Raw genomic sequence first — 128,128 nt, 5'->3', positions numbered from 1 at the left:
CAGTCATCTGAATTTCAGAACCTTCTACATTCCACTGAGAGAGGTTTAATTGTTCTCTAATAAGCCTGTTTGATTTCTGATGGCTAACAAAGTTACAGTGAACTTCATTGTTCATTGGTCCATATAAGCTCCATGGAAACAGGGACACCATCTTTCCTTTCCACCAAGCATCTAGAGTCATTTCTAACACATAAGAGCTATTGAATATACAAGTAATAATAACAGGAGCACTTATTACAGTACAAGACCATGTCACTCAGAATGGATTGTTCCAGACTAAATACCTGGAGACTTAAGAATTGGTAGCAGTATAAAATTTCTTTCAAGTCACCATTTTCTCTTTGCAAAGTTAGAGAATGCACGGCTCCACCTACATATTTTGGTGGGGATAGAGTGGGATGATCAGGCATCCAGATTATTTTTCTTTATTTGGAGAATCTTAAAACAGTGGCAGGTGGGATGTGGGAGAGTTGGACTAGGGTGGGGTAGTCATGAGAAATATGGTAGTCAATCATATGTGATTGAACAAGACAATGAATTTTAAAGAATCATAAAGATATTTATGTCTATCTGGATAGACATAAATATCTCCAATAAAGATTTTCAGGGTAATGGCAACAGGAGGTTAAAAAATCTTTTGATGACTCCGTAACATGAGTATCCTACGGTGGACAAACGTCAATGGAGAAGACGCCGGCAACAGCAGTCTTAAGTGAATGAACACACCGGTCAGTTAGAGGGATCATATGCATACCTGTTTTCCCAGTATGTCTTGGTTCTGGCCTGTTTTTGCGAACCTTCCCATTGATTCTAGGTACTATCCAAAGGCCTTCTAAGAGGATCCCTTTTAGGATTCATTAAATCAAAGTTGGATTCACTGATTTTCCAATAAGAGCATTATTTTGATAGGGAAAAGAGTGCCAGCACACCATTAGAGTTGCCCGGTTTCCTATGGGGCAATACATGCTTTGGGAGGAAGCAAGAGGAAACTGTAGTATCTGGGGCTTAAAATGTTTTACCTAGCAGCCTGGTAACACAAGAAGCTATCAGGCATAATGTGCAGTAATTTTTTTGTATGTAAATTCTGATGACTTGGACACTCTGCCCCAAACCATCACTAATTTATTCTTTAACTATTAATCAAGTTCCTACTATGTGCTTGGAGCTATGCTAGATACTGAGGAAGTGGCAATAAGGTAGCTGAGGCCCTATTTTTTTTTTTAATTATACTTTACTTTCAAGGGTACATGTGCACAATGTGCAGGTTTGTTACATATGTATACATGTGCCGTGTTGGTTTGTTGCACCCATTAACTCGTTATTTACATTAGGTATTTCTCCTAATGCTATCCCTCCCCCATTTCCCCACCCCATGACAGGCCCCAGTGTGTGATATTCCCTGCCCTGTGTCCAATTGTTCTCATTGTTCAATTCCCACCTATGAGTGAGAACACACGGTGTTTGGTTTTCTGTCCTTGGGATAGTTTGCTGAGAATGATGGTTTCCAGCTTCATCCATGTCCCTACAAAGGACATGAACTCATCCTTTTTTATGGCTGCATAGAATTCCATGGTGTATATGTGCCACATTTTCTTAATCCAGTCTATTATTGATGGACATTTGGGTTGGTTCCAAGTCTTTGCTATTGTGAATAGTGCCGCAATAAACATATGTGTGCGTGTGTCTTTATAGTAACATGATTTATAATCCTTTGGGTATATACCAAGTAATGGGATGGCTGGGTCAAATGGTATTTCTAGTTCTAGATCCCTGAGAAATTACCATACTGTCTTCCACAATGGCTAAACTAGTTTACACTCCCATCAACAGCGTAAAAGTGTTCCTATTTCTCCACATCCTCTCCAGCACCTGTTGTTTGCTGACTTTTTAATGATTGCCATTGTAACTGATGTGAGATGGTATCTCATTATGGTTTTGATTTGCATTTCTCTGATGACCAGTGATGATGAGCATTTTTTCATGTGTCTGTTGGCTGCATAAATATCTTCTTTTGAAAAGTGTCTGTTCATATCCTTTGCCCACTATTACATGGGGTTGATTTTTTTCTTGTAAATTTAAGTTCTTTGTAGATTCCAGATATTAGTCCTTTGTCAGATGGGTAGATTGCAAAAATTTTCTCCCATTCTGTAGGTTGCCTGTTCACTCTGATGGTAGTTTATTTTGCTGTGCAGAAGCTCTCTAGTTTAATTAGATCCCATTTGTCAATTTTGGCTTTTGTTGCCATTGCTTTTGGTGTTTTAGACAAGAAGTCCTCGCCCATGCCTATGTCCTGAATGGTATTGCCTAGGTTTTTTTCTAGGGTTTTTATGGTTTTAGGTCTAAAATTTAAGTCTTTAATCCATATTGAATTATTTATAAGGTATAAGGAAGGGATCCAGTTTCAGCTTTCTACATATGGCTAGCCAGTTTTCCCAGCACCATTTATTAAATAGGGAATCCTTTCCCCATTGCTTGTTTTTGTCAGGTTTGTCAAAGATCAGATGATTGTAGATGTCTGGTGTTATTTCTGAGGCATCTGTTCTGTTCCATTGGTCTATATGTCTGTTTTGGTACCAGTACCATGCTGTTTTGGTTACTGTAGCCTTGTAGTACAGTTTGAAGTCAGGTAGCATGATGCCTCCAGCTTTGTTCTTTTTGCTTAGGATTGTCTTGGCAACGTGGGCTCTTTTTTGGTTCCATATGAACTTTAAAGTAGTTTTTCCCAAGAAAGTCACTGGTAGCTTGATGGGGATGGCATTGAATCGGGCAGTATGACCATTTTCACGATATTGATTCTTCCTATCCATGAGCATGGAATGTTCTTTCATTTGTTTTTGTCCTCTCTTATTTTGTTGAGCAGTGGTTTGCAGTTGTCCTTGAAGAGGTCCTTCACATCCCCTGTAAGTTGTATTCCTAGCTATTTTATTCTTTTTGAAGCAATTGTGAATGGGAGTTCACTCATGATTTGGGTGTCTATTATTGTTGTATAGAAATGCTTGTGATTTTTGCACATTGATTTTGTATCTTGATACTTTGCTGAAGTTGCTTATCAGCTTAAGGAGATCTTGGGCTGAGTTGATGGAGTTTTCTAAATATACAATCATGCCATCTGCAAACAGGGACAATTTGATTTCCTCTTTTCGTAATTGAATACCCTTTATTTCTTTCTCTTGCCTGATTTCACTGGCCAGAACTTCCAACACTATGTTGAATAGGAGTGGTGAGAGGGCATCCCTGCCTTGTGCCAGTTTTCAAAGGGAATGCTTCCAGTTTTTGCCCATTCAGTATGATATTGGCTGTGGGTTTGTCATAAATAGCTCTTATTATTTTGAGATAGATTCCATCAATACCTAGTTTATTGTGAGTTTTTAGCATGAAGTGCTGTTGAATTTTGTCAAAGGCCATTTCTGCATCTATTGATAATCTCATCATTTTTGTCATTGGTTCTGTTTATGTGATGGATTACGTTTATTGATTTGCGCATGTTGAACCAGTCTTGCATTCCAGGGATGAAGCTGACTTGATCGTGGAGGATAAGCTTTTTGATGTGCTGATGGATTTGGTTTGTCAGTATTTTATTGAGGATTTTTGCATCAATGTTCATCAGGGATATTGGTCTGAAATTCTCTTTTTTGAGAATTACAATTACTGCAAGAGGGGGTTATCAATTACTTCACCTTAACCTTGTGAGAAAAAGTCACAGAAAGCATGAACACTGTTTACAGCCAAATAAATCATACAGAGGCTACACGACTGCACACACACAGAATCAAAAAGTTCCCTACCCTACCAACACCAAAGATATGTCTTCAGGAAAGTCCTCTACTACAAAAGTAAATTCAAAACTAGAAAGAAGTAACTGTTAGACCAGTTGCACTGATATCAACATAAGGACACAGGAAACATGAAAAAGCAAAGAAATATGACATCTCCAGAAAAACACAATTATTCTCCAGCAATGGATCTTAATCAAAAGAAATCTTCAAAATCCCAAATAATTCAAAATATTGATTTTAAGAAGCTCAGTGAGCTACAAGAGAATTCCGAAAAATCCAAAAAAAAAGTCATCAAAGAGATAGATTTTTTGTAAGAACCAAACAGAAATTCTGGAACTGAAGAATTCATAGAATACAAAATACATTTGAAACATGTTGAAAAAGTTGAAAGCCTTTTCTCTAAGAACTGGAACAAGGCAAGGATGTCCACTTTCTCTCCTCCTATCTAACATAGTACTGAAAGTTCTAGACAGAGCAATCAGACAAGAGAAAGAAAAAGCATCCACATTGGCAAAGATGAAGTAAAATTATCTCTTTTCTGATGATATAATCTTACGTCTTGAAAAACCTAACAACTCCCCCAAAAACCTCTTAGATTTGATATATTTGGTAATGTTGCAGTATACAAAAATTAATGCACAAAAATCAGTAGTGCTTCTATACAACAATAGTAACCTAGCCAAGAAAGAAGCTAAGAAGGCCATTTCATCTACAATAGTGACAAAAAATAAAATACCTCTAAATAAATTTAACAAAGGAGGTGAGAAATCCCTACTAAGAATACTATAAAGCACTGATGAAAGAAATGGAAGATAAAGTAAACAAATGGAAAAACATCTTACACTCATGGATCAGAAGAATTTAATATTGTTAAAACCACCATATTACCCAAATCAATCTACAGATTCAATGCAATCCCTATGAAAATGCCAGTCTCATTCTTTACAGAATTAGAAAAACCAATGCTAAAATTCATGTGGCACTAAAAAGAGCCCAAATTGCCAAAGCAAGCCTGAAGAAAAGGAACCGAGCTAGAGACATCACACTATCCAACTTCAAAATATAACGCTGCAGTAACCAAAATGCATGGTATTGGTATAAAAATCAATGCATAGACCAATGGAACTGAATAGAGAAGCCAGAAATAAAGCCATATATTTACAGTCAACTGGTATTTCACAAAGCCGACAAGAATTTATACTTTGGCAATTGGGGAAAAGAAACTATTCAATAAACGATGCTGTGACAGTTGGACAGCCACATAGAGAAGAATGAAACTGAACCACTATTTCTTACCATATACAAATATCACCTCAAAACGGATTGACCAGTTAAATGTAAGACCTGAAACTATAAGAATATTAGAAGAAAACTTAGGGAAAAAACTCTCCTGGACATTAGCCTAGACAAATAATTTATGACTAAGACTTCAAAAGCACAGACAACTAAAACCAAAATAGGCAAATTGGAATAAAACTAAAAAGCTTCTGCACAGCTAAAGAAATAGTCAACAGAGTAAAGTAACAACCTGTTGAATGAGAGAAAATGTTTGCAAACTATTTATTAGACAGGGACTAATATTCAGAACATACAAGGAAGTCAACTCACCAAAAAAAAAAAAAAACAAACATTTAAAAGTGGTCAAATAACATACAAATTTTTCACAGGACAACATACAAATGGTGAACAGGTGTATAAAAAATGTGCAACGCATCGTTAATCAGAAAAATGTAAATCAAAACCACTGAATACTATTCAGAATGACTATTATTAAAAAGACAAAATAACAGATGTTGGCGAGAATGTGGAGAAAAGGGAACTCTTGGTGGGAATGTAAACTCATACAGCCACTATGGAAAACAGTATGAAGATTTCTCAAAAATCCTAAAAACAGAATTGGCATTTGATTCAGCAATCTCACTACACGAATATACCCAAAGGGAATCAAATCATCAATGTATCAAAGGAATACCTATACTTGCATGTTTATTACAGCACTATTCACAATAGCAAAGATATAGAATCAAGCTAAATATCCACCCAAGTACAATACATTTTCACTAAGTATAGTGCCACAATAAACATAAGTGTGAATGTGTCCTTACAGTGGAATGACTTATAATCCTTTGGTTATACCCAGTAATGGGATTGCTGGGTCAAATGGTATTTCTGGCTCTAGATCCTTGAGGAATTACCACACTGTCTTCCACAATGGTTGAACTAATTTGTCAATTTGGCTTTTGTTACCATTGCTTTTGGTGTTTTGGACATGAAGTCTTTGCCCATGCCTATTATCCTGAATGGTATTGCCTAGGTTTTCTTCTAGGGTTTTTATGGTTTTAGGTCTTACATTTAAGTCTTTAATCCGTCTTGAGTTAATTTTTGTATAAGATATAAGGAAGGGATCCAGTTTCAGTTTTCTGCCTATGGTTAGCCAGTTTTACCAACACCATTTATTAAATAGGGTATCCTTTCCCCACTGCTTTTGTCAGGTTTTTCAAAGATCAGATGGTTGTAGATGTCTGGTGTTATTTCTGAGGCCTCTGTTCTGTTCCATTGGTATATATGTTCTGATACCAGTATCATGCTGTTTTGGTTACTGTAGCCTTGTAGTATAGTTTGAAGACAGGTAGCATGATGCCTCAAGCTTTGTTCTTTTTGCTTAGGATTGTCATGGCTATACAGGCTCTTGTTTGGTTCCAGATGAAATTTAAAGCAGTTTTTTCCAATTCTGTGAAGGAAGTCAATGGTAGCTTGATGGGGATAGCATTGAATCTATCAATTACTTTGGGCAGTATGGCCATTTTCACAATATTGATTCTTCCTATCCATGAGTATGGAATGTTTTTCCATTTGTTTGTGTCCTCTCTTATTTCCTTGAGAAGTGGTTTGTAGTTCTCCTTGAAGAGGTCCTTCACATCCCTTGTAAAGTGGATTCCTAGGTATTTTATTCTCTTTGTAGCAATTGTGAATGGGAGTCCACTCATAATTTGGCTCTCCATTTGTCTACTATTGGTGTATAGGAATGCTTGTGATTTTTGCACATTGATTTTGCATCCTGAGGACTTTGCTGAAGTTGCTTATCAGCTTAAGGATATTTTGGGCTGAGATGATGGAGTTTTCTAAATATAAATCATGTCATCTGCAAACAGAGACAATTTGACATCCTCTCTTCCATTTGAATACCCTTTATTTCTTTCTCTTGCCTGACTGCCCTGGCCAGAACTTCCAACACTATGTTGAGTAGGAGTGGGGAGAGAGGGCATCCTTGTCTTGTGCCGGTTTTCAAAGGGAATGCTTCCAGCTTTTGTCCATTCAGTATATTGGCTGTGGGTCTGTCATAAATAGCTATTATTTTGAGATACATTCCATCAATACCTACTTTATTGAGAGTCTTTAGCATGAAGGGGTGAATTTTATCAAAGGCCTATTCTGCATCTATTGAGATAATAATGTGATTTTAGTTGTTGGTCCTGTTTATGTGATGGATTATGTTTATTGATTTGCATATGTTAAACCAGCCTTGCATCCCAGGGATGAAGTCGACTTGATCGTGGTGAATAAGCTTTTTGATGCGCTGCTGCATTTGGTTTGCCAGTATTTTATTGAGGATTTTTGCATTGATATTCCTCAGGGATATTGGCCTGAAATTTTCTTTTTTGGTTTTATCTCTGCCAGGTTTTGGTATCAGGATGATGCTGGCCTCATAAAATGAGTTAAGGAGGAACACCTCTTTTTCTATTGTTTGGAATAGTTTCAGAAGGAATGTTACAAGCTCCTCTTCATACCTCTCATACAATTCAGCTGTGAATCCATCCAGTCCTGGGCTTTTTTTGGCTGGTAGGCCAACCAAAAAGTTACTGCCTCAATTTCAGAACTTGTTATTCGTCTATTCAGGCGTTCAACTTCTTCCTGGTTTAGTCTTGAGAGGGTGTATGTGTCCAGTAATTTATCCATTTCTTCTAGATTTTCTAGCTTATTTGTGTAGAGATGTTTGTAGTATTCTCTGATGGTAGTTTGTATTTCTGTGGGATCAGTGGCGATATCCCATTTATCATTTTTTATTGTGTCTATTTGATTCTTCTCTCTTTCTTCATTTATCTGGCTGGCAGTCTATCTATTTTGTTGATCTTTAAAAAAAAAAAAAACCAGCTCCTGGATTCACTGATTTTTTTTTAAGGGTTTTTCATGTCTCTATCTGTTTCAGTTCTGCTCTTAGTTATTTCTTGTCTTCTGCTAGCTGATGAATTTGTTTGCTCTTGCTTCTCTAGTTCTTTTAATTTTGATGTTAGGGTGTCGATTTTAGATCTTTCCCCTTTGTCCTGTGGGCATTTAGTGCTATAAATTTTCCTCTAGGATAGGCATGGTGACTCACACCTGTAATTCCAGCACTTTGGGAGGCCTAAGCAGGCAGATCACCAGATCAGGAGATTGAGACCATTCTGGCAAACACTGTGAAACCCCATCTCTACTAAAAATACAAAACATTAGTCGGGTGTGTTGGTGGGTGCCTACAGTCCCAGCTACTCGGGAGGCTGAGGCAGGAGAATCACTTGAACCTGGGAGACAGAGGTTGCAGTGAGCTGAGATTGCACCATTGCACTCCAGTCTGGATGACAGAGTGAGGCTCTGTCTCAAAAAAAACAAAAAAATTCCCTCTAAACACTACTTTAGCTGTGTCTCAGATATTCTTGGTACGTTGTGTCTTCATTCTCATTGTTTCAAAGGACTTATTTATTCCTACCTTAATTTTGTTATTTACCCAGTAGTCATTGAGGAGCAGGTTGTTGAGTTTCCATGTAGTTGTGCGGTTTTGAGTGAGTTTCTTAATCCTGAGTTCTAATTTGATTGCACTGTGGTCTGAGAAACTGTTACGATTTCCATTCTTTTGCATTTCCTGAGGAGTGTTTTACTTCCAATTGTGTGTTCAATTTTAGCATAAGTGTGATGTGGTGCCGAGAAGAATGTATATTCTGTTGATTTGGGGTGGAGAGTTCTGTAGATGTCTATTAGGTCTACTTGGTCCAGAGCTGAATTCAAGTCCTGAATATCCTTATTAGTTTTCTGCCTTGTTGATCTAATATTGACAGTGGGGTGTTAAATCTCCCACTATTATTGTGTGGGAGTCTAAGTCTTTTTGTAGGTCTCTAAGAACCTGCTTTATGAATCTGGGTGCTCCTGTATCGGGTATGTATACATTTAGCATTGTTAGCTCTTCTTGAATTATGTAATGCTCTTCTTTGTCTTTTTTGATCTTTGTTGGTTTAAAGGCTGTTTTATCAGAGACTAGGATTGCAACCCCTGCTTTTTTTTTTTTGCTTTCCATTTGCTTTGTGAGTATTCCTCCATCCCTTTGGTTTGAGCCTATGTGTGTCTTTGCTTGAGATAGGTTTCCTGAATACAGCACACTGATGGGTCTTGACTCTTTATCAAGACCCATCTTTGCCAGTCTGTGTCTTTTAATTGGGGCATTTAGCCCATTTACATTTAAGGTAAGTATTGTTATGTGTGAATTTGATCCTATCATTATGAAGCTAGCTGGTTATTTTGCCTGCTAGTTGATGCAGTTTCTTCGTAGTGTCAATGGTCTTTACAATCTAGTATGTTTTTGCAGTGGCTGGTACCAGTTGTTTCTTTCCATATTTAGTGCTTCCTCCAGGAGCTCTTCTAAGGCAGGCCTGGTGGTGACAAAATCTTTCAGCATTTGCTTGTCTGTAAAGGATTTATTTCTCCTTCATTTAAGAAGCTTACTTTGGCTAAATATGAAATTCTGGGTAGAAAATTTGTTTCTTTAAGAATGTTGAATGTTGTCCTCCACTCTCTTGTGGCATGTAGGGTTTCTGCAGAGAGATCCACTGTTAGTCTGATGGGCTTCCCTTTGTGGGTAACCTGACCTTTCTCTCTGGCTACTCTTAACATTTTTTTCTTCATCTCAACCTTGGTGAATCTGACAATTATGTGTCTTGGTGTTGCTCTTCTTGAGGAGTATCTTTGTGGTGTTCTGTGTATTTCCTGAATTTGAATTTTGGCCTGTCTTGCTAGGTTGGGGAAGTTCTCCTGGATAATATCCTGAAGAGTGTTTTCCAACTTGGTTCCATTCTCCCTGTCACTTTCAGGTACACCAATCAAATGTAGATTTGGTCTTTTCACATAGTTCCATATTTCTTGGAGGCTTTGCTCATTCCTTTTCATTCTTTTTTTCTCTAATCTTGTCATCTTGCTTTATTTCATTAAGTTGTTCTTCAATCTCTGTTATCCTTTCTTCCACATAATTGATTCAGCTATTGATACTTGTGTATGTTTCACAAAGTTCTTCTGCTGTGTTTTTCAGCTCCATCAGGTCATTTATTTTCTTCTCTAAACTGGTTATTCTAGTTAGCAATTTGTCTAAACTTTTTTCAATGTTCTTAGCTTCCTTGCATTAGGTTAGAGCATGCTCCTTTAGCTCGGAGGAATTTGTCATTACCCACTCTGAAGCCTACTTCTGTCAATTCATCAAACTTATTCTCCATCCAGTTTTGTTCCCTTGCTGGCAAGGAGTTGTGATCCTTTGAAGTAAAAGAGACGTTCTGTGTTTTTGGAATTTTCAGCCTTTTTGTGCTGGTTTTTCCTCAATCTTTGTGGATTTATCTACCTTTGGTCTTTGATGTTGGTGACCTCGGGATGGGGTTTCTGTGTGGATGTCATTTTTGTTCATACTGATGCTATTCCTTTCTCTTTGTTATTTTTCCTTCTAACAGTCAGGACCCCTCTGTTGCAGGTCTGCTGGAGATTGCTGGAGGTCCACTCCAGACCCTGTTTACCTGGGTATCACCAACGGAGGCTGCAGAACAGCAAAGATTGCTGCCTGTTCCTTCCTCTGGAAGCTTCATCCTAGAGGGGCACTCACCAGATGCCAGCTGAAACTCTCCTGTATAAAGTATGTGTTGACCCCTGCTGGGAGGTGTCTCCCAGTCAGGAGGCACAGGGGTCAGTGACCCACTTGAGGAGGCAGTCTGTCCCTTAGTAGAGCTCGAACGCTGTGCTAGAAGATCTGCTGCTCTCTTCAGAGCCAGCTGGCAGGAAAGTTTCAGTCTGCTGAAGCTGTGCCCACAGCTACCCCTTCCCCCAAGTGCTCTGTCCCAGAGAGATAGGAGTTTTATCTATAAGCCCCTGACTGCAGCTACTGCCTTTGTTTCAGAGAGAAGGAATCTAGAGAGGCAGTCTGGCTACAGCGGCTTTGCCAAGCTGTTGTGGGCTCCACCCAAGTTGAACTTCCCTGGGGGCTTTATTTACACTGTAACGGGAAAACTGCCTACTCAAGCCTCAGTAATGGCAGATGCCCCTTCCCCCCACTAAGCTCCAGCATCCCAAGTCGACTTCAGACTGCTGTGCTGGCAGTGAGAATTTCAAGCCAGTGGATCTTAGCTTTTTGGGCTTCATGGGGGTGGGATCCACTGAACTAGACCACTTGGTTCCCTGGCTTCAGCCCCCATCCCAGGGGAGTGAATGGTTCTATCTAGCTGGCATCCCAGGTGCCACTGGGGTATGAAAAAAAACTCCTGCAGCTAGCTCTGTGTTCACCCAAACGGCTGCCCAATTTTGTACTTGAAATTCAGGGCCCTGGTGGCATAGGCATCTGAGGGAATCTCCTGGTCTGCAGGTTGCGAAGACCATGGGAAAAGCATAGTATCTGGGCCAGAATGCACCATTCCTCATGGCACAGTCCCTCATGACTTCCCTTGGCTAGGGGAGGGAGTTCCCTGACCCCTTGCACTTCCCAGGTGAGGTGATGCCCCACTCTGCTTCAGCTCACCCTCCGTGGGCTGCCCCCACTGTCTAACCAGTCCCAATGAGATGAGCCAGGTACCTCAGTTGGAAACGCAGAAATCACCCGCCTTCTACTTTGACCTTGCTGGGAGCTGCAGACCAGAGCTGTTCCTATTCAGCCATCTTGCCAGCGACCCAACCACCTCTTTTTGGGTAGAAATTATAAAAGCCTGAATGCACTTTTTCTTTTAGTTGGAAAAATGTTTAAGCACCATTGCAAACAGTAGCAAGTAAGCTTTCATAAGAGAATATATTTATTGATAGAGCAAGTACAATAGAAAATTGTAGAATCTAGGCAGAGAATCTACAGATGTGCATTATGAATTCTTTCAACTATACTATATGTCTAACAAATTTTCAAAATAAAATGTTGGAAAAGGTTTTTAAGCAGGTTAAATATGACTTAAAATATAAAAGCACCAACAAAATATACACTCTAGTTAAAATTCCGTATTAGTAGATAATAAAAGTACTAATCTTATGAATGCAAAGATAAGTTTGAAAAATGCAAAAATAAACATATGAACAAAAAATCACTATAATGTTGACTAGCCATTTTACTGCATCCTTTTGTTAAGGATGGAATAATAGCTAGCTATAGGATACCTATAATAAGTACAATTAAAACAAAGCATAAAGAAAGGTTTAAACAAAAGAAAGAACAAAGAAAATATAAAGAAATACCTTCAATAATTCTACCAAAACAGGAAATATTTAAATATGTGGCCTTCCTTTGAATGAAAACCAAGAGGGAATGGTTCCCTTTGCCTCTATAGATGTTTCACTGTCGCTTTTTTCTTCTTCTTTAAGCAAGTTAGGAATCCAATTGAATAAGAAACCAAGGAGAAACTTAAAAGGCTGAAGTTAAAAGTGTTGATTTGCACTCGAGTGAATTTTATGGGCTTTGTTGTTTTCTGAGGTTTCTCTGCAACCTTTACTCCTAAGTGCTCTTTGTAAGCCTGAAAAGCAACAACATGCTAAATTTTCATTTCTTAAAGGACATCTCATTTTTTGGATTTAGAATGTTAGCAATTTACATACCTATAGCATACTGATCTTCCTAGTGCTTAATTCTTCCTAACAATCCAGAAGACTGGGATTATGCCAAATAATAAGACACCTAACAACCAGATGGCAGGTGGAAGACGCAGCCCAGCAGGTCTTTTGCCTACACAATATCACACCACTGCCTAAGGGCTCCCAGTATAAGAGGCAATCTCACCAACAACCTCAACAAAAGAAGCCTCCTGCCTGCCTCTCGTTCCTGACCTTGCCACTTGGGTATTATAACAACTGTGTGGGATCAGGCAGGTCAGCACCTCTTATTTGGCAGTGGGTGTCTGTAAAATATTTCACTTCGACAATAGGTGGGGGGTATTAAATAAAACCTAGTTCAGGTGTGAAGATAAATGTAATCTACATCTGCTCACAAATTTTGATGATGCACTGCTGGTAGGAAAAAGCACTAATCATGAACAGATATCATTTGTTGCTTAAAAATGGTCAAGGTATATATTTAAGTAAAACAAGATGATTTCTTAAAACTTGTGAGTATTGAAGTATTATACAAGTCCTAATAATTATTTTCTGGGCCCAAACTAAAAACATCTATGGTGATTTTTTTTTTAATGCTAGACACTATGCTAAGTGATTTAGGGGGATTGTTTTATTTGGTTTTCATAACTTTCTTTGCAAGTCCCAACATTATCCCTTTTTACAAAGGTGGAGACTGAGGCTTAATGCACTTTAAGAACTTACTGTCTCTGTGACCCTAGCATGTATTAGAGTTAGGGTTTTGATAGGTCTAATCTGACGCCCAATCAAATGATTTTCTCCACCCAGCAGTACAGACTCCAAGAGCGTTGTATTGGGTTATTAAAGTCATATACGAAGTTGAGACAAATTAGTACCACATATGGAGTTTGGCAAATATTAAACTCTCTTCTTCTAAATTCTAAAACAGTTAAAGATATTTCTGAAAGAAAATTATATAACATAGTATATTACTCAAATTTCAGAACCTTGAAATGAGTTAAAATCATGGTGGATGCCATATTTGCTTCCTGTTACAATTCAGATTAAAAATAACCCTCTATTATATATAACTATATAAAATATACAGTATATAATTATCTAAAATGAGAAGCACAGATGTTATATAGTAATATTGTTATAATATCCTTTTATTAAATCAGTGCTTCTCATTTTATTTTTCTTAATCTGTTAGGTTTTTCTCCTACCCGATGCTCTTTTTTCCCAACAATTATATTTTCCTAGGCTCCCTGAAGACAGAGAGCAGGGAATGCAATACATTAGCAATTAACAGTGAGCTCCAGCACTTCCCCCCACCCCTGCCCCACCATTTTCTGTAAGTTATTTCTGATTCCTTTGATAATTTAAGAGAATAGAAGAAACTTGGATCCTATTTCAAAGTTACATCAAAACAATCGTTTTAAAGTGGAAACTCCAACATCAGAAAAATTACAGATTTTTTTAAAGTACACTAAACCTAATTGAATTTATCTTAAATAGACATAGTCATGAAGACCAATATTATATACATGGAAAAATTGTGAAAAGTTAATACAAGTGTTTTATTTATCCAGAAACTGCTTATCTGGCAAACTCAGTCTATTCTTGAAGCAACCAGGAAGGTAGAAACAAAGACATTTGATCAATCAAAAAATTTTGGAAGTCACAAACACACATGACCAAGGAGGCCAAGTTGATGTGGCACCTGAATTATGTGAGTCAACGGGAATGGTGGTGACCAAGGATGCAGTATCTAAAGTGAGCCACAGCTACTCAGCACTAGTGGGGTTTTGCTAAGTAGGACCAAGGTCATAGAACCTTCCAAGTTTCAAACAAAGGCAAAGCTTCCAGATGTTTCATGTGACATTTCGTCTTATATGAATGAAGCACCGCACAGGACAAAAACAAAAACCAACTCTACCATCCAAGACCCAACACCTGGATGCCTCTGAACTCTGTGCTAGCTCTACATCCTACCTATGCATGGACACCTAGGAGATTTGAGTGACTCTCCCAAGGTCAGACAGTTAGAAAGGGACAGAACTGGAAAGAGAACTTAGATGTCCTGTCAACCTCATGCTCTCCATATTTATATCACAGCCCCCAGAAGAGACAACCAGTGAATTTTCTTGGCAGCTGTACCTCCAGCACGTCATAGCAGCATATCACAGCAAGCCCACCGGTGGGCCATCCTCTGGGAAATGGGTAGAAAGCCAGTAGTGAATGTGGATGACACTGCACCAAGCCCTTCTATGTCCTTCAGTCAATCATGCCTGCATTATTTTTCCCTTTGAAATGACAGTTTATCCTCAGAAACAGGATTTTAGCAACAATGAAGGGGATTCTACTTAGGTGTTTTTACCATGAAGCAAATTGAGAACTAGTCTCGGGAAAAGAATCTGTTTAGTGTCATTGAAACACTGCCCAAAGGAGAAAAAAAAAAAAACAGAAACAAAAACTAAGATTAATATTAAGCTATAAAGATGGCATTTTTCTTCCAAAGTACTTTTCAAAATTGTTTTAAAATACTGAGTCTTCTCTGTAATCTCATTGCAAATCAATGAAAATTCATAGCCCTGATGCATCTTGCATGACAGGATTTCTAAGCACTTACAGAGCCATAAATTCCCATCAAGAACATCTCACACCTGAAATTCTCCAAAGGAAACTCTTCCAGTTCCTCACTCAAATTGGGCCTTATATTCCCACCACCAGACTTTGGCCTTGTCCAGAGCAAACCCATGAACTCATGGACTAGATATATTATTTTTCCATGTACAATAAATTCAAAATTAAGAAAAACAAAGTCTATGCTCATATCACCCAGAATCATCTTTTATAACATCTTTGAGAAACTCAAAGCTTGTACAAACTCCACTTTGCTATAATTTTCTGATTCTTGATAATGTTACTATTATTGAAGTATCAAGAGTAATAGGGAAATAGGTTACCTTCTTTATGTTAGTATGAATATTTAATAGCAAAAACACATGTTGTTTAACACATGTCAGACATTCTCATTTTCACTCTATGAGGGAGCTACCATTATCAGCATCATACAGATGAGAAACTGAGGCACAGGGAAGTGAAGTAAGTGGCCCAAGTGCAGTGCCAGGACTTGAATCCAGGGAGTCTGTCAGAGTTCAAATACTTGATAGACCACACTGCTTTATGGAGAGGCATTGGTCCTTCTTCAGCAAGGGGATCTGGGCTTTCTCTTATCTGCTGTGGTAAAAAGTTACCCTGTGAGGGTGTTGGAGTCCTAGAAGTCCACATAGATTCACGTACTGTCCCTGAGGCTCTCCTCAGAGGTCACATGCACCATAAGGATGGGCGATTCAGGGTCATCTTTCATCAGGGCCCCTGAGAGCTTCTTCTTAATCCCAAGGCCATTTAAGGCACTGGGGAAAGCTTTCCACAATGGAAATAAGCCTGCTTCTGAACCAAAGAGGAGGAATTATCTACCTACTCTCAAGAATATTCCTTTCCATCTATAAATAGGATCCTGCTGAGATGTGTGTGGAAAGGTTTGGAAATAAAAGAGGCAGGAGCAAGCGCAGGGCCCCTCAGTCCAGCAGGCTGCCCAAGACCCCCGGCATATTCCCGCTTATGGGCTTAGGAGAATGGGGGAAGGAGGTGGTAAAGCATCATTCTGAAAAGGGTCAAGCCAGATTTAAGTCATCAACATTTATTTTAACAGGCTCTTTCATTTTATCCTTCTGGTAATCCCTTGAGGTGGGTGTTATTATCATTTGACACATGAAGAAATTGAGGTTAAAAGTAGCTAAGCTACTTGCCCAAGATCAAGCCTCTTGGTAAAAGAGAGCAAGAAAGTAAAACCTCAGATCTATGTGAACTAGTCCAGTGCTCTGTATGAGCAGGAGGGAAAAACAGAAGCCCAAATGCCCTAGATGTCAACCATCAGTGAAAAATCAAAACTGATATTGAGTCTATGGGTTTAGAAGGTCTTGTCCCAGGACTCTCTTTATTTTGAAATATGCATTTACATTGCCTATATGACTCTATGAAATGGTCTTCATCTGTATTCAGAGAGAAGCAGAGAAAATAAAAATGTTGGCATAGAGTATGTTGGGACTAGAAATTATGGCATTAAGGGAGATAGGGTACTGGTTCTAGAGTTTCTCAGGGAACCTGCCCCTCACCCTCCAAGTTCTCAGATTTATAAACTGTTACTGATACAGGAGCTAAAATGAAATTATTGAGGCAGATAGTGAGGACAACAGAATCCTCAGTGGAATTTCCCTTTTAACAAAAGGAAGCTTCAAAATCATTTCTTTTCTAACAAAGAGCAACCTGAAAAATCGAGCTACAGACATAGATAATAAGCAAGCTGAAAGCTTGCATGGGGGAATGCCGGCAGCTGTACCAATAGAAAAGGGCTACCTGGAAGACAGACATGTTCAACATGGAGGCTTCATCGTCTCTTTTCTTTGTCACCACATATACAGTAAGAAACAGGCAACATGGAGCTGGCTAGGTAGAGAACCCATCTGCATGATAAAAGATTAGAGTGGGGGTGGCCAGATTTTCACACACTACGCAAATGACACACCTGGTCTAACCAATCTTTCGTGCCCTATATAAATCAGACACCACCTCCTTAAGCTCACCTATAAAAGCTTCTGCACTTCACTGTGGAAGTGGCAACCCATTTTCTCTGAGACCCCTTTCTGTAGCAAGAGAACTTTTCTCTTTCTTTTGCCTATTACATTTCTGCTCTGAACCTCACTCTTGTGTGTCCGCATTCTAGTTGTCCGTGGTTGTGAGACAATAAATCTCGAGTATTTAACCCAGACAACAATGCTGCTTCCCTACCACCCCCAAAACCAAGCAGAAGCCAAACTCAGGCATCAGATCACCAATGGCAAAGCTCAAAGTGCCAGAGAGCATCTACCTCAACCTGTGCCCTGCCCAACAAAGTGAAAGGAGAAATCAGAGGTTCAGAAGCTCAAGGTCAAATAGAAAGTCTCTGTAACAAAGACTAGAATCTACTCTGGCTATTAGTTTGGATTCACTCCTCTGCTTTCTACTTTCTAGTTATAGTATAGGGATTGCAACTATGGTTTACAGCTCTGGGTCAAATGAATGAGGGTTCAAGTTGTAATGCTAATTTGTGACCTTGAACAAGTTATTTAACCTGGTATGCACATTGGTTTTCTCATTAGCAAAATAGGGACAGTAATGGTGCCTACCTAATAGGGTTATGAAACATAGAAGCTAGAGTTATTATGCATATAAACACTTCGTACAGAATCTGACCCAAGGATGTGTTCAATAAATGTTAGCAGTTGATTATGATGCTCATGAAAGTACATTATTAACTGAAATGCCATTTGGATGTTATTTATTACTACAGCCTAATATTCCTAACAAGGTCCTATACTATATAAATCTATTCTCCCTTACATATCATAATAGCATTTAGGCAGTTACAAAATCTATAAAGCCATCTTGTTTCTCATCATTTTTAATACAAGAAATGCAAACTACGTACATAATCCTTTCTAATATTCTTATGTATCACAATCCAGAACCAGATAGTAAATATGTCTTTGCACAAAGCTACAGATTAGCCAATAAGACAAATAGCCCTCTCTGACAACAGTATATATTCAAAATACAATTGCAAGATGTAGTGTAATAAAAATATATATTTGGTCTTTGTCCCAGAGCTCCTGGCACAGAGCTCCTAACTCCTTTGGAATTTCCTCAGCAGTAGGAATATCTTTTGTGATTTACAATGAGACACTTACACCATACCTGCATTTATGCTAATGAGATGACTCATGACAAGGCTTCCTCAATAGCTTCAGGATGAGTGCTAGTCACAGAAAGTCCAAACATGTTTAGAGAGTGGGAACTATCAACCCTATCCTCCAGTCACTGGGGATGAAAGACAAACTGGAAATTGAGTTCTATCGTATGGCCAGTGACTTCAAAAATCACATTTACATTATGAAACCTCAATAAAAATTCAGAAAACTAAGGCTTGTAGAATGTCCCTCTTGGTGATCACATGTGTGTGCAAGGCTGGCACACCTGGAGAGGGCATGGAAGTGCTGAGCCTCTCCCTCAGCTTCATATCTTACCGTTCGCATCTCTTCCAGTTGGCTTTCCCTGAGTTGTATCCTTTATAATAAAACTGTTATCATAACTACAGGTCTTTCTTGAGTTCTGTGAGTTGTTGTAGCAAATTATCAAACCTGACGGGGTAACTTCATGAAAACTTCCAAATTTGTCACTAGCTGGGCAGAAGTGCAGAGGGCTTGGGGGCATTTGGGATTGAGAGCTGGCATGTGAAGTAGGGGTGGTCTTGTGGGACTCAGCCCTTCAACCTGTGGGGTCTGTGCTAGCTCTGGGTAGTTACTGGCTGAATGGAATTGAACTGTAAGACTCCAGCTGGTGTCAGAAAGCTGCTGTTGGGATAACACAGAAGACAGTTGCTTTGATTTTGAGCCTTCATTTATGTGTTGGTAACTGAGCTGGTAAGAGCTCTCTAGCTCTACTTCCCGTTGTGATTAATAGATTCCCCCCTGTGGAGCAAGAAAAGAAATGTTGTCTGCACCCTCTATCCTCAGGCTATGTCTGAGGTTATGGAGATACAAGGCAGTCACCATGATAAAAATCTAAAGCTGAATTTTAGAAATGACCTCAATGACCTACTACACATTTGACTTGTTTTTGTCACCCTTGGTTAGGACAAACCCTTCCAATTGTAAATTGAGAAAGGTGTTTGCTTCCAAGCATTGCACAGAAATACAGGTTAGCTGCAGATCCAGGTAATTATAAAGCAGCATGGGGGTGGGACAGAATCCTTGAGTTCCAGTCTTGGTTCTGCCTCAGAGTTTAAGTGGCCTCACCAAGGTCATACAGCCAAGGAGTTTCCATTTCTTCATTCATACAGTGAGGAAGTTGCATGAATTTTGAAAGTGTGTTCCAGGAGCCACTTGTGTCAAACCCATCTGGTATGCTTAGAAAGGCAGTTTATGTTGCCCTACATCTGATGACTCAAAATGTCTGGGGTTTTGCACCCTGGAATCTACATTACTGATAAGCCTTTTGAGCAATTCTGATGGCCAGTAAAAGTAACAACTGCGACTTCTTTCATTCAAATAAAGTATTTTATAGCATTATTTCTATCACATCACTTGTCTAAGCATAGAATAAGTTATGTTCGGTCAGGGCATCAAAAAGGCAGGCATCATATATTTCAGTATTAATAAGTCTTGCTAAGTATTGATATGGACAGGAGACAGGGAAATACTGGGTAGAAGAGGGTGGGTTCCCTGGCAAAGGCCCCACCCTCAAGCCTGGAAACCTGCAGCCCTAAATTAGATCAGTCATTCCTGTTTACATGCCCAAAAAGTTGCCTTCTGGCCTGCCATGCCCCATATTCTGTACCCATATAAACCCCAAACTCTAGACTTCAGAAGAAGATGAGCAGACAAGCAGATGCACAGAAGAACGGCATGGCAGAGAAGGAGCATCTGAACGTCGGGAGGAGTTCAGCTGGGGATGGTCAGAGAATCAGTTGCTGGATGGCCAAACTCCAGGGGAAGATAATCTTCCCACTCCATCCCCTGTCCAGCTCCCCATCCCTCCCACTGAGAGCCACCTCCACCACCCAGTAAAACCCAGCATTCACCATCCTTCAAGTCTGTGTGTGACCTGATTCTTCTGGTATACTGGACAAGAAGTCAGGATACAGAAAGCTGTCACACTGCCCCCCTGCTCTTGCAAAAAGGCAGAGGGTCCACTGAGCTGGTTAACATTTAAGCCATTCATGGACAGTAAGGCTAAAAGAGCACACTGTAACACACGCCCACTTAGGCTCCTTCATCTGTCTGTCTGCATGCTCCCCCTCCTGTAAGGGGTTTGAGCAGCGACAAGCCACACCCCTGTCACATGTCCTGTGAGACGGGTCAGGGAACTCTCCCATTTCAGTATAGCTAGTTAGGTAAAAATCAACACTTTTGCAATTTGTGAATCTACATAATTCTCTGATAATCCCCGAAACCTCCTTGTACAACTTCATCTTTGTGATAGTTTCTTTTGTGTAAGTTTTTCACACAATGGCATTATCTTTCCATTTAATTGATCTACATAGTTCCAGCAGGCCTCAGAAGTAAATCTCCCCCAATTCTATACCAAACCAGTTACAATCTTCTTGACTATTCACTAATTTCAGGTTAAGGGCAAATGCACTTAGTTAATACTATGATACAATATTTTAACCATCAAGGAAGTGCTCATTAGAGTAACAAAAGAATTTAAGTGATTCTGATGCAGTTAACAGTGCAAATGCTTCTGATTCTAAAGATTAGTACCGACCCCTCAAATCCATCTCCTTCAAAGGACATCAGCTATTGCAAAGTTTCAGAATCCTGCTTCTCCTTTTTTGTCTTCCTTCCTCCTTCTTTCATGTAATATTTGAGTTGTTATCTGAAGCATCCAGCTGAGGTCTTTGGCTTTTTTATTTCCATTTCAAAGTGCCTGGGTTCTACACAGATCTCTTTACATTTTAAATAACATTTACATGTTTGCAACCTTCTTACATTGCATGTTTGGAAAACACATGCTGACTTAAATCATTCCCACTTCCTTCATTTAAAGTGGCCACTAAACTGATGCTTCAATGCTCAGACCTAAGCCATTTGTCCTGGGTAAGGTAATTTAAGGTAATGGAAATTTGGCTGTGAAAAAAAAAAAAGAATCAGGTTCTCCAGAAGGATTGTAATGGGTAACTTAAAATAAAGGTTGTCTGGATGGTGAAACCACTTTTTGTTCTTATGAAAGATTCCAAGAGAATCCAAGAAACTTCAAGCTCGATTTCATGTTTATAAACAATTTCTTTCTACACACTAGTTGCATAGGATAGACTCTATGTATATGGGTCCTAACCCTTGGAGGGAATGGGTAGGGTAGAGGGCTTTACAACTTTTAGACAACGTTTCCCCTACACTGTAAAAAAGATGGAACCTTCCTACATACTCTCTCAACAAGAGCTTCTCCAAGCGTGGGCCATTGTGCTGGCCTATGAGTTGTTTATTAATGGTCTGCAGCAAGTACTGACATTGAAGGAAAAAAAATCAGAATTTATAGAGATTGAAAGAACAATTTTATGCCTACTAAAAATAAGGAACTTGTATTTTGTATAGATTTTTGTGTTTTTGTCTTATAAGAGTGTTAGCCTATAGTAGACTAGACATTTTTAAAACAAAAAGACCATTTATCACAGTTTGAAAAATGTTACTCTATGTGACAGCTTCCACTCAACTTTCAAGAGAAATCTCAAAGACCACAGACACGCTCCCCCAAGCCATGATGTGCTTATCTGTACAAATTCTAGTGGCCTATGCATCTTATATGTTTTAATAGTTGCAACACAGAGATGGGAGGTTACTTCATGCCATTTATGCCAAAACTTGGTCAAGAGCCAGCAGAATCTCCAGTATGAAAGAAGTTATCAGATAGCAGAAAACACAGAACAGAGGTGGGTTTCACCATTATGGAGCTCAGATATGAGCCTCAGTTCTTTGAGCTCAGCAAATCCCCAGAATCACAATCCCAATAACTTGTACCTCTCGGGCATATGCAGGGTCCTTTTAGGAAATACAAAACACACTTATCAGTGTTGACTGCTATAGGGGGATGAGGAATGTAGGCTGCAGAGACTGTGGGTGCATCAGTGAGCACTTCAACATTCCCTCCCCACAACTTCTCTAAATGAATTAACCTGCTGGGGGTCTGGACATCCCAAGGGTGGGGAGACTCCTGGTAATACACCCAGAATACAGTATCCAGTCTAGGAAACTCGTGGACTGAAATGAGCCCATGAGCTTCTTTCTAGTCCCCTTGCTCAAAACCATCATTTTCCTGGCATAGGGGGCAGCTATCAGGATTAACAAGGAAAGGGATTGGGTAGTGGCCTCCAGTAGATTGTGTATTTGAATGTTTAGAGGTGATAGCCATTGCCTACTCCTACAGCTTTTGCAAATCAGTCAAAACACAGCTCTCTTAATGATGGGGGCCTACCATATCTTTTAAGTTTATTAAAAATATAAAGTTCAGAAGAATCCTTGATATTCCTTCTCCAGAGATAATGTGCAATACTCAAAGAAACCATGCACTGAGAAACAGGAGAGTGGGTTTCCATAATGCTCCCATCTTTCCATCTACTTCACACACACAGAATTTCAATCACTTATTCCCTACGTGACTCAAGGAAACGATCATTTCCTCTCTTGGGCCTGCAAAGGCCACACAGCTACCTATGAGTTTCTCCAGATGACAACCCAGGTTTTCCAACCTCAAGCCTCACACCCCCTTCCACTTCTTTGATCTATTTTAAAAATAAACAAATTCTGCACTTACTGACTCCAGTTGAAAGCAGAGATGTCTTTAATTATTTACACCCAGCAAATGCATTCCATGTCTTCAATCCTGAAAGAAATCCAAAGAAATGTCATCTTCAAAACCCCTTTTTAAAAAATATTAGGACTTGCTTTTGCCACTGACATTTGTGTGCCTTTATAAGTGGGCCAAATGGTTAATAATAACTATAAATCCATGAAAACTGAGCGGTAAAAGAAAATCCGCTCAAAAAACTACTCTGGAAAGCCAAGAATTTTCAAAGTGGTTTTAAGTACAGGGATAATTCAAGAAGGTATACCACTGATAGGGAAGGATTGATACTATCTTGAATCAGTACATTGGCCCAGGAAAGCCAAATCTTGCATCCTTCCCAGAATCTTGCATTTCTGAGAGGCTCATTGCTGCGTGGGAATTGTGTTGGTATAATATAGTTAATGCAATAAGGTATCTAATGTTTGCATATCCTTAACTTCTTCCCCACTGTTTCCTTCTCCCCCCAGCTCCCAAAATTTGTGTTTGCTTTTCAGGTCTGACCCTACTGTTCACCTTTACCACAAAATTGTTTTTAGCATGACAGTTTTTGACCTTATGATCACTAGAAAGATCCAGAACAGGAGGGATTTGAAAAGTCTAAGGATCCTGTAAGAGTAACATTGGAAAGAGAAAGAGCTACTGAGTTGGAAGGAGGCAGAGATAGGACCCAGTGAGATAAAGCAGGAAAGGTAGCAGCCCAAGCAGCCTAAAGATTTAAGTCCAGAGAAGTAGAGAAAGACGAATGGCACACATGGGACTGGGGAGGCAGTTTTTGGTATGAGAGATATAAAAATGTACTGTAATTATACAGTCCTATTGCGATTATGATCCAAAACTTTGAAATCTGCTTTGATAATCACCCAACACCTGGAAATCAGGTGCCGAGGAGGTAGGTGTGGGATGAAGAAGGGGTGCATCTTTAATCAATAACATGCTGAGGTCTTGCCTAAAAGGTTTACTCAAGGATTATTTAATTCTGTAGAAGCCTGTACCCATGTTTGACATAGCTATTTAGTATTTGTCAGGAGCCCGGACAGTGTGAACTTACATGTTAATTTGTTGATTTATGTCTAGTAAAAGAGATATCCCCCAAACATCAGGGTTGTAAGTTTTACTGCTCTGTGAAATATTAACCAGTTTTGTACATAACCAAGAAAATGTATGCTCACATTTTAAAAATTTCTATACATTCCCAATTCTTCAAATACTTTTGCAACCAGCTTTATCATCTCATTTGTTCCCTTATCGATGAACTGAAACTGACACGTTTATATATTTGTATCAGGGTTATGTTTTTAACTTTTTGAAAATTATACTTTGACAGTGAATGTATAGTTCCCTCCACCATTATTACTACCATTAGCTTTTGTATTAAATCCTCAAATTTAGTTATTTTTTCAGCTGCTATACTATTTTCTTTGAACAAAACTGTTCTGAGCCTGGCTTAAAAAGAAAAAAAAAAAGGCCACCCTAGTTGCGCATGCATTCTTTTGTGTTTTTTTTGTTTGTTTTTTGTTTTTTTACCTGAGTGACAGCTGTATTTGGGGATGTCTGCTGTCTTAGAGTCAGGAAGCCTGAATTCTGGTCCTTGCTTCGCCTAACATTCTAAGCCAGTCTCCTTTCCTCAGTTTCTCCATTTGCAACATGAGAGGTGCAGCCTCCAGGGTATCTTCCCCAGTTCTGACAATCCTGCACTCTATTCCAGGATGTTCTCTTTGTCTTAACGGCTGTTGTGTGGCCCTCTTGTCCAGGTGGTAAAAATGTTCTAAAGCTCCACAGCTTCCCTTATTCCACAAAGTGGGAAGAAAAAGCACCCTTGTGGGTTGAGCTGAGTTACTTTAGACCAACTAGAAGAGGAAAGTCTGTGTCCTGACCAGAGAAGAAATTATCAGAGTGAAGGCCAACAGAGAAAACCTTAGTGAACACACAGAAATGCAAAGCAAAGCAGCTGAAAGCTCTCCCAACCCAGCCAGTATGTAAATCCCTTAGCAGCTTGCGGATGATTTCATATTCCTATTTGGGAGGGGGGAATTAAAAGGAAAAACATTTCCATTGCCATCACCAATAAATATATTTAGGCATCAATATCAGCATAAACACGTGAATGTGTTCACATTTTCTAGCCATTTGAAGTGTTTATATCTGTTGAATATGTACTATTAAATTAATGCCGATTGGAGCTGGGAAGCAATTTAAATTGAAATGTCTTTCATTGTGCTGTAGGTAAGGCTGAGTGTGGGAAGCAAATTATCTGGCAAATTGAACTTGCTACACTCCAAATACCCATTCCTGGTGAACGTATGGTTTCCTGATTATCTACTTGGTTTCTTTCCCAGTGCTGACAGGCTTCTTCCAGAGCTGCCATCTGTGGGGAACTAGTGTGAGGGTTGGTAGAGGACACAGGTGGCTTGCTGGGGCCAGGGCTCTGAGGCTGCCTGACCAGCCCAGGAGCACTCCTCATGGTCCTTTAATAAATAATCAAATCACAAATGGAGTGATGGATATGTCGACCAGTTATGAGTTCCATATGAGCTTATGTAAAGCCAGGGTTGATTTTTAATTAAATTAAGGCAAGGAAAAACACATTCACTTAAGAAGAAACGTGGATTCAAATCAACCTGAAGGACAGAGAAGGGTTGAGTCAGTTAAGGGTTATCAGTGCTGGAATAATCACAGTCCTGACTCAGCCTAACTAGGGAAAAAATGGGTAGGTTTTATCCTATGAGATAGATTCCTATAAGCTGTTGGACTTTCTAGAAGTGGCTGTAAATGTCCCCATGCTCTTCTTTCCCCATGTCTTCTCATATCACAGGAGGGCATTCCAGCTGCACAAAGCTTCATGAAGGGCTGTCCACTGGCACCATCTCTGCCAATACCTGTGGGGACCATGGGAACTGTCCAGGATGGTGGCAGGATAGAATGTGTGAGACAAGATGACACTTTACAAGCCCCAGAGTCAAGGATGCCCAAACCCTCAGTCAGTCATCCAAGTAAGAAGAGTTCTCTGCACTGAGTTTCCCTATCCCCTGGCACAGGAGGATCAGATTTGAGATAGGCAACACAATGGCCATTTCCCACCATGGCGTTGTCCCTGCCAAACAGTGAGAATAACAATTGGATTCATCTATTTTCATCGGATTCTGCCACATTTTTCCCCACTGGCCATCATCAGTTTGGTGGTTAGATAGACTCAACCCAACAAAAAGTAAGGAATATAAAGAGGATGGCCATCTCAAATCCTATCCAATTACCTAGATTCTTGTGGCAAGTTAAAAATACAAAGTTTTCTACTTCCTTGGGGGAAATATCTACTTACATTTCTAAAGGGAAATGTTAGGCTTTGCCTAATTTGGCTGTATGATCTGACCACATTTTGGGAAGAAATAGAATGAGTCCCATTTCTATAAAGACCATCTTTGGCTACAATAATGAAGCAGAAATAACAGATATGAATGGCAACAGCCAAGACTTTTTGAATGCCTACACTCTGGCAAGCACTCTTCTAAATGTTTCCTACAAATCACCCCATTTAATCTTCACAGGTCTTTGAGGTATCCTGCCTTTTCCTCTCAATTTTATAGATGAGGAAACGGAGGCACTGAGGTAAATTAACTCATCCAAGGTCATAACTGGCATTTTAGTCAAGAGGCTCACTGCAGTATGAGACAATTCTAAAATCTGTGACTTAACATACTAAACATGTATTTCTGTCTCCAATGAGGTCCATTTCAAATAATCCAGGTCATGCAAACTCCATCCCTGTTGGGTAGCTCTTTTGCAAGCAATGACTCAGGGATGCATGTTTGGTGCACTTTATGAAGCTAAAGGTCATATGTCAAATATGGCCTATGAGACCATCACAGCTAAGCATTGAGTGTGGAGAAAACAAATCTAATTTTTAGACTTCCGAGGTTATGATGTGACACACATGACTGCCTCACACATTTTATTGCCCAGCACAAATTACATGATTTGCCCTAGATACAAAAGAGAAAAGAAAAAAACAAAGACATCTGGCTAGGCAACCACTTTCCAGCAATAACTCACCACTCTGAGCAGAAGCTACCAGTTCTAGTGACATACCACCCTGTCTGCCAGAACTGGGGTATGTTATTGCAGATTTAAACCTTAGCCCTTTCAAGTCACCACTAGATCAATTTCTGGCATCAAACTGTTTTGGATACTTTCAAAGATACTGATGTATATGTAAGAAGAAAAAATTCTTTTTTTTTGGCGGGGGGGGATGGATTCTTGCTCTGTCACCCAGGCTGGAATGCAATGGCGTGATCTCGGCTCACTGCAACCTCTGCCTCCTGGGTTCAAGCGATTCTCCTGCCTCAGCCTCCCAAGTAGCTGTGACTACAGGTACGCACCACCATGCCCAGCTAATTTTTGTATTTTTAGTACAGATGCAGTTTCACCACATTGGCCAGGATGGTTTCAATCTCTTGACCTTGTGATCTGCCCACCTTGGCCTCCCAAAGTGCTAGGATTACAGGCGTAAGCCACCATGCTGGGCCCAAAAGGAAAATTTCTAAGAAAAAATACTGTATGAATTAAAGTGGCCACGTAAATCACGTATATAAGTAAAGTCAGCATGAAAGAAAACATGATGCTTATCCTATGGCAACAGTCATTCAGGTTCAAGGCCAGAGAGAGTGAGTATTTTGGAGGTAATGAAACTGTGGGTAACAGAAATCTTATCTAATGAGAAATCCAGATTCAGTGTGATGGATCTTTCTTTTCTCAGAGAGAGAAATCAAAAATGTAAAATTTTATGAGAAAGCTCCAGGTTTTCAAATGTTAACCAAAGAAAACTAATTTGAGAGCTAGTTCTGGTAGACATTTGGTTTTCAGAAGGATTATTAATAGCATTCAAAAACGAGAGGACTTCATGAAATGGGCTGAAGGAATTGCAATTGGTACTTTTTTTTTTTTTTTAGACGGAGTCTAGCTCTGTCGCCCAGGCTACAGTGCAATGGCGTGATCATGACTCATTGGAACCTCCACCTCCTGGGTTCAAGCTATTCTCTTGCCTCAGCCTCCCAAGTACCTGGAATTACAGGCACCTACCACCACGCCTGGCTAATTTTTGTATTTTTAGGAGAGATGGGGTTTCACCATCTTGGCCAGGCTGGCCTCGAACTCCCGACGTTGTGATCCACCTGACTTGGCCTCCCAAAGTCCTGGGATTACAGGCATGAGCCACCGTCCCTGGCTGGTGTCTTAAAGTATCTGGTGAAGAGTCTTCCGGCTAAAGGCAATGGACCGCTCCCAAGCCCCTGACAATCGCTACACCACAGTTTTTCTTTGAACCTTCCTTGGCTTTCTCTAGATGCCCACCCTAACCTTTTCTGGGCACTCCTCTTAAAATCCCCCCGTTTGCCATTAACCCCAATGCTTATCTAAGTTTTGTTTCTTTAACATTCTTCTCTTTCTTCTTCTGTGTACATTAGAGGTATTTTCCACTCATCCTGGTCTTAAATGTCATTCTAAGGATGACTTGTAAAAGTCTGTCTTTCCTCTCTTCTCAGCACTAGGGCTACCTTTCTAGGAAATGTCATCTAAATCAAACTCTTCACCCTGCCCCTCAGCAAACTGAGCTCCTCATCTTGATTTTCTTCTGCCGCTTACTCTAGTGCTCCTCAAACTACTTTGGAGCAGGACTTTTTTAATATACTCTTGGGAGCTTCTTCTCCATGAATATTTTCACATTTATATTTTGTCTGAACTTTCTGCAAACTGGTGAGCTTAAATAAAAGATGATTTAATGGAACATATACATTGGAAGCTGAAGATAGTATATTTCTCTGGAGAGAGAGAGATTTTTCCTCTCCTAGAACCACTGACTTATATTCCAGGCTAGGGAAGCTATGGACCACATTCCTCTTGCCTCCCTGGAAAATGTTTATATTCCAGAGTAAAGGTTTCTCTCTCTCTAGAGGGGGAGGATAGGCCAATATTCCAGTCACTCTATGTAAGCTCTAAGTCTCTTAATTTCAGGGTTCTTCCCCTGTTCTCACTGTATCATCCAAAAAGGACTGAGGCTGAGAGAACTGTGCCAAGATACTCTGAGTAATAAATAATCTGTTCTCTGATCCAGAGGTGTCATGTTTCCTGTCAGAATATCATATGCACATAAATGTAACAGATACATGTGTGAAATGCCATAAAAATGAATGACATGAAACTTAAAATACAAAAGCAAAAGCATAAAATATAAAACATTTTTACTATTACATTCAACAGACATAAAGTCACTCCATCAACTTGCCATAAACATTTCTAATGCTTACTTTCAGTTTCTGTGCTCATTATGTCATGGATCAATGCAAACAGTTTATGGACCTACATTGATTTATGGACCTTCTTTTGAGTGGCACTGACTTTTACCACTGGCTGGTTCAGATTAAAACTTCAACATTAACCTATCTACAATTCCTTAATGAAGATAACATGGGTAGAAGTTGGAATAATGCCCAGCACATATGTAAAAGTTCAATGACTGTTAAATATTATTGCTATCCAACTCCATCCTCTCCTTCACCCTTTCTTCATAATGAACTCTCAAGTCTCATTAAGTTTATCATTTAATTTATTTTCTGCACTTGTCCCTCCCTCTCCATTCCCACAGTCATGACTTCAGTTTAGACAGAATCTTATCTCACAGTGATGGTATTTCAATCACATGCTAATGAGAACATAGACAGCTTTACTACTGACAGCTAGAGAAATTGGTTGGATGGTCAATGATTCCACTGACAACAATATAAAACGCACTTGGGGAGTCTATTGGGAAATAAAAGCATTAATTTATGTAGAGGAACACTGAGTTAAAGCAGTGCATGGTTAGAGATCCATTGTATGACTGACCATTTGTGTTCCATGGGATAACGTCTATAAAGGCCAAGTTATCATATACCGCATTCCAGCAAACTCCAATTTCCTTCATTCATAATGGAAGATACAGGAAAAGAGGAGATAAAGGAGCATTGTGTGACTTCTCTTATGTCTACACAGTCTGCCTCTCACTGGAAGTGGCTTGGGAAGATGAAGCAGGGAAAGAAAGAGCACATCCTATCAAGGGTGGGCCCAGATAAAATTGCTCTCTGCCTTGGGAGTACAATGATATATTCCTTGTGTGTACCCAGAATGTCATAATACACATATGCTTCTGCCTGACTCTCACTGGACAACTCCTGCAATCATTTTCAGTGATTTTGCAGAATTTAGTATAGAGAAAACTGTAGAAGCTTCCAGAGATGAAGCTTCCAGGCCATGGTGCTTGGAGCCCTAAAATTTAAGCCACATGGCTCTCCTAAGGTACACATGAAGAGTCACAAACCTGCAACATGGAATAGCCTGCTTAGAGGGCTAGATCCACTTTAAGGCTAAAGGGAGAGAGGTTTTGCAAGCCCCTAACAGACATCAGAAGGACTTTTGGATGTAGAAATGTATTACAGGAAGCTAGAAATGCAGCCTTGTTGAGACTTAAGATTGGAGATAAGAAGTGTCAATGTGGTATATACAAAGAAATGCCATATTATGAAATTGGTAGGTCAAAGGTATAAAAATACAATCAAAGATAGATCCTAGAAGAATCCTTATATTTAAAGATGAAAAAAGAGACAGACAAGGAACATACAAAGATGAAGAAGAGAATCCAGAAAAGTAAACACAAAACAATAGCAAAGCATTAGAGAATCTATTGGCAGAAAATATTTTAAGAAGAAAAGGATGTCTGTAATGTCACATGTAAGACAAATGATGAGAATTAAGGGATGGAACATTACTGAATTTTATTACTAGGAGGGCATCCTAGATCTTTGAGAAAGAAGTTGGAGTGAACAGGAAGTCAAGGAGTAAGTGGGTGGTGAGGCTGACAATTCAACTATGAGACAGGACAATTTCAAAACTAATAATAAGAGAAATGAAGCAATTATGCATTAATGCAAAGTTACACTGTAAATGACCCGATTTAGTTTCAATGGTTATTCTAGTTCTTTTATAATTTATATGTAATACCTTGCTATCTGTTTTAACAATAAGTCCAAATCTGGAATATAGGATTAAACAACAACAGTAAGAAGGTAATTATTATCCATGTAACTCAACTCAAAGTGCCTGTTGGTTACAATTACTTGAATTATACAAACGAAAACATTCAGTGACCTAAATTATCCATGATCCCCTCAAATCCCCCTTTATGGTGTAAAATTAAGAGCCGAGGTGAAGTCCAGGCCCTGTGGCTCCTATAATCCCAGCACTTAAAGGCGGGTGGATCACTTGAGGTCAAGAGTTCAAAACCAGCCTGGCCAATATAGTAAAACCCCATCTCTACTAAAAATATAAAAATTAGCCAGGTGTGGTGGTGTGTGCCTGTAATCCCAGATACTCTGGAGGCTAAGGCACGAGAATCACTTGAACCCGGGAGGCAGAGTGTGCAGTGAGCTGAGATGGTGCCACTGCACTCCATCCTAGGTGACAGAGTAAGACACTGTCTTAAAAAAAAAAAAAAAAAAAAAAAAAGACCTGAGGTGGAGAAGAGAATAAGAAATGGCATCAGAACCCTTACTTGGTACGATATTGGAATAAAAACTCTCATCAAGAGAAAGTGAACCCTCTGGAGATTGTTCTATTAAGAAGTTCAAACATGATTGAAAACAAAAAAATTCAAACACAGAAAGAGAATAGAAAGATAATCTGCACCATCCATTGAGCCCCTAATCATACAGTGTGTGAGAGATAAGAGGCCATGCTTAGCAGCTAAAGCCTTCTTAACAGTGAAGTTCAAAGCCAAGCCAGCCAAGTCAGCTTTCCACTGCTGCTCTTAGACCTTTACGTTACTGGACATTATTATCCAATGTAGAATGGAACATGGGGCCAGTCTAATCAAACCTCCTCCATTTCTTGAGGAAAAAGAATTTTGGTAGCTTGAGCTTAATGTTGAAATCCTGTGTAGCAGAAAGAGAGAGAGACTTTTACACTCAGTAAGGTTAAAAGAGAGATTAACAAGACTGAGTGTCACTCCTAGAAAGCAACCTGAACCCCATTGCCTACTCTTTCCTGATTCATATTGGCCTTGATTCTCAAGATAGATGATCAACACCCTCTACTCAGCCCATTCCACCCACTCATAGCTCCTTCATATGTAGCTCCTTCTCAGTGTTGACACTGTCACATCAATGTCACCTCCTTAACAAGATCTTCACAAACTACCATGTAAATAAAGCAAGCACAATCCCTATTTTCTCTCCCCTCAGTTCATTCCCTTCAAAGCATCTGCAGAACGTAATACTTCCTGCCTTTTTATTGTCTAAATACTCTACTTCATTTACATACAAAGGTTTGGGTCTTAGTTGTTTTTTTCCACTAGTATATATTTTAAGAAATTTTGGTAGAAGAAAGAGAGCAAGAGTAAGTGGGAAGGAAGAGGAAGGACAGCAGAAGGTGTAGGCTAGGAAAGAGAAGGGAGGGTACTGAAATTGTATTAATAATTCTCTAATTGCTACAAACTTGGAGGCTTAAGAAAGAATAGATTTATCTTGCAATTCTATAGGTCAGAAGTCTGAAAGTGGCTATTATAGCTAAAACCAAGCTGTTGGCAGGGCTGCATTCCTTCTGGAGCTGTAAGAGAGACCCTGTTCCTTGCCTTGTCTAGCTTCTAGAAGCCACCCACATCCCTTGGCTTCTTGCAATAGCCCACTCCACCCATTCCTCTTCTACTCTCCCATTTCTTGAACTCTGACTCTCCTGCCTCCCTTTTACAAGAACACTTGTTGTAATCAAGTAACTCCAGTTTTCTAAGAGCTAGTTTTATTTTTTGCTCTCTCTTCTCTTTCCTTTTTCTCCTCTTCCTGACTTCCTAATTAGCTCTTTAGAAATGCAATTATAACCTTTTACCTTCATCTCACCAGACACTCCCTACAGGACAAGCTTATCTAACTGTGCTTACTTAAAAGCTCCACAGCAGAACTCTCTCCCACCAGGAGATTTCCTTGAAAAGAAAATAGTCAATTTACAACCAAAAGTACAATTTAGTTTTGCCTGGATGGTGCCAGCTTGACCACCCAGGAGATAAGGCACCAAAGCAAGTCACAGGGATCCTCACCTGTTCATTCCCTCTCCTATGTGCCATTCAAGCCACCTCCCTTTTTAAAAGCACCTGCTTTTTGCTTCAAAAGGAAGGTGGCACCCTTAGGGCAGGAAGCCTTTGCTACTTCTTTATACCACACCTCACTCTTGTCAATTGGATTCTGCAAGCAGTGAGCCAATGAACCTGCATTTTGGTTACATTGTGACTACAGTGGGCCTGCCTCAATAATTCAGGATAATCTCTACATGTCAAGATTCTCAATTAAATCACATCTGCAAAGTCCCATTTGCAAGGAAAGGTAACATATTCACAGGTCCAGAGATTAGAATGTGAGTATCTTCAATGAGCTATTATTCATTCTCTACCGCAGTCAGGAAGAGAAAGAGAAAGGAAGGGAGAAAAGAAAGAAAGAAAGAAAGAAAGAAAGAAAGAAAGAAAGAAAGAAAGAAAGAAAGAGAGAGAGAGAGAGAGAGAGAAAGAAAGAAAGAAAGAGAAAGAAAGCAAGGGAGAAAGAGAAAGCAAGAGAGAAAGAAAGCAAGGGAGAAAGAAAGAAAGAAAGGGAGAAAGAAAGAAAGCAAGGGAGAAAAAGAAAGAAAGAAAAGAAAGAAAAGAAAGAAAAGAAAGAAAAAGAAAGAAAGAAAGAAAGAAAGAAAGAAAGAAAGAAAGAAAGAAAGAAAGAGCAAGGAAGGAAGGAAGGAAGGAAGGAAGGAAGGAAGGAAGGAAGGAAGCAATCTTTTCTCCTGATTTCTCTTTTTCTATACTAGGCTACTAGTAAAAGCCTGAAAAATATTTTTACATTGCAACACTATCTATTCCTGTATTTATTGGTCACTTTTGTCTTCAACTAATTTGTTTCAAAATTCAAATTGAAGTTAACAAAACACTATGGTCAGTTCAAATTTTCCTTCATCATCTGTTAATTAAATAGATCATCTTTAATTGTTAAGGATCTAAATAACTATTTCCTTTTGTACATTCCAGGCAAAATGAGTAATTATCATCCATTCCAAATCAAGTGAAAGGTCATTATTTTAGGAGTCTTTAGGAAATGGACCAAAATAGCAATAACTGGCAAGTATTCTATGTTTCTAAAAGTTGGTGGCATCTACTTGTTTTAATGGAATCAACCACCTCAATTCCTTTAGACAGTCCTTCAACACAGTTACTTAATAATTGTTCAGCTGAGTCAAAATAGTCAATTCAGAAGTTATTTAACAAGATGTTGCCTAAGAAACATCAAATAATTACTCTTACTGCCTTTTCCCCCTTCATACTTTTTTCTGGCTGTTTCTACATTATGTAGAACAAGGAATCAAAAGCAAAACTTTGGCAGATCCCATAAACATGATTAAAAATGGCCACTGTTTATGCAGAAAATAAGAGATTTTATCTATCCAGCATAATTGCTCAATAAGTGTTAGCTATTATTATTATAGCCATCCCTATGATTCTTAACTTGAAATCTGTCAAATTATATGTAATTAACAGTGAATTTGTTAAATATTCAGACTTCTTTCAAATTATCCTGATAATTTTTTTCTGAAGCCAAGATCCTCCAGCAAGCCTCACACTGGCTTTCAAATTAGGATGTATTCTATGTTCAGAAAGCATGACAAAACTCTCTCCTGCTTCTTCAGACCCTAGACTCCATAGTTGATGGAGTATTTCATTATGTTGCCTGCAGTTCTTGACAAGACGTGGGAGAAAAAGAAGGAGGAAGACACTAGGAAATAATTGAAATGAGAAATGTCACCTTGAGTTTAGTGTCAGTGAGATTATACTCAGCCTTCACTGGAAACAGACAGTGGAAGTAAAATGTCATTTACAAAAAATACCAATCCTGTGCCTGAACGAATCCATCTTTCATTAATATTTGATTTTTGTTCTTGTATTGACTGCCATGACATGGCTATCACCCAGCTGAGTCACATAACTTCTATTGCAGGCAATTTCCTTACAGAATTACTTTTCTGAAAGGGTTGGACGTTATAGTAGCCTTATCAAACTGCACACATCTACAGCATTAGGTAGTGACTGTTCAATCATTAATTTACTAGGCTGGACTGTTGGTACCGTTTGAAAAGTTCCTGTTTACTGTCCATGCTTCTTGAGGCCAATGGCCAAGAGTAGAGGCATCATGATTGAACCATGTGTAGCAAAATACCAGGTTATGTGAGCTGTTACAATTGATTCTAAATGTCTTGAAGACAGTGAGTTCGAAAATGAGACTAGAGCTGAGAAGAACCATTATCCATTACTCATTGGATCAAACGATCCATTAACAACCTTTGTCAATACAGAATTTGTTGCATCCTCAGTTGTAATTAGAAAATTTTCTTAGTTATGCTGTTAAAATGATACAATTTATATACTATTCTTCACTGTATAACAAGGAATCAACGGAACAGGAAAATAGGGCTAGAAGGACTAAAACATTCTGAAGACAGCTCCGTTTCAAGTTTGCTTTGCCTCACAGTAAATCTGCACGAAACAGAACAACCGTGCTTATTTTAAGTAGTCATTTCAGGGTAGTATTTCTGGTTGTATACCATTTCTCCAGTCACAGCAGTTGCAAAACATGATTGCAAATTTGACTCCTCCCACTAAGAGTTCAACTCTCTTCCCCTTGAATCTGGGCAGACTCAGATTGCTTCAACTATATAGCACAGTGGAAGTGATGCCGTGTGCCTAAGTCATGCGGCTTTTACCCTGGTCACTGGAACACTCGGAGTCCTGAGCTACTGTGTCAGAAGTCTAACCACACATATACCATCATGCTGTGGGAAAGCCCAAGAAATTGAGGAGGTCACATGTGGGCACTGTGTTTAATAGTGTTCCAGCTGAGATGAGCTGCTGAGTCATCCCAGATTTCATATGTAAATGAGAAAATTTCCAGATGATTCCATAACCAAGCCATTAAGCCTTCTCAGTTGAGGCTCCAGATGATGTATGTAGAACACAGACTAGCCTTCCCTACTGTACTCTGTTCAAATTCTTGACCTGCACACATTTTGAGCATAATTAAGTAGTTATTTTATACAGCTATTAGAGTGATTTGCTTTACAGAAATAAATTGGAATATTTATCCCATCTCAATTTAAAAGTGCAAATTAAGGAGATTGTTTTTTACAACTCTAGTCTATAGTATCCTTCCCTTCCCTGGTGGTCTGCTGCTCATATCGACCATCTCAGGCGAGGAATATACAGGGTGGAGGCTCAAAGGAGAGATTAAAGGGAGCAGGAAGACAGTTTGTACTCACTCCAAAACAGAATTAGTTATGAGTATTCAGAAGAATCATTGAAAGAGCTAAAAGTACCTTGTGGTGGGACCGGAGGTAACAGTACATGGCATTTCACAATTGAGAACAAAATTGTACAAAATGTACAAAATTGAGAAGCTATCTCAAAGGACTAGAACTACTCACAAACAACTTCAAAAAGTCTACCTGGGTTTTTTATTTTGAACTGAAACTTGTTTCTTACATCAACTTTTCAATCAGCAATGCAAAAGTCCCTTTCAGTTTGGTATTTGCATAGGTTATGGGTATATGAATTGCTATACAATGTTAAATGGCCCCATAAAATATTACTTGTCTGTTACAAAGCCATGATGGAAATTCATGAAGACTTGCTGCATACCTGCCATGTTTCCCATGCAAAGCACGTGGATCAATATTGGAAAATCTCTGGAGGGGTGAAAAAATCATGTTCTAATTTGGATTATGTCACTGCCCTGCTGAAAATCTTCAGAGACCTCTCACTGCCTAATTACTACAGTTTAATTCTTGTCTTTTACTCATCTTGGCATTTTATCATCTTCTCCTAACTTACCTCATCATAGTTATTCGTTCTATTTAATATTTTAAAAATGACTATGTGTCAGGTACCATTATTAGGACAACATTGGTGACTAGTGACAGTAGATCCCTTCCCTGATCAAGCTAACATTCTTAGCAGGGGGTGTCAGAATCTTCAGTAAATAAAAGATTTTATAATCTTGATTAATGCCATAAAGAAAATAAGGTGATGTGACAGGGTAATGGATAGGGTAATCAGAAAAGTTCTGAGGTTGTAAGTGTAATTTTCAATGTTTTATTAAGAAAATTTTCAAAGATTCAGGAAAATAGAATATTTTGCTATGTATGTTCCTATTTTTATTAAATATTTTAAAGCAATTTACAGATATTTTACTCCTTAAATTCTTAGACAAGGACATTTCCCCACATAATTATAGTTCTATTAACACTTGCAACACAATTGATAATTTCTCAGTGTCAAATTCTCACACCATATTCAATCTAGTAGTTCCCCCCAAATATTTTATAACCACTCTGTTCAAGGATCCAAATAAGATCCAATCTTTACAACAGGTTATGTCTTTTGTTCTTCAAGAATCCCGCTACTCTCTTTTCTCCCTATGATACTGACTAGTTAAAACACTGGCTAGCTTTGAATTTGCCCAGTGGTTTCCCGTGGTACCACTTAACCTGTTCTTTCTTCTGTATTTTATATACACTGGAAGTTAGGTATAGCAGCTTGATTTGACTCAAGTTAAAAATTTTTAGAAAGACTACTTGATAGGTAATTCTGTGCACTTCATGTTATATCACCTCATAAAGCATATCACATTCAAATACTCCTCCATCGGCCTTAAACCTTCCAGGTTAAGGTGTCACAGACTGATCCTGCCTTTAGCAAGTAACATTTCCTGACTTGAAAGCAGAAAGTATTACACATGGAGAGAGAGTATGACACCACACAACTATCCAATTCTTTATCAGTCTTTCATTGAAATGGTTTAATTTTTGTTTGTTTTTGGTTTTGTTTTTGTTTTTGGAGACGGAGTCCTGCTCTCTCGCCAGGCTGGAGTGCAGAGGCATGATCTCGGCTCACTGCAACCTCCGCCTCCTGGGTTCAAGCGATTCCCCTGCCTCAGTCCCCCTGAGCAACCGGGGCTATAGGGGCCCACCATCACTCCCAGCTAATTTTTTGTATTTTAGTAGAGACGGGGTTTCACCATATTGGTCAGGATGGTCTCAATCTCTTGACCTCATAATTCGCCCGCCTCACCTCCCCAAAGTGCCAGGATTACAGGCGTGAGCCACCGCACCCGGCCAGTTGATGATCTTTGACTGACTCAGTTATTCCACTACAGAATTCAAAGGGGCAATTTTTCTAATGCCTTTATTTCTTCTATGTTTATTAGCCAACAGTCTGCTGTTAAAAACAAATATCAAAAAAGAGTCTTCTCCCATCAAATGGGGTTATTTGATCACCCTGTCACGCAGTTTGCAGAGAAAAGGCAGATACTTACCTCTGCCTTTAAATCCCTGATGGATTTTTAAATGGTCATTATTTGCCTTCTTGTTTTGTTTTGTTTTTAAAATGGAGCCTTGCTTTGTTGCCCAGGCTAGAATGCAGTGGCGCAATCTCAGCTCACTGCAAGCTCCACCTTCCAGGTTCATGCCATTCTCCTGCCTCAGCCTCCCAAGTAGCTGGGACTACAGATGCCCGCCATCACGCCCAACTAATTTTTTGTATTTTTATTAGAGATGAGGTTTCACTGTGTTAGCCAGGATGGTCTTGATCTCCTGAAATTGTCATTATTTGCTTTTAATGTGGATTGCTTTTATGAGAATAACTGAACTCATGAAATTTTATATAGTAATTGTCACGCATGTCCATGTGAAGAGAGTCCGCCAACAGGCTTTGTGTGAGCAACAAGGCTGTTTATTTCACCTGGGTGCCCGCAGGGTGAGTCCAAAAAAGGAGTCAGCAAAGGGTGGTGGGATTATCATTAGTTCTTATAGGTTTTGGGATAGGCGGTGGTGGAGTTAGGAGTAATGTTTTGGGGGGCAGGGGTTGGATCTCACAAAGTACATTCTCAAGGGTGGGGAGAATTACAAAGAACCTTCCTAAGGGTGGGGGAGATTACAAAGAACATTGATCAGTTAGGGTGGGGCAGAAACAAATTGCAATGGTGGAATGTCATCAGTTAAGACTATTTTCACTTCTTTTGTGGACCTTCAGTTGCTTCAGGCCATCTGGATGTATATGTGCAGGTCTCAGGGGGTATGATGACTTAGCTTGGGCTCAGAGGTCTGAGAGTAATTATGCTTTAATCAATTATAGTCATTCTTACTGTTATTTGGATTACAACAACTGTGGATATTATGAGCACCTTCAAACTGACTGTGTCTTTTTAAGTGACCATATTAGTCTTTAAGTATTCTTTGCTCTCTAGAACAATGGAATATCCCAACACCCAGGGCATTTTCTTCATCAGACCTGAAATCAGCCATTTCTTTGAATCCAAATTCTCTTCATGATAAATGATATGTACAGAACAAAATCTAAATGTCAGGAGTGCACTGGTCCTGGGAAGCTATTTCTTGGTTTTCTCAATGTGAATCTAAGATATTTACCTTTTAAAAATTATAAAGTTTTTTTTTTCCATTCCAAGATGGCCGAATAGGAACAGCTCTGGACTGCAGCTCCCAGAATGATCGACGCAAAAGACAAATGATTTCTGCATTTCCAACTGAGGTACCTGGTTCATCTCATTGGGACTGGATGGACAGTAGGTGCAGCCCTTGGAGGGCAAGCTGAAGCAGGGTGGGGCGTTGCCTCACCCGGGAAGCACAGGGGTCAGGGGATTTCCCTTTCCTGGTCAAGGAAAGCCATGACAGACTGTAGCTGGAAAAATAGGACACTCTTACCCAAATACTGCACTTTTCCCAAGGTCTTAGCAACCGGCAGACCAGGAAATTATCTCCTGTGCCTGGCTCAGTGGATGCCACAGCCACAGAGCCTTGCTGGCTGCTAGCACAGCAGTCTGAGATCAACCTGCGAGGCTGCAGTCTGGCAGGGGGAGGAGCTTCTGCCATTGCTGAGGCTTGAGTAGGTAAACATGGCTGCAGGGAAGCTCAAACTGGGCAGAGCCCACCACAGTTCAGCAAGGCCTACTGCCACTATAGACTCCACCTCTGTGGGCAGGGAATAGCTGAACAAAAGGCAGCAGAAACTTCTGCAGACTTAAACGTCCCCGTCTGACAGCTCTGAAGAGAGCAGTTGTTCTCTCAGCATAGCAATTGAAATCTGAGAACAGACAGGCTGCCTCCTCAAGTGGGTCCCTGACCCCTACATAACCTAACTGGGAGACACCTCCCAGTAGGGGCTGACAGACAAGTCACATGGGCAGGTGTCCCTCTGGGACAAAGCTTCCAGAGGAAGGATCAGGCAGCAATATTTGCTGTTCTGCAATATTCACTGTTCGGCAGCCTCCGCTGGTGATACCCAGACAAACAGGGTCTGGAATGGACCTCCAGCAAACTCCAACAGACCGGAGCTGAGGGACCTGACTGTTAGAAGGAAAACTAACAACAGAAAGGAATAGCATCAACATCAACTAAAAGGACATCCACATCAAAACTCCATCTGTAGGTAACCAACATCAAAGACCAAAGGTAGATAAAACCACAAAGATGGAGAGAAACAAGAGCAGAAAAGCTGAAAATTCTAAAAACCAGAGTGCATCTTCTCCTCCAAAGGATCGCAGCTCCTCACCAGCAATGGAACAAAGCTGGATGGAGAATGACTGACGAGTTGACAGAAGTAGGGTTCAGAAGGCCAGTAATAACAAACTTCTCCAAGCTAAAGGAGCATGTTCTAACCCATCACAAGGAAGCTAAAAACCTTGAAAAAAGGTTAGATGAATGGCTAACTAGAATAAATAATGTAGAGAAGAACTTAAATTACCTGATGGAGCTGAAAACCATGGCATGAGAACTTCACGATGCAGGCACAAGCTTCAATAGCTGATTCGATCAAGTGGAAGAAAGGATATCAGTGATTGAAGATCAAATTAATGAAATAAAGTGAGAAGACAAGTTTAGAGGAAAAAGAGTAAAAATAAACAAACAAAGCCTCCAAGAAATATAGGACTATGTGAAAAAAACAAATCTATGTTTGATGGGTGTACCTGAAAGTGACAGGGAGAAAGGAGACAAGTTGGAAAACACTCTTTCGGGTATTATCCAGGAGAACTTCCCTAACCTAGGAAGGCAGGCCAACATTCAAATTCAGGAAATGCAGAGAACACCTCAAAGATACTCCTCGAGAAGAGCAACCCAAAGGCACAAAATTGTCAGATTCACCAAGGTTGAAATGAAGGAAAAAATGTTAGGGGCAGCCAGAGAGAAAGGTTGAGTTACCCACAAAGGGAAGCCCATCAGACTAACAGCAGATCTCTCTGCAGACAGCCTACAAGCCAGAAAAGAGTGGGGGCCAATATTCAACATCCTTAAAGAAAAGAATTTTCAACCCAGATTTTCATATCCAGCCAAAATAAGCTTCATAAGTGAAGGAGAAATAAAATCTTTTACAGACAAATAAACGCTGAGAGATTTTTGTCACCAGCAGGCCTGCCTTACAAGAGCTCCAAAAGGAAGCATTAAACATGGAAAGGAACAACCAATACCAGCCACTGCAAAAATATGCCAAATTGTAAAGATCATTGACGCTATGAAGAAACTGCATCAATTAAGGGCCAAAATAACCAGCTAACATCATAATGACAGGATCAAATACACACATAACAATATTAACCTTAAATGTAAACGGGCTAAATGCCCAATTAAAAGACACAGGCTGGCAAAGATGGGTCTTGATAAAGAGTCAAGACCCATCAGTGTGCTGTATTCAGGAGACATATCTCATGTGCAAAGACACACATAGGCTCAAAATAAAGGGATGGAGAAAGATCTACCAAGTAAATGGAAAGCAAAAAAAGCAGGGGTTGCAATCCTTGTCTCTGATAAAACAGACTTTCAACCAACAAAGATCAAAAGAGACAAAGAAGAACATTATATAATGGTAAAGGGATCAATTCAACAAGAAGAGCTAAGTATCCTAAATATATGTGCATCCAATACAGGAGCACCCAGATTCATAAACCAAGTCCTCAGAGACCTACAAAGAGACTTAGACTCCCACTCAATAATAATGGGAGACTAACACCCGCTGTCAATATTAGACAGAACAACGAGGCAGAAGGTTAGCAAGGATATCCAGGACTTGAACTCAGCTCTGCACCAAGTGGACCTAAGAGAGTTCTACAGAACTCTCCATCCCAAATCAACAGAATATACATTCTTCTCAATACCACATCACACTTATTGTAAAATTGACCACATAATTGGAAGTAAAGCACTCCTCAGCAAATGTAAAAGAACAGAAATCACAACCATCTCTCAGACCACAGTGCAATCAAATTAGAACTCAGGATTAAGAAACTCACTCAAAACCACACAACTACATGGAAACTGAACCACCTGCTCCTGAATGACTACTGGGTACATAACGAAATGAAAGCAGAAATAAAGATGTTCTTTGAAACCAATGAGAACAAAGACACAACGTACCAGAATCTCTGGGACACATTTAAATCCATGTGTAGAGGGAAATTTATAGCACTAAATGCCCATAAGAGAAAGCAGGAAAGATCTAAAATTGGCACCCTAACATCACAATTAAAAAAGTAGAGAAGCAAGAGAAAACAAATTCAAAAGCTAGCAGAAGACAAGAAATAACTAAGATCAGAGCACTACAGAAGGAGACAGTGACATAAACCCCTCAAAAAAATTGACGAGTCCAGGAGCTCACTTTTTGAGAGGTCAAAAAAATTGATAGATTGCTAGTAAGACTAATAAAGAAGAGAAAAGTCAAATAGATGCAATAAAAAATGATAAGGGGGATATCACCACCGATCCCACAGAAATACAAAGTACCATCAGAGAATACTATAAACACCTCTATGCAAATACACTAGAAAATGTAGAAGAAATGGGTAAATTCCAGGACATACTCACCCTCACAAGACTAAACCAGGAAAAAGTTGAATCTCTGAATAGACCAATAACGGGCTCTGAAATTGAGGCAATCGTTAATATCCTACCAACCAAAAAAAGTCTAGAACCAGAACGATTCACAGCTGAATTCTACAAGGTACAAAGAAGAGTTGGTACCATTCCTTCCAAAACTATTCCAATCAATAGAAAAAGAAGGAATCCTCCCTAACTCATTTTATGAGGCCAGCATCATCCTGATACCAAAGCCTGGCAGAGACACACACACACACATACAAAAAAAAAAATTCAGACCAATATCCCTGATGAACATCAATGCAAAAATCCTCTATAAAATACTGGCAAACTAAATGCAGAAGCACATCAAAAAGCTTATCCACCACAACCAAGTCAGCTTCATCCCTGGAATGCAAGGCTGGTTCAACATATGCAAATCAATAAACATAATCCATCACATAAACAGTACCAATGACAAAAACCACATGATTATCTCAATAGATGTAGGAAAGGCCTTTGACAAAATTCAACAGCACTTCATGCTAAAAACTCTCAATAAACTAGGTATTGATGGAATGTATCTCAAAATAAAGAGCTATTTATGAAAAACCCACAGCCAATATCCACTGAATGGGCAAAAACTGGAAGTATTCCCTTTGAAAACTGGCAGAAGACAGGGATGCTCTCTCTCACCACTCCTGTTCAACATAGTGTTGGAAGTTCTGGACAGGGCAATCAGGCAAGAGAAAGAAATAAAGTGTATTCAACTAGGAAAAGAGGAGGTCAAATTGTCCCTGTTTGCAGATGGCATGATTGTATATTTAGAAAACTCCATCAACTCAGCCCAAGACCTCTTTAAGCTGATAAGCAACTTCAGCAAAGTCTCGGGATACAAAATCAATGTGCAAAAATCACAAGCATTCCTATAGACCAATAATAGACAGAGAACCAAATCATGAGTGAACCCGCATTCACAATTGCTTCAAAGAGAATAAAATACCTAGGAATACAACTTACAGGGGATATGAAGGACCTCTTCAAGGAGAAATACAAACCACTGCTCAATGAAATAAGAGAGGACAAAAACAATTGGAAGAACATTCCATGCTCATGGATAGGAAGAATCAATATCGAGATTCTTGGTCATACTGCCCAAAGTAATTTACAGATTCAATGCCATCCCCATCAAGCTACCAAGGACTTTCTTCACAAAATTGGAAAAAACTACCTTAGAGTTCATATGGAACCAAAAAAGAGCCTGCATTGCCAAGACAATCCTAAGCCAAAAGAACAAAGCTAGAGGCATCATGCTACCTGACTTCAAACTATACTACAAGGCTACAGTAACCAAAACAGCATGGTACTGGTACCAAGACAGCATGGTACTGTTACCAAAACAGAGATATAGACCAATGGAACAGAACAGAGTCCTCAGAAATAACACCACACATCTACAACCATCTGATCTTTGACAAACCTGACAAAAACAAGAAATGGGGAAAGGATTCCCTATTTAATAAATGGTGTTGGGAAAACTGGCTAGCCATATGTAGAAAGCTGAAACTGGATCCCTTCCTTACACAAAAATTAATTCAAGATTGATTAAAGACCTAAATGGAAGACTTAAAACCATAAAAGCCTAAAAGAAAACCTAGGCAATACCATTCAGACTATAGGCATGGGCAAGGACTTCATGACTAAAACACCAAAAGCAATTGCAACAAAAGCCAGAATGGACAAATGGGATCTAATTAAACTAAAGAGCTCCTGCACAGCAAAAGACATTACCATCAGAGTGAACAGACAACCTACAGGATGGGAGAAAATTTTTGCAGTCTACCCATCTGACAAAGGGCTAACATCTAGAATCTACAAAGAACTTAAACAAATTTACAAGAAAAAACAAACAACCCCATCAAAAAGTGGGCGAAGGACATGAACAGACACTTCTCAAAAGAAGACATTTATGCAGCCAACAGACACATGAAAAAATGCTCATCATCACTGGTCATCAGAGAAATGCAAATCAAAACCACAATGAGATACCATCTCACACCAGTTACAGTGGCAATCATTAAAAAGTCAGGAAACAACAGGTGCTGGAGAGGATATGGAAAAATAGGAACACTTCTACACCGTTGATGTGAGTGTAAATTAGTTCCACCATTGTGGAAGATAGTGTGGCGATTCCTCAAGGATCTAGAACTAGAAATATCATTTGATGCAGCAATCCCATTACTGGATATATACCCAAAGGATTATAAATCATGCTACTATAAAGACACATGCACATGTATGTTTATTGCAACACTATTCACAATAGCAAAGACTTGGAACCAACCCAGATGTCCATCAATGATAGACTGGATTAAGAAAATGTGGCACACATACACCACAGAATACCATCCAGCCATAAAAAAGGATGAGTTCATGTCCTTTGTAGGGACATGGATGAAGCTGGAAACCATCATTCTGAGCAAACTATCACAAGGAGAGAAAACCAAACACCGCATGTTCTCACTCATAGGTAGGAGTTGAACAATGGGAACACTTGGACATGGGGCGGGGAATATCGCACACCGTTGCCTGTCAGGGGCTAGAGGGCTGGGGGAGGGATAGCACTGGGAGAAATGTCTAATGTAAATGACTAGTTGATGGGTGCAGCGAACCAGCATGGCGCATGTATACCTATGTGACAAGACAGCATGTTATGCACATATACCCTAGAACTTAAAGTATAATAACAAATTAAAGAAAAAATAAAAGTTATAAAGTTTATACTGAGACAAGTAAATTTTTAGTGCATAACTTGACTTAACATTTTATACTTGTACTGCATTTCTCTTGCATTGGAAATCATGGTTTTTAAGTATAATAACATAATTGTTTATTTACTTTGTAGCTTAAATATAGCAGCTTCTAGATAGCAAAACCAACATTATTCCTAAAATTAAATTTACCTTGTGTTGTTTAAATAATTGTGCAGTTATTTTTCTCTTTAGAATATTATTTCTCACTAAGGATGCAATCAGTAATGCATCGAAATCATTTGAACTAGTTCTTTCTTTATGGATATATCGTATATATTTAGATTCATTTGCTCATATATTCTAGTTTGTTTTTAAGTTTAGAGACCTTAAAAATATAGGGAGCCAAGATGGCCGAATAGGAACAGCTCCGGTCTCCAGCTCCCAGCCCCAGCGACACAGAAGATGGGTGATTTCTGCATTTCTGCTTGAGGTACCGCTTTCATCTCACTAGGGAGTGCCTAACAGTGGGTTCAGGACAGTCGGTGAAGCGCACTGTGCGCGAGCCGAAGCAGGGCGAGGCATTGCCTCACTCGGGAAGCACAAGGAGTCAGGGAGTTCCCTTTCCTAGTCAAAGAAAGGGGAAACAGATGGCACCTGGAATATCGGGTCAGTCCCGTCCTAATACTGCGCTTTTCCAATGGGCCTGGAAAACGGCACACTAGGAGATTGTGTCCCACACTTGGCTCGGAGGGTCCTATGCCCACAGAGTCTTGCTGATTGCTAGCACAGCAGTCTGAGATCACGCTGCAAGGCGGCAACGAGGCTGGGGGAGGGGCGCCCGCCATTGCCCAGGTTTGCTTAGGTAAACAAAGCAGCCAGGAAGCTCGAACTGGGTGGAGCCCACCACAGCCCAAGGAGGCCTGCCTGCCTCTGTAGGCTCCACCTCTGGGGGCAGGGCACAGACAACCAAAAACTCAGCCAGAACCTCCACAGCCTTAAATGTCCCTGTCTGACTGACAGCTTTGAAGAGAGTAGTGGTTCTCCCAGCACGCAGCTGGAGATCTGAGAACGGACAGACTGCCTCCTAAAGTGGGTCCCTCACCCCTGAGCAGCCTAACTGGGAGGCACCCCCCAGTAGGGACAGACTGACACCTCATTCAACTGGGTACTCCTCTGAGACAAAACTTTCAGAGGAACTATCAGACACCTGAATTTGTGGTCTCATGAAAATCTGCTGTTCTGCAGCCACCGGTGCTGACACCCAGCCAAACAGGGTCTGGAGTGGACCTCTAGTAAACTCCAACAGACCTGCAGCTGAGGGTCTTGTCTGGTAGAAGGAAAATTAACAAACAGAAAGGACATCCACACCAAAAACCCATCTGTACATCACCATCATCGAAGACAAAAAGTAGACAAAACCACAAAGATGGGGAAAAAACAGACCAAAAAAACTGGAAACTCTAAAAAACAGAGCACCTCTCCTCCTCCAAAGGAACGCAGTTCCTCACCAGCAACGGAACAAAGCTGGATGGAGGATGACTTTGATGAGTTGAGAGAAGAAGTCTTCAGACGATCAAACTACTCTGAGCTACGAGAGGAAATTCAAAACAATAGCAAAGAAGTTAAAAACTTTGAAAAAAAATTAGAAGAATGGATAACTAGAATAACCAATGGAGAGAAGGGCTTAAAGGAGATGATGGAGCTGAAAGCCAAGTTTCGAGAACTACGCGAAGAATGCAGAAGCCTCAGTAGCAGATGCGATCAACTGGAAGAAAGGGTATCGCTGATAGAAGATGAAATGAATGAAATGAAGAGAGAAGGGAAGTTTAGAGAAAAAAGAATAAAAAGAAATGAACAAAGCCTCCAAGAAATTTGGGACTATGTGAAAAGACCAAACCTACGTCTGATTGGTGTACCTGAAAATGATGGGGAGAATGGAACCAAGTTGGAAAACACTCTGCAAGATATTATCCAGGAGAACTTCCCCAATCTAGCAAGGCAGGCCAGCATTCAGATTCAGGAAATACAGAGAACGCCACAAAGATACTCCTCGAGAAGGGCAACTCCAAGACACATAATTGTCAGAATCACCAAAGTTGAAATGAAGGAAAAAATGTTAAGGGCAGCCAGAGAGAAAGGTCGGGTTACCCACAAAGGGAAGCCCATCAGACTAACAGCTGATCTCTCAGCAGAAACTCTACAAGCCAGAAGAGAGTGGGGGCCGATATTCAACATTCTTAAAGAAAAGAATTTTCAACCCAGAATTTCCTATCCCGCCAAACTAAGCTTCATAAGTGAAGGAGAAATAAAATACTTTACAGACAAGCAAACGCTGAGTGATTTTGTCACCACCAGGCCTGCCCTAAAAGAGCTCCTGAAGGAAGCACTAAACATGGAAAGGAACAACCGGTACCAGCCACTGCAAAAACATGCCAAATTGTAAAGACCATCGAGGCTAGGAAGAAACTATAGCAACTAACGAGCAAAATAACCAACTAACATCATAATGACAGGATCAGATTCACACATAACAATATTCACGTTAAATGCAAATGGGCTAAATGCTCCAATCAAAAGACACAGACTGGCAAACTGGATAAGGAGTCAGGACCCATCAGTGTGCTGTATTCAGGAAACCCATCTCACGTGCAGAGACACACATAGACTCAAAATAAAGGGATGGAGGAAGATCTATCAAGCAACTGGAAAACAAAAAACGGCAGGGGTTGCAATCCTAGTCTCTGATAAAATAGACTTTAAACCAACAAAGATCAAAAGAGACAAAGAAGGCCATTACATAATGGTAAAGGGATCAATTCAACAAGAAGAGCTAACTATCCTAAATATATATGCACCCAACACAGGAGCACCCAGATTCATAAAGCAAGTCCTCAGTGACCTACAAAGGGACTTAAACTCCCACACAATAATAATGGGAGATTTTAACACCCCACTGTCAGCATTAGACAGGTCAACGAGACAGAAAGTTAACAAGGATATCCAGGAATTGAACTCAGCTCTACATAAAGTGGACCTAATAGACATCTACAGAACTCTCCACCCCAAATCAACAGAAAATACATTTTTTTCAGCACCACACCACACCTATTCCAAAATTGACCACATAGTTGGAAGTAAAGCTCTTCTCAGCAAATGTAAAAGAACAGAGATTATAACAAACTATCTCTCAGACCACAGTGCAATCAAACTAGAACTCAGGATTAAGAAACTCAGTCAAAACCGCTCAACTACATGGAAACTGAACAACCTGCTCCTGAATGACTATTGGGTACATAATGAAATGAAGGCAGAAATAAAGATGTTCTTTGAAACCAACGAGAACAAAGACACAACATACCAGAATCTCTGGGACACGTTCAAAGCGGTGTGTAGAGGGAAATTTATAGCACTAAATGCCCACAAGAGAAAGCAGGAAATATCCAAAATTGACACCCTAACATCACAATTTAAATGAACTAGAAAAGCAAGAGCAAACACATTCAAAAGCTAGCAGAAGGCTAGAAATAACTAAAATCAGAGCAGAACTGAAGGAAATAGAGACACAAAAAACCCTTCAAAAGATTAATGAATCCAGGAGCTGGTTTTTTGAAAAGATCAACAAAATTGATGGACCGCTAGCAAGACTAATAAAGAAGAAAAGAGAGAAGAATCAAATAGATGCAATAAAAAATGAAAAAGGGGATATCACCACCGATCCCACAGAAATACAATCTACCATCAGAGAATACTACAAACACCTCTATGCAAATAAACTAGAAAATCTAGAAGAAATGGATAAATTCCTCGACAAATACACCCTCCCAAGACTAAACCAGGAAGAAGTTGAATCTCTGAATAGACCAATAACAGGTTCTGAAATTGTGGCAATAATCAATAGCTTACCAACCAAAAAGAGTCCAGGACCTGATGGATTCACAGCTGAATTCTACCGGAGGTACAAGGAGGAACTGGTACCATTCCTTCTGAAACTATTCCAATCGATAGAAAAAGAGGGAATCCTCCCTAACACATTTTACGAAGCCAGCATCGTCCTGATACCAAAACCTGGCAGAGACATAACCAAAAAAGAGAATTTCAGACCAATATCCTTGATGAACATTGATGCAAAAATCCTCAATAAAATACTGGCAAACCGAATCCAGCAGCACATCAAAAAGCTTATCCACCATGATCAAGTGGGCTTCATCCCTGGGATGCAAGGCTGGTTCAACATATGCAAATCAATAAATGTAATCCAGCATATAAACAGAACCAAAGACAAAAACCACATGATTATCTCAATAGATGCAGAAAAGGCCTTTGACAAAATTCAACAACCCTTCATGCTAAAAACTCTCAATAAATTAGGTATTGATGGGACGTATCTCAAAATAATAAGAGCTATCTACAACAAACCCACAGCCAATATCATACTGAATGGGCAAAAACTGGAAGCATTCCCTCTGAAAACTGGCACAAGACAGGGATGCCCTCTCTCACCACTCCTATTCAACATAGTGCTGGAAGTTCTGGCCAGAGCAATCAGGCAGGAGAAGGAAATAAAGGGTATTCAATTAGGAAAAGAGGAAGTCAAATTGTCCCTGTTTGCAGATGACATGATTGTATATCTAGAAAACCCCATTGTCTCAGCCCAAAATCTCCTTAAGCTGATTAGCAACTTCAGCAAAGCCTCAGGATACAAAATTAATGTACAAAAATCACAAGCATTCTTGTACACCAATCACAGACAAACAGAGAGCCAAATCATGAGTGAACTCCCATTCACAATTGCTTCAAAGAGAATAAAATACCTAGGAATCCAACTTACAAGGGATGTGAAGGACCTCTTCAAGGAGAACTACAAACCACTGCTCAATGAAATAAAAGAGGATACAAACAAATGGAAGAACATTCCATGCTCATGGGTTGGAAGAATCAATATCGTGAAAATGGCCATACTGCCCAAGGTAATTTATAGATTCAATGCCATCCCCATCAAGCTACCAATGACTTTCTTCACAGAATTGGAAAAAACTACTTTAAAGTTCATATGGAACCAAAAAAGAGCCCGTATCGCCAAGTCAATCCTAAGCCAAAAGAACAAAGCTGGAGGCATCACGCTACCTGACTTTAAACTATACTACAAGGCTACAGTAACCAAAACAGCATGGTACTGGTACCACAACAGAGACATAGATCAATGGAACAGAACAGAGCCCTCAGAAATGATGCCGCATAGCTACAACTATCTGATCTTTGACAAACCTGACAAAAACAAGAAATGGGGAAAGGATTCCCTATTTAATAAATGGTGCTGGGAAAACTGGCTAGCCATATGTAGAAAGCTGCAACTGGATCCCTTCCTTACACCTTATACAAAAATTAATTCAAGATGGATTAAAGACTTATATGTTAGACCTAAAACCATTAAAATCCTATAAGAAAACCTAGGCAATACCATTCAGGACATAGGTGTGGGCAAGGACTTCATGTCTAAAACACCAAAAGCAATGGCAACAAAAGCCAAAATCGACAAATGGGATCTCATTAAACTAAAGAGCTTCTGCACAGCAAAAGAAACTATCATCAGAGTGAACAGGCAACCTACAGAATGGGAGAAAATTTTTGCAACCTACTCATCTGACAAAGGGCTAATATCCAGAATCTACAATGAACTCAAACAAATTTACAAGAAAAAAACAAACAACCCCATCAAAAAGTGGGCAGAGGACATGAACAGACACTTCTCAAAAGAAGACATTTATGCAGCCAAAAAACACATGAAGAAATGCTCCTCATCACTGGCCATCAGAGAAATGCAAATCAAAACCACAGTGAGATACCATCTCACACCAGTTAGAATGGCCATCATTAAAAAATCAGGAAACAACAGGTGCTGGAGAGGATGTGGAGAAATAGGAACACTTTTACACTGTTGGTGGGACTGTAAACTACTTCAACCATTGTGGAAGTCAGTGTGGCGATTCCTCAGGGATCTCGAACTAGAAATACCATTTGACCCAGCCATCCCATTACTGGGTATATACCCAAAGGACTATAAATCATGCTGCTATAAAGACACATGCACACGTATGTTTATTGCGGCACTATTCACAATAGCAAAGAGTTGGAACCAACCCAAATGTCCAACAACGATAGACTGGATTAAGAAAATGTGGCACATATACACCATGGAATACTATACAGCCATAAAAAATGATGAGTTCGTGTCCTTTGTAGGGACATGGATGAAACTGGAAAATATCATTCTCAGTAAACTATCACAAGGACAAAAAACCAAACACCGCATGTTCTCACTCATAGGTGGGAATTGAACAATGAGAACTCATGGACACAGGAAGGGGAACATCACGCTCCGGGGACTGTTGTGGGGTGGGGGGAGGGGGGATGGACAGCATTAGGAGATACACCTAATGCTAAATGACGAGTTAATGGGTGCAGGAAATCAACATGACACATGGATACATATGTAACAAACCTGCACATTGTGCACATGTACCCTAAAACCCTAAAGTATAATAAAAAAAAAAAAAAAATACTATTAATTTATGATCTAGTTGATTTAAAGTTATCCAATAGAATTTTTTTCTGTTTATTATACAGTTAGCTCTAATTGCTTTTATTTTCTAAATCAACATGAGATATAATTTGAAAATAAAACCCATTGAAATTCACTCATTTGATATGTTTTAAGAAATAAATAAAAACACTCCTGAAACCACTACCGTAATCAGAACACAGACTAATTTCATTACCCAAGGTCACCCATGCTCCTTTGCAGGCACACTCCATCCTTCCCCACTTTGATCTTTCGTTAGGCTCTACAGTTTCTAGATATTTTTATAAACAAAGTTGTACAATATGTATGACTGTATATAACTTACGGCAGGCACCCTTCAGTATCATCCATATTGTTCCTATATTAGCAGTTAATGTATCTTAACTAGTATTTTATTGTATAGCTATTTATTTGACAGTTTATTTACCAGCTGGTGAACATCTGAGATTTCTTAGTTTTTGGTTGTTTTTGGTGTGTGTTTGTGTGTGTGTGTGTGTGTGTGTGTATGTGTGTGTGTGTGTACTTTGCTTTGTTTTTATGGATAAGTTTATAAATGTTTACATATAAGTGTTTCTGTTTGAATATACGTTTTTATCCAGTTGGACTAATACCTATATGTGCGAGTATGAGGTTGTATGGTAGGCTTATGTGCAGCTTCATAAGAAATGTTCCCTTTTTCAGACATGAACAGACACTTCTCAAAAGACATTTATGTGGCCAAAAAAACATGAAAAAAAAGTTCAACATCACTGATCATTAGAGAAATGCAAATCAAACCACAGTGAGATATCATCTTATGCCAGTCAGAATGGTGATTATTAAAAAGTCAAGAAACAATGATATTGGTGAGGCTGTGGAGAAATAGGAACACTTTTACACTTTTGGTGGGAATGTGAAATAGTTCAACCATTGTGGAAGACAATGTGGTGATTCCTCAAAGACCTAGAACCAGAATTACCATTTGACCCAGCAATCCCATTACTGGGTATATACCCAAAGAAATATAAATCATTCTATTATAAAGATAGATGCATATGTCTGTTCATTGCAGCACTACTGACAATAGCAAAGACATGGAATCAACCCAAATGCCCATCAATGACAGACTGGACACAGAAAATATGGTACATATATACCACAGAATTCTATGCAGCCATAAAAAGGAATGAGATCATCTCCTTTGCAGGGGCATGGATGGAGCTGGAAGCCATTATCCTCAGCAAACTAACTAGGAACAGAAAACCAAACACCACATATTCTCACTTATAAGTGGGAGTTGAACAGTGAGAACACATGGACACAAGGAGGGGATCAACACACACTAGGGGCTGTGAGGTTGGAGGAAGGAGAACATCAGGATAAATAGTTAATGCATGCTGGGCTTCGTACCTGGGTGATGAGTTGATAGGTACAGCAAACCACCATGGTACACCTTTACCTATGTAACAAATCTGCATATGTATCCTGGAACTTAAAAAAAAAAAAAAAAAGAAAAAGAAATCTTCCCTTTTTCCCCAAAGTAGCTATACAAAGTAGCTATTAACACACTCCCTGCAGAAGTAAGGGCACCAGTTGCTCCATATTTTTATCAACACTTGATATTTTCAGTATTTTTCAAAATCAAATTTAATGATATACAATTTACATAAAGTTTACCTTTTTTTGGATTCCATTTACATTTGGCAAAGGTATAATCATGAGATTATCAAAATCCATAGACTAGTTCCATCACAATAAACCCCTTTTGGCTCCCTTATGGTCAAGCCCTCCCCTGCCCCCAGCTCCTGATAACCACTGATCCCACTTGTGTTCCCATAAGGTACTTTTTGTTTCGTTTTTTCTTTTTCTGAATGTCATAGACAAAATCGTACAATAGGTAGCCTTTTGAAATGGATTATTTCATTGAGATGATCAGTTTGAGATTCAACCATGCCATTGCATGTATCATATTATGTTCCTTGTAATTGCTGAGTACTATGCCATTGTATAAGTATGCCAGAGTTTACTTATTCCTTTACAAGTTGATGTATGTTTGCATTGTTACCAGGTTTTTTGGCTATTACAATGGAGTCACTGAACATTTGAGTACAGATTTTCATGTCAACATAAATTTTCATTTATCTTGTAGATGAGTAGGATTGATATCATGTGATAAGTATATATTTAACTTATTTACATCTTTTTTTTCTTTATTTTTGAATACATGAATCATACTTTCTAATAGGTATTTTCACACTCTTGCCTGCTAATTTTGTTATCTGTTATACCTGGGTCTGTTTCTATTGAGTGTTTCTTATGGCTGGGAGTTATATTTTCCTATTACTTCGGATGTCTGATATTTCTTTAAAATTGAGATAGGGTCTCACTATGTTTCCCAGGCTGGTCTCAAATTTCTGAGTTCAAAAGATCCCCCAGTGACCAGGAGGGGTGGCTTATGCCTGTAATTGCAACACTTTGGGAGACTGAGGTGGGAGGATCACTTGAGGCCAGGAATTTAAGACCAGCATGGGCAACAAAGCAATGCTTGTCTCCACAATAAATTTTAAAAATTAGGCATGATAGCAATGTGCCTATTGTCTTGGCTACTTGTGAGACCAAGGTGGGAGGATCACTTGAGCCTGGGAGGTTGAGTCTGCAGTGAGCCGTGATTGCATCACTGCACTCCAGCCTGGGCAACAGCACGAGACCCTACCTTAAAAATAATAATAAAAAGACCCCCAGCTTCAGCCTCCCAAGTTACCCCAAGTTACCAAGACTACAAGTGTGTGCCACTGCACCTGACCTGGTAACTTTTTATTATTCCTTTAAACATTATGGACTTTTATTTTTCTATTACTCAGTTAAGTTACTCTGAAACAATTTAATCTATTAAGGCTTGCATTTAAGCTTTGTTAGGACAGATCTAAGGCAGCCTTTGGTCTAAGGCTAACTTATCCCAAATACAGAAGTTGTAACTACGCGAGGACTAGAACCAATGCCCATGTGTAAGGAGGCCTTTCCAAACTCATTAGAACAGAAAATATTCCCAGCTTGCAAGGAGCTCCTAGCATTATTAAACTGCTTCCCAAAAATTATACCCTGGCCTTACCGAGCTCCCTTTCATACACTCTAAAACCAGTACTCAGCCAAAAACCAGAGGGGATGCTTCTGCAAATTACCAGAATGCCCTCTATGAATTCCATCTTCTCTGGTGTTCTGCCTCAACAAATACCTGCCTTATTGGCCTCTTGAATTCTGTCTGTGTTATTACTTGGAAACTCTCTGCAGGCTGATAAGACTCCCTTAGGCTTCTTCTCTTTGCTCTGGGATCACATTCCTGTACCATGTTTTCCAATAATTGTATGTAAACCATTGTTTTATATGTTTTATCTATTTTCTTATTATTTAAAGGAAGAAGGAATCCGGTCTTTCTTACTCCATCATGTCTGGAAGTATAAGTGCCTGAAATTGCTTTTTAATTTCTATTTCCCATTGTGTATTGCTAGTGGCTTCTGCTTGTTTTTAATTTTGGATTACATTTATCATTGACATAATTGTATTTTTAAATTTATATTTTCAAAGTAACAATATTAAAAATAAACTCAGTAATTGTATTCATGCTCTCATACCCTTACACAACTCTCCTTTGGCTAACCTTTTTCATTTTATAGTTTATTCTTCTGAGTTTTCTGGTAATGGTCTCATAATATGAAAAGACAGCTCTGCAAAGATCCATGGGGTGGGGCCTTGAGCCAGAGACAAAATACAAATGCCTTGATGCTTTCAAGAGTGTTGCCTATTTTAAAAATAATAAAAGAGAAATAAAGGAATAAAATGAAAGCCCGGAAGGTGTCCAGAGCATTATAGTGAAGAAAGACACCATTCATTTTAGGTTATAGAAGTCACAGAAATCTTATCAGGTAGGGCCTGATGTGCTAGAATAAAAAAACTTAGCCATTATTCTCAATGTAATAAGAGGCAACTGAAGAGTTTTAAGCAGGGGAATGATCGAAGAAGGTTTTCAATCTTAAAACTATCCCTCTAGTAAGAGATATGGAGGGTGAATTTTGTTAAGAGGACAGCAATAGCTATATGAAGACAAATTAAGAGGCATGGTAAAAGTTTAGGGGACAAATGATAATTTTGCCCACATAGGTGACCAGAGTAGAAACAGAAAGGTAAAAATGGCTTTAGATTACATTTGTTTTCATCAGAAATTGCTGATGAGTTTCATTGGATGGTATAGGGAAGAAATAAATAAGAATCATTCTCTGGCTTTTGAGAAACTGGGTACTCTGAATTACAAGCAAGAAACAGAGTTGATGGGAAGAGATTGGGGGACCAAGAATTCTGTTTTGGCCTGTTCAACTTGAGGGACCTATTAAACGTTCATCTGCATATATAAAGTATGAGGTTGGATATGTTGGCCTGGAGCTCAGAAAACAATCTGAGAGGTAATGAACAATGCAGTAGATCAAACCGTCCTGGGAAAACGTGTGTTTGCAGAATAACAGGGGTGAGACCCAAGCCCTTAGTACATATAAACATGCAGGTCTGGCAGAGGGAAGAAAGCAGCAAGACAATACTGAGAAAATGAAGTCAGGTAGGAAAAAAAATAGAAAAGTGCTACGTCATAGAAAAGAAACATGCAACTCAAGAAGGAAATAAAGTTGTGTCCAACTTGGATCTGTAAATAAAAGAATAGAGCAATCTCAAAGAGAAATAGAGATGGAAGCACAGATAGCCCAGAAAAAGACAGGAAAATAAAAGGGAGAGCTACCTGCTTCTTTTCAGTCCGTCATGTTGGGTAATATTTCCTGTAACTGAGATCCATGCAGTTCCCAATGTGTCCTCCAAATTCCCGTTACATATTCTGGGCAGATTTCTCTATCATATTTATGAATCCTATGACACTGCTTCAAGAGAAGGAACTAGATAGACTGCAGCAGTAATTCATGTTAAAAAAAAAACTTTTTGAGAATCATAATTGATGACTACAGCCATGTGTGACTTTTTAAAGGGGTAATAAAAAAAGGAATTAACATTTGAACATGACCTATATACCAGACATAAGATGTGCTTCACCATACATTAAGTCATTTAACCATATAGCAAACATGCAGAATTAGATTCTGTTATTCCTATTTGGATATAAAGAAATGAAAGCTTGGTCAAGTTAGCCAAGTCTCTATTCCTTGGATGCAAAGCTAATTCATGACAGCCAAGTTTCAAATCAAAGTTTACTTCAAAGCTCACCATGATCACTCTCCCAAATAAGGCATTATTTTGAAGGACGTGATTATTTTTCCCACCCTTAGCAGATTCCATTTCATGCAGACAATGTTGCCATCAGTAAACTATCTGTGGCACTGACTCCTGCCCCCACCACTGCAGTAGCTCTACATGTACATGGCTGACATGATTAGGAAAGGCCAATGACACAAAGAAAATGAAGTATGTTTTCTGAAAAGCATGCACATTGATCTGTATGAGGTATCCCTCCCCAAATTCCCAAAGTTAGTTGAGTAACAGTATAAAAATAATGGAAACAATGTGTAGAGTTCAGAAGAGACTACATGCTAAATTATAGAGGAGATTCTGGGATGTTCATAATTTCATCTGGGGGCAAAATTTACAGTTTTATATGTTGCATAAAAATAGTTATACAAAAAAATATGCTGCTCTTTAAACATTTAGCAATAAAATACAGCTGAAGAATGAAATCTCAGAGGCAAGAAATGTCAAACCTTTTATTTAACAGGTTTGGCTACTGAGACCAAGAATTAAGTTACTAACCCAAGCGAAGTTACTTGCCCAAGATCAAATGTCTAGTGAATAGTCAAAGACAAAAGTAGAAAGCAGATGTCTCTCCACTAAGATTGAGCTCTAAGACTATATGGTGTATCAGTTGAATCCCGTGTGTATGTATAGCTGATATTCACCTGTAGGTGAATACTATAGCTCAGATACAGTAAATGCAAATTTAAGTAAATTAGAAAGTGAAACTTCTTAAATTCTGAACAATTCGTAATTTCAACTTCAAAAACGCAGACAACAGTTTTCATATCCATGACAACAACCTTTAACAAAAAAATAGCAAACACCTCACTCAGAAAAGATTTTTAAAGTGTTTTTTGTTTTTTCCTTTTAAATAGATGCAGAAAGAAATGGAGGATTTGAGAGAAATTTCTGCAGCCCTATCAGTATGGAAGGGCTGAAAATCAACAGGATCTGCATTCTCAAAGGAGAAACATCAAAAGAGGTCAAGGGCCAAGTGTGCATCTGGGTAGACTTTTCTCCTTCCTTTAAAGGAACACTTGGCCTTTGAACTGCATGGTTTTACACTACAAAGGTTTTGGAGTTATCCAAAATCTTTGAAGCTGTAAGAGGAGTTGCTTAATGCTAAGGACTGAATATCCTGAACAAGTCACTAAAGCAGGCAAAACTAAAGGCTTTCCATGAATCCAGAACAATGGCTTTCATCCTACTGACCACGATGTTGAAACACAACTTTGAAAATTAGAAGTGGAAAAACTAGGAAACCCTCCAATATCAATGAAGACAATGAGACAAGCTCTGTGTAGTAACAAGATTACCACAGAGTTGAGCATCATGCACCTAGATCTATTCTCATACCTGCAATTACTAGCCATGTGATCTTGACCAAGTCACTTTCTCTCTCTTAGTCTCAAATTCCTAATCACCAAATAAAAAGATTATAATCTGGCTGGTAAACTGGTTACACCTTTTGGATCAATTTCAAATGCCAGATAGGTTGTCCCAAGCAAGATCAACTCTCAACTACATCCTGTTGGAAAGAAATGTACTTTAAATATAACACAATTAGGTTAAAAGTAAATGGATAAAAAAAAATAGCATGTAAACACTAATAATGAGAACATTGATTTATATAAGACATAGACATATTAGACTTTGGGTTACAATAATTTCTAGAAAAAAGTATTTAATTATGATATAAAGGGTCAGTTTATAAAAAGGACATAAAAGTATTTAGTGTATATGCACCTAACAATTTCAAAACACTGACAAAACTAAGAGGAAAAATAGATCTATCTACAATTACAGTTGGAGATTAATACTCCTCTCAAAAATTGAGAGAAAAAATAGGGCCGGGCACGGTGGCTCACGCCTGTAATCCCAGCACTTTGGGAGGCCAAGGAGGGCGGATCACGAGGTCAAGAGATCGAGACCATCCTGGCTAACACGGTGAAACCCCGTCTCTACTAAAAATACAAAAAATTAGCCGGGCCTGGTGGCGGGCGCCTGTAGTCCCAGCTACGCGGGAGGCTGAGGCAGGAGAATGGCGTAAACCCTGGGGGGCGGAGCCTGCAGTGAGCCAAGATTGTACCACTGCACTCCAGCCTGGGTGACAGCGAGACTCCGTCTCAAAATAAAAAAAAAAGAAAAAATAGAAATCTTAGTAATCATTGAATACTTGGACAACACTATCAAACAACTTGATCTAGCTGACATGTATAGAACATTACAACACATGTCAGACTGCATATTTTATTTCAACTGCACATGGATCATTCACCAAAATAATGGCTAAGAAAAAAAAATGAATTTTCCAATCCTGGAAGCACAAGGAGTTCTGAGAAAGCAAATCACAAATCAATAGCTAGAAATGTGTAGTGAAACTGTAGAACACTAAAGAAAATGATCTTAAAAACAGCTAAAAACATATTCATTTATAAATAATTAGAAGATTTCTTTAAAATAACAATGGAAATCAGAAAACGTTCATAATAATGAGACAGCCAGGTGGGAAGGGAGACCCCAGAGAAACTCCAACCGGCCTGCACACTTGGAGGAATACACACCAAGCCACAGAAATTCTGGCCCTTTGCAACAAGAAGGAGCCCGACCCCTCCTCTTCCTGGGTGGAACTTGGGATTCAATCTGCAAGGAGGGAAGCATGTACTAGTACTAGCAGGGCTTTCCACTCTGCTGAGAGTCCGTTTCCCCTTTTCTTCCTTTTCAACGCAATAAAAGCCTGCCTTACCCTTCAAGTTGTCTGCAAGCCTAATTTTTCGTGGTTGTGTGATAAGGACCCTCATCGCTAGCTGAACTAAGGAAAAAGGCCCACAACAATAGCAAATAAAATGTTCAAATAATATGCCCCAAGGTGAGAGAGAAAATAGCTGTCAATTAGAATAGAAATGTCTGTGGCAAAAATCTCTTAAGGCCAAATGATATTTCCAGATGAACAAAAATACACAGTTTGGCACAACAAACCTTCTTTAAACAATCTTCTAAAATATGTACTTGAAGGAATTTAGACATTCAGAATTTAAACATTCTAAGGTTTCAATATTGCTCAGGAGGAGAGTCAAGTTTTGATTGACTTCAGCCTTCAAAAAAATTAAGAATACATAGGGAAATGTCAAGTTTGAGACTAAAAATGGATTATGTGATTTTCAAAATAGTAGAGAAAGAAATGGAATTTTCAAAAACAAAAGATGAAGCAAGGAAGGAGTCAGAAAAGCTTCTAAAAACTAATACAAAAAGCAAAAATATTAAATGAGACAATAGAAATAAAGTTTAAAACAACAGTAATCACAACTAAGATTGATTAACTATGTTGTCATTTGAAAGACAGATAGATTTAAATTCTGCTTTATGCCACGAAGGAACACGCTAAAACTTAGGAAAATCAAAAGGTTGATAGGAAAAAGGATGGAAAGCGTATACTAAAAACTAGCTAAAAAAACAACTGGGGAGTTTGTATTTATATCAGTCAAAACAGCATTTAGGTAAAAAATATTAGGGACAAGGAAGATCACATAACCACAAAGTTTCAGTTAGCAAGACGATACATTAATTCTAAACTTGACTATAATTAGGAAGAAATTGACGATTTACCAACATACCCTTAGGCTTTCACATAGCTCTCAGTAATTGTTAAAGCTGACAAAAAGAATTAAAGATAAACAACTTATTTGCATTATGCAAATTTGGTGTAACTATTAATGAATTCATACTAATCTGAAGCCCACCAATAAAACATTTGCTAAGATTAACTACTATAACGAGTTTTAACAAATAATCAAAATATAAATTGTATTCTTGAATATCAGTATAATTAAATTCAAAATCTGTAAGAAAGCATCTGGAACTATCCTTACATGGGAAAGTCTAGAACAAGTAGGTAATAAGTAGTTGCCATTTACTTCATTTTAAAATTATTTTCTCTCCCATTTTAAAATTGATGTAAAATCTAAATTTTGCAGGGGTAAGAAAGGAGACTGAAACTGTGGGAAGACAATTGAGTCCCAGAATCTGACAGATGGGGTCGAAGGCAGGAGAGAAGGAAGGGACAGAGGAATTAGGAGATTTGATTTGTATGAAGATTCAAATCATTTTTGGGGTGAGTTAACTAGACAACTGAAGCGGGATGATCATAACCAGGTGGGTCTGTGGAGGTTAGGGGTGAGCGGGCAGGATGAACTGGAAGAGTCAGCAGGCACTGAATGAGGGGCATGGATATTAGCTGACAGGCTGGGCCTTCTGCTGAGTGCTGTGGTTTCAGATGACAGGTGGAGACTCTAATGTTATTTGGTTTGGGAGGAGCAACACCTTGAGTTCTACAGAGAATGGGGGACTAACACTAGCCAAGAAGCATGACCTCATTCATCCCTTTTCCCTCTGGAAGGGCGTCTATGGTAGGATTGTGTTTGTTCTGCTCTAGTTCTTAAACTCCATAACCATGATTTCAACAGAGCCAGGCCGAAAGCATGAAAATCAAGTTTTATTAAGAATATTAATAATAAAGGAGGAATTTCTGGTTCCTCCTTACCAAGTCCCCAGGCATAGTGATGCACATTCACCCAGACTCTAGCGCATATTCACCCAGAGTACAATTAGAAAACAACTGTGAAACAATTCTTACTAGATATAATACACAAAAGACTTGGCTACCAAGGTCTTTTAAAAACACTGATTAGACATCAGCTTAGAATACTTCCCTACACAGTTCCCTAGATGCTCAATAATAGATTGGGGCTAGCAATAAAAGATAAAATATTTTTGCTGTCTCTGGTCTAATTATTATGCGAGTATTTTAAACCATTCTCCCTTACTCTGTCCACAGAAATATGTCCTCCACTAACTTCTATATATCGCTGCTAGTTTAGACCCTTAAGATACCTTTAATAAGTCTCACTGGTCTCTGAAATAACAGTCTTGCCAACATTAGAAAATTTATGTGTGTAAAAACTGGGGGACAAAAAGGATTATAATTGACTTAAGTTGATATGGAAGGGTAGAGGATTACTAGGAAAGTTATATTTTTAGAACATGATTTCCCATTATGTTTGTGCAGGTTATTTTTACCAAAAAAAAAAAAAAAAAAACCAAGGCAGGTGTTACCGGTATGGTAGAGACTAGAAGTTCCTTCACTGAAGTTCTCCATGCAGTTATGAGTCCACGTGGCTGTCTTGTCTCAAGCTTAGCCTGCACCAGTCTGAATGCAAGACCTGCTTCTTGCCTTCCTGAAACCCAGGCACACTGTGGAGGAGCCACTGTACAACTCTGTTGGGTGAGCAAGCCTTCCAAAGCTAGCCCAGTGGCACTGAGTACTCTAGGTGCACTCATGTAAATATCTCGATGCAAGTCTCTAATTCCCTGTTTGTCTCTTATTTACTATTTCTTCTCCTCTGACACTTCTCCATTAGTCTACACATACACCTGAGACTACTATTTACTACTTTTGATTTTGGACAAGTTCCGTAACCTCACTAAGCTATTATCAGGAATTGCATAGATCAAAACGAGATAAGCCAGATCTTTAAAACTGAGTCTGTAAGGGGGAAAGCGTGGGAAATCAGTGCCTTTTAACTAGCAGGTGGTTCTAATGATGGAGCAAGTTTGCAAAACACTTTCATTAATGTCACAATGCTTTGTTAATATGTAGCTGAATCACCTGAATGCATTTTAAACAGGCAGCTTCCCCTGGTCTCTCCAGACCCACCTGAGACCCACTAAGCAACTAAAGCAGACTCTCCTCATGTGTGCATATTCTGATGCAAGACACCTGCAGAAAGCACTTTGTGGAAGCCTGACTGAAAACTGATAGTGTGCTCCTTGTGCATCAGCATCAACAGCATCTGAAGTGTTTCAGAACTACAGAAAATCCTAGGCCCTACCTCTTCTGAATCAACGTGTGTGTTAGCAAGACTCCATCCCCCTGCCCCAGGCAATTCTTATACATGCTACCTTTGAGAATGGGTTTTAGTTAGGGTTCTCCCCACAGACGGAACCTACAGATGTATAGAGAGATATATGAAAAAGGATTTGTTAGAGGCAATTTTCTTACTTGCTTATGGAGGCTGAGAAGTCCGACAACAGACCTTCTGTATGCTGGACAATCTGGAAAGCCTGCAGCGTGGCTCAGTCTGAGTTTGAAAGCCTCAGAACCAGGGCATTCTATGGTGTAATTCTCAGTCCAAAGCTCAAGGTCAGAAAGGCCGGTGGCGCATTGGTGTGAGTCCTGGAGCCCAAAGGCTGGAGAACCTGGAGTTCTGATGTCTGTCTACAGGCAGGTCTCTTCTCCAGGGAGACTTTGCCCTCTATCTGCCTTTTTGTTCTATTTGGGGCTCCCAGCCAATTGGATCGTGCCTGCCCATATGGAGGGCGGATCTTCTTCATTTAGTCCCAGTTTCCCTCAGAAGCACCCTCACGGACACACCTGGGGCAGCCCAATTATTCTAATCAAATGCCAAACGACCTGGGTTTCCCTTTCAGCAGAAAAGGGAAGGGCTCAGTATCTACTGAAGCATGGAGAGTAAATAATGCTTTCCCAGATAAGTATCCCTTAATACAGTCAAGTTCACACCCAAAACCAACCATCACAGAAGCAGTGACTTAAGCCCAACAGTGAATCTCAGAATCAAGATTCTTAAAATGATTCTGTTCTCAAATGTTCATGGGATAATTTAAAATGTAACTTAACCTACTTATTATCTACCTCTAGATTTTAAAAATTAGTGTGCACAGGAAACTTTAACAGGTAAGTAGTCATCTGTCTTTAGAGCTGAGGTCTGTGTGGCCAGGTGATCTGTGTCTGTTCCACGTTTCCATTTGGAATGCCAAGAGCTCTGCCTACCAGCTGGTTTGGGATGTCTATGGCATGAATCATCAGCCATTTGGACCTTGACAATAAAAGTTTTTTAAAGGGAAATTGCTCCCCATCTTAGGCCTCAGTTCCTCTACTCGTAAAGGAAGATCACCATGCCCACTTCATAGGTTTGCAGAGAAGATCCAAATGATGTGTGTAAAATGCAAGCTCAGCATGAAGCATGAGGCCATGTTTTATTTGTGAAAGGGAATGTGTAACCATGGAGGCAGGAAGTAGTGGTGAATGTCTCTGGAGCTATATTTTAAGCCCTCACTGGCAGGCTCACTCTACCTTGCTATTGTCAAAGAAGGAATAAACAACAATTGTATCACATTGGTATCACATCTGGAGAAATGCATAGGAGGACAAAAGGCAGGTAGGTATAAATGTGAAAATCATTTTCCCAGAGAAGCCAATTTTTATTTGCAGCTTCTTTGGCCTCTCAATTTATTGTTCTACTTCCAAACCCAGAAGGGTCCTCACATTTACCAACAACCTGGAATAATAAGGTTCTGACCCAAATTTTAACAATTGAGGATTTTTGAATCATAAATGAATATACCAGCAGGACGGTTTAGGATCCTTCTCTCTGTTTCTTTTCAATGTTATTCATTCCTATGTTAATTTATACCTGCATTCCTCAAGTATTTACTATGTCCCAGGCACTAGGCTAAGCTTTGGATATGCATGACTTTATTTAACCCTTATTATAACTCTATGAATGAGGAACTCATGCCTTTTCTGTAGAGAAGGAAACTGAACCACAATTAAGTTATAAACATGACGAGTTCACTCAGCTAGTAAGCGACAAAGACAGCCATTAAACCCAAGCAGCCTGATTCAGACTTGATGTCCTTTGCTTTTGGAGCAGCTGCTGTGTGCCTGGCACTGGGGCTACAAAAATGAGATACATACAGTTTTTGCTGTCAAAGGCTAATGGCCTAATAGAAGACTGCAAATTCTAATGCAAGGAGGGTAACCCCATCACAAGACTTGCCCATCGTAAACATTGCTAAGGGATCCTCACAGTCTTTCCCACTGAATCTGGACTTGTCACGTAGGGTTCCAGGAAATCACTGCAATTGCTTGAAGTTGGCATTTCAGATGACACTTTTTTCCCATTCTTGCTACAGTGGAAATCTAAAATTATTAATCTTTATTGCCTCTTGCCTTGGCCTGTGATAGAGGCAAAGGAGAGTATTGATACGTTGTGCAATTAACAATATTAGGTATTAAAGATCTGTTGCAAACAAGCACAAGGCTAGGAAATGACAATATCACGATAGTCAAATAGCCAAGAACATTGCTCTAATTTGTACAATTTGTCAAGAAAGATAAGCCTTTTACCTTACCCAAATCATGCCACATCTCCTAAATCTCATAGCTCATATAAGTAATTTGCTTGAATTTTATCTTTTCAGGAATTAAAAAAAGGTTAAAAATGGAGTTTAAATAAGATGTAACTGCATTTAATATCAGATAGGGTGGGCTGACAAGGCAGAAATCTACCTTAGCAAACCTAATATTATTCACCTTTCTCCATTTAATTGAAAATGCACAGGTGGGCTAGGCTAAAATTAGCATAAGAGAAAAACATTATTTCTGTTTATATAGTTTGCATTCCTTTGTAATCAGTGAAATGACATATCAGACAAGAGGCTTACCTGCTGCGATGCAATCTTTAATCCCCATCATGTATTAATCATTCCTCTGCAATATAATAAAGCTGCTTCTGTCATGATGGCATTGAATGTAAACAGTCCCAATTACTGGTAATTCTCAACTGTTTTGCAGAAAGAACAATGTGGTATGATCCATGGGCTTTGTAAGGAAACAAAATAATAAAGTTAACTGAGTTTTTCATCTTAGTTGAAACTTTTCTGCAGACTTCCCAGGTCCTGTGCTTATTTTCTTAAATTGTTTCTAAAAACTGAAGCAACATACAAGCAGACCCTTGGGAACAAAACAACTTTCCATTTATAAGTTTCAGGAAAATTTTAATAGGCTGAAAGCGAGTAAGCAAGTTGTGCTGCTAATTCCCTGCAGGCGTTTCCCAAGTTTTTACCCATCACACCATAAGACCTTTGAATAAAAAGATTCTGTTTGAACCAGAATATTGTTGTTACTCTTGTTCCACATAAGAGAGAAATAAAAATTTCCAGCAGTGAAAGCAAATTACAAGACACGGAATGAATGTCACATCTGTCTAGCGTTATGATGCACTTTCTTTAAGCTTTACCAGCATTTAAACCTTCTGACACTCTCAGAAAGTAAGTGATCACTAGTATTTCTAATGGTTTTTGAGAGAAAGCTCTTCAAAGGAAGATGATTCCTCGGATGTCAGAGAAAGGCTATCATCCAGGTTGGAGGGCTGACATGATGGTTACAAAACCAGTCACTCTTCCCTACATTCTCACCAGTGGCAGACATTACTAAATAATTTCAATGCTTTTTCACACTGAGCCCCATTTAACATTCTCACCTTAATCCTTTGAGAAGCTATTAACAATGAATTGAAATTGAAGCACAAAATGAAAGACGTTGTCATTTCTTCTTTCAGATTCAAACACCTAACTAGAGACTGAACCACTTCTTCATCAGGAAGGTACTCAGGAGATAAAAAGGAGCAGGAAATATTTGATGGGATTCCCTAAGCCTTCTCTTTCCTCTTCTACCTGTCCACCAACCCATCTTCTCTTTAAGAAATAATAAAAGTAGTTGTAGAAATTCAAGGTAGGGAGTCTCATATGGATGACTCCCTGATCCCTGGGGAATAGAATGTCGTTTTATGCAGAATGGTTGCTCATTCCCATAGAGAGCTTTGTAGGCCTTGGTAAAAAATAAAATGAGAAACCATTAAAGGATATCATCCAGAGAGAAGCTTAATCATCTCTAAGCTAAAAAAAAAAAAAAAAAAAAAAAAAAAAAAAAAAAAAAGTCACTGTGGCTCCTATGTGAATAAAAGTTGGAGAAGAGCAGAATGAATACTGGGGTAACCAGCTGGGAGTTGCTGCAGTCTGTGGAAAAGATGATTGTCCTTAATCAGGTTGGCCTGCCATAACAAAACACTATAGAATGGGTGTCTTTAAAAGCAGACATTTATTTCTCAGCGTTCTGGAGGCTGGAAGCCCAAGGGTGCCAGGCTTGTCAGGTTCTGGTGAGGGTTCCCTTCCTGACTTGCATTCGGCTGCTTTCTTGCTGTGTCCTCACATAGAGGATGGAGAGCTCTGGTATACCTTTTTCTTTTTATTAGGACATTAATCCAATCATGGTGACTCCACCCTTGTGACCTCATATAAATCTAATTATCTCCCAAAGTTCCCATTCCCCCCTGAAAAAACCCCATCTCTCCCTGTCAAATTGGAAGTTAGGGCCTCAACATAGACATTTGGACTGGGAAGAAGAAACACAAAAATTCAGTACATAACAATGATGGTAGTGTGGAATAGGTGAGAACAGTGGGGTGGAAAATTATTCATAAAGCAGAATTCACAGGACCTGGTGAATTGATTGAATTAGGGAAGTAAGGAAAGAGGGGCATCAAGGATAATGCCAAAATTTCTAGCTTGAGTAAATGGGTGAGTGATGATGTCATTTACAGAAAAGAAGAAACAAATTTAGTGATTATGCAACTTGTTCCAAAGAAAATTAATCTGATCTTATATATGAAATACTTTTTTAAAAGACCTAGAGTGATGCTACTCAATGTAATAGTCTATCCTGAAGATAAATATTAATGCTAATAATAATAATCATAGTTAATTTTATTGTTTTGTGTCTACCAAGTATAATGCTAGGCTTTGTATATTTATTAGTTCATTTTCCATTTCATAAATAGCTCTATGACATGGATATTATCATCCTCATTTTACAGATGAGTTAACAGAGACACAGGACAATTAATTTTCGGTATTTGGTAATACTAATGTTTGCCAACATTCATTTCTCTTCTAATCAGGGACAAAGAGGACTACAATCCCCTGCCCACTTGAAGTGGAGTGTAGCCTCATGATGTGCTTCGGCCAGTGGAATGTGAGTGGACGAGAACTATCACTTTCAAGTGGAAGTATTTAAGAGCCTTTGTTTGATTTTCTGTGCCCCCTTTTCCTCTGCTGAGCTGTCCAAAGAAGCCAGGAGTTCAGGTAGTATAGCTGTATGTTCATATAGCTCCTATAGGATCTGTCAGTGATAACAATTACATCGGGCATGGAACATGAGCAAGAAACAAAACATGGTTGCATTAAGATGCTAAGACTTGGGACGGATTCCTTACTACAGCATAACTGCTTCTTCTGACTTACACGAATTCACTGTCAGTAAAAGACTCAATCAGTCTTGGAAAACAGACCCTTTAACTACAACAGAGTGTTTATAAAAGACGGAAGTTATCTCAAAATGTGGTAGCTTAATATCAAATCAGAGACTTGGCAAGTGGGGTGAAGGGAAGGCAGTGTTGAATGTCTGTGGCCTGTACAGACCTTTCCCTATGGGAGGTGTCCTCTTTTGCACTTTTTTTTTCCACTTACATTGGACCTCTTGCCCTATTGACAAAAAAAAAGCCTGCTTATTGGTATAAATTCAAGTGTTTCAAATAAGCCTGTGAAGAACATCAGTGGTTCCAGTCACCTACTCTAGGTCTTGCCCAAGGGAAGAAGCTTAGTCATTGAATGATCAATTGGCCAAATATACCAAATTTGCTCATTGTAATTTTGTAAAAATTTAAAAAGACTTAACCATCTTAACAGAAATGTTCATCTTTGGGTATCAAATATAATATTCAGAAAAATACACATTTTATTGCTTGGCACTAAATTCTCAGTATTAATATGGACATTTTTCTTTAATCTTGATTTATTATATGTTATATTTTGGGTAATTCTGATTTATTTTATTTACTTTTGAGTTTAAATTAAAGCTTACAATTGGCTTTTGACAAATTGGCTACCAGTGAACTAGCCTTAGGAAATGAACATTTGGAAAATTAATTTTCAGAAAGTTGTCCACTTCCACTGCCCCAAAGAAAGTTCCAGGTCTCAGAAATAAAGGCAATTTTATGAATTTAGCTGAAGCTGCAGTGACAAAGAGACATGTTGAAATGGGAAAGTTTCCCTTGTCCCCCTCTCAGGTCAATGCAACGGGAAGTGGCTCGCTTCTTACGTGCCCCACTACTCAAACCTCTAGGGGAGCATGCAGACAGGAAGGTTGTGGGGCTCCAACCCCACGGCAATGACTAGGGATGAATGTTTACAGCTGAAGCCCCAGTGGGCTGTGTTACAGGGTACTCTTTTAGTTTACCCTTCCATAGGCAGATTGTGCTAGTCAGCTCAAGACCTCAAGACCTTCTGCCTTATTGCAAGGACAGAGGACTTTCTGTATCCCGAGGTTTCTTGCCTTGGTGTACCAGAAGAATGGGATCACACGTGGGCTTGGAGAATGAGTGCAAGGTTTTATTGAGTGTAAGTAGCTCTCAACAGATATGGGAGCCAGAAGGGAAATGGAGTGGGAAGGTGGTTTTACCCTGGAGTCAGACCACTCAGTGGCCCAGGCTCTCCTCTGACTGACCCAGCCAAAGTCCACATCGTTCCACCAGTCGATGGCCTGCTGGCCTGCCGGCGTCTGTCCTGTGCTCTTCTTCCAGTGTGTTTCCCTTGATGTCCTCTCAATATTCAGCCACTTGTGTCTTCTTCCACCCACATGTTCCTCTCGACGTCCAGCGACTTGTGGGTCTGCCTGCTAGGGACTCAGAGTTTGTATAGGCATAATAGGCACAGGATGGGGGCATGGCAGGCCAGGGTAGTCTTGGGAAATGCAACATTTGGGCATGAAGGTAGGTATGCCCATCCTCACCTGGGTCTGTGGGCGCAGGCAGGGTGTGGAGCCCTCGCCAGGGACCACACCCTTCCCTTCCCTGCTTTGGTACCAATGCCACATGGACAAAGTAGACATCTTTGTTTTATTTGCTTTTGTCTCCTGACATTCTGCATTTTCTGATAATGGAGTCTTCAGTGGTTTGGGTAGGAATAACTTTTCCCACCATGAGCCACAGGGTTGACATGAGACATCAAGTCAATCAACTATTACATTTCTCATTTCAAATCCTGTATTCACTATTTATTTGTAAATGACAAAATCTCAATTTAAAAGAGCTATAGCAGAAAGGAAATTTGCTGACTCATAAACCTGGGAAGTCCAGAGGAGCTTCTGGGTTTTGATATGGCTGGATCAGAGAGCTCAGATGATCCTTTCTCTGCCTGTCCTTCTTCTGAAACATGAACCATGAATCTGGAAGTATCAATAACAAGCATGGTACCTGGGAACTCTCAGGTGCCACCATTCCTTCAACATGTTTCCAGCCTGCCAGAGAGAGACGCTAACAAGGCTCACAAAAAAAAAAAAAAAAAAAAAAAAAAAAAAAAGATCAGAGAATTTAGAGAAGAAACACCACAAAAATGAGTATTCTAGGCCTCACACCCTCACTTGTAAACCTGGAGGAAAACAAAACAAAACAACAACAAACCCTTAAATATGAGATGACAGAGCTCTTTGCAAAACAAGTCACGAGCAAAATAAAAGTCTTGCTTATAAAAAAGAAAGGCAGTTTTTATAGGAGTGACTGGGATAAAATGCTTATCCTCCACTAAATCTTCTAATGATGGGGACATCTCTGCCTCATTTGACCACTGGTCAAATTTCTCTTCGCTTCTGATACCGTATATTCCTTTCTTCGTTTCTAGCTTATCTGTTATTCAAACTCTTTAAGAAACAATAGAGCTTCCCCTGTATAGTTAGTGCGCTGTAAATAAGTAAGTTGGGATTATTTCAACAAACTTCAAGCAACTAGAAATAAACTAAAAATCAAGATATTTATGGAACACCTAGTGAGTACCAGGCAATATGCTAGGTGTGGAGGAAAAAATAGTGAACAAGATGGAGAAGATGGAAAAGTTCCATATTCTGAGGAATGTACAGCAATATTGAGAAAGAACTCTAAATGCAACGAGAGAGTATTGAAGAGCATAAAGTAGGAGCATCAAATGTTGTTGGGGGAATCAGAGAAGGCTTCCCAGAGGAAGTAACAGGTGGAAAGACGGCAGGGAGTTAGCCAGGGGAAAAGAATTTCAGGAAGTTGGAGCAGAGTGATGCAGACAGAGGGTGCAGCATGCACCAGATTCAATGGCAAGAGAGCTTGGTGCTGTTGAAAAATTGAGCAATCGGAGCTTCAAAAGTGAGGAGGAGGAATGGTAAGAAATGTAGCTGGAGAGAAGTCTGAGGGATTTTGAATGTAACAAGAAAACTTCCTGCCCTGCTGGAATGATATTGAAGGATTTTAAGCAAGGAAGCAACATATTCAGAGGGTGTCTTTCAAAGATTACCATGTTACTGGGCGGGAAGTGGGTCAGACAAGGGCAAGGGCTGAGGGAGATCCAGATATCACAAAGATGGGTTTGCAGTGGCATGTTGAAAGCATGCAACTGTTTCAAATATTGTTGTAAAATGTAATGCAAATTTTGCATTTTGACATACTATGTATACTACCATGTTTTAGTGCTTTAAAAATATTCCCAATTATTCACTGGTGCTAATCCCATTAATTGAGTAGCAAATAGACATTTTATTCTTGTTGAAAGAACCCTAATTTTGTTAAAGGTGACAATGTGATATGAGCCCCAAATACAGGGTCATCAGTGTCCTAAGCCCATTTAGGCAATTTTGATTTCTTTCTTTCTTTTTTTTTTTTTTTTGAAAATTCTGACTTCTGATGTGTATTGGTCCCTACAACTAAGAATGAAATATGATCTGATTCTGGAAACTGAAAGTGAAACGGAATTTTTATGGAGAGTATTCTGGAAAGTTTTTGCTTTCCTTAAAAAGGGGATGGAGACAGCAAGCACTACTCAACAACCTGTTCTCTTCTTTCCACTTTGTACACAGACTTGGGCCCTGAAAGTATAAAAGTCATAGAATAAAAGGACAAAAAATAGGGCAAAAGCTGATATGCTAAGGATGGTTAAAGGTTGGCTGCTGAGAAGGAAAAGATGGAATCTAGGTCCCTAAAAGCACCAATTGCCTAATTCTGGAGATGTCATGTGGTCAAATTAAGCCCCTATTTAAACCATTGTTTTTGTTACTTGCAGCCAAATGCATTTCCACTTGACATGCTAACCTTCGGGTAGAACAGATATTCCCCTGAAACAGATTTTATTTATCCTGAGATTTCACATATCACCAGGCACACCAGGCCAGACCCCCGAGGGAGCATATGCACCTGAGTTGGAGAAATATCCACCATTTTCAAATAATTTCATTCTTGATTTACAATCCAAGATTCTTTTTCTTTGCTTAGTTTCAACCTAGGAGCAGTTTAAACTCTAAAGACCAAGAAGGACAAGTGAGAGTCCTTTCATCCTGTGTGTCTGGGTTTACTTTGGCCCTCTGGTAGGGAATAACAGTGACATTTTCTTAAACACAAAGCCCTTTTAAATTGCAGATGAAAGTAGTACATCAGTACAAAGAATATTTACTGTTCTTGGAGAGCTTTTCCATTTGTTTCCTTCTGGACTAATGTACATTTTTTCAAGAGCCCCTGAGTGGTCTGATCCTTTCAGTTCTCAATGTAAGTTAGGCAGGCAAAGATGAAAAGAGGGATGGCTTTGCGATGTGGCTTCTCTCAAAAAGTTGACAATGGAACAGTACACTTTCAATTGCTGGATGGGCCCCAAGCTATAAGGAAGACTGGGTCTTTTTCTGCACTTCTCTTGTTTGAACATCCTCCCACAGTCTAACAGTCCCATAGGCAAGTGCCAGTTGGACTGCACAAGCATTATTCTTTCATAGCTGTTTATGAGCAAATGCAGGCTTTCCCCAGACTCTAGGCAGTGAATCTATTTCTCTGTATTTAAAGACAGAAGTACGGTCATTAGGAGGAAAGGGACTATTTGTGTGACAAATGCAGAAATACTGTGGCTTTGCATGATTTATTGTAGATGAGTGTGAGAGGGAATATAAAAACTATTCCATTAATTTCATTTCCATTTTAGTGGTTATGTGGGCTTAGCTGCTTTGAAAATTATCTTCTTCTCTCTGGAGGGAGATTTGCAAAACTACAGAATAGCTGGCTGTGATTTGGCATAAGCAATGGAATCATCTTAGGAAGCTAGTTCTCCTGGCTCTCCCAGCCCCAACTTCCTTTAATGATTTTTGGGCAATGAAAGAAAGTTGTCTGGAGCCTTCTCTAATTCTACATATCCCCAGTCTAATAACAGTGTCATTGTGTCCTCCCAATAATTATACCTAGGCTATCACTTCATTCATTCATATGTAAGTCCATCTGTTCCTTGAAAGGGCTCAGTAATGTCTATCCTTGGAAACTCTAATATTCTGGTTATGCTTTCATATCAAGAATGTTCTTTTTACTGCCTTCATTGCATTTTCAAAACCTAGATTTCTAAACTGGATATTTAGAAGGAATCATTTTAAATTCATATCGATTCTGCCAATTCCCAAAGATATCTTCAAGCTGGAAATTTCTTATCACAAGTTCTAGCTTCATTTTAGCTTAACTGGCAGAAAAGCATTTTGTACTAAGCAAACAGTGATGATATTAGCTTAAATGTATTGAGTTCTTATTATAAGCCCAGGATGGTTCCAGCTGAAATATCATCTCATTTCAGCATCTGCACAACCCACTGTGGTAGAGTATATAAGTAATTAGTAACTAAGAATTTAATTGTCTAAAATCATATGTCAGGTACATGGTAGTGCCTGGATTTGCACCCAAGCATTCAGATCCAGAGTCCAGAATTTTAACTGCACTACTTAGCTGCTACAAATGAATATCTTCAAGGAAAGCTATGCATTGAAATTTATCTGTTGTCAGTCCTATATTTTCTATGGCTATTTTGAAGAACAGATGAATTTCATAGTGGTGTGAGTATTTTTGGTGGTCAACCCAGCATCATGTTTTCTTCCCTCCTTCCTTCCAAAACAATTATTTTTGTGTAAGTATTCATTTTGTTCTCATAATTAACTCCATCTTCACCTCCAGAAATTGTCCTTCATTAGTCTAAGCCAGATGTGGTACCCCGATCTTTCTTGATGGTGATTGGATATCAAGCTTGAGCCAATCTACTCTAGAAATTCTCCTGGTCATTATCATTGGATCCAGGATAAGCTCAATATGAGTCAGTTCAGTAAGACTGAAGGGAAGAATATTTATCCTAGAGTGAGGGAAATGGATTATCTCCCTCCCACTGTAACCACGCAGTCACTTGCCCCACGTGCTGCTGGCAGCCATCGTGCGACTAGGAGGAGAGCCAAGCAGATACAAAGTTGATAGAAGAAAGATTTAAGTGGACAGGAGAGAAACCTCCATATCCCTGATCACCAGAGCTTGATCACATACCTCTTTATGGGAAATACATTTTCTTTGTATTTGAGTTAATTTAAGCCACAGTTTATTTATAGCCAAATGCATCCTTAACGAATGTAGGCATCCACTCACTTGGTATGAGTTCAGGGGCAGAGTGGGAGACTGCATCTGGGTATCTCACCTGGCTACAGAACCTCACATTCCCTGTAACTACAGTCATTCCTTAAGGATCTTCTGATGCACAGGCTGTTAACTAGGCCAACATAATACCTTATTTGAGGGGAATATTTAAGAACATCGGGTTCACAGGCTAGTTCATATTAACCTGGCCCTGTTTGGTGTCCCACCTTCTGAAGTCTCCATTGTATCTGTTCTTCCCCTAACTACTGCCACCCTGTTTTTCCTTCAGGTCTTCTAATTTACCATGTTCTCCTCTGCCTCAAGCTCTTAGCTGCTATCATCCCTCCCTGCCATACACACACACACACACACACACACACACACACACACACACACACACATACACAGAGAGAGAGAGAGAGAGAGAGACCTTTGGCTGGTCTCAGCTTTCTGAGCTCAGCTCAGTTAACATTTCTTCAGGGAAACCATCTCTAGTCTTTCTAAGCAAATCACATCCCCCCATAAACCATTTCATGGACACCATCGTGTCAGAGACTGAGAGATGTCTCTCTATATCTATTCTTTATTTATTCTTTAGAAGCAGAACCCTAGATTTTTAGCCAGGCACAAAATTGGGCCAGAATAAAGAAAGATTACATCTCTCACCTCCTTTTCAGCTAGGAGTGTCCACATTTCAAATATAATAACTCACACTATTGGTGCCTGGTTCATTTCCCCTCAGCCATCACCATTCCAGGAAATTCCAGTCCCATCCTACTGCAGGCACTGGATACTCCCTGCATCGAGGCTGTTCTCCGGGCTGGGACTGGCTGGAGGTGCCGGAAACTTAGGGAAGCCTTCACTCAATTATAGATTTGGTGCAGGAAAATAAATAGCACAGCTTTCTTCCCTTTAGGGTGGAATTACTCTGAAGCATATGTTCTACACTGCCTCCTAGAGTCCCCAGTGGGATTGAACCTCAGGTGTCCCTGCAGTAAGTTGTTCTAGAAATGTTCACGATTGCCTGCCTTCCCTTCTCACTTCTCCATTTCTGCTGTAATATTCTAGGATCATCTACCAAATAAACTACACATACTTTACCCTTCATCTCAGGTTTTGATTGTAACAAAACTCAACCTGAGACATAGCACTCTTTCCCATGCAAAGGTTTCCCTCATCTTCGCCAATTAAACATGATCATCTTTCTTTTCTGAAGCCACTTATACTTATTTTGCATCTTTCTTGTGGTATTTTTATTGTTTCCCTATCTTCTTGGCTTATATCCTCAATTAGAATCCTAATTCTTTGTGTGTCAAGTTGAAAGCTCAGGTTCTGGTGTCAGACAAATGTAAAATCCCAGCCATACCTGTATGTGACTAGCTGTGTAATTTCAAACTGTAGCCCTTCAGGCATGTTTTCTCATCAATATAATAAAAATAATAAGAGCATCTACCTTTTAGCCTTTTTTGTGAGAATTAAATTAGGCAATCCGTGTAAAGCATTTAGAAAAATGCCTGACCCAAGTTATTGCTTAATACATTTTGTTTCCTACCATATTATTATTGTTATTAATAGTAGTAGTAGTAATTTTTACAACTTCCACAGTGTAGAGTACAATATCCATTCAGTGTATAATTAGACATGAAATTGATATTTATTAATAATAAAGTGATGAGATAGATCAGCACATTTTGTCTTCGTACTCAGCATTGAGACTTGATTTAACCAATGGCCTTTTACAGCACACAAAAGAGAAGTACTGGTAAAGCAGTCAATCTTTAGGATTTCTCAGAGATGTGAATATAAACTGCAAGTGCTCTTCCATCTGCTCTGGGAGCAATACACACTTGGCCATTTTCTGAGAAGTTCAAAGTCACAAAAACATGGGTTAGATATCTTTCTTCTCCTTTGATCTACTCAAGACATGCTTAAAGAGATGTACTTTAACTTTATACATTAAAGTATAAAGAGATAATACTTTAAGCTGCACTTAGCAGTTCCATATGGAGAGTGGATATGGGAGCAAAGCAGAAGCATGATCTATCTTTCTCCCAGCCATCTTCTTCTCAGAGTGAGCTTGATAAAACAAAACTGACCAGATTACCCCTCTGCTAAAATGTCCTTGAAAGCTTCCCATATCCTGCTGTAAAATATGGTTTATAAGGTCACTTACAGTTCATGCCAACCCCTCCCGCCACGTCATCCCAGCAGGGTAAACTCAACCCAAGCCAAACTTCTTGTGATCCATCTGAAGACTGCTTACCACTTACATGCCATTGCGCATGCTGACTGCTCTGACAGGAATACCCTTCTCCATCCCTCTTTTGTGTGTAGTATCTCTTCACCTTCCAAGATTCAGCTTATCCTCCACCAAGAAGCCTTTTCTATATCCCAACCCCGTATCAAGTAAAACTGACCACTTCCTCTTATGTCTCTCTTCCAAAAGCTCTAGCTTTGAACCTATGATGCTAAATAATACATGGAACTCATGTACCACAATATCCAGTTTGTTCATACCAGAAAGAAATAATTATTTGTTCCAGCCAAGCTCAAACGTACTTGACATCCAAGCCAAAATATTTCTCCACTCTTCTCGCAGGGTTCTTTTTTAGGCCACAGAGTGCCTACTTTAGATGAGCACCCTAAGTCCCCTCTCCCTTGATTTGCCTTCTTGAATCTACCCCTCTGCCACCTCCAAGTACCTGGCTCCATCAAAACAACCCCTCACTCTCTGTGGTTAAGGGCAGCAAGACCTCTGGCCTCAGGTGTCCAAGGCTGGCAAAGATAAAACCTCACATTTTATAAGACAAACTCTCTTGCATTATGGAGAAACTAACAATATTTCTGTGCCATAAATTCCTTAACTGTAAAAAAATAATAAAAGTACCTATTTCATAGAATAGTTAAAAGTATAAATGAGGTAATATACAAAAAGCATTTAGAACAATGCCTGGCATATACATGTTCAAAAATGAGAGTTATTATTTGTTACATTGTTAATTATATCAGAAGTATTAGAAATAATGATCACCTCTCACATTGTAACTTTTAAGGATGATTATGCTAAAGACACTCCACCTCCACCAGGAGTAAGGATAGAGAGAAATGGAAGGGGCAGGAAGGGAATGAGACTTTATTGACAACACATGTGTTTGTTCATGTATGTGTCCTATTCCTCCTTCCCCCATGCAGCTAAGCTAATGGACTGTGACTACTTTAAAGGAAGAGCCTATGTCTTGATCCTAGTTGTATTTCCAGCATTTGGCATGATATTACGTCCCCAGTAAGAGCTCAATGAGTGTTTTTTTCTGTACTACAGGGACACTTGGATGATAGCCTGTATCTACCTAGCATTGGTACTTGTAGACAAATTCCAGAATAAATAAAGGCGAAGGCCCTGGCCATGTATTGCTTATCTGTATGTGGGAGGCTCATTCTTGTCTGGCTAATCTTTTATTTCTACTCCCCATTTTCAGAGAAGCACTGAGAGTATGTAAACAACATGTTAATAACTTGGTTAATTGATAGACAACAGATTTGATATTTAATTATGTGTGTATAAAACTTCACCTCAACTCCTCCATGGCCATTTTTTACTTTTGATTTTGGTACCTATAGAAGACTACTAGCTGGCACATAGTAGGTGCTCGAAATAGATATTTGCTGAATGAATCCACGGCAGATACAGTCAACTCTGCAAGAGTTGCAAATTAAGGAATCAAGAAAGCAGGAGAGCTGGTACATTCAAGGAACACATTGCTTTCAAGGTGATAATGCACACTTCCAACTGAGAGCAAAGGAGTGGGAACAAGCTGGGGGCCCTAATTCTTTTTTCTTTCTTTCTTTCTCTCCTTCTTTCTTTTGTTCTTATCTTTCTTTTTTTTAGAGACAGGATCTCACTCTGTCACCCAGGCTGGAGTGCAGTAGCACAATCATAGCTAACTGCAGCCTTTACCTCCTGGCTGGTCAAGTGATCCTCCCTTTTCAGGCTCCAGAGTAGCTGGGATTACAGGCACAAACCACCATGCCTGCCTAATTTTTTTTCTTGAATTTTTTTAGTGACAGGATCTTGCTATGTTGCCCAAGCTGGTCTCAAACTCCTGGACTCAAGCAGTCCTCCCACCTTGGCCTTCCAAAGTGATAGGATCACAGGCATGAGCCACTATACCTGGTCTTCCTAATTCCAAAGCAAACAGATTTTGTATTCCCCACCACAAGCTAGATGCTAGGGCAATCTCTGATCCTAATTCTTTTTTTACAATATATTAATGTATCTCTGTATATTTACCTTGTTTAAAAAAATACTTTAAATGTACACATAGGACTATGTGAGAACAAACAAAGACATCAAAGTTTATCTTCTCTACAGTTGGAAGAATAATGAAATAACTGCAAAGCACCCCCTCCATAAAATACCTTTATGAGCAAATGTAAACTAACATTTATTACAGAACCAGGGATTTTAAGGGAAGCGGAAAACCTTTTAAATCAAATCTGGCACTCTTGCCTGATTCATCCCATAACAGAGCAACATGATATATTACAGATAAGGAGGCAAAGCAGTGAGGATGCTCATTCAGAAGCTACTGAGAAACTCTGAAATTATTTTAGGGAGTAGTATGTTAACAAAGAAAGATACTAGAAACAACAGGAACCAAGTAAAGACAGGTGGATTTCTTCTCATTTGGCTGCAGGAATTTAGCTTCGTTACCTGAGCCAGCCACATGCTTCCATACCAGACTTTGCCTCTTTATTCCATTCTCCTTTTTCAACTTTCTGTTCTCTTTGGCAAGGTAATAAGAGCTTCTCAATCAAACAGATGATTTGTATTCAGACTCTAGCTCTGCAGTGTGATATTTATGTGTTTGTGAGCAAGTTCCTCCTCATCTATAAACTGTGGATATTTCTTAGCAGATAATAGTTGATATAAAGATAAAATAATATAACGTATGTGTATAGAATATAGCTCTTGCATAATTCTAATTAGTAATACATTTTCCCAGTGTTCATGTTGCTGTGTTATACTGTGAACGAACATCTAAGATCCTAGCTCTACTCCTTCAAAGAGGTTAGTGCATCTAGGGAAACAGTTATATACATGGGTAGGGGGAATTACAGAAGTGGGAAGAGAAGAGAAATAGTACCTGTTGCATGTATACCTTACGGCAAACGCTGTACTATGTTTCTAGAAATGACAGCATTTCATGATAAATATCATTAGTATGCCTATTTTTTTTCAAAAGCAGACATCAAGGCTCAGAGATAGGAAGTCATTTACTTAACTAGAAAATAAAGGCAGAACTAGCTTTAAACTCCAGTCTGTTCTATGCGACTTCAAATTCCATGGCCTTTCTATTGCTTAAAAAGAAAAATATACAAATACAACAAATTTTTAAGAACCCAGTTTATTAGATACTTGCAAATGTATTACCTTATTTAATCTTCACAGCTGTCTTTTGAGGAAAGTATTCTTATCTCCACCTTCATTTTACAGAGGAGGAATGTGATAGTTTGCCAGAGACCATTATGTCCAATGGGAATCTCTGTTTTGTAAAAGACAAGCATCCTAACCTAGACCATTAGTTGGTTCATAGAACTGAAAGTGTCAGAGCTACCTGCTTTAGGCAGGATGTGTGATCCAGCAGGCCAACCCATGACACCAACACTGTTTCTCTCTCTCTCTTTCTGCCTTTCACAGTATTGACCTCATCCTCAGGCTCCACAGAGTCTCCTACACTGCTTCAGTCCTTCCCTGATGGCTGAAGCATGGGAGACTCTCCATGGAGCTTGAGGATGAAGCCAAATTTCCTTTCCCAGAAGCCCCAGCAGTGCCTCTGTGCATTTATTTGGCTCTGATTGCTTGCAGAGCACATCCCTGACTGATCCATATGGCCAGGCAGGGGGATGGGATATGATAATTGGCTCATGCCAAATGGGAACTATCCCTGGAGGCTGAGGATGAATGGACAGACATCCTTTCTACCCAGAGGCATAAAGACAAAATGTAGTGGAGAAGAAGCTGGAGGGAGATCAGGGCTCTGTCACCCAGAAGATGTAATGGATTCTGGGGAGGTCGAATGTATTAAACAACCTTGATAATCAATACCGTCTGATTACCAATGGAATTTTCTTTCCATTTCACAATGACTGCTTTATAAAAACAATTAAGTAGCAACATAAAGTGCTTTTCTAGGCCAAATGAATGGTTCAAGTATTAAGAACCATTGATCATCTACAGAGACTGTAGGAAAGGGTGGGAGTGGGAGTCTGCTAAGTAATTCCACAGTCCTAAGCTCTGGAATTGAAGGACTCAGAGAGCCAGAGGATGAGAGAAATTCTAGGTCAGAGTTGGGAGGATGCATTGCAGAAAGTTTCCACAATGAAGCTACATGTAGGATGATCAGGGAACAGTAAGTTAAAGACCTCACTTAGTCAAAGACTTTACTATTGAAGAAGGATCATGGGAAATAGTTCCATTTAAAAACTTCAGAAACTCTTAGAAGGTAATATGGTTTTTGAATATAAGTAATTCATACATATTCCAAATACTGAACTGTATGAGAAGTATAAAGAAATCTAACAAAGTCTTAATTTTTTCCATAGTGACTTTGATGCTTTTAAAAATATAGCAGGCATAAAACTATTTCAAAAATGATTTTACTCATATTGTTTGGCATCTTTGATTTCCTGCACATTTTTCTGAGTTATTCAGCAAGGGGGCTAGGAGTAGGGGACAGAAGGGAGTAAGGTTTGAGAGGTGCGAAGATTCTGGCACACTCAGGTGGTCGAAGTGGACTTGATTCTGAAAATAATGGTGAACCTCTGCAAATCTGTTAGCAGAGAGGATAAACAAAGGCAAAGATGTGCTTTAGGAATATTTGTGGAACAGCAGTGTGCACAAAAGATCGAAAGAAAAAGGTATTTTAAGAGATGGATTTGATAGACATCAAGAAAGAGAAATTGGCAAGACTTGGTGACTGATTTTGATTGGAGAAGGAAGAGTTATGGGTTTGTGCACTTGAATGAATGACAGCAATGACAGAGGTATAGACATTATTTATAAAACTCATATCTCAGGGCTTATTGCAGGTCACTTTCATTATTTAAGAAATTATTGGCTCAGTATGAAGTCAACCTGAAAGGTAGAGAATTAAACACACTTTCTTCAAGGGGAAAGTAGAGGGCTAGAAAATGAGACGGTAATTTAACTTAGATATTGAGAGAAGAGAAGAACATTTTTTAATTAAAATAATCAAAGAATTAGAAATATTTTTCATTGTTCAATATGATTTTAAAAACATTTAATTCAGTGAAGGAAAAACCACTCGACACTATCAAATAGTTTTGTTTACTTTAAAGGAACTGTTTTAGTGTCAAATAGAAAGGTTTTTGCCTTTGTGAATATTGCCTTGAGGATTGTGTTAAATTCCTATAAATTAAAATTTGTGTGTAACTCACGTATTCATAGACAGCTTAAGGCCTTAGAACATTACTTTTAAATTAGGAGAAGATTACAGGTCCATTCATCTTTTACAATTCTATTTCATTATCATTGATGTTGTTTCTTATCTCAACTTTTGGAATGTTGCTTCTTATTTCAACTTTTGGAATATCACAATAATTTGGTAGACATCTTTTGAGGTATCTTCCCAGCCACAACTATGTTTCCTGAGATCTACTCTCTCCTCCACTAAACAAGCAAGCACAGCCATAGGTATACCATATGGCACTGCCTCTTGGCCATAGCTGATTGGACCAGAAGTAGTCAGATGACCCATGTTGAGCCAATCAGATGTTTTATCCTGCTATTTGAGCACTTGTATTAGGAAAGATGGAGATATTTGCCTATGGAAAGAGACTTCTAATAAGATGTGAATTTGTTGGCCAAAAGTGCCATTTTGAGGGGAGTTGTAGCAATTCATATTCACCTGAAGAGGAAGGCTTTCCTCTTCCGAAAGTAAATGTGGAAAGTAGAAAGAGACAGATAACTTGCAGCTCTAGAGAAAGGTGGAAAGTAAAAATGCTTTGGCTCCTGGTAATACTCCTGTACTGCAGGAGACTAAGGTGCATACCACTGAATTCTGTGAGAAATTTCTAAACCATAACTAACACCCGAATGTTAGACCTAGGAGATGGAACTTAGCAAATAAAGTTTTGGCAACCATATAAGGTATTATGCTGGATTTTTAGAGTTGTGTTTGGGGCTGTTCAAGTCTTGATAAGCAACCTTTCTCACTTTAGCGACCCTCCCCATCAGATTTTCTGTTGCCCTGCTCCTCTGAACACCTAGTATTCATATTCTGCACTACAATATTTGACATGTATTCTATAGAATTTTTGCCTACTTACTGTTGATAAGACCCTGCTATGCATTAATTTGCTTGGTTCTTCCTAATAATTAGAGTAATCTAATGAGCAAAGTACAGCCTGAAGTGATGCTTTCCCAGGGCAGGCAACAAACGTTCTGGTATAAGATCACTACTAACCTAGTCAAAATAGCAAGTTGACAGTGCTACTTATGTTTATTCCTTCTATATATTCACATTAATTGCTAACATATCACCCTAACAGTATCATTAAGTCACCCATTAAAGAGATAGTATCCTCTATTTTCATCTATTTATACATAAACTACCTCCTTCTGGTAATACCCTTAGCAATTTATGGGCCTTTGTTGAATCACAAAATTGGTTAATGATTCTGGGAGGCTCTTGCCAAAAGACATGTAATACTTCCACTTTCTTAAACCAAACTGACAAAGTCAATCCTTAGAACAGTAGGAGGTTATAAGTATATGTTGTGTGTCCATGATTGTCTGTTTTTATTCTCCACAATTTAAAATTCTCCAAACAATACTCTTATCGTCCTTGACATTAAAACTGAGGGAAAGTTCTTGAAAGAGATGCTGCCATTATTTCTGCTCTCCTGGTTTTGATAGCCTGGTGGTTAAATAATCTCTCTAATATTCTGAAATGCATAATGCATTAAGCTCTTTGACTGCCAAAGAGGCATCACAGACAGATGGGATGTGTAATGAGCATGAGGCAATGGTGGCAGATCCTGCTCAATGCCGGCTGGTGGGGATCGTGAACCTACATCAGCATGATCTGAGCTCTGCAAAGAACACCAGGCATTGAGAATTGGGGAATCTGACAAAGAATCCTTAAGCTTAGAAGAACTGCTCATCTGAAACGCTGGAGCCATGGAGGGTCAGGGGCCAATAGAACTGAGCCCATGCTAAGGGAGGCTGGCCAGAGCTCTATAAGAGGAAGGCCAGAGCCCTACTGAGTTACCTTCCCTCCCGTCACATTCTCCTTGTCTTCGCCTGAATTCAAACATAAGCATTTAGATCATCTGGTTGCATCTTATTTGCCAAATTAAATATAAAAAATCCTGTCCCTTTTGCTGAACCTCTGGGTTAAACTGGAGCCTGAGGAGACGCTCTGAATATAGAAGGTATCCTGGCTACCCGGGAATAGACGTACTGGGAAAACCAAAGCAGGGGAGAAGGGAGGAGAGAGGAGGATGTGAAGCAAGGAAGAGAAAGGATGAGCAGAAGAAAGGGGAGTGAAGAGGGAGGGAGCAGAAGGGGGAACTTAACATACAAAATGGGAGGGGAAAAGGGAAAGAGGTAGAGGTGGAAAATAAGGAAGAAAGAAGAGAAGAGAAAAAAGAAAGAGATGGCAAGAATAAAGGAGAGAGGTAATTTACAAAATAAATTAATTTATTTAAGGGAGGAGGAAGGAAACAAGCAAAGAGAAGGGAGAAGAAGAAAAGGAAAGACTAAAAGAAGGAAGGGAGGGAAAAAGGAAAATGATCAGCCTATAAAAAGCACCACATCTACTGTTCTAGATGCCCTCATTGCTAACTAGAGGAATAGAGGACAGGGGACTTACCCCAAGTCTCTTTGACCTCCAGCTGCAGACTGATCAAAGAGAGATACCTGTGAATCCTAGATGACTTTAAAAAAGAAAAATAAAGGACTGCTTAGTGATAGGATAACGGACAAAGAAAAAAAAAATGTCACCCAATCCTTGCACCCATGTTCCCAGGCAGGATATTTCCACCATCCAGGTTCTCCTTCAGGTGGCTGTGGCTGATGGCAGATGCCATTGTTAGTTACGTGCCTAGGACCAGAGCTTTAAAGGCTCTGGCACCTACCTAGGTAATGTCTGAGAAATGTAGGAGGAGTTCCCCTGTTATGGAAGGCTTCCATCAAGCAAGGAAGGAGTGGGCTCACCACAGTGACCCAGGATTCATCTACTTACTACAAATGTCTCCCCTCATTTCTGTCATCTGATGTGTGAGCCTGTTCCTCCCTAGTCAACTTCTCCCAAAGGTGTAACAACCATTAACATATTTTAAGCTGAGACCAGCATCAACAAGTATGGGCTCATCATTGGATTAATTTTTAACTTACTTATAAAGGAAAAGGTTAGTAATAAACAAGAATCAAAATGTTCTTGTAACCAAGACTTGTTCGTCAGTGCCATGTCATTATTTGTGCTATTTTATTATAGCACTTGGTTCATAAACCAGCCTGTCATTTGTTCTTCTTTCCTAGGTGAAAATAGCAGATGACATTGGTGTCGCACTCAGATTTTTTTTTTTTTTTTACTGGGCTATTGCACTCATCCCCCAGCTTCTGTTTCTATTGGACTTTAGCTGTCCCATTCTTCTGAGAATTGTCCTGGGTCAAAGTGGGACCATCTCCCAGGTGCAGTGGCTCATGCCTGTAATCTCAGCACTTTTGGAGGCCAAGGCAGGCAGATCACTTGATGTCAGGAGTTTGAGACCAGCCTGGCAACATGGCAAATCCCTGTCTCTGTTAAAAAAAAAAAACAAATACCGACATTAGCTGGGCATGGTGGTGGGTGCCTGTAATCCCAGCTACTCAGGAGTCTGAGGCAGGAGAATAGCTTGAACTCTGGAGGCGGAGGTTGTAGTGAGCCGAGATTGCACCATTGCACTCCAGCCTGGGAGACAGAACAAGACTTCATCTCGAAAAAAAAAAAAAAAAATTAGGGCCATCTCATCTTGGAGATTGTCCACCTCTCTCCACAGCCTGCAGTCACTCATGAATTCCACTAGTTTGAGGATACAAAGGCTAAATCCCTGGACTCAAGGTGGGCCAGCTTGTAGGGTAATTCACATTCACAGCTCCCTGGGGGACGCTAAGACTAGACTTATTTTGAAGTCATATTTTGGCCTAATTTTTTCATGCGTTCCCTTTCTCTTAAATACATCATCAAAAATCCACTTGCGCAAAATTCTCTATTTCAGGCTCTGTCTCTGGGAATCTGAACTAAGACAGCAAGATCACCCCTCCCTACCCCATCCAATCAAATTCCACACAGAAGCAGGATATTGTAGAAATACCCAACATCGCCATGCTAACAATATCTACCTGCCAAACCATTCTCATGTCTATAAAATGATGTTTTAGGAATTGTTACTGCCTCAATATTATTTGAACAAAAATATTTGAACTAGGGGCACCATACAGACCCAGGCAAGACTTCACATATTTAAAAGTGCATTTGCATACTGTTAGAGAAAAGGCATTCTCAAATAATACTTTCATGAAGGCTTCTTTTACTTAATTCCTTATTTGCTCAGGTTGTAAATACTGCACTCACATTGTAATAATATGAATGCATAACCTCTGGGTCGAGCAGGAAAGCAAAGTACCCTAAATTACTTCATATAACTCTTGTGGTGATAACTAAACACTTTCCTCAGCATTGTACTATTTATTATAAATAGTACAATAAATAAATAAAATTACTGACTGCATTTTATTTCTGCTTCAATAAAAAACTGTCAAGTACTCTGAGAATTTCACAAATTCACTTTACCCTACTGACTATAGTGTGCCATAAATTAATTACTGCAAGTGTATAATATTTATTTCTGCTCAAAGCACTCTGCACTGGTAGGCCTTATTAGCATTCATTGAAGAATATAAATATAAAGAGTATAGTTAACATGAAAAAAACCATTTATGCCTTCACATCTCCAATGACTAAGCTTAAAAATAATTTTCTACCTTATATTTTGTTGTTGAGTTTGTGTCATACACAGCCTCTTCACATCTTTAAGTTGGTTGTACAAGACAAATCCAACTTGTAGGTAATTCAAGCTATGTCACCTATCAACCACACACAAAGTGAAACATCACAGATGTTTGATAAATTTGAAACCAGTTCTCCAGCCATTTCTATAAGCAAACACTCTAGGTTGTGATACAGGACGGGGACAGGGAAGTGCTGGGTAGAGAACAGCAGGGTCCCTGGCACAGGCTCCACCCTCAGGTCTGTGCCCATGGACCTAAATGAGGACAGGCATTTCTTTTTTCATGCCCAAAAGTTGTCTTTTGGCCCACCAAGTCCCCCCATCCTGCACCCATAAAAACCTAGGACCATAGTGGGCACACACACAAGCAGCTGGACGTTAAGAGGAGCAGAAGATCGCACTGACAGACACTAGCAGACACTGGCAGACCATTGATGGTGGAATGACACCAGTGCCTATGGGAATTTGGCCGGAGGCAGTTGGAGGAGAGTCTGGCCACTGGGCAGCCTGACACCAGGGAAAGACCACCTTCCCACTCCATCCCTCTTCTGGCTCCACATCCATCTCACTGAAAGCTACTTCCACCACTCAATAAAACCTTGCACTCAGTCTCCAAGCCCACATGTGATCTGATTTTTCTGATACACTAAGGTAAGAACCCTAGGATACACAAAGCCCTCTTTCCTTGCAATAAGACAGAAGGTCTAAATGAACTGATGAACATGAGCTGCCTGCAGAAAGCAAAGCTGAAAGAGTGCACTATAACACACACCCATTGGGGCTTTGGGAGCTGTAAACACTCAATCCTAGATGCCACCGTGGGGTTGGAGCCCAGAAATGCTCCCCATGACCTGCCCATCTGCATGCTCCCCATAGGGATTTGAGCAATGGAGCACTGAAGAAGGGAGCCACACCACTGTCACATGCCCTGTGAGGGGAATAAGGGGACTTCTCCTGTTTCAATTGTAATATCATGGAGGGCAAGAGCCATGTCTATTTTTTTAATATAATTCACTTTCGTATCCCCAACAAAACCATCTATAGTGGCTTGCAATGAACAAAGTATCACTAAATGGTTGTTGAAGTGACAAATGAACTTGAATTCAAAGCATGATAGAGAAAATAAATCACTGAGTGTCTGGACTACAGACTTATCTGGCACTATACATGCTTAAATAATTTTAAGAATTTTTCTGATCTTAGTTTACCTTCTGGGAAGAACTGAAGGATCTAAAACCTCCCCTTGCAAATGTAAAGTGCTCTGACTAAATGTCTGACCTCACTGATAAAATATTTGGGGAAAACCCGTGGTAAAACAGAGTGTCTCTCAAAGAAAGTGGTTCTAGTTCAAACTTTTCAGTAAACCATGTTTGCCTGAAAACTAACTTGAACAAGCCAAATAAAGCGGGGTCTTCTTGTACAAAATAATTGAAGGCATGTTGCTGTACTTTGCTCCTCCAAGTGTGATTCACAGGCAGCATCAAAGGCATCACCTGGGAGCTTGTTAGACATGCAGAATCTTAGGCACAGCTCCAGACCTGCTGACATATGTATTCCCAGATGAGTTCATGCTTGTTAAAGGTTTGGAGGCACTGTAGCAGCAGGGCTGTCAGTGAGGGGCCTATAGGTCCAGGATTCTTTTTCCATATTTGTGTGTTCTCACCATCAACAGCTAGCATCTGTCTCTTTGTCATAGGCCTTCCTTCCTACTGCTGGAACTTGCTTTATCATTGCACAAAGAAACAGGAAGTGCTTAAAAATATGTGTTCCCAAGGGACAGTCCTATGACTGACAGGTGAGAGTACAAATATACCAGATCCCTAGTCCCTAATTGGACAACTCTGTTTTCAGAATTTCTCCGTGGCGTTGAGCCGAAGTAAAACTCCATGGAACTTTGCTTGATATTGAAATGGAGTGTTCCCTTATTTCCCTTGCAGGGTGTGCAACAAGCATATGGCTCGCTCATTCCTTGCCCCACTGCTCAAAGCCCTAGCGGGAGCGGGTGCAGAGGCCAAGGGGAGTGCTTTTGTGCTCTAGCCCCAGGGCAGCGTCTAGGACTCTGGAAGCCCAAATGGGTGTGTGTTACAGTGCGCTCTTTCAGCTATGCTGCCTGCAGATGACTTGTGTTAATCAGCTCAAAAGACCCTCTGTCTTATCGCACGGACAGGGAGCCACTGTGACAGCCTCAGTTCTTGCCCAGTGTACTGGAAAAATCAAATTACACGTGGACTGGAAGGATGAATATAAGGTTTTATTGAGTGGTGAAGATGGCTCTCAGCAAGATGGACAGGGAGCCAGAAGCGGGGGACGGAGTGGGAAGGTGGTCTTCCCTTGTAGTTGGGCCGCCCAGTAGCCAGACTCTTCTCCGACCCGGCTGAATTCCCCTTGGCGTCCAGGAATCGTTCCTCTTCACTTCTTCTCTGTGGTGCCGCCCCAACGCTGTCTGACGCTCTGTTCCTCTGCTCCTCTCTATGTCCGGCCGCTTGTGTCTGTGCCCGCTAAGGTCTCGGGTTTTCATGGGCACAGGATGAGGGTTGTGGCAGGCCAAAAGCAAGTTTTTGGGTGCCTAAACAGATATGCCTGTCCTCACTTAGAGCTGCGGGTCTTCAGGCTTGAGGGTGGAGCCCTTGCCAAGGACCTCACCTTTCTCTACCCATGGCTTCCCTGCCCCACTACCGTATCAATATCACATTCTTGCTTGATCTTTCCTTACTGGTCCCACTTCCTCACTTTATTGGCCCTTCACCCCCGGATTACCTTCTAGTAAATAACTTTCTCACGAAATCTCATTTAAGGGACTCTTTCTGAAAATCACAAACTAAGAAACTTACTTGTCAATGACATGTTGGGAAATGTTTAACAACTCGCTGTCTGGGCTAGGGGTTGGCGGAAAGTGGCCAGGGGAAGTTGGGGGTGGAATGTCTGTTTTTTACCTTTGCCAATTCCATGGTGTAAATATTCCCACCATTACGGATCTCAAACTATAAATATACGGTTTCAGAATTAGAACAAGATACTTATAATCTGCCTTTGCAAGTGACTATGAGTTGATTCTAGCATACCATTGCCTGTATTTATATCCCATCTCATTTAAAACCAATAAATCTTTACAAAAGTTTCTTGAAGATTAATTATGGCATAATTATATTGCACGACACAGAGTGAATGGTTCTAAAAATCAATCTGTCTAAAGAATCATGTGGCAGAAAAGATGTTTCAATTCATTAATTAAATGAATATTTATTGTGCAATTTCTATGTGCTCATTACTGTTCCAGAGGCAGAGGAACAAAAAAAAAAAAATAGTGAATAAGACATATGAGATCCCAGTCTATGAGGAGTTTACAATGTAGTGAAGGAAACAAAAAAATCAATAATTTCAAATTTTGATAAATACTATGCATAAAACAAGGAGTCAAGATGGAGTACTGGATGCATTTGGGGAAACCTACTTTTGATAGAATTGCCTATAAGAGCAAAACGAGTTGCTGACCATGTGAGAGTGGTAACAAAAACATCCCAGGCAGAGTTAATAGCATGGGCAAATGTCTGGAGACAAGAAAGAGGCTGAGATGCTTGAGGAAATTTTTTAAAAGTTGAAGAAGGCTGGGTGCTGTGGCTCAGGCCTGTAATCCCAGCACTTTGGGAGGCCAAGGTGGGCGGATCACTTGAGGTCAGGATTTCTAGACCAGCCTGGCCAACATGGTGAAACCCCATTTCTACCAAAAATACAAAAATTAGCTGGGCTTGGTGGCACACACCTGTAGTCTCAGCTACTTGGGAGGCTGAGTCTGGAGAATAGCTTCAACCTGGGAAGCAGAGGTTGCAGTGAGCTAGAATCACGCCATTGCACTCCAGCCTGGGCAATGAGAGTGAAACTCTGTCTCCAAACAAACAAACAAATAACAACAACAACAAAACCAGTTAAAGAAAACGTTGGAGCAGATTGTGCAAGGGAAGAGGTGAGACAGTGAAAGATGAGATTGAGTGACTAATGTCCACTATAAGCCATGCCTCACAGGCCATCATTAGGAAGCATGGATGTTATTCTAAATGCAAAGCAAAGCATTGGAGAGTTGTAAGGGAGTGACTGATTTTAATTATGTTTTAAGATGATTCAGAATCTGTGGAAAGTAGATTGGCAAGAGCGGAAGGTGAAGGATCTGTTAGAAGGCAAGATGTGGCCCAGGAGAGAGATGATACTGCCTTTGATAGCACTGGCATTAAATACTTGAAGAAGTGAAAGAGTTGAGCATATATTTTGGAGTTGGAATTAAGAGAACGTGCTAATGAATTGAATGTGACCATGGGAAAAAAGAAAAATAAGTCAAAAGTGACTCTGGGTTTATGGCTTAAACAACTTGCTGCATCTTATTTTGTCTCTCTCTCTCTTTTTTTTTTTTTTTTTTGTTGTTGTTGTTTTGGTCTTTTCCTAAAAGAACGGGTTCATTTCACTGTCTTGGTCATACCCCCTCTCCTTGCCCCCACTTATATCTTCCAGAATTTTTCTTTTAAATCAAAGGCGACAGCATGCCCTTTTAAAATGTTATATTACTTTAGATTTTCATAGTTTCACTTAATTTTCTCCACTCATAACACTTACTAACTCAACAAAGTACGACAAACAAAGTTAAGCATTTTCAACAAAGAACCCTCAGTCAATACCTGGGGAAGGGAATAACTACAGCAGTCCCCTCTTAATCAAAGCTTATCTTTCTGAGAGCTGGGCTTTCTACAGTGTCAGTAACCCACAGTCAACCGCGGTTGGAAACTAGATGATTACTCTATAATAAGATACTTTGAGAGAGAAAGAGAAGGGGAATACCACATTTACATATCTTTTATTACAATATGTTGTTATAATTGCTGTATTTTATTATTAGTTATTGTTGTTAATCTCTTGCTGTGCCTAACTTGGAAGTTATTTTATTTTATTTTATTTTATTTTATTTTATTTTATTTTATTTTATTTTATTTTATTTATTTTAAGTTCTGAGATACTTGTGCAAGACGTGCAGGTTTCTTATGTAGGTAATCATGTGCCAGGATTGTTTGCTGCACCTATCAACCCATAACCTAGGTATTAAGCTTCACATGCATTAGCTATTTATCCTGATGCTCTCCCTCTCCCACCCCCTGACAGACGCTGGTGTGTGTTGTTTCTCTCCCTGTGTCCATGTGTTCTCATTGTTCAGCTGCCACCTATAAGTGAGAACACGTGATGTTCACTTTTCTTTTCATGTGTTAGTTTGCTGAGGATAATGGCTTCCAGCTCTATCCATGTCCCTGCAAAAGATATGATCTCATTCCTTTTTATGGCTGAATAGTATCCCATGGCATATATGCACCACATTTTCTTTATCCAGTCTATCGTTGATGGGCATTTGGGTTGATTCCATGTCTTTGCTATTGTGAATAGTGCTTCAGTGAACATATGCATGTATATATCTTTATAATAGAATGATTTATATTCCTCTGGGCATATACGCAGTAATGGGATTGCTGGGTCAAATGGTGTTTCTGGTTCTACGTCTTTGAGGAATCACCACACTGTCATCCACAATGGTTGAACTAATTTACATTCCCAATAACAGTGTAAAAGTGTTCCTATTTCTCCATAGCCTCAACAGCATCTGTTGTTTCTTCACTTTTTAATAATCACCATTTTAACTGGCATGAGATGGTATCTCATTGTGGTTTTGATTTGCATTTCTCTAATGATCAGTGATGTTGAACTTTTTTTCATATGCTTGTGGGCCACATAAATGTCTTCTTTCAAGAAGTGTCTGTTCATGTCTTTGCCCACTTTTTAATGGGGTTGCTTGTTTTCTATCTTGTAAATTTATTTAAATTAAATTCTTAGTAGATTCTGAGACATACTCTCAAGTATCTTGAGGAGTGCCCAAAATATACAAGAATGGAGATGGCATCATGAATGTGTGCAGTTTTTTTAAATAAAATGTTTTAACTCCCACTGTCATTTCTTCCCCCAGCCCTTAGGTAATAAATTCTTCAACTGTAAACCTGATTGCCTGCCTGCCACTGTATAAAATGCAGCCTTTCAGAGAAACACAGCTCTCTGGGCACAGTGGTAACTTTTCATTATGAGAGATGAAACAGATGAGTTAATCAGGAAGTCCCTTCATCTCCTCAGAGGCTCATCATTCCTATTTCAGGAGGTCAGACAAGCAGTTAATCTGCTGGAAAGATGGAAAATGAAGTGGCTGTAGCAATCTATTCATGCCAGAGGGGGTCTTATATTAAAAAGAGAATGCTCATGTATTATCATTAAGGACATCTAGGTTGTTCATTTGAGGATTTATATTTTAATACTGTGTTTATTGAGCCTGCTGGCTCTTTTTCTTCTAGGTAGGGAAAAGCCACAACAAAATCATCATATGACTGTATACTACTTTTTATTTTGTGAGGCCTTTAACGGATAATGTCTTTTCTTAAACCTCAGAGTAACCTGATTAAACAGGAATTGTTCTCCCATTTTGCAGATAAAGAAAGTGAAGCTCACAGAGATGACAGGCTTTCAGGAGTTCACACAGTAAAGGGGTGACTTACCTGAAGCCTAAATTCAGGACTTTCAACTATTCATTCCATGACCTGATTCCATGAGAAGTTGGAGACTTCAGGATTCCATGACTCCATGGGTTGATGGAGTTGACTTCCAACTCATGATTCCATGAGTTGATAGAAAAAAAGCCTCAATCCAGAGTGTTAATGTCCATACATAGCCATTAAACTAAACTCATCCTATGAAGCACTTCATTAAAGTCTGTGCTGTACTGTAAGGGTTCATGGGTCTGAGTTTCTGCTCACCAGACTTCCAGGTACATTTGTTCTGACCAACTAAGTCCATTGAGACTTTCAGCCCATTTTTTTAAGTACAGGGTATAAGTCTTTTTCAATAAAAAGTCGCATCCTGTATAAAGGCTACAATGAAGCATATGCACTTACTCATTTTTGGACATTTTTAACCTCCCATTTCATATAATTCAGCCTATCAAAATTTTATAAATTTTATCAGTCTTTTCCATGAAGGAGGCAGACAGATATTCTGAAAAGAAAAATGGCCTTGAGTTCAGAAGCTCTGGGTTCAAGTCAGACTCTGAATGTAGCACTTAATATCTGTGAGCCTTAATTTCCACATTGATAAGAGGGAAATAATTATAATAATGCCTGGATAATAGCATATTTGAGAGGATGGTTTGAGAGCATCTCATTTAGCTAAGATTTGTAAAATATCTATCTTGTTCCAGGCACTCTACAAAGTGCTGAAGAGACAATGAGGAATAGACAGAGTCCTTGCCTCCAGGGAGCATGATTCAACAAAAGAGGCAGAGGAATAAATCACCTATTGCCAAACAGCCTGGAAAGTCATAACAATAGTACAATGAAAACAGAGAGAGGCCAGGCGCAGTGGCTCACACCTATAATCCTAGCACTTTGGGAGGCCGAGGCAGGTGGATTGCCTGAGCTCAGGAGTTCGAGACCAGCCTGGGCAACAGGGTGAAACCTCATCTCTACTAAAATACAAAAAATTAGCCAGGTATGGTGGTGTGCGCCTGTAGTCCTAGCTACTTGGGAGGCTAAGGCAGGAGAATTGCTGGAACCCAGGAGGTGGAGGTTGCAGTTAGTCGAGATCACACTACCGTACTCCAGCCTGGGTGACAGAGCGAGACTCCATCTCCAAAAACAAAAAAAACAAAAACAAAAACAAAAAAAACCCAAAGGTGGCAGCCACCTCTGTGATTGCGGTGGAGCTGAGAAGGATTCAGAACTGTCAAGCAGGGAAACTGTCTGAATCAGTGGTTTCCAGAATCATGAAGAGCTATGGAAAATCCCTACACCCTGGCTGCCCCATGAAATAGGTGCTGGAGTAGGTGGAGAGAGATGAGGTAGCTCAGGTTTACTTCTGAGTAGATCAATTTGTGAACTGGAAGGGCTGCAGTATCCTGGGATATCATCATTTCAAGTGAATAAAGAGCAAGGGGACAGGAAATTGTGGCTTTGTTTCCACTGAAAGTATTTATGAATGAAAGCATTAACTGAATGACTTAATGATGAAAAAGAAGATAAACTTTTTAAATGAGCACATTTCTCTATCCATGATAAATAATTACATTTTCTCAACCAAAGCTATTACATTCATAACCTGGGGTTGGTTTGTTTGGCAGAAGAGAGAGAGTGGATAGTGCCAACCATATCTCCTTGCTAGGTGTTAGTCATGGTATGATCTATTGCTATGAGGCATGATTATTAGAAAATTAGAAATTATAGCATAGATACTGGTACAGTTCTATTGGAGAAACTCTTGGGGTGAGGTCACATTGCACAGTGCTCTGAGCTTGAAATGTCTGTATAAAGATTCAGAATTAAGAGACTATGTAGACACTCAGAAGCCACCAAATGTTCCTTCCTCACTGGGCCAGTCACTGGATCAGAACAGAAACTACCAGGCAGAAATCTAGAAGGACCAGGCCAATGGATTCTCTGCCTCTCTTAACTCTCTGCCATCGTATAGAACACCCACTGGTCAGGGTAGTGGATACATCTTAACTACCAACTAACATTTATCCACCCTTAATCTGGAGGAAAACAAATTAATCCTGGGAAAATAGCTCGACCCCTCATAATCATCTCATATAATTTTGGTTGGCCTTACTTCAGTTCCAGCCACAGGGAAGCACTCATTATCTGGGTCAAGCCAGTTATCAAATTTCATCTCCTGGCCAGAATATTAGAGAATGTGAAACAATACATAATGGTCCCTTTACACTCAATGCTGGGACTTTGGCTGGACTTATTCCACTCAGTTGGGATAGCTGGGCACCTACTAAGCTTGAGACTCCTGGGTGCCTAAGACAAAAGCAAGGTTGAGAGATGAAGGTAGGAAAATTAGTTTTGATGATATAACTTGCCTCCTGGGATCTATCTGTGCATAATGCTAGTTAGCCTTTAACCTTCCAATTACTAGCCGAAATTCTATTTCGCTCTAGATTGTTTGATTTGGATTTCAATTATGTTACTGAGAGAGTTCTGACTAGAACATGATGATGTGGTTTGGCTCTGTATCCCTACCCAAATCTCATCTCCAACTGTAATCTGCACTTGTTGATGGAGGGACTTGGTGGGAGGTGATTGGATCATGGGGGCAGTTTCCCCCCTGGTGTTCTCTTGATAATGAATGTGTTCTCATGAAATCTGATGTTTTGAAAGTGGCACTTCCCGCTTTGCGCTGTCTCTCTCTCTCTCTCCTTCTTGCTGCCTGGTGAAGAAGGTGCTTGCTTCTCCTTTGCCTTCTGCCATAATTGTAAGTTTCCTGAGGCCTCCATAGCCATGAGGAACTGTGAGTTAATTAGACCTCTTTTCTTTATAAATTACCCAGTCTTAGGTAGTATCTTTATAAGAGTGTGAAAACAGACAAATACACATAAAATACTCTATATTGAAGAATGCAGTGAGTCCACTTAGCAAGTCCAAGAATCAGGACATTTGCCCAGGCCTGGAACCAGATAGAGCAATAATATGCACACTTTATCTGTAAAGGGCCAGATGGTACATGGTTTTGGCTTTGCTGGACATACTTCCCTATGGCACCAACTCAGCTCTGCCTTTGGAAGGTTTGGCCTATGGACCCTGAGATCTGCTGCATCTGGTATCCCTTTCCTATTTCTGTGCTGAAGTTGTCTTTCAAAATTTCGGAGCTTTCTTTGCCCTCTATTAGCTGTGTGTATTGTCAACTAAAGAAAAGAGGCTGTGCACAGAGCCAAGCCCAGGTATAGTTACAGAAGGAGCCTCCACAGCCTGAGTGACCAGAGAGACGGTATGATGCAACCAACAGCGGAAGAGACAGGGATCCATAGCCTGACAGTGGGCAGGAGAACCAGTGGGATGAATTTGTAGAATACGTAAGCATTTGCTGCGGATGACCAGAGAGACCTAAGGAATAAAATCTCAAGACAGGGCTTTTTGCAGCCAAATGTGTTGGGGACTCATGTCTTAATTTTGATACTTAAAAAATGGATTTTCACCTTATTCTCTAGCAGAGGCTGATGGGGTCTGGGGCACTTGGGATATACTTATATTTGTCTTTATCAAATGTTGATAAGACAAGCAAACAAATATGCATGTTTAGACCAGTGAGATCCCACGATCTTCCTCCTTCCTCTCTTTTGACTCTGACAACATGTTTCCAAACAGCACAATAGCTAACAGGAGAAACAGCCTCAAGAGTCCACAATGTAGAAAACTAGCCCAGTGCATTGGGAAAAATCCAGGGAGACAGGAAGGTAACAAAAGTCCAGGGTTAAGTGTTTTCTTCCCAACTGTTCAAGAAACTTGGGAATGAGAAAATTCAGTGGCACTTAATGACATTTTCTAAATACCTTAATTATTTAGATTTTGGTTATTAGTTAATGAGCTGGAAAGATGAAATAGACAATATTAACTCAAGAGTAATCAGAAAATTCAATTAACACGAGTATGCATGATGTTGTCTGGAACTCTGTTGTAATAAAAATGAAAACTCTTTGGTAAAAATTCAAAGGAAAAATAAATGTCCTCATGTTCCTCCAAATCACAGGGAGGTAATTCAAAATGTTTACTTTTTAATCCTGGCCTTTCTTTTCCTGACTATAATCTATGAAATAAGAAAATTCAATGATAAACATATGAAATAGGCATCTCTATCTTTGATTAATCCAAAATCTCCTCACTCCCACAGACATGCACAGGGCCCAGTCAAAAGTGTACAAAAACAGAATATTTAGTGTTTCTTCTTCTCAATTATTAAGTTAAATTCAATATCTGAGGTGATAAAGACCTGGCTTAAATGCCTGTTAAAAGATGAAGGTGGTCAAATAAATCATATACTGTAGAAGAAAATTCTGAACGCTCAAAAAACTCACTGTCTTCTAGGGCGTATGATTTATTGACAATAAATATAGCAATATGTGCAATAATAAAAGTACATTATAAATCTATAAAAAGCGTAGAGATGGCACTGATGAGAGAAAGGTGAACGGAGTGGGATGGGCAGACAAAGGTTGCAGAGATGAGCATGCTCAAGCTAGGTCTGGAGTCTGCACAGGAATTGCTAAATGGACAAAGGGGAGTTTAAAAGGCTCTAGGTAAAGAGGACTGCATGGAGAAAGGTAAAGACAGTCAAATAATGAGGGAGAAAGCACTTTTCAGTTGATTTTGCTGCTGGAATGGAGAGTCCAAGATGGAGGGCCTAGAATGGTCTGTGATCAGGCAACAGTAAAAATTTTTAAACAGAGAAATATTTTGAATACATTTTTTTCTACAACAGGAGACTGTTGTCTGTAGGTTTGTAACCAAAACATCAGGAGTTCAGTCTAGGTCCTGCTGTTTGCTGCACAGAAAGCCAATGACTGCGACGACATGTCCTGCCAAGGAATAAAGCTTTAATCGTGCTCTGCAGCTGGGGTAGATGGGAGCTCAGTCTCAAATCTGTCTCTCTGATTGACTAAAACGAGGGGTTTATATAGTAGGGAAGAAATGTAACAACGTGTAAGAAAACAAGAACCCTATGGGGCAAGGAAGCAATCATGATGAATGAGTGGTCCCACGTCTCATTGTCTAGATGTGGTGATCTGGTGAGTTTCAGTTCTTTGACACCTTTTTTAAGAGGCCCAAAAGTCATTTCCTGAGGAAGAAGTTCAAATAAAACAAATAAAATTTCAAGTTTTAAGACCAGAAGGGTCAATTTCTATGTTTATCCAAAAACTACTGTCTATGATACTATTGGGTTGGTTTGAGCTTGTTACTCAGCGGGTTAGCAGGCAGTGTTTATGGGGAAGGGATCATAGCATCCAGTCTATTCAGGCTCATAGCAACCTCAAGTCTGTGACTACTGACAGTATTCTCAACTTCCCCCAGCCATTCCCGTAAGAGGCAGGTGTTTTATTTTCAGGAAGTATATTAGGAGCAGCAGCTGGGTGTCTGAAAGGGCTTTTAAATGCAGTGACCATTGAGATGGCCCAGGGAATTTACAGACAACTCTTTATTAGCAGGAGCCAAATTGTTAATGTGGAAGTTGGATATGTACAGGCAAGAGATGCCAGGTATTATTAGCATCAGTGCTTTCTGGCCTGCACCCTGCCTGTTCTTTGACATTTTTCCTAATTCCATTCAAGCGTAATGGAAAGGGGGGAAGAGAGTGTTGGACCCAAGAATGCGAATACCTGTGTGTCGGAACTCTCTGCTTTTAAACTAGGGAAACCTCACTAATTAATTGTGAGATGCTTTCTGTTGGTCCTCAGTATCCTTTTGATTTGTCCAGGCTGCCACAAAGAAGCTATTAACATTGGCACAGGAAATGAAGCCTAGCTGCCATTTCTGTTTTAGGGACAGTCCTGTAGAATGCTTTGTTAACAGTGGCTTCCAATGGACATAATTCCAATGGAAAGGCGTTTAAGGTGGTGGCCTCAGTGCTTGATGGTGGGCTACCAGAAAGCTAAAAGACAGCCTTTGCAGAGTCAAAGCAAGAGTCAGAAGTAAGGGTAAGAAGAATCGGGGAATAAGTGTCCAGAAGTCAAAACTCAAGAGTCAGAGACATAAACTATCCCTTCTGCTAGGAATATTCTTCTACCCACTATTCCTTTGAGAAATTCATATTTATTCTTCAGGTCCCAGCTTAGAAATTGCTTTTCTTGCTCAACTCCCACTTGTCACTTTTGTCACACCTTTTATTGCACTAACAGAATCCTAGACTTTTCTATCATGGCACCCTTTACCATCTATGCTACTCTTATAGGCACTGAATATTTCCTTAAAAAAATGCAAAATATTAGTCTGGCTCTACTTATGACTAGCACAGCAGATTCCCCATTTATTTATTTTCAATTTTTTTCCTAAGCTTGTTTTGATGAGCAGGCCTCATTTACATTTTTCAAATTGAATTGACATCAGAATACAGAAAATAATAGGATTTGGCCACCCAACCAGATTAGTTAAGTCAAAGGGTATGTATATTATCAGGACCCAAGGAGGCTTTGTGCCTTGAGCAGAAAAACTTTTTTCTTTTCTTTTTTTTTTTCTTTCTTTCTTTCTTTTTTCTTTTTTTTTTTTTTTTTTTGCTATAGCAGGGTCTGCTTCTTTTTCCAGGACATAGCCAGCCCAAAGTCTTGACTTGAAGCCCTAATTCCCCATCTCTGGAAGTTCTCCATAGTTGCTGAGTGAATTCAACCAGTGACGTAAAATGCGATTAGAACCCAGTTTGTTACTACATAAACCTGTATATATTATGTAGCCAACTGCAACCTGAGTTTGAAAGAGACAGTGTACTTTGGAAAGAAAAAGGGCAATTGTTCAAGTCAGAAAGGACTGGGCTTTATTTTTGTTGTTTATTGAGGGAGGGGAGTGTATTTCAGTTCTGCGTAAGCTTGGTCAAGTTACTTAGCCTCTTCAAGTTTGTGATTTATTAATTGTAGATACCTTGAAAGCTTGCTGTGTTGCCAGCTTTCAAATATCATTTTTTGAGGCTGGCACAATGTTTGACCATAATTAAAAGAAATAAAATTACAAGTACACATTTTGAAAATTATTAATCAGGTTACAACTTGTATATATATGCTCTTTCAGTCCTTACCACTGCCCTAAGTAGGCTCTCTTACTATCTTCATTTGACCTGATAAAATTAAGCCTCAGAGAAGTTAACCTGACTTGCTCAAGGACATCCAGATAGTAAAGGTCAGAGAGAACCAGGATTCAAACACAGATTGGTCTGATTCCTTAGCTCACGTAGTGCAGTTTGCCCACAACTATGTAAAATAACTGCAAGTATAGCTCAAACCTGGTCAGCTTACAAAGATGGTGTGGATACACCTCCACATTGTGAATGGCTTTTTGACAAACTCTAGATAAAACCTGTATTTCCTGTCTTCCCTGGGGATAGTAGGCAAAAGTTGCAGAAGTGTGGGGCTTCTTAAAAAGCACTTTAAAGGGGGCTCACTCAGTGTGAAACCACACTGTTTGCCCGTTACTCCTTTCAACTGAACATGATGGCTGAAGCTACAATAGGCATCTCATGACCATAAGGTGACCTCTAAGATGAGGGTCATACTAAGGATAGAGGAGCAGAAACAGAGAACACTCCTGGGTCCTTGATAAATGTGGAGCTACCATACCACCCCTGGAATGCCCACAACTGGACATCTTGTATATGAGAGAAAATACAATTTTTTTGTCTTATTTAACCCATTGCTATTTGATGTTTTTTAGAAAGTATGTGGCTAAACTGAATCCTAGCTAATACAGGCTTCCACTAGATTTTTCATGTTTATGTTTCTTGGACTCAGGAATATCACAGTATGGAGACTTTGATCACATTTTAAAATTTATAAGGCATAACTGAATAAGGCAAGATACACAAAAGAATAGCCAGAGAATAGCAAAATGGCCATATAATTTGTTACTTCTTCTGGCTCAGGACAATCACAAAAAAAGAAAGGAAAAGCAAATATTTGTTATTCTGCTTTGTAGTATTCCAAATATCCATCATTTAGCTCCCAAGGGAAAGACTCCCAAAGACTGAAGCTTCTGGAGTAAAACCTCATATTTGTCCCCTAAGAAATCAGCCTACTAGTTGGTCTAATCTTTTTGAATACTACTATTGGAATAGTCTACTGATCTCCATGTTCTTATAAGAACATGATACAAGAAGGTCCACAAACAATGGGGACTACATATTGAGTACTTGCTCCATCCGAGGCAGCACTCTAACTCCTTTACATCAGTTTAACTCCTTGAATTTCAAAATAAGCTCATGATCGTTAATTTCTTTTACAAATCAGCAGGCTCACATACAGGAGATTCTAAACTAGGTATGCACAGGAAAGAATGATTTCAAAGAAATAATGATAGAGCAAACGATTTGAAACCCATCTAATACTTTCAATTATTAAAAAAATGTTATAGATGCCCTCCTTAAGAGAAAAATAGGGAAAAATATTAAATCAGAAATATGTCTCTTTTTAATATAGGAATGGACTTTAATTAAAGCAAGTTATGAAGTAAATCTCTAGAGCCTTAAAGTTTTTTGCTTATTCTGGTTTTAAATTTCTTAGCTGTACTGATAGAAAAGCCATTGGATCCATATTTGTAACCTGGCATGCACAAAGAACCTTGATTTGTTGGCAAACCAGCTAAAGCAGAAAGCTCAACAACACACTCAGGTTATACATTATCCTTGAGGTAACAGGAAGCTAAAGGGTGTTTGTGTTTGTTTTTGTAGAGGGTTATAGTCTTTAAGAGGGCAAATTAGTAAAGATCAAATGCCAGTTAGGAACAAGATAACAAAAAATTTTCAGAAGCAATTAAAAATGCCTAAGGAAATATCAACATACTTTCCCCAAAATTAGTTTGGAGTGATGTCATTGGACACATGCCTCCCATGCACAGGCACCATTATCTTTGCATTTATTCTGGGGGCTGTACAGTGTATCTTCCACTTCCGCTTCCAGATCCTATTTCCACTGCTTTTCACCCTTCTCTGTTCCCCAAGAGGCTGGCCAGTGGGGCCACTTCCAGTGGGGTTGGCCATTGGAGCACATTAGCAGGAGACCAGAGGGGTGGAGGAAAGCATGTTTAGGCCATGCATTCCCTAGAGTCTCCATGGGTTTTAACAAAGCACATGCTCCTTCCACCCTGGCATCCCTCCTCACAGCTCTCATTCTTTCTCTCCATTTATTTTTCTTTAGGTTTTAGTAACTATTCCTTTTCCTTCCCCATTCAGACCCAGCCTATTTCTAGCCCCAAGGTAGTACCCAAACTCTTTTGGTGTTCCCACATTCTGACCATAACATGGTAAAGGATCCCTTTCTAAAGTGCTCTTGAAACTACACAGCTTGTGTGTCATCTGCTTCCTGCCAGAACTCTTATTAAGGCAAAATGCCTTCAAAATCTTGGATATGAAGACTTGGATATGAGAAATTAGCTCCCTTTACAGCTCTGTACCTCAGAAAATAGCCCCATGTATAATGTCCTTTTTGAGGATTATCCAGGGGAGTTCTAAGGTTATTACAGTCATAAATAAAGATGTTAACAGCTACAGGGATTCAAGAGTACCAGCAAGAAAACTTCCTTGTGCCAACCTGAGATGAAGAATAGTTCACATCAAAATGAAAGGGGAGAGGCAGCAGTTGAGTTATAATAAACAGAGCAATAAGCCACAGGCAAAGCCCAATAAGCAGGGAGAAGCAGGCAGGCATGCCTACCTTGGGATGTGAGATCAGGGCCAATCAGATGATAATGGGAACTCACTTCACGAACCAGACACAATTGCTCAGGCAGCCTGTAGGGCAGAGAACAGAAAATAGGGAAAAGGCAACTTAATTCAAATAAACTTTTCCAAACATGACTTCAGACAGGCTTATCACAAAATCCCTCACAGCGGTACGTATTGGAGTTATTCCATTACATTTACACATATTAGAGTCCTCAATACAGCCACGATTATAGATCATATTCTTATTGAAGCCTGATTGATTTTCTAATTCATTCATTAGTTCATTTACTTCTTCATCATCCATCCACCCATCCACTCAACAAACAATGTTAAGGCATCTACAGAGTACAAACCATGAGATTATGCATGTGAGATACAAACAAAAGCAAGGGACAGTCCCTAACTATAATCTGGTTGGGCACATTAACAGAGAGATGGACAAGCTAATGATTTCATGATAAATGATGGACACCATGATAAGTGCCAGCAAGAAGTGGACAAATTCCTAGACACATACGGCCTACCAAGGTTGAGCTGTGAATAAATCCAAAACCTGACCAGACCAATAACAGGTAATGAGATTGAAGCCATAATAAAAAGGTCTCTCAGAAAAGAAAAGCCCAGGACCCAATGGCTTCACTGCTGAATTCTACCAAATATTTAAAGAAGTGCAAAGGTAGTGAAATGCAGAGGGCGAGGGAGCACAGAGGAAGCAGACATGGTTCAGAGTCTGAGGGTCCTTGGGGATAGCCAGGGAAAGCTTCATGGGAGAGGTGGCAACTGAGCTGAATTTTTAATGTTGAATCTGACTTAAAGAGAGGAAGAGTGTCCTAGCATGTGGTATGGATCATAGGCATCTTTATATAGACAATTTCAAAAGAGCACACAGTTTTCTTCACATCTTTCAAGGAAACTCAATGCCTGAAGTGATACCCAATGTCTGAAGTACCCCCATCCTTTTCCTAACACATACCTTTGTTGCTAGGCAACCACCACTGGGCTAGATCCAGCCTTATTCTCAATTAATTTGGGGGAGATATTTTGTTGTTTAAATTAATACCTTTGGAGCTTCATTTTACAAAGAACAGGGAATTGCTTTGGCCCTTTCTATTTGGTTTAACTGTGAATTTTCTAACTTCTCTTCAATCATACCTCCACCTCAATTTAGATCCAAAAAAGTCACACCTATCACAGTGAAGAAGTACTGGTGTGATCATTTTGAAACAAACTTTCTCAGACACTTGCTTAGAAGCTATTAAACTTTTTGAACTCTCTTGGGAAATAGGAAAATGATTAAGATGAGTTTTGAGTATGTTTTTATAACAAGGAAATCTTGCAATATAGAAAATGGTGTATTGTAATTATGTACATTAAACTTCGACTGCCTCCAGCTATGTAACCAATGCAATGCCAGGGGTTAGGTAATGGAATAGCAATGTGTTTCAGAGTTTTCATTCCTGAAAACTTTTAAGGCTGATAGAAAATTGTCCTGGTGCTGCACTATGAAGAAATATTCTTTTTTGATTTATATGAAATGCTATTGAATCATTTTATGGAAAGAGGCAGACTTAATTAGAATTATCTCCAAGAAAAATGAAGGCCCTAGAATAATTCATAAAATATGAGCTTACTATGCAGAAGAGATGTGTTCATTGCTTTATAGGTGTATAGAAGGAGACAAAAGATACGATCAAAAACTGTTTGCGGTAATACCTATAGTTGGGTTGAGAAACAGTAGTGGAGTTTCAAATGCTGTAATGAATAATGTAAAGGAGTATGTAATTGGGTGTGTACAGGCATACTTCATTTTGTTGCATGTCACTTTACTGATCTTCTCAGATACTGCACTTTTTACAAATGGAAGGTTTGTGGTAACCTTGTATTGAGCAAGTCTTTTGGCACTATTTTTCAAACAGCATGTGCTTACTTCATGTCTCTGTGTAATTGTTATTTTGGTAATTGTCACATTATTTCAACCTTTTTCTTATTATTATATCTATTATGGTTATCTGTGATCAGTATTCTTTGATGTTACAGTTATAATTGTTTTTGGAAACGATGAACCATGTCCATATAAAATGGCAAATTTAATCAATAAATATTATGTGTGTTCTGACTCTGCCACCAACCACCCATTCTCCTGTCTCTCTCCCTCTCCTCAGATTTCCCTATTCTCTGAGACACAATGAACAATAGTGAAGTTAAGCCAATTAATAACCCTACAATGGCTTCTAAGTGTTCGAGTGAAAGACGGAGTCTCACATCTCTCATTTTAAATCAAAAGCTAGAAATGATTAAATTTACCGAGGAAGACATGTCATAAGCCGAGGCAGGCATAAAGTTAAACCTCCTGCACCAAACAGCCAAGTTGTGAATAAAAGGAAAAGTTCTTCAAGGAAATTAAAACTGCTACTCCAGTGAGCACACAAATGATAAAAAAGCAAAGCACACATTGCTGATACGGAGAAAGTTTGAGTGGTCTGGATAGAAGATCAAACCAGCCACAACATTCCCTTAAGGCAAAATCTAATCCAGAGCAAGGCCCTAACTCTCTTCAGTTTCAATTCTATGAAGGCTGAGAGAGGTGAGTAAGCTGCAGAAGAAAAGTTGGAGCTAGCAGAGGTTGGTTCACAAGATTTAAGGAAAGAATCTGTCTCCACAACATAAAAGTGCAAGGTGAAGCAGCAAGTGCTAACTTGGAAGCTGTAGAAAGTTTTTCAGAGAAGATCTAGTGAAGATAATCGATGAAAGTGGCTACCTGAAACAACAGATTTTCAGTGTAGATAAAACAGACTTATATTAGAAGATGCCATCTAGGACTTTCATAGCAAGAGAGGAAAAGTCAGTGCCTGGCTTTGATGATTCTTGTGTTGGGGCTAATGCAGCTGCTTATTTTTAGTTGAAGTCATTATTCATTTACCACCCTAAGAATCCAAAATCTACTCTGCCTGTGCTCTAGAAATGGGACAACAAAACCTGGATGAAAGCACATCTGTTTACAACATAGCTTGCTAAATACTTTTTTATACCCACTGTTGAGACTTACTTCTCAGAAAAAGAGATTTCTTGCAAAATAGTACTGCTTATTGACCATATATCTGGTCACCCAAGAACTCGGATGGAGATGTACAAGGATATTAATGTTGTTTTTATGCCTGCTAACACAAAATTACTCTTTGATCCATTCTTCAGCCCATGGATCAAATGGTAATTTTGACAATGAAGTTATTATTTAAGAAATACATCTCATAAGGCTACATAGATAGTAATTCCTCTGATAAATCCAGAAAAAAGTAAGTTGAAAACCTCCTGGAATGCATTCAACATTCTAGTTGCCATTAAGAGCATTCATGATTCATGGGAGGGGATCAAACTATCCACATAAGCAGGAGTTTAAAATATGTCGATTCCAACTTTTATGGGTGACTTTGAGGAGTTCAAGACTTCAGTGGAGGGGATAGGTGTTCCAAATAACGAGAGAATTAGAATTAGAAAGGGAGCATGAAGATGTGACTGAATTGCTACAATATCATGATTAAACTCAAATGAATAAAAAGTTGCTTCTTGTGGATGAGCAAAGAAAGTGGTTTCTTGAGATAGAATTTACTCCTCGTGAAGATGCTATGAACATTATTGAAATGACAACAAAGGATTTAGAATGGCACATAAACCTAGTTGATAAAGGAGTGGCAGGTTTTAAGAGCATTGACTCCAGCTTTGAAAGTAGTTCTACTGTGGGTAAAATGTAATCAAATAGCACTGCATGAGAAATCTTTTGTGAAAGAAAGAATCAATCAATGTGGCAGACTTCATTGTCTTATTTTAAGAAATTGCCACAGTCACCCCACCTTTTAGCAACCACTGCCCTGATCAGCCATGAAGTCTTTTTTTAAAGAATTTTAGACATAATGCCATTGCACACTTATTAGACTACAGTATAGTGTAAGTATAAGTTTTGTATCTACTAGGAAGCCAAAAAAATTGTGTCACATGCAAGTATTGAATATTTGCTTTACTGATTGGTTGGAACCAAACTCGCAGTATTTCCAAGGTGTGCCTGGATTTAGAGTACAGAGCAGAGCATTAAGTACAGAAAACAGAATGCCCTTTTTTTTTTTTTTTTTTTTTTTGAGACAGAGTCTTGCTTAGTCACCCAGGCTGGAGTGCAGTGATGCAATCTCGGCACATTGCAACCTCTGCCTCCTGAGTTCAAGTGATTCTCCTGCCTCAGCCTCCCGAGTAGCTGGGACTACAGGCATGCACCACCACAGCAGGCTAATTTTTGCATTTTTAGTAGAGGCAAGGTTTCGTCATGTTGTCCAATCTGGTCTCGACCTCCTGACCTCAAATGATCCACCCACCTAGGCCTCCCAAAGTGCTGTGATTACAGGTGTGAGCCACCACATCTGGCCAGAATGTCTTAATGGAAACTTGCTCTCTGTTAATGTGATGCCTGTTGCCCCCATTACCCTGTGTTCCACAGAGGAACAAAACACTTTGCCAAAGACTTTGGAAATCCTCCTACTTAAGGGTTTTCTCTAAAATGCAGAGACTCTAAATGACTTACTCAAGCCTGCCTGTCTTCACTTTGAGTTTCAATATATGTAATATACATAAATATATATATAAATATATATAAAACATACAACAAATATAGAAAATGACACAAGACTCCCAAGTATTCAAAGGCCAAATGGAGCCAATATTAGCATTCCATTGTATTTCTCCAAAACTCTTTTATTTTTTGTTACAAATTGAAGCTATGTCTTTCTTCCCACTCTTTCTTGCCCTGCCCCCACCTATGTGTAGGTACCAGAGCTCTAAAGTTGGTGATTATCATTATTGTGCATATTTTTGTACTTTTACTAAATTTATATGTATCTATAAATAAGATACAGCATTGATTACTGCTTCTCTATAATGTACATAAATGATGTCACAGCATATATATTCTTTGTACCTAAACTGGATTTTTGGCACCTTTTCACACCATGTATTGATTTAAAGTGTACAATTAAATCAACATTACCCATAAACATCTTGATAGAGTCAAGTAAAGAGATCTCATGGTATATTAGCAAAACTGTGAGGATTGTTATCAGAATCACTCTTAGAATTCATACCTCTGTATGGCAGTGGTCAGTAAACTATTTCTATAAAGAGCCAGATAGTAAAAATGTTCTGCTCTGAAGGATATATGGTTTCCATGGAAACTACTTGATCTATTTCAAATAAAAAAAGCAGGCATAGATAATATGTAAGTGAATGGGCATGGCTGTGTTCCTACAAAACTTTATTTATAAGAGCAGGCTACGGGCTGTTCTCGAAGCTTGCCAACCTCTGGTACATGGCAGTGAGAGAGGAGGGAGGGACCTGGCTGTGCCATCTTGCTGTCTATAAAACTCTGGGGTTGGTAGGGCTGATCTAAGGGGTCAACTTCCTCCTTGATGCTCCAAATGCATCCCTTATGAAGTGCTTCTCAGAGAAAGATAAACCCTCATTAGTGAGGAACACTGTTTGGTCCAATTTATAAGGGGAATGTAAAATTAAATAATTTAAACCTGAAGGTGTTGGAACTTTAAACTATTTTGAGCCCTGAGAGGAATGTGGCTATGTGGCCTGAGTCACATAGCAGTTAGCTGCAACTTTAGCTTTTTCTTGTAAATAATTAGGAAAGACCAAATAGTGCCAAAGATAAGACCCCTGGAGATCATGAACCCCCTATTATGGAATGTCACAGCAATCTTCCTTGAGCTACAGCAAGCTGTAACCAATTAAATCATTATAATATATGTACTGACCTTGCATGGAGAATATTTTAACCCTTATAAACTCTGCTTCTGCCTATATAAATGAAACCTTAACTTACCTGCTTTGGAGCACTGACTTTATTCCTTTGGAGTCTGTGTTTCCTGAGTGGCTATTCTCAGCTTTTTGCTCAGATAAACTCTATACATAATCGTAGTTTCTAAATTTAAGGTTGACAGAAACTCTGTACGTGGCTAGCACCTAGTACCAAGAGGCAGGTGGAGCAATGACATGTTACCATGGAAAGAACACTTAGCTGGCAGTCAGGGGACATGGGTTTGGTTCTCAGTTTACCACTGTCATCTTTGTCATCTGTCTGGTCTCAGGCAAGACACTTCCTCTCTGGGCCTCAGTTTCCCTCCTGAAAAATTACTGTGTTGGGCAACATTACTTCTGAGTTTCCTTACAGTGTCCAGATCTCATGATATCTGGCACGGTATAAATAAATAGAATATAGTGAAAATCCTCAAGGAGAACAGATGATTTATTTAAATTTCATTAGCTTCCTTTCCCTGCCTACTAGTCGGTATGAATATGGCTATGAAAGCAGACATCAGGAAGTGACTAGAAAGATGGAGCAGGAATTAAAGGAATCAAGGAGAGAAGAGGTGCTTAGTGTTAAGAGTACCACTATGGATGAAAATTCTGACTTTAGATATAAAGGCAGCTTATATAAAATTATAAGCTACAGCAGAATTGTTCCATATTGGCCCAGAAAGGAGAAACAAATGCTGTAAGAAGGACTTAAGTTCAGCTCAAGCAAAAGAGATTCTTTCAAGAAATTCCAGATTTCTAAAAATGCAGCAGCTATTATAGGAGCATCTTATTCATAGATATGTGCACAAAAAAAAAAAGGACTGACCACTTAAAGTAATATAAAAGGGTTGAATGAGAAGCTGGACAAGAATCCTGAGACTGAATCTCCTTCTAGACCCAATATTTTATAACTATATCAACATAAGCTGGACTTGAGTACTTAGAGCTTCCTTCTGAAAATGCCCATTGAATTTTTAGAAATATGTAGCTGTTACAAATTATCTCAGACAAGGAAGATTTTTAAAATATTTATGTTTTTCTTCAGTACCTAGTACAATGCCACATTGTACTAATGGCACATAGTAGGTGCTTATTAAACATTTGTTAAGTAAATGAAAATTTATATAATACTGCAAAGGGAAGCACATTAAATGATTTACGTTTTCCTGGTCAAACTTGAGCTAGCTTCCCTGCCTTTCTCTTCTAAACATCTGCACAGGGTCATCCAATTAGTGTTTGAATTGAGTGGCCATGCGAGCCTAAGAGCAAACGCTTGCATTCCAAGACATGGGGAGGGCTAGGAAAAGGCAGACCATCTAGTAAGGTTTGGTTGGCCACAGCCGCACGTGGTCCGTTGTTAACTTGGCAGCATTCCCGTGTGCTGCAGGATGAGGTGAACACTGGCAATTAACGCAATCACCTTCTCTGTAGCAGCAGCAGGATTCTCTGGAAGTTATAGCAGTTAAGAGGAGAGCGCAGCTTGAGACTCAGACCTGGGATGCCAAGGTAGAGGCGTAGGGGAGTCTGTTCTCCCTCCAGCTTCAATAAACTCTGGCTTTGGAAACAAGATCCATAGCAGAGAATGACCAAACGGGAAAGAAACCCATTCTTTTCCCACTCAGAGTAGAATGGGGATGTGTCTCTGTGTTGGGGGGGTCAAAAATATAAAATAGTCAGTGATACTGCTGCTTCTTCCAAGTGCATTCAGCTACATGATTCATTTGATCTTGCTGTAAGGTGAACGAACAGAATAACCTGGAGCTTCAGACTCCTAATTTCAGACCCCTAACCCATGCCAATAATAAATCTGAGATTCATTTCATTTTGTCTCATGTTTCCACAGCCAGATAAAATAAATCCCCTCTCAGAAGCACCTGGACCTGACAGGCCATCACCCAGGTGTGCAGCTTTGGAAACTAGAAAAGAGTATGATGATTATCATTCTGTTTTCTATAGAGGAAAAAGATGAGCAAATGAGGATCAGAATCCTGCCAAGTCTAAAGCCAGTGCCTCCATGGAAACCTAATTTCTACTTAATAGCACTAAATGATTAAATTAGACCCTTTGACACTGCTTCTTAGCAAGACATGATAGCTGGGTGCTTTGTTTTATGATTCTAGTTGTTGAATATGATTAAGAGAAGATTCTCTGAGCTCTCTTTCAACCTTGAGAGAACCTTAAAATGTTTTTTTTATTACACCGGCAATGCTGGAAGATAACATATGCTACATTTATTGATCAACTTCTCCAAGTGCTGGGGTTATACTTGGCACTTGCTAGATGATTACCTTATATTTGCCGTTAATAATTGCACCCTAGGAACTAATTTAACTTCTCATTCCTCCCCAATGTAGTATTTCACCTTATCCTTTAGTTCAAGGGAAAGTTGGTGAATCTTAGTCACCGTAAATGAGATAAAAGGTAATTTGTCAGATTAAATCCCTGAGCTGAAAATTAAACAGTGAGAACACTGTACGAGGTTTTTATGATTCTCAGTCCTTGAGGTGTTCACAGAGACATAAATTTAGGTTTCAAAATTGGAGTCATTCCCCGAGGAAGGGACTGGGTTTGGCCTGAGAGGGAGGATCTTGAGGCGTGGGAAGTGATGACATCGGGCTGAGTTTTTCAAAGGAAACTTTAGAAATGAGGAGGATTTTTAGAAAGTGAGAGAAAGTGCACGTGGCCTGCATAGGGTCCTGAGAAGATACAGGTTAGCTCACATTCATCTGGGAGGAGGGGGAGATGTAGAGGTGGAGGCATGGGGCTGCTCACATCCCTTCAAGGAGAAACCCTAGAAAACATTACAATAATGACTCAGCCCTACCTGATCAGGACACCCCACCCTCATCCCCTCCCTATCACTCTGCCCTTTGCCTGCCCCTCCCACCCATGCTGCCCAGGCTCTTCCTTGACTTTCCCTGCATGTTTCTGCCCCAGGGCAGTTGTATTTGCTGTTCCTTCTGCCTGGAATGCTGCCCTCTCACTCCCCAGGTGATCACCTGGCTCACTCCCTCACTCCTCCAGGCCTTTCCTCAAAGGTCTCCGCTTGATGAGAATTTCCCAGACCACCCTGTTTAAAATAGGAATCCCATGCCTCCTGACCTGCCCACTCTTATTGAAGGCTTTTTTTTCCCATAGCACTGATCACTTTCTAACATATCATATACTTTACCCTTTTATTCTGTCTCCCTGTCACTCCTGAATACAAGCTCCCTGTGAGTGGTGATTGTTGCCTGTTTTGGTCACTGCTGTGTTCCCAGTGCCAAGAACAGTCCCAGGGTACATAGTTGAATGAATGAAAGAGAGAAAACAAAAGTCCAACTCAGGGAAAGAAAATAAGAGAAACCCCAAGCAGGATGGAAGAGACGAGTTGCAAGGATAAAAAGAGAACTCCAAAAGCTGAGATTTTGGGAGACGTACATAAAGAATAGAGCAAGATAAATTGCTCCTGACATCCCTGCTGTGTGGCTTGGTATGGGGGCTCATCACCTGACGTCCTGCCCTTTAAAATGATCTGCTCACACCTTATAGGTTCTGTTCTGCCTGAAATAGTTACAGCGACTCAGCACAGAGGGGTGGGAGTAAATTATTCTCTAGGCTATATCAGCTGTGGCCAGAGCTGTGTTATCTAGAGGGGGCTTGGCTGTGGCTGACTGAGGCTGGAGCAGGCCCGGGCGGGCAATCTTGGCATGCTGTCCTCTCCCCAGTGCTGCCACACATCTGGTAGGAATAGAAGGAAACATGTCACCAGAGCTCATCCCTCCTTATACCAAACCACAGATTGATCTAAAATTTCCATTCGATTAAACAGTAGAGAAAGAAGAATAACCACATGCATAAAACTCTACTATCCCCTGAGATTCCTCTAAAATGAGAAAAAAATATAGACTTTCAGAAAAAGAGAAGAATCTAAAAGGGCAACAAAGATGAAACAAGAGATAATAGTAAATAAGAGATGTTAATTTATTTTGGCAAGAGTGGGAGACAATGGAGGAATTGGCATATTTCATCAGTTCTAAAACATGCATCCTTGTAACATTTTAATGTTTCTGAAATCAGAATGGCTCTTACAATTGGTCGTATCTTACAGTTGTAATTGGCAGCATTTTTCCTTCTAAATTATTTATTAGATAATGAATAATGTATTCTATAATTGACTGCATCTTGGATGAAATAAAATAGGGTAACAGCACAGGAAATCTGAATGCTGAAAGTTCACAGAGGGCCATGCCAATGAGAGGAAGCCAAGCTCCCTTGTAGAATTCCAGAAGGGGCAGAAGATTTGTCTGCACCATGTGCTATGAGGGTTGGGGTGAAGAGTTGGGCCAAAAAGGGATTGGTTGAAAGTTGGTAGAAGGAACCACAGACTCCCCCAGATCCCTGCCACTTTCCACACTGATGCAGCCAGCTAACTATCCTTCTCTTCCCCTCATCCCCTGGATCCAGATAAAATACAGGAGGTTCAATTAAATTTGAATTTCATATTATAAATAATTGCTTGGGACATATTTATGCTAAAAATATTCTTTGGCCACCTGACATTCAGATTTCAATGGGCAGCCTCTATTTTGTTTTTGTTTGGATGTGGAGGAATTGAATCAGACATGTTTTAAACAAGCTCCGTGGAAACCTAGCAAGAGGCACCGGACTGAGCACAAACAGTTTAAATAAAGACCTATTGAATGATGACAGACTCAGCCACATTTTATTTGTTGTTGTTGTTGTTTGTTTTTTTGAGATGGAGTCTCACTCTGTCACCCAGGCTGGAGTGCAGGGGCGTGATCTCGGCTCACTGCAACCTCTGCCTCCAGGGCTCAAGCAATTCTCCTTCCTCAGCTCCCCGAGTAGCTAATATTACAGGCGTCCACCACTGCACATCGTTAATTTTTGTATTTTTAGTAGAGATGGGGTTTCGCCATGTTGGCCAGTCTGGTCTTGAACTCCTGACTTTAGGTGATCCGCCCGCCTTGGCCTCCCAAAGTGATGGGATTACAGGCATGAGACACTGCACCCGACCACTCAGCCACATGTTGTAGTTCAGCTTTGAGAGCAGAGGGTCAGATTCACTCCCTCACTCCCATCACCACCATCCAAGGCAAGAAGGTTGGGAGCTCTTGTGTGGGGACCCTGACTTTGGAAGATCCCCTAGTGAAGCAGCTAGTCCCCTGCCCACCCAATCATCCTACAGAGAAGCCCACCATTCAACAAGTTCTCTCTTCCTGCTCCCCGTGAACATATGGGACTCTCACGCAGATTTCTGCCCCACTCTGAAAATGGGCAGACAACAAAACAGCACTAGACATTCAAAGGAAGCCTGCAATTTGGGAAACAGTAAGAGACAATAAAACAGAAAAAGAACTGGCCGGGCGCAGTGGCTCAAGCCTGTAATCCCAGCACTTTGGGAGGCCGAGGTAGACGGATCACGAGGTCAGAAATCCAGACCATCCTGGCTAACACGGTGAAACCCCGTCCCTACTAAAAAAATACAAAAAATTAGCCAGGCGTGGTGGCAGGCACCTGTAGTCCCAGCTACTCGGGAGGCTGAGGCAGGAGAAAGGCGTGAACCTAGGAGGTGGAGCTGGCAGTGAGCCGAGATAGCGCCACTGCACTCCGGCCTGGGCGACAGAGCAAGACTTCCTCTAAAAAAAAAAAAAAAAAAAAAGAACTTACAAGACAGAAAGGCAAAAATATGAGAACAGGGATGGTAGGGAACCCTAAAAGATAACTAGCATGTTAGAGAGAAGAAATGGTATTGGATTTATGAAAGAATATCATCCTGTCTTTAAGAGGGAACAAAAAATAAGAAATTCTTTAAAAATATAATCATCAAGATTAAAAAAAGCAATTAGGCCTGGTGCAGTGGCTCACACCTGTAATCCCAGCACTTTGGGAGGCCCAGGCGGGTGGATCACCTGAGGTCAGGAGTTCGAGACAAGACTGACCAATATGGTGAAACCCCACCTCTACGAAAAATACAAAAATTAGCTGGGCATGGTGGTGGGCCCCTGTAGTCCCAGCTACTTGGGAGGCTGAGACAGGAGAATTGCTTGAACCCAGGAGGCAGAGGTTGTAGTAAGCCGAGATCGCGTCACTGTACTCCAGCCTGGGCAACAAAGCGAGACTCTGTCTCAAAAAAAATAGAAGGGTAAAGGTAAAGATTGTGAAATCTCTCAGAAAATAAAATAAATAGGCATAAAAATGAAAAATTGGAATAAAAAATATATAATATTGGGAGGATCCAGGAAGTGTTCAACAAATAGGAGGCCTAGAAAGAGAAGAAAAATCAGGAGGAAACAAAATTATCAAAGAATGTAAGAATATTATCTGGAACCAATAAATATGTGTTCCTGGACTGATAGGGCCCACAAAATGCACAAAACCATTCTTGGTTTTGTGCTAAGTCAGACGCATTGGCATCACCACCAGAACCCTGGTGATGAAGATTGCTAAAGAACTGGGGGTTGAGGTTAAATGCACATCCAAGTTATGGTTTGGGAGCAGGTGAGCACCACATTTCAGGAATGACATTACCTTCTGAGATGGGAATCTCAGTGATAGTCCAAGATCCCAAGGGGGTGGGAAAGGATTTGTGAGGGGTGCATGGAATAAGTTAGGCTGGAATCACTTCTGAGCAGCTATCTACACAGCCTTCACTCAAGTGAACAACGCACTTCACTTGGCTCTCATGTTGTGCAGTTAGCCTCTTCTAAAAGAACTCACTGTTACCATGCACGTTGGAGATTCTGGATTCAACATCTGATTATGCTAAATGACAGAGAAAATGAGCAAGATTTCATGACTCTGAAGCATTCGAAGTACTCAAGATATTTACAAATAAGCACATTGTAATTAACCATAATTAACTGAAAGCAATAATTGAAATTGGGAAATCTCATGCAAAAATCTAGATTTCTGGCTGATTTCAAAGCACATGTAGATTTGAAAACATAAGGCTCATCTTCTTGAGACAATTGGCTGGAGCTTAATAGTTGCCTCCTGCAAATTAGGCTTGCTGTTCCCATTGGCCAGAGTATCACTCCCTATTTTCCCCAAGTCTTGTGTCAATTGTCCATTGCCATTTGTCACTGAATGGACATTTTTTTTTTTTGTAATAGAGTTAAGTGGAAAATGAACTTTTTCCTTAACATGGTCAGCATCACTCAGACTCATCACCAGCCTAATTCTTTTGGGCATTTGAATTGCTATCCTGCTTTAGCAAGCCACAGCATGACATCCCACTAGCATTGTGTCTAACTACACTTAAAAACTGCACCATGAAGACAATTTCTTTAATTTCTTTTTCTTTTTTTTTTTTTTTTTTTTTTAAGACAGAGTCTTGCTCTTGTCCTCCAGGCTAGAGTGCAATGGTGCAATTTCGGCTCACTGCAACCTCTGCCTCCTGGATTCAAGTGATTCTCCTGCCTCAGCCTCCCGAGTAGCTGGGATTACAGGCACCTGCCACCATGCCCAGCTAATTTTTGTATTTTTAGTAGAGATGGGGTTTCACCCTGTTGGCCAGGCTGGTCTCAAACTCCTGACCTCAGGTGATCCACCCACCTCGGCCTCCCAAAGTGCCTGGATTACAGGAGTGAGCCACCATGCCCGACCAACACTTTCATTTAAAGATAAGCCCTTGGTAGAAACCAGGGATGGAAGTGCTTTTAATAACTAACCACTTAATTATTCTGGATCTCAGTTTCCTTCTGCAAGAGAGAGCTTGTGATGCTTAGTTGCTAAGGTGCAGCTAACGTAGTAAGAAAAAATATGGCCAATGGAGAAAGTAATATTTCCATTATCAAAACTAAATTCCCATTTAATGACTTTTCTCTTATTTACCCCAGCTCAAACATGAAAGCCCCCATTATGGACACTGTATTTCACAATATTTCCCTGGTTTATCCTTTCTATATCTTTTCAATTTAGAAACATTAAAAAAGAGAGAAAAATTAAGTTATGATTTGGCATTTTAGAGAGATTAAAGATTGCAGACAATTCTAACACTTTAATACAGAGACCTTTCACAAGCTTAATTGAGGATGGCTCTAAAAATTAAGCAGAAAAATATAAAAGTAATGTGTTGTTATCAGTAAAAGCTGCCAACAATTTATCAAGAGTTTGACGTGGCTGTGTTTCAGTTGGCCTTGACTAGAAGTGGAGATGCTCTGAAACTCTCCTATTAGTTTAGTGCAAAAGTAATTGTGGTTTTTGCCATTGAAAGTAATGGCAAAAACCACAATTACTTTTGCACCAACCTAATATAATTGGTATGTCCTTAATTGTGGGGTGAAAAAAAGGCCAAAATCATTTTATATATTGCCTCAGCTTACCTCATGTGGGTTATTTCAGGCAGAGGAATCCAAAGCCCAGGGGAATGAAACAATATGGCTGCCTGACGAACTTTGCTTTGTTCAAGGTGCTAGAGCAGGTATGAACCTTGAGGAGGGAGGTGGCACAGATGAAGGGTTGAGGCATAAATTTTGCTGAACTATTCAGGTAGATGGTATAGCATGTTATACTAGATGTGTTCACACTCCAGGAATATGCGGTTGTTTAGAAGAAATGCTTCCTATCTTCTTTGTTATATGCCTCTTTATTAATATCAGTAATGATAAGCACATTTTATTTGAGTACTACAAGTGCCTCTCACTGCATTAGGTGTTTTTATGGATCATCTCTGATCTTCAGAACTACTTTGCTAAGTGGATAATTACCCAGGATTAACCCAATCATCCATCCAACCTACACATGTGTTTTGAACTCTGCCTTTATGCCAGGGCCTTTGTACCCAGCACGGGAACTGCAGTTGTGAATAAAACAGTCAAGATCCCTGTGTTCATAAAACATATATTCTGGGAAAGAGTATCCTATAATTAACTGCAATATAAAATGTAAGAAATTAATAAGCACCATGAAGAAAATGAAGACAAGGAGATAGGAAGATATGATAAAGAATGTGGGTGACTACTATATATGTATATTTGTTTACAAACTCTAATGAGTGCCACCAGCATATAATACAAGGAACCTATTCATGAATATGCAATGAGAGTAAACTTAATTTTGGCTTGGGTGGGGTGTAAAAAAGACCTGTGTAAGTAAGTGGCATTTAAGCTGAGACTTGAGTTAGTCAGGTAGGGTGTTAGGTAAGGTGGGGGTGGGAGGTGGGTTGTAAGTAAGAGGAATAGCATGGGCAAATGTCTTGATGTAGAAAAGAACTTGACTTATTGGAGGTGCTAAACTAAAGCCACAGCAAGGAGAGTAACTCATGGAGTGGGACAAGGTGAGGTAGAGAAGAGAATGGCACAGGTCAAACGCTCATGAAGTTCAGTGTCATATCTAAGGAAATAGGTTGTTACAGGTTAATAGAGCCCTAAGAACCCAAAGATAAGTGATCAATATTAGGTTAGAATCCAGATATATCAAACTATGTGCCCCATCTATTCAAGTAGCTCTTTCTAGTACACATACTGTCTCTGTACCAAGAGGCAGTTGAGAAAACACACACACACACACACACACACACACACACACACACACTCCTAAACTGGGAATACCAGTTCAGAAGCAGATCCCTGCAGTTTGGCTGCATATGTTTTTGGATAAAGATGACCTGGCAGTGCCTGGCCCATGTTCCTTCAGTACTAAAGTTCGGACCAACAGCTGTGTGTCTCAGTAAGGAGCTGGACCATGCAAGCCAAAACTAGGCTGGAAGCACTTAACACCTGAACTCCTGGGCTGCTGGCAAGCCAGATGATAAAGGAATAAACAGAGTCATTGTACCTCATTCTTGGCCTTTAAATCATCCGAGAGCCTTCATCATTTTTGTCGAGTTATTTTAATTGCTTTCATTTGCAGAAGCAAATTAGGTGTGGCATTGTTCTCAGGATGCTGTTCAGATTCATGCCAGGAAGGAACAAAATGAGCAAAAAAAAAAAAAAAAGAAAAGAAAGAAAACCTCTTTCCAAACAAAAGCCCAGCCAATCTCTGTGAGGGAAATTGATTTGTAAACCTTGTCAAGGTAGTTTCGAAGGCAAATCTATTCGGGGCATCATGGAGTTTGTAATCAAGGTCAGAAGAAATAGTTCAATTAGCACATGTGTCTAACACCAATAAAAGATTTTCTTGCATTAGAACTCTCAAAGAGAATGACCTTACCACTGTGTAGTCTCCATGAACTCAGAATCAAAGAGAGGATTGTTTCTTATAACAATGCTATTGAAAGTTTGTTAGATTAAACCTTATCTAACACATGCTGAATAAAATGGTGATTGGGGAAGTAATTTTGAGAATGCAGGCAACCCACACACTACTCTCAGGTTATCTGGATAATTTATTTATGTTTTCTCCTCACCAATTTGGGTTGTTCTGATTAATTTACTGCTTAATGACCTGACCACAGGAAGGTGAACAGGGAAAGGAAGATTTGATCCAATTCAACACATTTTTAATGAATGCATATTTAGACCAACTACAGAACAAAGAGATACATTCTATAGCAGGGTTAAGGAAGAGACAGACACTTTCTGAGAGGCCAGAATGTACGGTTGAGCTATAAACTTGCTCAGACCCTCAATGCCATTCTCAAGGACTCACACAGGCATATGAGGCATCCCTTGGGAGCAAATATGATGGATTCCCAAAGAAGTTTCAATTGGTAAGTATTTTGTGCTGTCATCTAGGGACCATTAACATAATTCCAAAATTTCAACACTTGAAAATACAATCTAGGTTCTTGTTGATCTGGAAGCTCAGTAAAATCACAGTCCTTTGTGTCTAGGTTTTGAAACTATTTTCTACCTTTTGTGTATATTTTACAAACTATTTTCTTAAGCTACTTGTAAGCCATTATTTGTGTGGGTCCTGCCTGCGAGGATTCCTCTGCATCGTCAGCAATGATGTTTTTTCAGAATTTGGTACCAGGACCTCCTATATCACAGCCACTTGGCAAGCTTGTTAGAATGTATATTCTAAGACTTCCCAAAAACCCAGTGAATCATAGTACTTGAGGAAGACACCTAGGCACCTGCATTTTACTCATCTGAACATGGTGATGTGCCTACAAGTTTGAGGACAACTTATCTAGAGTTAAAACATTACACAAATGCTGAACTTGAATAATATTGCTTATTATCTTCATGAAACTTAAAAAAAAGACTTTAAGCAAAGCTTTTTAGGAAATTACAATGCAATTATGAGAGGTGAGTAAAAACCTGAAGGTAAATACATCAGGGAAGAAAGAATGCTTATCTTGCCAAAATTCCTGGCAAAGCCCAACAGTTTTCTAAGGTCTTAGAAATAATATTGGCTTCTGAAGATAAATCAGTTTATGAAATAAGAAATGTTGTCATCCCATTATGATGTGCAAGTAGATCGGGTTTGGGTTCAGGAGCAGCTCCTTTCCCTATGCATGTCATTTTTACTCTATTTTTCCCCAAGGCCTTAGGTTGGCTGGCTGTCTTTACAAGGTTAGATAGTAAAAGTAAGAAAAATCTACTGGATTCCCTAGACCAATATATCCAATAGAAATTTGTGCAAAGATGGAAATATCATCCATCCTCATTATTTATGGATTCCGAATTTGCAAATTTGCCCAGTCGCTAAAATTTATTTGTCAAATTTATTTCTCCAAAGTCAATAGTCACAGGGCTTTTGTGATCATTCATGGATGAATTTGAGTGAAAAATGTGAGTTACCAGATATGTACATTCCAAGCTGAGATTGAACAAGGCTTCATTCTGTCTTCTTGTTTTCAGCTCTTTACTCTATCTGATTTTAGGTCTCTTTAGTGCCATGTTGTCCATATTTTTGCACTCTTTTTTGGTGATTTCACTATTTAAATAGTGCCCAAGTATAGTGCTAAAGTGCTGTCTAATGTTCCTAAGCACAAGAAAGCTGTGTTGTGCCTTATGGAGAAAATAAGTGGATTAGATCAGATTCATCCAGGCATGAGTTATAGGGCTGTTGGCTATGAGTTCAATGTCAATGAATCAATTACATATATATATACATATATATATATACATATATATATATACATATATATATACATATATATACACATATATATATACATATATATACACATATATATATCAAATAAGGTGTTTTAAACAGAAATACATAACACAAGGTTATATAATGAATGCTTGATGAAAACTTTATGACCATAGGCTCACAGGAACCTAACTCAATACTTCTGCTAGGAGGGAATGTTCAGTATTCATTAATGCAGTGCTCATGGTGACTTTATAGAATATAACTATCATGAATAATGAGAATTGACTGTATTCCATTCTGAGGATGCCAGCCACTCATGATTATTGAGCACTTAAAATGTAGCTAGCACAACGAAGAAGGTAAATTTTTAGTTACATGTTAGTAAAATTTAAGTAAATTAAAATACAATTTTGCAATTACAGTAGCCACATGTGGCCAGTGGTTATTTTATGTGCAATGCAGCTGTAGACTCTGGAAGCCCCTGTTCTCATGAGGTGCATATATTAGTCTGGTGTTGTTGAATAACTAACTACCATGTGTCAACGAAGAGTGAAACTGTAAAATATTTGAAAAGATTTATTCTGAGCCAAATATCAGTGACCATGGTCCATGACTTAGCCCTCGGGAGGTCCGGAGAACATGTGCCCAAGGTGTTGGTGTGCAGCTTGGTTTTATATATCTTAGGGAGACATGAGACATCAATCAATCAATTTGAGAAATACATTGGTTTCGTCCAGAAAGGTGGGACAACTGAAAGTGGGGTGGTGGGCAAGGTGGGGTCTTCCAGGCTAAAAGTAAATTTAAGCGTTTTCTGGTTGACGGTTGAATTTCTCTAAAGATCTGGTATCAAACAGAAAAAAATGTCTAGGTTAAGATAAGAGGCTGTGGAGACCAAAGTATAATCATGCAAACAAAGCTTTTAGCTAGCAGGCTTCAGGGAGAATAGGTTGCAAAATATTTCTTATCAGACTTAAAGTCTATGTTGATGTTAATGCTGAAGAGGTATAATGAGGTATGTTCGACCCCCACTTTCCAGCATGGCCTGAAACAGACTCTCAGGTTAAATTTTAAGAGGCCTGGCTGAGGAGGAAGTCCATTCAGATGGCTGGGGGGCCTTAGAATTTTATTTTTGGTTTCTACATGTGCTTAATGGCTTAAAATAACACAGATTTATTTTCTCAGTCTCTCTGGATCAGGAGTCTGGGCATGGATTTGCTGAGTCCTCTGCTTTAAGGTCTCAGACTGCAAGCCAGGTATTAGCCAAGGCTGTAGCCTCATCTCAAGACTCAACTGGGAAAGGATCCACTTCCAGCCTCATGTGGAGGTTTGCTGAATTCAGTTCCTTGTGGTTATAGTGAAATCGCCTTTGCAAACATGATAACTAAGAAATTATGACAGTGAAAGATATCAGACCTAACCAACTTCATCTTGCTTCTAGCCTCTAAACTGTCCTTGTCCATTCCTGGATGTAGGCTGAACTAGGCTTGGGAAGGAATTTAGTTTATAGTTTAAATAATAGCCCTTCCCAAAAGCTAAACTGTTAATTGTAAAATTAATGAAAGCCCGCCAGCCACCAAGTTAGAATGAGAGGAGCTGGAATTCTAAATATTACCAGCCATTTTTCCAGAAGTCATAAAATTTGCAACTTTGCCAATTATTCTTAAAGGTAACATCACTGTTGTGAACCTAAAGTGGGCCTTTTGAAATGCCTTTTCAAATTTTTGCATTTCTAACAACTGGATGGTCTCACCTGGACCTGCCAACCAGTTCTGTGGCCCCCACCCAGGAACTGACTCAACATAAAAGAACAGCTTCAACTCCCTATGATTTCCTTCCAGAGCCAACCAATCAGCACTCCCAATTCACTGGCCCCCTACCCACCAAATTATCCTTGAAAACTCTGATCCCTGAGTTTTCAGGGAGACTGATTTAAGTAATAATAAAACTCCTGTCTCCTGCACAGCCATCTCTGCATAAATTATTCTTTCTCTATTGCAATTTCCCTGTCTTGATAAATCGGCTCTGTGTAGGCAGTGGGCAAGGTGAACCCATTGGGCATTTACAGTAGGACTGAGGGAGGGGACTTTTTTTACTTTCTTTTTTTTTTTTTTTTTTTTGGCTGACTGTTGGCTAGAGACTGCCTCCGTAAGTTCCTTTCCTAAGTTTTTTTGCCATGTGAACCTACCCAACATTGCCACTTTCTACATCATAGCCATCAGGAAAAAGAATCAGCTCTCAAGAAGAGTATGTTATCCGAAGGATCACCAGGATAGCTGAATAGTAGAAGTGTTACCAGTGGTCCTCGCTCCCAGAGCTCCCAAGATAGTGGCGGGCTGCTTCTAAGATGGTGGCAAGCCTCCTGTTCTCTGACCTGGGGTTCTTGGCCTCATGGATTCCAAGGAATGGAATCTTGGGCCATGCAGTGAGTGTTATAGATCTATCAGAAGCCGTGGGTCACAGAAGAGAACCGTGGAACCCAGTGACTAGTGTTCATCTCGATTAGGATGAACCCGGGCACTTAGCCGTGCAGGAACAATGGCAAGCCTTTAGCCCGATTGGGAGTGGCAATGGGTGCCTCACTGGATCAGGAGCACAGCGGACACCCTGCCGGATCCAGAGGGATGGAAGTCAGCCGCAGGTCTGCGACGGCAGCAAACAGCAGTGGTGGATGGTGAGCGAAAGCTCAATTCGAGCCATAACAAACACAGACCAGAAGAGAGTGCAGTTGCAAGATTTAATAGCGTGAAATAGAGTGAAAACAGAGCTCCCATACAAAGGGAGGGGACCAAAGAGGGTAGCCATGGCTGGCTCCAATGCCTGGGTTTATATCCCAATCATTGTCCCTCCCACTGTGCTCTCAGGCGATAGATGATTGGCTATATTTTTACCTCCTGTTTTTGCCTAATTAGTATTTTAATGAGCTCTCTTTACTACCTGATTGGTCGGGTGTGAACTAAGTTGCAAGCCCCGTGTTTAAAGGTGGGTGCAGTTACCTTCTCAGCTAGGCTTAGGGATTCTTAGTTGGCCTATGAAATCCAGCTAATCCTGTCTCTCAGAAGGGACAGCTTCATCTGTGATAGCAGTTTACAAACCTGGAAGAGACAGTCTCCGGAGTTCACCAGAGACTGACATTATTAGGCCTTGCAGGGTCTGTATTACATAATAGAGTCATACGTATTTAGCAGGTTTGAGGAAAGGTATACGTATTTATGAGGGGGATTGAACACGTGCACGATGGTAAACATACATGTAACATACATCCCATGTTCACACTGGGGCAGGATTTTAGCATTAAGATGAGACAGAATTTGGCTCTTTACATCAAAAGGTAAATATAAAGTCTAGGATACAAAGACAGTTTGTGCAGTCTCTGCTGAAACTGGCTTGAGGTCTACAGTTGCTTATCAGGAGAGAGTGTTTGTAAGGCCAGTCCTCCTTCTAATCAGAGTTTTAGTGATCTGGGTTGTAAACCAGAGTTAGAAGGGTCTGATAGCTCCATTGTTAGGGAGTTTAGCAAGAGTGTGATTCTCTTGTAGCTCTAGGAATTTAGGAAGTTGCCATTCATGCCAACCAAGCCCTAAACCCTCTATCTGTAGGTATCTTTTGATTCTGTAACCTTAGGGTCTATCCTAGTTGATAAAGGGGTGTGTATTTTGGTCTCTCAGATCACAAGCATTATAATCTTACATAAAATCATCATAGAATTTACATTTCATCACCTTCTCAGCATTCTGTTGCTTAGAAGCAAGTCACAGGCCTGTACACACTTCTGGAGAGGAGATTACATGGGGTGTGAATACCAAGAGGTAGGTATCATGGGGCTTCCTGAGAGACTGTCCTCCCCAGACATCCCCATGATCTTCTCTTGGGCAAGTCTTTCTACCTCATTGTGCCCGAGTTTCTGAATGTGTAAAACGAGGATAATACATATTTTATAGGATTATCATGAAACCACCTCCAGAGGGTTGACAAGAATTGCATACTGGGTTTTGGACAGAAATATAGTTATAGTTAAGCATTAATCAGGCTGCACTTTGGCCTCATCCCTTGTTGCTAAAGGTCACTTAACACTAGATTCTGAACATTTGCATACCCATCGTTCCTATAGATAGGATTTTTGACATTGGGGTCAAAAACTATTTAAGAGTTGATTTGCATCCCCATTGTTTCTATACACAGGATCTCTCACACTAGAAAGGCTTTTGCTTAAGGATCCCTTAGGATGTTTTGCAGATCTCTTATTCCAGCAACCAATTTGAAGACCTTCCACAGAGGAACAGGATCAGCATGAGAATATGGCTTTTTCATCTCCAGGTTCCATGACTCTGTACTCTTTGACCAATCAATAACCTCCATGTTTTGGCCCATTCTAAACCTTAAAAACCCTAAGTCCAAATTCCTTAGAGAGAGAGATTTAAAGTTTTCTCTTATCTCCTTGTTAGGTGACCCTACAATTAAATCTTTCTCTGCTGTAACCTGGTGTCTTGGCATATTGAATTGCTGTGTGCTGCACTGTGCAATTAAACAATTATGCTTACCACCATATGAATTAAATGACCTAAATCAGGGATTAAATGGAATTGCCTGATCTATGACAGAATAAGAATAATTGTTATACTACTGGTACTATTATTTAACGTAACAGTGATCTTCATTCCAACCTAGTGGTTGCAAATGGAACAATCTTCATTTTACCACAGAGAAACTGAAGCCCCCACTAGTCATATATTTTTCTGATCCTGTGGTTTCAGGGCACGCAAGGCAACTCTCAGTTTTCTTGGTTCAGTTGGGCCCACAAAGATTAGGATTTCACAGCAAACAAGGCAGGCACAACATAACACATTTATTTTAACACTATAGTCTCCAATGAAATAGGACTCTAAGGTCATCCCAAACTTGTTTTACTTTATTATATAGATGTACATGTGTGTGTGTGTGTATATGTGTGTATGTGTATATATATACACATACACACACACATATGTATGATTTATCATCTATATTATATATAGTTATATAGAGAAAACACACATATATCATCAAATACGTATCTATATTTAGTGAGATATAATTTACATACTATAAAATGCATCTAAAGTGTACAATTCAATGACTTTTAGTATATTCATTCAATTGTTGTAGGACTTTCTCCTTAGTTCAGCTAAAAATGGGGTCCTGGTCACACAACCATGAAATATCAGGCTCGCAGATACTTCGAACGGTGAAAAAAATGGAATTTGTTGGGCAAAAAGTTAAAAAAAGGGGAAACAGGGACTCTCAGCAGAGCAAGAGTCTTACTAGTATAGGCTTCCTGCTTCACAGATTGAATCTCAGGTACCAACCAGGAAGAGGAGGAGCCAGGCTCCTCCCCTCTGCAAATGGTGTGGACTTCCATGGCTCCACCACAGTGTGCATTCCTCCCACTGTGCATGTTGGTTGAAGTTTCTCTGGGGACCCCTTCCCACCTGGCTATCTCATTCCCTCCTGTAAAGAAGTGCATCTAACTGCCATTAGAATAAGGACAAGGATGAGGATGAAGACTGATCCTTAACTGTTTCCTGCTGACAGGGAAGGGCTGTTTTGGGGAAATGGCAGTCAGAGCTCCCTCAGAGGCCTATCTCAGGGTCCCTGGCAAAAGGGACCATCACCGGAGGCTCCAGTTGCATGACCGTTTGGAGTTTGATGGCTTGAAGGCAAGAAAAGACAAACTGGGTTATTAGAAAATGTATCAGAAGGAAACAAGGGGAGGGGTGAGGAAAGTTTAAAAATCCTGAGACCTTTTACTGGTTTTCACAGAGAGAGGGAGGCCAAAAATCTGACTGGTAAAAAACTTTACCCTTTTGACAGCATGTTGAGTTTCTGGATTCTCTTCTTCTGGGTTTCTGAGCCCAATCCTAAGCCAACCAGTTTAAGCTTTGGGAAACTAACTCTTTCCAGTTTAGAGGATGCATCTGAGGGAAGTGTCCCAAAATATGAAGACATAATTACCTATCTGTGAAGAGAAGACAGAGAAGGAGAGAGGGAAAAAAGAAGGCATTTTTTTCAAAGGAGTCCCAGGGCTTCAGGATGCATTTGAAAGGGGTACAGACTGAAGATGAATGGCTACCCATCTAGAAAGAGGAGAGCAGGCATCTCTGATTCCCTTCTTCTTCTAGCAGATACCCAGGGTACCTAAGGGAGAGAAGGAAGAGCATCTGTTTCCCTCTTCTGTCCTTACATCCCCAAGTCCTGGCAACCTTGGCAAGTGCCACCATGGGTGTTAAAATGGCTTTCACCCATGTTAACAGGGGAGATAGGGAGGTGGGAATTATTCACTCTTACCCATGTACACCCTGTGTACCCTGCTGTCAGTAGCCTTGAATTACCTAGACCTCATTTATGCCCATGGATACTAGCATGGCTTTTATCCATGAAATGGGAAGCTTGGCTTAATTGGCAGGAATAGCCATACTCAACCATGCTGTGCCTTTCAACATTCATCATCATCTGCCTCTGGATCCTTCAGATCCAGTTTTCTTTCCTAGGGCTTTGACTGGAAGCTTAGAATTGAGTTTGGGACAAAAATATGTCTCAAGGGGTGGGGTTGTATGAACTCATTATCATAGCCAAATGCTGAGGTGAAACTGTGGAACTGAGTCATCCTCCAACAAGAGAGAGAAAAGGATGTCTTGTGACACATAAAGATAACTGGTAGCTATAGTTATGCTTGCTAGAATTTAGGTGCATTGTGTTTGGCTTTTGTTAGCTCCCTTGGTCTTACTTTTCCAAAAGGAATCCTCCAAGTGATGGGCATTGTATTTATTCCCATAGCCTGGCAGGATTTGCAGGATAATTGCTCAGAACTAGAATATTGATCCAGATTTTCACATTACCCATCCTTCTTTTTCTTTCTGAGCTGTAGTGAGAGATTGCTGGTTGGTTCACAGGAACAAACAGGGTTAGTATAAAAATGTAGGCAAAAACATAAAAACAACTAATGAGTTTAGAATTTAATGACAAACTTATGGTAAG

At 39.7% G+C, this 128,128-nt stretch overlaps 1 long non-coding RNA gene across 1 annotated transcript; it reads right to left on the bottom strand.

The window, feature by feature from the left end:
• Window positions 1–63,607: 63,607 nt before the first annotated feature.
• LOC129471116 (uncharacterized) lies at window positions 63,608–127,109 on the bottom strand. Its single transcript, XR_008653488.2, has 4 exons — window positions 126,670–127,109; window positions 103,266–103,342; window positions 66,117–66,273; window positions 63,608–65,628 (listed from the first exon to the last, which is right to left on the bottom strand). It is a non-coding gene; the product is annotated as an uncharacterized lncRNA (long non-coding RNA).
• Between the last annotated feature and the right edge of the window lie 1,019 nt (window positions 127,110–128,128).

This window comes from Symphalangus syndactylus, chromosome 21, assembly GCF_028878055.3.
Source record: "Symphalangus syndactylus isolate Jambi chromosome 21, NHGRI_mSymSyn1-v2.1_pri, whole genome shotgun sequence".
In the NCBI taxonomy this organism is placed as follows: domain Eukaryota; kingdom Metazoa; phylum Chordata; class Mammalia; order Primates; family Hylobatidae; genus Symphalangus; species Symphalangus syndactylus.
This window is presented reverse-complemented; position numbering and strand designations above follow the sequence as displayed.